This window comes from Columba livia, chromosome Z (genome assembly GCF_036013475.1).
Source record: "Columba livia isolate bColLiv1 breed racing homer chromosome Z, bColLiv1.pat.W.v2, whole genome shotgun sequence".
Classification (NCBI taxonomy): Eukaryota; Metazoa; Chordata; class Aves; order Columbiformes; family Columbidae; genus Columba; species Columba livia.
Window position 1 is genome coordinate 57739215 of NC_088642.1, and position 113694 is coordinate 57852908.

At 39.2% G+C, this 113694-nt stretch overlaps 3 protein-coding genes across 10 annotated transcripts; 1 reads left to right on the forward strand and 2 right to left on the reverse strand.

The window, feature by feature from the left end:
* Nucleotides 1–350: 350 nt before the first annotated feature.
* On the reverse strand, nt 351–57775 carry CEMIP2 (cell migration inducing hyaluronidase 2). 7 transcript variants are annotated; one of them, XM_065045979.1, is made up of 25 exons: nt 57627–57775; nt 38976–39312; nt 33963–34103; nt 32877–33438; nt 30133–30302; nt 28818–29006; nt 25853–26022; nt 21018–21227; nt 20430–20635; nt 19780–19849; nt 17728–17802; nt 16922–17050; nt 15617–15705; nt 13584–13715; nt 13047–13082; nt 12189–12344; nt 9576–9753; nt 8874–9089; nt 7967–8175; nt 7215–7400; nt 5833–6052; nt 5138–5236; nt 4197–4345; nt 3368–3474; nt 351–2611 (listed from the first exon to the last, which is right to left on the reverse strand). In XM_065045979.1, the coding sequence occupies exons 2-25, from the start codon at nt 39298–39300 to the stop codon at nt 2415–2417; spliced, it is 4221 nt and encodes a 1406-aa protein (XP_064902051.1). In that variant the 5' UTR covers nt 39301–39312; nt 57627–57775; the 3' UTR covers nt 351–2414. The 7 variants fall into 7 exon arrangements, with proteins under 7 accessions (XP_064902051.1, XP_064902052.1, XP_064902050.1 ...); XM_065045980.1 differs by lacking the exon at nt 57627–57775 and adding an exon at nt 52480–52622; XM_065045978.1 differs by lacking the exon at nt 57627–57775 and adding an exon at nt 51418–51599.
* A 17306-nt stretch (nt 57776–75081) lies between these two features.
* Nucleotides 75082–92719, reverse strand: ABHD17B (abhydrolase domain containing 17B, depalmitoylase). 2 transcript variants are annotated; one of them, XM_065045986.1, is made up of 5 exons: nt 92406–92719; nt 91685–91757; nt 85751–86225; nt 77275–77454; nt 75082–76407 (listed from the first exon to the last, which is right to left on the reverse strand). In XM_065045986.1, exons 3-5 carry the CDS (start codon nt 86215–86217, stop codon nt 76188–76190), a joined length of 867 nt encoding a protein of 288 aa, XP_064902058.1. In that variant the 5' UTR covers nt 86218–86225; nt 91685–91757; nt 92406–92719; the 3' UTR covers nt 75082–76187. The 2 variants fall into 2 exon arrangements, with proteins under 2 accessions (XP_064902058.1, XP_064902057.1); XM_065045985.1 differs by lacking the exon at nt 91685–91757 and having other exon boundaries at nt 92406–92715.
* An 89-nt stretch (nt 92720–92808) lies between these two features.
* On the forward strand, nt 92809–106461 carry CZH9orf85 (chromosome Z C9orf85 homolog). Its single transcript, XM_065045987.1, has 4 exons — nt 92809–93063; nt 101978–102084; nt 104821–104934; nt 105695–106461. Exons 1-4 carry the CDS (start codon nt 92962–92964, stop codon nt 105870–105872), a joined length of 501 nt encoding a protein of 166 aa, XP_064902059.1. The 5' UTR covers nt 92809–92961; the 3' UTR covers nt 105873–106461.
* Nucleotides 106462–113694: the final 7233 nt, after the last annotated feature.

Genomic DNA, 113694 nt, shown 5'->3' on the forward strand with positions numbered 1-113694 from the left:
CACAACCTCCCTGGGCAGCCTGTTCCAGTGCTCTGTCACCCTCACTGTGAAGAAGTTTCTTCTCATATTTAAGTGGAACCTCTTGTGTTCCCTTTTGTACCTATTGTCCCTTGTCTTCCCATTGGTTGTCACCGAGAAGAGCCTGGCTCCATCCTCATGACGCTCACCCTTTACACATTCATAGATATTAATAAGGTCACTCCTCAGTCTCCTCCAAGCTAAAGAGTCCAGCTCCCTCAGCCTTTACTCTTAAGGGAGATGCTCCACTCTATCATCTTTTCTTGGCTCTATCAAATTCACCCAACAAACATTAGAAAATTACTTGATGCAAGAACAGAAGAGACCAAAGATTTTATTGCCTTGTCAGGTGTAAAAATTTATTTATGCTATTTATCAAGTGTTTAAATTTACACAAAAGACAACACTTCAATTTCAGGTCCAATTGTCCATCAGTAAGCCCTACATTAGAATTCCCTTGACACTTCCAAGCACAATTTTTACAAGATGGCTTAGAACAGCAGAGTCTCATAAATAATGGCCAGCTTCACAAGCCTGAAGGTCACTACGTCATTGGTATTTCTCTGCTGAGCATGACCCACAGAACAGCGGAAGTCTTAAAACCATTTTAATCCCCAAACACTATAACTACTGCACTCAGAACACTTAAATCACATTGCCCTGCATTAGTAACACCAACCATCATATCTAGTCTTAAAGATTTACCACATCTTCCCCTAACAAAACACCTTTTTAAAAAAAAAAAAACATTGTAAGAGAACTGTGCATCAAAACAACTGCAAAATACACAATCATCCATTTGGCTTGGTTTTACAACAAAAATAACATCAGTTATCTTTTTGTTAACTTTATCTCCTTTTGCTCTTTTCCCCTCCCCTTTATTCTGGGAAACTATACTAGACCAGGCAGTTTAATTATAGCACTGAGGTAGCATATTTTAATTGTACAGAATAATAAGTCTGCTATTGTGCCTCCTCTCCTTTAAAGCACACACACAAAAAAAAATCCCCAGAGTTTTTCAACTTCTTTGGAGAAGACAGGCATATAGTTCATATCCAACAGCCACTCCATTTTGAATTCCAAGCACAAAGCATCTCTGAATGGTAGATATATCATACCAGCTAGAATGAAAGAGAACATATGCAAGATGATGGAACTAGGCAATTTTCATTAGAACTATGGTAACATTTTAGCTCTATGGCACCTATTGTTCCCTATTATGAAATGCATTCTTTACAGTCGCTGAAGTTTAATTTCAAAGAGTAGGATACTGAAAAAGGGCATCTGTGCCTCAGTTCTTCTAAAAGATTTTCACACTATCTGCAGAAAGGGTCAAAAAATGGCAACAAAAACCAAAAGAAATCAGATGGACCTAACAGAAAACCAGTAGGAATCAGCAATGTGAGTATATTAAAAGAACCAAAGGCAAAAGATGTAACATGCCTGAATGAACTGAGAGCACTTCCCATTCACTTAAAAGTCAGAGCTGGGATAGCCTTGGGAAAACAAACAAACAAACAAACAAAATCACTGCAAGTGTATAAGACTAGTTTCATAATAAATTGAGAATAACAGTATCTCAGCTTTGCCCTCCTGGCTAAAAGCTTTCAAAGAGAAAGCTGAATTCAAGCCATACCCAAGACTGCAGCCTTAGCACCCAGATTGATTACTGAAGTAACTGTTACACACACCTGTATATTTAAGGGTGAATAGTAAACAAAGAATGCTATCCATTTTCTGCTCTGTATGCCATGCTGGTACACATAGCCTTGTCAACTCTATTGCATGGTACACAATCCTCATCCAGCCCTGGGATGCATCTTTGAATCTCTCCCTCTCTATCTTTCAAACAGCAATGCAAAAATTTTACTGCAGTTAGAACCTCTTGGGTTAGCTGCATGGCTAAGGCAAACTGGTTTTCAACACCTTGGAACACAGATTGAGAATGTAACTGAGCTGTCTGCTAAGTAAACCCTCAGGAAAACAAACAAACAAACAAACAGCTGAGGGAAAATCCAAGAGTTATAATGACCAATTCAAACTGTTTATGGAGACTTCACTGTTAATCTTTCAAGTAATCCAAGATGCACTCTAACACCTGTTATGAAAAATTTAAGGCTTTTATGAACACCCTCATACATACAAAAGGAGTATTAAACAGTAAATACAAACATCTGAAAATCTCTGAAACCTGTTTATACAAATACTAATAAATCCTTTAATATTTTGTACAACTAGAAGGTGCACAGATTGGCATTCAAGCGGTCAATGCTGGCAAACATCTGTCAGACAATAACATGATTTACTTGGATAACAATATAGTTTAAAATGCCATAAATTAAAAAATAAGTTAGTTCACATTTTTTCTTCCCCAGCTTTTATGTACATCTCAGTCTTTAATGAGATCGCATAGCCTTCTGCAGAAGCTCGAGGTCTTTCCGCCTGTTTTTGATTCCTCTGGCACAGCCATACTCTTCCAGTTGTAAAGGGATATATTTTTCTATCTGAACGAGCCCATGCCCAGCAGGACCAGTAAACAGCTTAATCCAGGACGGCTTAAGGTTTCCTCTGAAGCCAAGAAAGGCCAGGCTTCCTGTAACAAAAACAGCCCAGTGTTACCAAACCAGTCAAACCCATCCAAACATAACATGGGACCGGCTGGGAAAGGAACAGCTTGCTCCTCTGAAATTCTGTCCCCCAGATTTTATACAGGTCATTAATCCACTTTTAGCTTCACATGCACCTTGCTAGGAAATATTGATCTGCAATTTCCTTTTCCAATAGGCAGTATTAAATACTCTGAAATCTTAATTTGAAAACACAGATATCAGGACAGCTATAAAACCTGCTTTCTCAGACAGGACTTGTACCAAGGCCCTGAGCAGACAAGAGCTACCCCATGAGGCCTATAAAATCATCCCTCAAAACAACAACAGTTTCTCATCTCTACCTCCAGATTTTGTTAAAACAGGAAATACTAGCCTGGCACAAGAGATTGTTTAAAAATAGATTTGCTGGGGAGGCACAATACAGGCTCTGTGAAAAAACCCTGGGGTTCTTTTTCTGTAAGCAACAGGCACCAAAAAAACCCGCTAGCCACTTCTCTGCTTGCAACAAGCTTCCCAAACACCCTTTTGGGGCAATGGGAAGGGTCTTCAGCTCCATCTGCTGAAGGGCTGCCCAACCCCTTCTCAAAACGGACTGAAAGGCAGTAGCCCACACCAGTGCAAACTGGCAGCCATTCCCCGGCAGCTGCGTCCTTCTTACACACCCCGTGAGAACGCCACCACGCCAACACAAACACAGAGGCCAAGCCGGCGTCAAAGAAATGTGCAAAATTTCCACCAACCATTGTTCTGAAGATAAGGCGGTTTGGCTGTCCCCAGGGACATTAAGGCTTCTGATAAATTATTAGGATTTGCTACATCACCTCTTGTGCTCAGTAGAACAATGGACCTGCAGAAGAAACAGTGCACAGACGGCAGTTGTTAGAAAGTTTTCTTAATATTCTGCTACAGGCATTTACAGCTAGCTGGCCTCATAGTCCACTTGCTTAAGAGTACTCACGCCATGTCATCTCATGACACAGTCAAACCCCTCTGAAAGCAGCACTTCGAAAACCGCCCACCTAGATTTTTTAAACTGGCTTTTAAATTTAACTTCAAAATAATTAGAAAGTGTTATTCAAATATAGTTTCATATTTTCTATCAAAAAATCAAGTTTAGATATTGATTCAAAATTAGAATATTAGAATGCTGATTTTTCTGACACTAACTTTTTATCTTTCCTTAATGATAAGCAATTTTCTTCCTAGATAGGGAGAGAACAGTATGATATCTTGTCACATAGTTTTTGTCACTGTCCTTAAGTGACCTTATTAATTAAACATAAAGTTATTATTGTTTTAAGCAGTGTTATATTTAGTTAAAAAATTATTTTGAGGTGAAAGACAGGCAGCACTGGAAATCTGTAAGTGTTCAAAATTAGAGTTACTCTGTCTTCTCGAATAAGCCTAATATCTGTGAAAATGCTCCTATGTTTCCCCTATCTCCTCAACTTAGATATAGCTTTTGCTCATTTTCAGTGCTCCTATACAGATATCATTATTTAAATCCTTGTTAGAGAGCAGAGATACAGCTTATGGGATATAGTGGAAATAAGTGGTCATTACACATACCTTTGTGGAATTCCAGATCTTAAATACTCATCTAAACGCTTAATATCTACTGCAGAAAAGAATTTTTTTCCTGACACTGTGCCAATGCAGGCATCAACTACAACAATAAGTATACCATCATCCTTGAAGGAAAACATAGTGTCATTGACCTAAAAAGGGAGGAGAAAAGTAGAAAATAATTTTTTTCTTTCTTTCTTAAAGTTAATATGAAATCAACAGTGATTCTACTGCATGCACCCAGTGTTAATCTTCTTCTAGTTTAGACACAGTGGTGTACTGATTTCTGGACAAATACTTGTTTCTTCCAGCATCTCTTGATTTTCACCCTTGAGGGGAGGCTTTCAGTGGGACTTCTGAAATTGCACGAGACTTCAGTAGATCACGAATTTCAGGTGGCCCAATACCTGCCTCAATAATTGCTCCTGCTTCAGCATCAGAACATATACAGAAACACATACATAAACATATACAGAAACCTCTATGGATTCTTTAGTAATTGCCATTTTGAAGGAGTTTAGCAAAGCTTAAAGGTTTGAATGGCGTCCTATTAACTCACCAATTTGTTAGAACAAAACTAATTTCAGTAACACAGATTTAACTAACAGGTTTTTGTTTAGTTTTTTTGTTGTTTATTTTTTTCAAAGGCAGCCATCAATAAGTTTACATCCATCCAGATTTCATTATGAGTCTGAAGATTTTAAATTCTCCTGTACTGATACAATTTTCTCTCCAACAGGAAAGCATTCAAATATAAAAATGGAGCTCTAGAGCCTCATTTTCTGAGGTTAAAACATCAGCTTTCTGATTGTTTTGTTTTTAAACCATGAACCAACACTTTTCATCCAAGTGAAGAAAAGTGAGGTCAGCATTATACTGAGCTGTACAGCTTTTGTAAAACAAACTGCTAAAGATCCTAGAAGAAAACCATAAATAATACTTACAGAAATAAATGCTTGCTGACCTCTGCTTAATTCTTTTTTACCAGATGAATTAATCTGCACAAGGAGGTAGTTTTTGTGAGGATCGCTGGTGAATACCATCTGGATATCAAACAAAACATGTTAAGTACACAAATCCATGTGTCTTCAACACTTTCTCATGCCAGGCAATTTACAGCAGACCACCCATGCTCCAAAGCAAATGCATCCATTTGTTAGCAGCATTATTTATGGCACTAGCAATGCTAATAAATATGTTGTATAGTGTATCCCATTTTATTCCTTGCTTTCAGTATTCTTCTCAGCTTCTATCGCTAAACTGGTTAATACAATTTCAAGATGATGCTAATAAGCAAAGATCCAAAGAAGAGAGAAAGCTGGCCAATAACATATAGATCTCTGCAGCAAAGCTAGCCTACACAGAGTACAGACAGTACTGTAGCACAAGACATCAGATCTACTTATGCCCCTTCTCTGTAGCACTCGAGTGACAGGTGAAAAGTATTTTTCAAAGAGCAAAAACGCTTTTCAAAGAGCAAGGGACTCCCTGCCTTCTGTTGTACAGGAGATTAGCGATGTGACCATCGCAAAGTGGCAGGTGCAGTACTCTGTGCTGAAAGACTCTAATCCTTCCTTAAATGAGTAGACAGCAACACCAACTACGCAGTTCATGAAACGTTTTGCTTATTTTATTTTACCTGAGTTGTGCCGCACTTTGTACATGGTACAGTAGTTTTTACTGGCATCTGCTTTATGACAGTTGGTCCTTGGTAGTACTTTGGGTAAGCTTTTGCCATGCAGTTACTGATCCCTTTTGCTGAATCTTTGGTCACAATCTTGATCCTTTCACATCCCTGAGATGAGCAATAACTGTGACCATCCCTATCATATTTGGCTTGAAGAAATAAAAACAGTAATCTACACAAAAGGGGGGAAAAATAATCTAGATCAATTGCTGGAAAGACAGGTATTTATGTTAAACCTTAACAGCTCTATTTCATGGTTTTCAGAAGCAAAGAAACTATAGTATTCACTTCTGCACCATTGTTCAGACTTCTTCAAAATATTTACAGTTTACTAGAGTTAGGAAGACTCTACTGACATATCTGAAAGTTCCAACAATTAAAGGAGACATCATCATGAATGCAAATGCTTGGAAAAAAACAGCCACTCCTCCAATCAGTGGCTTACAGGAAACAAAAAACAAACTACAGAGCATAAATGTTTTCTTTGATCATAGATATTTGCAGATATGTTTGGATATTCAGCTTCACCCACCAGCACTAGACAATGTAATTGTACTGTTCCAAATGCCTGGAAATGCAATTTATGGGGTAATGGTCATTAATGTTTGCAGTACACAAAGACTGGTAATTCTTCCATTATGTATTTGACTGTTATCAATGTAGCTCTTAGACAAAAGAGACTTAAATGTATTTTTGAAAGCTACTTTCATCTGCACATTTACTACAGACAGACAATGTAGCAGATAAGGGAACAAAATACATAGGAGAATAAATTACAAATTAAAGCAAAACACAGAAGTGATGTATGTAGGACTTAATTTACTCTAAGTTGACCATATTCTAAACCTCTGAGAAGAATCTCAGCAGCCTCTGTCAGGTATTGTTGAAAGAGAGAACAGGACTAAATACTTCAAAAAGGCTGAAAACAGATTAGGATTTTCAGAAATACATTACTGAAAGGTTCTTGGAATAGAAAACTTCTTGCAAATTTCTAGAATTTTCAGTTTAACAAGAATGTGCACGTTTTCTTTGAAGACTCAGAAGTTACTTCCTGAAATACACTGCTCTGCAGCACACCAGATACCACATTTTCCCCACACATGGGGTAGTAAATACCTCTGGCAACTGTGGTGCTCTTGTTAAAGTGTTTCAGTGACAACCACTGTATTTTGGAGATTCAAAGTCACGAAGTATTTCGTCAAATAGGCTTTGGGCTTCTCCACAACCACCTTCCTCTTATGCAGGTGTCTCAATCAGTTGCTTTTAAAACTATCAGACTGTATACTTTAGGGTTATACAACATCTTCCAATAGGGTAAAATTACAAGAAGTTACCCAGTACTGTTGTCAAAGTAAAACTTCTTGTCTGATTGATTCTTTTCGAGCTCCATCATTGAAGATACAGGCATGTAGCGCTCCACCTTGCTTGACAGAGCAGATGACCGCCTTTGAAATGTTTCCAATACTATAACAAAATCTGTATTTGGTTGATAACAAAGACCAACACGAATCCAGTCATTCCTGAAAACAAAAGAAAATGTATGATTCAACACAGGAACAGTTTATATGACAACAGACAAAGAGATCATGCAAAAAAAACCGAGTAACTGGAACACAAAAAGCTCTCAACCAGAACTTTCTTCCCTTCTCTACACAAAGTATATCATTAAACATTATAACAACTTCAATTCTCTCAGGATATATTTGTTTTCATGCTTTATACATTTAACAAGTTTAGCTGACAACCAAATCAAGTATACTAAACTATTCAACTCCAGTTCTGTTCAACATCACTATTTGCACATTTTCTTTAAAGGATTTTTTGTAAAGACATTGTACTGGACAGAAGTTTAACTTCAAGTGCAGGTCTTTCACTTTCTCTCTTGTTTTTCACACTTTGTTTTTTTTAATTATTAAAAATGAACACACAAACAAAAAAAACACCCCACAAACAAAACAAAACAAAACCCCCCAAAACAACAAGATCCAGTGTTACTGATGATTGCAAGCTCTCATGATTCCAAATCTGCAGGACATTACTTCAGTATTGCCTTATGGATCAATGACATGAAAGAAAGTAAACGTACTTGTTGAAGTTAATGAGATAAAGATAGGTGACATTTGGAGCTTTTCCATTCCAATGTATTGTGTAGCCCTTTTGGAGCATCACTACTGGCTGGTATTGTTGAAAGACAGCTTTTTGATTAATGCCTCTAAGAACCATGGGATTGGCTGGGTACTCATCTCGTACAATAGTCATAGAAAGATTCTGTCCATTCCAGGTTTGGACATAAACCTATATGATATAAAGGAGGATGAAATAAAAGAGTAAAGATTTGGAGACTGTAAAAAAGGAAATGAAATAGTAAAGAATAGTAAGTACATTATTAGCCACAACACTGCAATTTCTTCTTCTGAAGAAGAGCCCTATTTGAAAAACTATTGTAGATTTTGCCCATTTTACAGACAAAAAAAGGGGAGGAGAAAAAAATATGTATAGAACCAGCTGTGGTACTTGGCCAAACTCATACAGAACGGGAACTAGAATGGGAATCAAACCTATGTGAGATTTGTATGCAGAAGGTGGTATTTGACACCACTATTTAAAAAAAAAAAAAAAAAAAAAAAAGAGAAGGAAAAAAGCAGCCCTTTAAAACCCACTCTGTGGAAAAAAGACAGACAGAGCTCCAGTGGAAGAAAAGACCTCCAATAGGAAAAGGTTTTAGCAGATAGGGCTCCAACATGGAACTCCTTGTAGGCATACACATTTGGTTTTACCTTGCAGCATTTAATACTGTACTCCCAGTTTGGACACGAAGGGAACACGATATACATGACTGGCTAAAAAGTGTAATATGCACAGAAGTGTTTTTAAAAGTCAAAGAATTTTTCAATCCAAAGATAGGTAATTGTGTTGCTATTACACTCCCCATGCTCCCACAAGCTGTTCATATTGTAAATTTTCCCCAAACAGAAAGCTACATGAGTACTAGCCTGTGCATAAGTCCCACTGCAAACCACTCCACTCCATTCTGTAATATTAATGCATTTGGGGTGTTGAATCAAATAGTTATCCATTCTGCCCACATAGGTGTCCTTGTAGTCAGTCACTGAACCATCTAGATCATGAAATATTGAGTTCTTGTCACCATCCAGATCTCCTTCTTCAAACCAGGGACCAGGTTTTCCAAAGAATGCTTTCAAAGAAACCTAGCAATAACAATTAAAATAGTTGTTTGTTTGTTTGTTTTCCCCAAATAAGCACAGAGTAACATTTGCATACCTGCAGGAACACAGGAATCAGTCAAAGTTGATTAAAAACTTTAGGGAAAGGACAGTATAATCTTGCAAAATGGATATTTTGATTTTTAGTAATAGGCTCAGTCCAGCTTTTGCTTCTGAACAGTGTTAATATTTGCAAATGAAAATTCATTACTAAGGATACACCAAACCTTACGAAGATATCACTTCAGCTTTACCATTAGCCATGAAAGAGATCGTCACTGCAGCATAGCCTACATTTTCCTTGGTACTATTTTTGCTTAGGGGACAAAAGTGACTTCCAACAAAGAGAGAACCTCCGGAGGTGGAATGTATAGCAAAGATCAGCTAGGGCCCTTGGACATTCATTTCAAATACACCTAGAAGAAAATGAAGCTATTTGCAAGAATTAAGGAAAATTTGTAATAAACTTACGTTTGGACCAAACTTCACAAGAGAAATGTTGTTTTTTGGTGTCATCTGCCATGGATTTTTCATCAAGAATCCAACTGCACTGGTAAATCTGTCTGGAGTTGGCACAAAGTTTTTGAATGTGCACTTGGTAAGGTGAATAGGACCATCATAAATTTGAAAGCCTCTGATTGGAAATGTCCTGTTAATGCAAGCAAATATTTATAGCACCCTGTAACAAAACCCATGATAAACCTGAAACTGTATCACAAATGCATTTCTTCATGGATGAATTAAGAAAGCAATGTGAGGAGAAAAACTTGTGGGTTAGATTTTAGTAAAGTAGAACTTGCTTCTGCACTTTAATAATAGAATCATAGTATAGTTACAGTCGGAAGGGACCTTCAAAGGTCATCTAGTCCAGTCCCCCTTGCAATGAGCAGAGACACCTTCAACTAGATCAGGTTGCTCAGAGTCACACCTATCCCGGCCCTGAATGTCTCCAGGGATGGGGCATCTACCACCTCTCTGGGCAACCTGTTCCAGAGTTTCACCACCCTCATTGTAAAAAATATCTTCCTCATGTCTAGAATAAGACAAAAAATCTCCCACTCTTTTGAATTTTCCTGATGAAAGAGATTTCACTGTCCATTTGCAAATGCGTCACTTCCCAAATACAGGAATACAGCTGGAGAACACTACTTCTCTTCAACTGATAATGGTAACTGCGAGAAGTGCTCATAGACTGGAGGAAAACAAATGTCACTTTAACTTGAAGAAGAAACACCCAGGGAACTGCAGGCTGATAAGCCCCAGCTTGATCCCCAGGAAGGTGCTGAAGCAGATAATTCTGGAAACCATTTCATGGCACATGAAGGATGAGAAAGTCATCAGGAGTAATCAGCATGGATTCATCAAGGAGCACTTATGCTTGACCAACTTAATAAACTTCTGTGATTAAATGAATGGCCTGGTAGCTGAGCACAGGGGAGTGGACATGGTCTACCTAAACTTCAGTAAGACTTTTGACACTATGTCCCATACGATTCTCATGAAGTATGGTGGATTGAAAACTAACTGAATGGCTGGGCCCAGAGGGTGATGACATGAAGTCTCCTTGAAGGTCAGTAACTAGTGGTGTACCCCAGAGGTCAATACTGGTTCCAATATTGTTGAACACCTTTATTAGTGACTTGGATGATGGGGATGAGTGTAGTCTCAGCAAGTTTGCAGAGGATACACAGCTCTGAGGAGCAGCTGACACACCAGAGGGTCATGCTGCCATCCCAACAGACCTCAACAGGCTGGAGAAAAGGGCACATGGGAACCTCATCAAGTTCAGCATGAGGAAGTGTGAAGTCCTGCACATAGGGAGGAACAACCCTATGCACCAGCAAAAAAGACCTACGGGTCCTGGTGGAAATCAATTTGACCACAAGCCACAATGTGGCCTTGACACCAAGAGACAAACGGTATTCTGGGTTGCACTGGGAGAAGTGTTGCCAACAGTTCAAGGGAGATGATCCTTTCTATCTATTCAGTACTTGTGAAGCCACACCTAGACTTCTTGTTCCCAGTAGAAGACAGACCTGGACCTGTTGGAAAGAGTCCAATGAAGGGCCACAAAGATGATTAAGTGACTGGAGCATCTCTCATAGGAGGAAGCATTAGGAGACCTCAGACTGTTCAGCCTGGAGCAGAAAAGGCTCAGGCAGGAATCTCATCAATGTATAAGAATCTCTGAAGGGAGGGGGTAAAGAAGACTGAGTAAGGCTCTTTGCAGTGGTGCTCAGTGACAGGACCAGAGACAATGGGCACAAGCTGAAACACAGGAGGTTCCTCCTGAATATAAGGAGAAACTGTCTCACCGTGAGGGTGACTGAACACTAGCCCAGGTTACCCAGGGAGGTTGTGGAGTCTCCATCCTTGGAGATATTCTAAAGCAAACTGAACATGGTCCTGGACAACCAGCTCTAGGCGGCCCTGCATGAGCAGGGAGTTGTGCAAGATGACATCGAGAGGCCCCTTCCAACCTCAACTGTTCTGTAATTCTGCTCAACTAGACTGAATACCTCATATCACCGCCATATTAACCTCTTCCCTTCAACTAGCTAAGCAGCAGAAAACCAGGGTCAGATAGACCTGCCTCACCATTCCTTCCTACTCTGTGGCAAGGATAGGACTTGACACTATGTTAAACAAGCACCACAGCAAGCCAGGTAGAAAAGGATCATGGTCACAAATTGGGATTTGTCACATAGAGACAGAGTCTTTAGGCCTAAACTGACTCTTGAAATCCCTTTATCTGAAAGATTTCTTTATCCTTTTCCCTTTATCTTATCCTTTACCCTTTATCCTTTTCTCTCTTTCAGGCCTAAATGTCATTTAAGACTAAGGTTTCACTAAAGCAGGGTAACTTAAAATCGCTATGGAAAAGTGACCTATGGTAGCATCAGATGAAAATTGACTCAGTAAAGAGATGAGTGACACAGCTGTGCACAAAGCAGTAAAAAGAAAAATAGGAAATCACCTTAAATACAGTCCTAATCTCTCACAGCTTGAGCAAGAATAGTATTTATATCTAAGCCAGAGAATGTTTCATGTATAATCTACTTCCTTCACTCAGAATGTACTCACCGATTCCTAGGCAGAGTGCGCGCCTTGTTGTCTATTCCTCCAGTTCCTGCATATTTATTTTGGCCTCCTGGAAACCCATAATTCTTGCTCTCACCTATGAACAGCGACTCTGACACCTCCTGGCTGGCACCTTCATCGTTTGGGAAGCTCCCATCACTATCGAAGCAACATCAAAGATAAGCTTTTAGCCAAGACTCTTCCGAAGATGGACATACCAAGGCATATGCCTACTTTTATTTCTACAACAGTCCTCCTACAGCATCACAATTTAGACTTAATTTACAGTACATAGATTAATAAATGTAATCATTAACAGTATTACAGGCTGTTTGAAATGCCAGCACACAGCTGAGCATTAAATTTTCTCTCTCCCTTTGCAGTGCAGCACTTTTTTACAGTCCACTTCTGCAATCCTAGAACCAGTTTGTCATAACCCCAAGGGAAGCACTTCTGGCTTACTAAGTTACTTGATTCTTTTTCATTAGAAATAGATTCTGCCCTCTCTAAAATCTCATCTCCTTTCTTTTCCATTACTCACTTTCAACTGTTCAGGAGGAAAAATCAAAAATGCCTAAGGAATCATACGATACCAAAACCACCTGGATAAACACAACCCTTCTGGTCAAGAGACAGCAAATTGTGGTGTAAACCAAGCACAGGTTGAATTAAAGTACAAGCTTTGGCAGCTGTGTCAGTTTACAGCCTTTAACACATAATCTGCACCACTGCAAACAGAACCAGGCTCCAAAATGAAACTATAGCCTTGTGAAAGTATAGATATTAATTTTAACACATGGATATACATTTTCTAAGGTTTTATGCAAGAAAAATCAGAAGTTATTAATGTAAAGTACTCACCTAGCAAATGTCAGACCTATTCCATTGTCTGCGAACCTAAAAGAAAGTTCAAAGCTTCAGTCATGTTTTCTGGATTATCCTACAACAAGCTAGTGTAAGAGCAGCACATCCTGCTACACACTGAAGAAAGCCTGCATTTTTCTATTAATAGAATTTAGAACCATCGCATATTTAACTCTTACAAAAATGGTGCTGTTAAAAAAAAAAAAAAAAATCAAGTCTTTTTAAATGTATTTTAAGCAGGAACATGAGAGCTTCAGGAAAAGCACAGATACCTCAGTATAGATTTACTGTCTCCACCAGCTTTTAGACTTCTTATTACATAGTTTCTTTTCGCCATTTAAGGCCAGTTCTCATGTAATCACATATCAACGTGTTTTATTTAAAGTAGTGGGATGGTGTGAAAGCAGTTCAAGATACTGAGAAGTTCCTCAAGTTAAGCATTAATCTTCTCTTATAACCCCGTTACAATGCACATAAACAAAGCTTTGGGGAAATTTCTTTACAACATGCAGCTGTTTGCTTCTGGATACCTACCCTGAGTTTTGAATGAGGATATCCCCTCCCCTGACCCAGGCACCATGATCATTGTTTTTGAAAGAGATTAATCTGTCAATCAAGGCAGCAACTCGGGGCTTTTCAGGATCCGCATCTTGATGAGGTCGAAACCTGGAACAGATAAAAACCCCAAACACTCCATGTAAGAATACCATTTGTTTTACATGTGTCATATCTGTTGGGCTGAGAGAGCTTGAAAGATAAACACTCATGCACATCTGATAGGCAAAATCCACTCCACTTCACGTTTGGAATGACAGAAGCCAAAACCAGCTGCATCTCTAGCGCTCTATTTCTACAAAAGTGTCTTCGGGGTATAATGAAGAAGGAACATAAAACTTCTCTTTTCCAGTAACTTTCACAGGCTTTTGCTCAATCTCCCCAAGTTACTTTAGCTGCATCTCACCTCCTTTTATCTCCTTGCTTTTTCTTTTCACCCTCCCCAAAGTACTCCCTCCCCACTTGTACTGGAGCATAATTGTGAAAGTTTGATGGAGGGAATTAAAGCTCCTTGGAAGGATACACAGGACTGACATGCACTACACAAATAAAAAGGCTGGAGGTTTGTTTAAATGCTCCTTCAGATCTTTCAAAATGCTCCTTTAAGCACACCTGAAGTATTTTTTTATACCAACCCTGACACTCCGCATTGCTAGCAAGATGGTCTCAAACAGTAAGTTATGGCTGGAACCTATTTTAGACAACAGGAAGAAACTGCCTAAGACTGCTGGACGCTTGCAGAGAAAAAGTAATACATTAACAACAACAAAAAAATGAATATACATTTTGATGGGGTAAAGATAATATATGCCCCTTATCCCAATCATCTAGTACTCTAATTTGGCTCTGCCCTGTCCTCCTCTGCCAAAGAAGGAAGGGGAGAATGGGTGAATGTTTGGTTTTGATAGTCTCAGGCTCCTCAATGTTTAAACCCTTCCAGTTTGGTTCCACGTACAGTGATTAGTGGCCTCGTGTAGTTACAGAGTGCCTCACTACTCCTTTGGCTGCTGTGAAATATGAACCACATGTCATGCACTGGGTTTCCCCCATCCTCTGTCGATGCCCTGTCAAAACACTACAGGTCCTCACAGGGTATTTTGCCCCTCGTATCTTCCTCTTGACTGCCTATTATGACTGAGGTAATCCACAAGGGTTCTAAGGGTTTTCAGTCAAAACTTCATACCAGTGGGTTAATTTCTAGATCAAGAAGTATCAAGCACTGGCAAAACTGAGAACTTTCCTTTCTGCATCTGCAATTATCACTTAACTATCCTCACCCTAAACATAGGTTAATCAGAAATAAAGATAACATTATGAACTATATTTTCAGTCTTAATGCTTAGCTGTCACACTGAAACATTGACAGCTATCCAATACTGTCATTTGACCACTACTCCAGGCTATTTTATTTGAAGTTCAGGACAAGACTAACCAGGAACAGTATGACCTGGAATTTTCCTACACTCTTCACTGTTTTCTCTCACTTGGTAAACTACAAAAAATGTGGCTGACCATACTATCTTTGCAAATAACCTTCAGTAAAACTGCACCAAAACTATGATCTCCGTGTCTAGGAGGTACAGCAGGAAGCATTCAGCAGTAGGAAAGGCACGTGAATGTATCACTTGGCTTCAAGCCTTTTTCTAAGAATTATTTAAAACTGAGTCATAAATCAGAAGAGCAGATTTTAAAGTAAGACTTTGACTTTAACAGCAATTCCAAAAAACACTTTAAGCATGACAGTGGAGCATGTTTAATGTGATGCCTTCTAAGGGGCTGAAAACTACCCTGAGCAAGGACTCAGAAGGAACAACCAACTTCTTTAAGGCTCACTGTGCTCTGTTGTTCCCAAAACAGATGAACAAATAATTGAAAAGAATATATGAGTATCTGAAAGAATATATATGTTTGATTATTATTTATAAGTAATTATATTGTTTAAAATATGTTTTTCCTCATACCAATCTCAGAAATTTGCCATTTTAACTCACTTGGAAGAAAATATCCTTTACCTTGCATTGTTGTCCAAACAAAGATATTCTCTGGGATCATCAGCACTAGCATTAGTTGTTTTAACGCCCTTATCAATGAACAAACCAGCCTGAAACAAGCAAAGAAAGAAAATTCATACTATAAAAAGTGAAACTAGACAACACATTTCTAAAATTTAAACTTTATGTTCCGTTTGATACATATATTAGAAACTCATAGATCTTTCCATGTGGGTTTAACTGACATTGTGGAAGAGAAAAACAGCATCTGCCTACAGTAATTTGGATAGAGGACAATAATTGCCTGGGATTATAAAAGACAAAAAATAATGGAAAAATCTAAGTTCTTTTCAGATTTCTTTCAGAATATCTAACTATTTGAGGTTTACACTTACTTACAGATGCTGTTCTGGAAAATCTGGAAGTCAGTCCTGTGGTGAATTCAAAATATTCTCACAAATGGAAGAAAAAAACCAAAGCATTTTTCACAATGTTGTATTTCCTTTAAAACCAAACTACCTTCACGACTAATGCTGATTTTTGCTCAAGCAATTATCAGCTTCAAACTCAATAATCCAGTATGAAATAATTTACTTGAGAAACAGAAGCAGAAGGAAACATTTGTGTTATTTAACCTGAATTACATACACAAATACCTGCAGCTACTTTCACCTCTGATCCAAATTGTGATTAGAGTTGAGTGCTCCTACAGCAGCAGATCCTCTGACCTGCTAGTGGAGTTCACTCTTTTAGCATGGAATTTTAAAACACAAACTGCCAGCCTTGTTTAAAGATAAAAGCCGTACAGCTGAAACACGTATCTAGGCTGAGAACTCTCTAACAAAAAACTGTTGCCAATGGCAGGGCTCCTGAAGGCAACCTGAAAGCTTAATCTCCAGAGACTGTGCCATGATATGATAACACCTGAGTTACTGTACATTAGCACCTTAGTGCCTACTCCAGGAAGCTACTGGATGAATCACAACTGTAATAAACTTTGATGTTGCAAGGGTCAGCTTTCTTCAGAGTAGGAAACAATGCTATCAGTAAGACAATAGCATCTGAAATGCTACGTCTGAGATAATATAATTCATTAGATGTATTAACTGATTTTAGATGTTTGTGCCTTACACAGATAATACTCAAAACATGAAACTATATACGTGCTGATTACACAGTTGTACAATATCTAGTTAGAATCACACAGTTCAAACACAGCATGAATCCATCACCTAACCAACTCAAAATGTAAAAACAGACAAGTCCTAATACAGAATAGTTAAAACCAAAGAACTTTAAAAATTTTTAAATAAGATAATATGTTACCTTAAAATTAGAATGAACCCTGTTGTTATAGAAGATACCTAGGGGTGTAAGCTCTGATTTGGTTTCAATAGCTAAACTATGAGAATCTCCTGTAGCAACCCGATGGAACAAATACCATATTCCAGCATCCTGCAAGTAAGGAGAGAACAACATTACTTTTAAGTGAGGCTGATACTACTATCGGTGCTGATATTTCTAATCAGAAAATAAATGTACACTAAGCCAAACTCGGATATTTTAAGCAAGGAAGAGAACAAGGACATATCTAAAACCAACTGTGCAAAACAGAATATATTCTCCAAAATGAAGCCTCCAAATAATGGCCCAGTGAGAAAGCAGAAGTTTGCAAATAAGGCTATATTCTAGTGAATAATATGCACTAAAAAGTGTTTTGCTTCTCAGTGAAGCCATGCAACACCACACATTTAAGATTCTCTAATATTTCCAACCAGAAAACTGTCAGAGTCAACGTAATTTTTGCATTTCAGTTATATTTCATCCGATTTTCTTTTGTTCACTAGTAAATCTTGCCATTTACAGCAAAATACTCAAAACATCTTCTTCCCTCCTTACTGTTACAGTCTGACTAAGGTTTGTTCATCTCCACTCACACCAGAATTTAATGACACAGCCAAAAAAGCCACAAGAGCTTTCAGAAGAAGGGAAAAAAAAGCACATCAAGAAGTCTGGCCAGTTCAGAGCACTGTGCCAATAACATGCAGTAATAATTTCAGCATCTGTTCATTTTCTCCACCTCTTCAACATCCCTGTTCTTAAAGAAGCTGGACTTATCTGTTAAATGAGACCTTTAAGAGCTCCCCTTTCAACCATTTTTGGGTTCGTAAGATGTGGCATCGCAACAGCACCTGCACAGCAGATACCTATAAACATGAAAGATTTTGCCTGACCACATGCTCTGTGCCCTTATAAAATAAAAAAAAATATTGCATAAGGCACATAAAAGGATTAAACAGTAGCTAAAAGAACATTGCATACTGAGTGGTCCATCTCATGAAAAATAGTCATCATCCTCCAGTTCAAGAAACATGGGTAAAGCTAATTCATTTGGGCTTAAAAGATTTCATGCATTTCACTCTGAAAATGTACTCATTTTCTAAACCGTCCTGGAAATTCTGCTTCTCAGTAACATACTCCCATTCGTAATGATGAGATACTTTGACATTTCTGGTGATGAACAATTCCAAAGCAAATGTGGATGTTCCATTAATAAAAATACCAAAATCTTACTTCACATATAATTAAATACAGCTCTGTGCTTGGCAGACTCAAGTAACTTTTATCCAAAACATATCCTGATGCTTGGAAAAAAAGTTTAATAACCTTAAAAGCTCCTTAAGCACTTGCAAGCATTCGGAAAAATCAAAACGGTTTTTTCCTCCCCTCTCTCATATACAGCTCAAACAAAAGAAACATCTATTGCTGATACACCCTTACAACAGGCTTCATTGTGCAATGAAGAAGCTGGAGTGGCAATGGAATTATTTTATTTGCATGTGAATTGTTATACTTTATACCAGCAAAAGCTCTACAGTGCAGAGTTTGTCTCAACACAGCTGTAGTATTCTGTTTCTGAAACATAATAAGATGTAGTCCCTTTATACTGTTGTGCTTACACCCACGCAAGGGAGGTATATCAGAGTGGCAAAACTTCATACCACGCACAAATGTTTGCTCTGACCATGCACATTCTGGTAACAAAAGGAAGTGACATTTACTGGGATATACTACAGAAGCAGAAAAAAAAGTGGGGTTTTAAGCACTAGATGAAGGAAGCTGTTTCCTGTAACTTAGGCTGGAATGCTAATACACAGTAACGGAATAGGTCATAAAGGAGACAAAATGGAAAGATGTTGCACTGGGAAAAGAATAACTGGTTTGATTTGATAGGTGTGTCCAGATCTGTTCTAGTGGTAGACAGTCAACTAGGAAAGTTTGTCCAAAAAAAAAACCAAAAAAGAAGCCAGACCACAAAAAGTAGAATAAAACTGTCAGTGTTGTGTTTGTCATTTTGTTGTTGTTTTTTTTTTCTAATAGTCTAGATCTTTCAAGCCATTTAAATATTTTGAATCCTGTTCTGTTAAAAACAGTTTTATGTATTGTATGCCTAAGAATACACTGACACATACACATATTCTACTTCCAGCACTGGAGCCTTCACAACAACAACCACCACCATCTTCCTCATTTTCCATTCCCACTTATCTCTTCACAAAAATCCACTCAAAACTCTGCACATCTCAGCCTCTCATCCAATGCAGCTCTAGAACAGACTCCAGCCCCCTTCTCCACAACACGTACTTTGCACATAGCTGAGACAAGAGATTTGAATGAATATAAGGTTCATAACAAGAACAAAGCATATCAGCAGTCACTGATGGGAATCTAATAACTGATTGACAACAGAAGTGTTTCATTGTTTCTTACACAACGAACGTTTTTTGCAGCTATTTTTCATTCCAGTTACTACAGCTATGAAGACAAATCTTGCAGTCACACAGTAAACTCATTACAAACTACAGAAAATACAGATGCCTTAATATGAAACGCACTAGTTCTTCAGAAATAAAAGGACTTATTTCTACTTACACACATTGACACTATTGTCAGGTCTATTAACTACAAAGGAGGAAGGAATCGCTGTTCCAGCCAGAACAGACTTTTGGCATCTCTTCAATGCACACTTTGACAAACTGTGCTTGTAATGCCAACACCCTGCTGAACATATTCATACTTAAAAAAAAGAAAAATTTGTGTCGTTTTGGCAGTGTAGATGTTACAGGTTTTACAAATAGCAGTGGCACAAGTAGTTTGTGCTGAATTATATCCATACACCTCACCTGTGAACCTGCTGCTGCATTATTTATAAGATGATTGTTGGGATGAGAAATCCAGAATGTCGAAACTGCCCTGAAAAATTATTCAGAAAGAAGTCATTATGGAAGAGCTCTATCTCCTACAGAAATATCACCCCTTTGTAACAAGCACATCAGAAAAAGCTAAACTGATGTCTGAAGTTACTACTTCACATATGAAATAAAAATCACAACCCCCTCCACATTTAGAAGTCAAAAATGCTTCTTTCTTTAGTTCAATGTGCAGTATTTTATTTATTAATGTTGTTCGGATACTTCATGCAACAAAAACTGTTTGAATAAGATTCTACAAAATATTAGTAGCACAAAAAACAGCAGTGACAGCTTGAGAATGTGCATACCTTTACAAAGAAGTAAGGACACATCCTTAAAAGTCTATTGAACAAGTATTGCAAGAAACAAGAGTTTTCCCACAAAATAACTTTTTTTCTCTCTTTAATTAAACACTAATTCTTTTTACACATTTTTTTTTAAATACTACTACTACGTGAACTACATTTAAGCTGTCTGCATTCATTAAACTACACGTTTCCATCTGTATATTGTCAAGAGATCACCAGCAGTTTAACTGCTGTAGCCGGTTTGGTTTTACTTTTTCACTATGAAATACTCACATGCAGTCTGTGGCTGGCACTGGGACATAAGCTCCATACACTTTATCCCTAATACCAATACACATGCTGCTGTTTCTATCTGTGGGAAGAAGAGTGCCTGGTTTCGTGACTAGCCCAAGGTTGTGGAACAAAGTATTCCTCTGCTCAATGCCATCTTCTGTGAAGAAACAGTGACCTAGTGTGTCATAGCCAATGGTGTCCTTTATCTGCAGAAATACAAGTTCATTATGTCAGTAGTAATAGCATTCACTGAGATTTATTTGACAAGTACCATTTAGTTTTACTATCTTGGCACAGCTGCAGAGTGAAGCTTTAGTATCAGCAGTTCAGATGAATCAAGCACACAGTTTTATTTATCTCTTACAAACACACTACTATGTCTGGAGAGCTTAGTTGCCTGCAAGAATCTGAAAAAAGAAAATGGTAAGATATGCTAAAAGTTACTGCTTGCACTTGTTCCTTTATTCATTGAAATAAAAAAAACACTGCTGAGCATAAAACTTCAATAAAGGAGAGGAGTATTTTTTCTCTAAATGCTATTTATAACATTTAATTAAACACAGTGTGTTTTACTCTCCTTGCACCTACCAGCAAGCCATTAGTTCCATGAATAGTCACACATCTGGAAAAACAGTGATGAATGGAAAGACCTTCCAGGTAAGTCTTAAAACTATAACCTCCTTTTTCATCCACATCCCCACAAAGGTGAAAGTGAACAGGGTAACTTCCAATCTGCTGCTGGCCCATTTGTTTCAACTCCACATATGAGAGATGAACAGATGTAAAATTCTTCAAAATCTAAAAGTATAACGAGAAGTCCAGAATGAATAAGCAACTATTTGCTTTTTAACCAATGGAAATTTAAGTTAATACATCATCTATACCAGATGTACATAAGTTAGATGTACATAGTTACCAAAGACCAACACAATAAAAGTTAGAACAATCATTTCTGTCTTGCCCTATATCCTGCCTTACAAAACAGTACCCTTTGCAAATAACTGTAAAAATTAATTCTCCATGTGGCTATAACAGAGCAATTTTCACCAGACATGTTGTCACACTGTACAGTTTGGTCTTTATCACCTGGCACATTAAATGTTCTTTATCTATAACCACATACTGTCCAAATAAACATAAGACACCTACATTAGGGCCTGTCTACACTGAAGCTGCACCAACGTAGCTCACCTGGGACAGGCTTAGTTCACAGAATAACACAGATTCAAGAAACCTGTTGAGAAACCTGGTCGAATTGCCAGCTCAGCACAGGGTCATCTTAAAGACAGCTGCTCAGCACATTGCCCAAGGAATATCTCCAGCCACAGAGATGCTCATATGAAGTCAACTGGTTCTTCCCTTTCATTTTGCTGATATCTAAGCAGAATTTGCCTTGTTGAAGCCTGGTACCATTGCCTCTTGTCATACCACTGTGCACCTAGAAGAACTGCTCTGGCCTCTCTGAACCCTTCCCAATGCCTGAACACAGTCATCTCTGCTTTCTCCACACCAAGCAAGCCTTGTTCTCTCAGCTCCTCCTCACTCATCATCACATACTCTCACACATCACCTTCACTGGACAAACCCCAGCGCACCTACATCTTCTTTGCAATCGGAATACAAAACTGGGCACAGCACTCCAGAGGAACTTCCTTTATTAAAGAAGATATGAAACTGCCTTCAGAATCATACTTGGGTACTTGAAGGTAAAGGGGCTCAAGACAGTTGGTTAGCATTCAGGGACTGCTTCTTCCAAGCTCAAGATCAGAGCATCCTGACACATAAGAAGTCAAGGAAGGGAGCCAGGAGACCTGCGTTGTTAAACAGGGAACTGCTGGGCAAGCTCAAGTGGAAGAGGAGTTTACAGATCATGGAAGGAGGGGCTGGCCACTTGGGAAGAATATAAGGATGTTGGCAGAGGATGCACAGAGGCAACTAGGAAAGCTAAGGCCTCCTTAGAATTAAACCTTGCGAGAGGGGTTAAGGACAACAGAAAAAGCTTCTTCGAATGCATGGCAGGTTAACACCAGAGACAATGTAGGCCCACTGATGAATGAGATATGTGCCCTGGTGACAGAAGATACAGAGAAGGCAGAATTACTGAATGCCTTCTTTGTCTTTGACTACTCTGCCAGAAGCTGTCCTGAGGAGCCCCGTATTACTGAGGCCCCAGAGGAAGTCAGGACAATGGAGGAGTTTGCCTTGGTTGATGAGGACTGGGTTAGGGAGCAATTCAGCAATCCAGACATCCATAAATCCACGGGTCCAGATGGGATGCACCCGCAGGTGCTGAGGGAGCTGGCTGAGGTCATTGCTAGGCCACTTTCTATCATCTTTGCTAAGTCGTGGAAAACAGGAGAGGTGCCTGAGGACTGGAAGAAAGCAAATGTCCCTCCAGTCTTCAAAAAGGGCAAGAAGGAGGGCCTGGGTAACTACAGACCCGTCAGTCTCACCTCCATCTGTGGAAAGGTGAGGGAACGACTTCTCCTTGGCACCATCTCAAGGCATATCAAGGATAAGAGGGTCATTAGGGGCAGTCAACATGGTCTCACCAAGGGGAAGTTGTGCTAAACCAACCCCATAGCCTTTTATGAGGACATAGCGAGGTGGATAGATGATGGCAAAGAAGTGGACGTGGTCTACCTTGACTTCAGTAAAACATCTGACACAGTCTCCCACAGCATCCTTGCTGCTAAACCGAGGAAGTGTGGTCTGGCCAATCGGGTAGTGAGGTGGACAGTGAACTGGCTGAAGGAAAGAAACTAAAGAGTCGTAGTCAATGGGACAGAGCCTAGTTGGAGGCCTGTACCTAGTGGAGTGCCTCAAGGGTTGGTACTGGGACCAGTACTATTCAACATATTCATCAATGACTTGGATGAGGGAATAGAGTGCACTGTCAGCAAGTTTGCTAATGACACCAAACTGGGAAGTGCGGATGACATGCCAGAAGGCTGAGCTGCCATCCAGTGAGACCTGGACAGGCTGGAGAGTTGGGCAGGGAAAAATTTAATGAAATATAACGAGGGCAAGTGTAGAGTAATGCATTTGGGTAGGAACAACCCCAGGTTCCAGTAGAAATTGGGGAACGACCTGTTGGAGAGCAGCATAGGGAAAAGGCACCTGGGGGTCCTGATGGACAGCAGGATGACCATGAGCCAGCACTGTGCCCTTGTGGCCAGGAAGGCCAATGGCACCCTGGAGTGTGTTAGAAGGGGGTGGTTAGTAGGTCAACAGATGTTCTCCTTCCCCTCTACTCTGCCCTGGTGAGACCGCATCTGGAATATTGTGTCCAGTTCTGGGCCCCTCAGTTCAAGAAGGACAGGGAACTGCTGGAGAGGGTCCAGCGCAGGGCAACGAAGATGATCAAGGGAGTGGAGCATCTCTCTTATGAGGAAAGGCTGAGGGAGCCGGGGCTCTTTAGTTTGGAGAAGAGAAGACTGAGGAGTGACCTTATTAATGTTTACAAATATCTAAAGGGTGATTGTCACGAGGATGGAGCCAGGCTCTTCTCGGTGACAACCAATGATAAGACAAGGGGCAATGGGTACAAACCGGAACACAAGAGGATCCACTTAAATATGAGAAGAAAATTCTTCACAGTGAGGGTGACAGAACACTGGAACAGGCTGCGCAGGGGGGTTGTGGAGTCTCCTTCTCTGGAGACATTCAAAACCCGCCTGGACACCTTCCTGTGTAGCCTCATCTAGGTGTTCCTACTCCGGCAGGGGGACTGGACTAGATGATCTTTCGAGGTCCCTTCCGATCACTAACATTCTGTGATTCTGTGATCATACAACTTCACAGTAACACTACATCATACAAAGTAAATACATAAAGGGGCTTTACCACTAATACAGGAATGCAAAAGTATTTTCTTCCACCTAACCTGCTAAGAAAACAGAAACCAAGAGAAACAGCTTCACCGCAAGGAGCTAAGCTGAGAAAAAGAAAAACACTTTTATGTTATTTTATTAACTTATCTGTAACAGGTATTTACCAAAAGTAACCATTTTTGTAAGTATTTTATCCTCTAGGGATGTTAGTAACATGACTTTTTTTTCCCCTCCTCTGATTTAAGTTTGTATGCCTAAAATACAGCAGGATGGCCCAAAACAGGCATCCATGAGACCTCCAACTGTTAACATTTAAAAGCACTGATGCAGTTGTAAAACTACACCACCTCTCCTCACTGCCATTAAGCCTCCTTTATGCTGCTGTTCCAGCGACCAGTAGAATATCCACGATGATAAAACCCCTGAGGCCATTAACACTTGTGAGTGCCTGGGCTGCCTCTACTTGAGTATGCAAGATTAACGTAAGCCGAAAATGCTTTTATTGCTTAAGTCTGGCTTTGGCAGCAGACACTGTGCTACTCTGAACAGTCTCCTGGGAACAGTATAACAACTTTGATGACTCAAAATGTTTGTTTTCTTTTCTATCTTCCAGACATCTGAGGGGTCTGCTGTTTTGCACTGTAATGGCAATGAAGGCCACGCTTTGCAAGATTCACAGCTTGTCATTATCTTCTTTCATTACATTATCTTAAACACAAAAGAGTGCCTTGAGCTCCTCCACTCTCTTCCACAAAACAAGAGCTGCCACACAGTAGGGAATGGCATATTTTCTTTACCACCATTATGTCCACTATAAAATTAAAATCTGCATCTAAATATATTAGAAAGAGATAATTAAACTGTGACCAGCACATAATAAGCACAAACACATTTGCATTTAAAATGCAAGACCTCAAACACCTCCAGCATCAGTGAAGAGCTGAAACACTGCTGCTCAATCCTTTCATCTAAAAACCTAAGTCAATATGAGTTCAAACATTAGTTTCTATAATACTGCTTTCCCTCAGTTTTCTTTACATTTACAATAATACCAGAAATTAGAAGCTGTTTTCTCTACCTAACCTTAGTACTTCCAATTTTTACGAAAATTAAATAGAAGATCACCACTGTCCAACTCAAGTTTCTTTCCTCTCCATGTCTCTCTGGTGCCCAATTTCAGATCAGGCAGATCTCTACAATCCAACGCTCATCACTTGGGGAGGGAGAAAGGCAGTGAAAAGAGGGAAGACAGTGAAAAGGGAGACCAAACTTTATTCTGTAATACAACAGGATCCACATGCATGGATATAATTTGTAAGGTTTAATCCCTGCTATAAAACGTTGCAATATATGCTTGATACTCCTACCAGCATTTCATGCATTGATATCCCTTCCTCCGAATCTGCAGACTAAATCTTGGAGAGTTAAACCTAATTCTGGAAAAGCTGGGAACAAAGTAATTTCTACACAAAGAAGCTGTACAAATTGATGGGTTTTAAGTTTTCTAAATCCTTCAAATTTTAGAATTAATCTCTTTGTCCTTGACATGCCTTTACATGACAGAAAGCTACTTTAAAAGGTTTTTCAGACCTTGATATGTCCACCAAATGTATCATAATTGAAGAACTGGCACTCCTTTTCACGATAGCAGGTATCTTCTGTCTCTCCTTTGATTAAGATGTTCCTCGTAAGAACTCCGACTTCCGCCCTCATGTCCACTCCATCAATAACTTCTCCTACATGTGGAAACTGCGGATTTTCTGTCCAAAAACAGTTTGGAAATGAGGGGCAGGAAAGAGTTGTAACTGATTAAAAACAAAACCAATCCACTTTATACAAGCAAGCTATCTGTAGCACCAAACCCCATGCATTCTGAAACCTTAACATGCTGTTCTCTGTTAGCTTTTCTTACGCTAAGGCACATAAAACGCACATAATTTTTACATTATAAACATTGACCCAGCTAAGATCAAGCAAAGTGCCATCTATGTATTTTTAATGTTAGTAAGACAACTAATCCCTTTTTTTTTCACAAGTGCATCTTAGTTTCAGTCCAATAGTTTGTGAAAAGAATGGATAAAAACCAAAGAGGGGTTTAAATTAATCTGAAGTATCTAGAGAAGTTTTAGTGAAACAAACATAGATGCAGTTTGCTTTAAAAGAAAAAAAAAAAAAAAAGGACACTGGCAGCTTAATCTGTTCCGAATAAAAATTTAGAAATGAACATGAGGCCAAAATGCCTTTAGAAAATATGGTATTCACCACCCTCTGAAAGAAAAAAAAAGGATTTGCTTGGATTTGCTTTTCTAACTTAATTTGCTCTTTCATAGATAGCTATTCTGAAGACACAAACTAAAATTAGGGAAAACATGATATTCCTGTTTTACACTGTTCTTCCAAAGAAACAATCTGTTTCTTATTTGTCTATACAAACTGAGAAAATTATCTGGTCCTGTAAATCTTATTAAAAAGTTTTTACATGTTTTTTAAAAGTATTCACCTCCCCTCCACCCCTTTTTTTTTTTTCCATTTGTTGATTGCCTAGACCATCACTATAGCTTCAAAGCTTACAAAACAACACAAGCCTAAACTGGTCATTACTACAATATGAAGCAGAAAAGAGTGGTATTAATTCTGTACTTAAGGATTTAAGAAGACAATTGATGTCTAAGTGGGACTGCACTCCTCTCCTTGAAGGCTTATCCATTGTTTTTTCCCTGTATTTGACTAGCATACACATCAAGTGAAGAAAGAGCAACTAGGCCTCCTACCCATCAATACTTTCTAGTTTTCCTTCTACAAAGGGACAAAAATAGCTAAAAATTCTGTGAAAAGTACACAAAAAAAAAAAAATTTCAAAACATGGCGAGTCCTTCAGCATGTCAAGTTTGCCATTACACAGAAAATTCATTAGTTGAAGAACAAATATATAGGGTGGTTTGGGGATTTTTAAAAACTGTATCCCTTACTATGACAAATGAAGTTTGATAGTGGGGGTAAAAGAAACTCAAGATGGGCAACTTCATCTCCTTTATCATCTTTTCAAGATCTATATGCTCAGATATATATGCTCAGATAGCATTTAGTTTCAACAAAAAGCTAAGAATTTGTATGTCATGCCATATTGTACATCTTGAACATGTTTTTTTAAAAACCTTTAAAAAAGCAGTTGCTTTTTCACAGTAGATGATTTTCAAGATGAAGCAGAGTTTGCACATACACTGTTCAGTGGTAACAAAGTACTTCTTTAACTTTGTACTGCAGTCTTCAAGTTAAGCTTGCTCTTTAAAATACTGTGCTCGAAAATACACCCAACATGAGACACCTGAGAACAAAGCCCAGGAAGTGTCATGCTTGATGGTACTAAGCTCTGTGGCTTCACTCACCCTGATATGCTCTGACATACAATAAGGTGAACTTATATATTATTTGTTTGTGTCTGTGACTTCACAATGCAGTAAAGCATATCTGAGCCAAATGCTGTGGGATGCAAACTGCACTGCAAAATGGACATATGAACTGGCAGCCCCTTAATACATGGGGTAATGTGAAACTTCAATGATGCTCACCGAAATCTCACAAGAACAGAGAAGGAGAAGCGTGGTTTGAAGAAGAGTATGTTCAGAGGTGAATGACACAAACCCAGATCCTGAAGAGCACAGATGGGCTGCTGCCAACAAACCAACACCAGCTGGTCTGTGCTTTACTCTGAAGCTGCAGCGCACTGGCAGGCAGCAAGAGGGGAAGCTACAGACCCAAGGCTGGTGGAGCACCAGACAGGAGGGCCTGGCATGGTGAGGCACGGAGCAGCAGAAGGAAAACACAGGCGCCGGCAGAGCTGGGGAGCCAGTCCCACGGGAGGGCCTCATGAAGTCAGGCAGAATGAATCAGATAATAAAAAAGGAAATGGTCAACAGCATGCATGACCATTTTGCGTACATCACGCTCAAAGGAAAAACAGATTGCAACTGCTCAGGGATATCCTGTGTGAGCAGAGGCTTACAAGTGCCACTTATTTCGTAACTATTTTGTTGGGGGGTGTGGTAGGCAAACTGAGGGGAAAAAACAAAACAAAACAGACAGGTTCAAAGATTGCCACTTTCTTTTTCCTCCTTTTTCTTGTTCCTTCTCCTTTATTAATAACAGATTGAATTATAAGGATAACACTCCAAAAGAGAGGAAGGGCACCAAAAGAAAAGGAAATGGTAATACCCACAAGCATTCAAGCACCTACAGAGGACAAGTGAAAAGACAGAAAAAAACCCACAGAAATAAAAACAAGCATGACCCTCTCGGAAGAAAATAAAAGTGTTCCATGAGCCCAGGAAGAAAAGAAGAAAAAAAGTTAGTATGGTAAACTGTGAGGCAGACCTAACACTATTTAGGGTAATTTTATAGCAAGGAGAAGTACACATTCCCCTATATGGCAACACAGCAATACACAGACAGGTGAACAGGCTGTTCTTTACTGCTCCCACTGGAAGGCATTGTCTGAGATCTGACTACCAGGAACGTGTATTTCACACGAATCTACAAGTGGTGGCTGCTCTCGTACCTTTGACTTTGACCTGGTGCTTGGTACACTCTGGGCAGGGAAGGAGGGTGAATTCCTCTGTCTGATACATTGAGTAGTCTGTGCTTGCGACCACAATCCGGTCTCCAGGCTTCCAACTACTAACATCATCCAGAAGATTCAGTATCACTCCACCTACAGCTTCCACCTGGAAGCCTGAAATTGGGACACCTAGTTTAAAAAAAAAACGTTAACACAAGATAAGATTCCATTCACCTTTATATGAAACCATCTCCAAGAAGATACTGGTAAGAACTGCGTGAGATTTCATGAGCTCCAAAACCCTCTGAAGTACAACTCCACTCTGAAACATGCCAGTGTGACACAGCCCGCTTATCTGGTGGATCTCAAATAAAACAAATTGAAAAGATGGAACTAAAAGTGACAGGAAAAATTTATTATTTACTTTTTCTTTTTTTAACCATAGTATCATATGGCAACAATTTGTAGGTCCAGCTATCTCTACTTGTTTCAAGTGACATTTTCCTGCTATTTAAAGCTCTACAGATGTAATCAAGGACCTGGCAAAAAAAAGCAAGGAAACTTTCCTTTTTATTCACAATGCTAAAACAGTTTGGCAGGCTAAATTACACGCACATGCTATTTCACTGTCTTCTGATGGACTTACATAAGTTTAGCAACTCTTGCTTATTCTTTACCCTAACTCTTAAATATCTAACTACCATTAAAAAAAACTCTTCTGAGGCAAACACAATATTGCTTAGCAATTCTACAAACAGAGAAAGATGACTGGCCATTAAAAGGAGAACTCAGATCACAAATATCTTGAACAGAAACACAAATAAAGGATAAAAGCAAATGATTCAACTTGGTATGAGAAAAACTGCCTGGAGTTCAGCATCAAACGGTAATAGAAAATTGTAAGAAGAACAAAACGTTTCTCTTAGTTTCTAACAAGTTTTCATTTTAGGCTTATAATCATCTCAGAAGCTTAGATTTAAAATATACATGACTAAAAGAAAAAAGTCTGTTTCGTCCTTTTATAAGGCCCCTTATCTCTGTCTAAATACAGTAAAAATGGGGACACAATGTTAAGCTGTTCATACACTATATGCAAATAGATTGAGAAAACAGGTTGCACAGAAGAAGTGTGTCCTCATGCTTTATCTGTAGCAAGAAAAAAACAACACAAAAAGCCACAAAAGCCCCACAACAAACCCTTACAGCAGCACTCAGAAATTTAAATTGCAACCAAGAGTTCTAGGAAAAAAAAAAAGCACATACAATATTTTTTACTTCTTCCCCAGTGGCAGAATTTCACAAAATGCTCTCCTACCTTCGTTCCATTCACTGTAAGCTCTCACAACAAACTTCTGACCATCCACTGTGAAAAACTCTTTCTGAGCAAGAGCTTTTCCACCCGTGCTGTGGTTTTCATAGTTTCTCACTGATTCATTACAGGAAGAATTTCCACCACCTAGTACACCAACAAAAGCCCACGCTTGCCTGTGAAAGACAAAAGTAAATGTTTAAATATAACAGTCCTTAACAAATTATTCACCATCAGGTAAAGGACAAGACAAGGAACATGTAAATAATGAATAATCCTTTTGTCTGCTCTTCCAAATTAGTTTTAAAATGCAATTTCAAAATGCAGAAGAAAGATGGGCAGGCTTCACTGAAAAGAAACATAGTTTAAAGAAAATGGATGTCCTATATACAAACTGGCAAATATGAGAGCTCTGAATGGAGAAAAGTACAGTATCCACCAAGACATACCGTTTCCAAAAGCAAACTACACAAGATGATGATGAGCAACAGAAGCGACACAGGATCCTACTCCCAAACAGCTTTACCAGGACAGAGGCAGCACAGGAACCGGTGCTGGTGCTCCCGCTGCAGGGGTCACTCTGCGGGGCCAGCGCCATGCCAGCGTGGTGGCCACACGCACCAGGCCAGGAAGGATGCACATAGCCACCAGTGGCCGCTGGCCATCACTGTACTGCACAGACAATACCTTTTCAAATCTTTCAAGACGCTCAGACCCAGAAAAAGAATCGCATACTGTCACACAACCTTTGCAAGAGGGATCAGCGATGTTGTTGAAGGCTGAGACAAAGGATTTTTGATTTTCCCCCTCGTCGGCCCTTCCCTCAGCTGGACACCTACTTGGCCGAACACCAGCATGGTGCAGAGAACTGTCCTGGATGAACTTCCCCTTCCTACGGCTCTGCTGAATGCATCCAAGTTTTTGGAAATGAAAAACAAATGGCACACCACAGAAAGCTGCCATCAAGTTCATAAAACAAGACTTTTCTGCTGTCCTTTACTGCTCTGTAATGCCATAGTTACGTGTGGAGAGGAAGCAGCTGAGGCCATCTATTAAAAATCCAAACAGTTTTGCATTAAATTTGAATCATTAATCCCAAATTAAAACAGTGTCAGCTAGCTGGACTGTAGTCTGTTGCTAATGATTGACTCAAAGGCAGAATTAACTTCAATGCAGTTGCCTTTCAGTCATCTCATAATGTTCTTATTGATTGGGATGAAAAGGCTAAATGAAACTGTTTCATGTTAGCCTGTTCATAGAAATAGCACATACTGGGCCAGCCTTTCGGTAGCAGCAGCAAACAAGCTGAACGGTTCATGTACCAACATAAAAAAGAAGTATCAAGATATTTTAATGCTTGCTATTTTGCCAGAAAAGGCAGAAGGGGGAGGGATGCAACGGAGTGTTCACCTCCATGCTGAAACCTCCTAGCTTTACAGGTTTAGCTTTTCCTCAGTGAGCACTTGCAGAGACCTTCTCACCGGTCCTCCAAGGGAGAACAGGACAACTTTATGTGCTTAGAGAGCCTCTACTGACCAAAGAGAACACACAAGAATCAGTTCAGCAGAGAAGGAAGAAAGGCTGCTGTTCCTTATTTCAAACTCGCCTGGAGGTCACAGGCAAAGACAAACACTAGAAACCCACCACCTCAACAACCTGAACAACCACCACACAGGCTCCACTGCTTTCAGGAGGTTGCTCTTACAGGACACCCAGGTCTCTTCACCTCTGACTAAACTGCGTCAGAGGCAGCACTGCAAGGAGTTTCCAGCCCATGAGAACAGGCTGACACAGCCGCTGACACAGCCTTGCTCCTGACAGGAACCGAGGTCAGAACATGCCACCCCGAGTGACGCTCCAGCCTACCTCCGCCAAAGCAGAGGAAGGAAACTAACTGGAATTCAGATGTTGAGGGATAGTGAGGGGCAAGCATAGAAAGGAAAAACTAAACATCTGATTTCCTGGAAAACAGAAACAGGTTATACAACACCAATTAAAAGGGAGCTGAAGGACGGGCAGACAGTTAGTTAGGAGGCTTGGTGTCCCTTTCGCTTGTATTGTGAACCCTCTGCAGCACAAAGCCAAGTTCAGAACACGCACTGCGAAGATTCACTTGCAACAACTAAATGAACAGCACAGAAGTGTAACAGTCCTGCTTTAATAATTCCTATTACACCTCTTCTACGGTCCCACCATCCAAACCCTGACCAACTGAAAAGAACAGTAAAGAGATACAGAAACACTCTACAAGTGTACTTCAGAAAGAAAATATTTCTACAGATCCGTTCCCTTGCAGAATCAGTAGAGGGATAACATACTTTTATTTAAACAGTGTACAGGTGTGAATAATACTGGACTAACATCCCTTTCCTGTATTCTAGCTTGGCATTCCTTGCTCCTCAAACATAACATCATATGCACTAAAAGCTTCACCTAGCAAGTGTTTTCCATCTGTGTGTTTGAATGAGGAAAAAAAATCCTTGCTGCACCCAATTTTAATTTCTGTAAAGAACAGTGAAAGAAAATTATGAATAAGTAATAAAATGTATCACAGATACCTGTGTAACTATCAGTCTCAGCATTATCAAAATAGTGCACACCGAATTCTACTACTACAATACTACATACAACACTGAGAATCCTCTGAAGCCTTTAAGCATAGACAGTGTCAAAGTTTAACAAATCCCCCAAAGGCAGCAGAATCTGTATCTGATCTTTACTGGGCACAAAAGGGAAAATAAATTACTTACCTGTAACTTAATCCTCTAACAAACTTACTTCCCAGGAGATTTTGGATAGTCACTCTGGTTTCCTCCAGTAGATTTTTAGCAGCTGAATCTCCCACAGCAATAGCAACAATGCGACCAGGACTTCCGTTTTTCAGTAAGTTCTGGAGCCTCAAGCTGTCTTCTGAAAATTCATGAGTATCAAACTTTAGCACTTCCAAAATCTCCGCTGTGTCCTGATCGATCACTCTCACATTTAGTCCTCGGGAAAAATTCTTTTTAAAGGTATAATGACCATAGGCCAGCCCTGAGAAATACAGAGTCTTTGACAGAAGAGTCCATGATAACTTCTGGTGCCCATGCAACTCCAGCGTTCCTCCAGGGCCCACACCAATAAATTTTTGGCCAAATTCTGGCACATCAGCACCCTCGTTTGACTTCCCATACAAAATAATAGTTGCTTTGGATTTATAGCGGCATTTCTCTGCTCCAACATGAAGCATTCCACCATCCTTTATCAGGATAAATCGAGTTCTCAAGGTAATATTTTTAGAACCTTCTTTATCATCACCAAAAACAAGTAACCCTAAAGGAAAAAAAAAATTATGTAGGTCAAAGCAAAATTCAGATGGACTCAAAGAACCAAGCTCTGCAATAAGGACAACAGAAAAATTCCAGGTTTATTTTCCACACCCATGAATTCAGTTGTTACGCTCATATATATTTAAGAATATTTGGGAGATTAACTCCTACTAATGACGATTTATCTTTCTAAGGATTTGCTTTATTTCTTTCTGCTATCTTGGTAGAATTACTAACATACCACAGTAACCATCAGGAGACAATCAAATCTTGTACTAGGAAGGCTACTACACAAGACTTGTTTAACTATATCCTATAGAAAACCAAGTCAGTTCTCCACCAAAAAGACTTTACAGTGGTCATTCATCTTTTTAATGATACTCCTGGTCTGGTAGCAGGTTGAAAAGGAAAAGCAAGGGATTTGGTCAATAAGCTGCAACATAAAATTTCAACACATTTTTCATGTAATCACAGAAGTAAAAACCATGCAGTAAACTGAAGCATGATGTTCATCTTGCCATTTCATACCTCCATCCTGTATAACTATAGAGTGTACTGTAGCATCTGAGTTTAGACGAAACATATCCCCTTTTTTGATAAAAACTCTCTTTTCAGTGTCTTTCCCAGGGCTCCAGTTTTTAAGACGAGGATTCTGATCGGGGCAATTTTCTGCAATATAATGTGAAATTCAGCTTTTAAAAAACAAGCACCACCACATCAATCAAGGCAGCATTAGGATGAACAAGAGCAAGACAGAGTCAGTCATCCACAAAGGATTCCCACCTCCTACTGCAGTTACACTGCTGCAGCCACAGATGCAACAGTTTGTATTTGATAAGGCAAAAAGACACCTGAAAAGTCACTAAACTCTCAAGGGTAGGAAGGCATTCTTATATACTGAATTAAGCAACTGATGACCACAGACTGAACTATCAACTTATACTGTTGACGATAGACACTTTTGAACCCCATCCTATTTTGTGAGATGTTCCACATCACCTGCAGTCAATGAGGGAGGCAAGTGGGAAGCACTCAGATCCACAGCAACCACACTGTGCACTGGATGTCCTGGGCCAGCTACCGAGGCCAATTATTATGGTTGCAAAGCATTTCAGTGTCTCACCTCCCTCAAGGTCTTTCCCTGTGTGCCAAAGGCTGATCCCTTCTCACTTTTAAGTATGTAAATTGTTTCTTTCAGTGTAGGTTTGCAGGTAAGGGATAAAGAGGGACAAGACATCATTAGTACATTTAGAATATAGGTTATCAATAGATAATATCTTACTGGTTAGAGCAGTTTTGTAGGAGACAAGGCATTCGGGTCTGAACTCTTGGTTTGCACTCCTTAGGAAGGCAGGCTAGAAAGCACATCAACAGCTGAGACACATTAAGTCCTTGCTGAAACCCTGCTAAAGGTCTGGCACTACACAGGCAATAACAGCACGCTACAAGGCCAGGAAAGCAGAAGCAGCAGCAGGAAGTGACACGGTTGTGCGAATTCAGATGAAGTTACGGCAGTGTAGTATTTATGAGACGCACACCTTTAGCACATTGAGTAACTGAGTAATGCAGCAGCATAGACATATTACAAAAACAGAAACGGGAAGTATATTCCTTGGATTTTCTTACCAAAAGAAAAGTCAGACTGAAAACATTTTTCTTAAGCAAAAGATAACCAAAAACACGCCAAAGTAAACAGCTTAGCAGACCAACTGAGAGTAACAGTCAAACTAGCTTTTTCACATCTTCTGGAAAAAAACACTCACACATCTGTAATGCAACTTTGGGGCAAAAAGCTATTAGGAATACCCCATTCTTGCAAAACCTAAAGAAAGCAAAACCTATCCACAAGTTTAACACAAGCCAGACTTAGTTTTGCTGACAGACATGTTTTTCCTTTGGTGTTATTTTCCACATTTCAAATCCTTTCCAACTCAGGAAATCCACACAAACCAAGATTTGACAACCAGTGGCGGGGGGGGAAATAAAAAAAATCAGCAGAATCGTGAAAGGGCAAAAGGCATCCAATAGTAACATAAAAAGAAAAACAAAAGAAAATCTTCTGGAGGGATCCTAAGAAGACAACATTTAGAAAATGAAATTCAACGTGAGGGAAAGCCTAAAAGCAAGAAGCACTGCGATCAGCAAGACTGCTGAACACTCACCGGATAAACGCAAGTCTATTGCCTGACTCATGCAGAGTCACTAAACCCCTTCCCCCAGACACCACACACACAAGCACTGTGAAGAAATACATATTTCCTGGCTGGTAGCAAAGGGCAATGTGAGGAAACCATGAGTCAGCAACCTGATGATTTCTGCTTAGTGTGATTCACAGAAGATCTAGTAACTGTGGATTTTTCTGTTGAGTCAGAAAGAACAGGCACAGCACAATAACTCAAAAAAAAAAAAAAATCTCTTTTACATTACAATCCAGCAAGGAAGACATCAACATCAGAAATACAGGCTCCTGTAACGCAACTATGACTCTGAAGCACAGTGGATCAACTTTTTGGCAAGGAGATCAGATGTGCTCAGAAAAGTATTTTGAAATTCTCCCTTAGCAACTGCAGTGGGATGCACAGAAACATCAAATATTTAGTACTTCACCATATGTTACCTCCAAAATTACTGATTAGATTTTACAGACCACAGTCACTGCCTCTACAGTTAACATTAAATGAAAACAGAAACATAAACCAGAAAGGTAGTTATGGCCTTGCCAAATCCAACCACTCATCTTGAAAATGTTCTAAGTTAAGCCTCTGCTTTAGAGGATTTTTGTAAAAATGGGTCAGCTCTCCTCAAGGTTTAATTGCTTCTAATAGAGTTGGGGGGGAGGAAGTAAATTTTTGCAAATGGTGGATGAAGGGAAAAAGAAAAAACAACACAAAACCAAAACCTAAAAAAAACAGCACACAAAGGAATACCCTGCCAAACAAAAAAACAAATTCTAGAATCTTCCATGTACTGGAACAAGGACATGAAATTTGGCAGAAAAGACAGGAAACAGTTCTCAAGATGTAGTTAAATAGTTGCTTTCTACCTGCTTAGCCACCAAGTCTGGAGTTTCTAAGGCCTCTGGGAAAAAGTTATCAGTGTTATATTATGCTCAGCAGAGGTTTATCACAGCTTGGCAGCCAAACTTTCTGAGGATCCTGTTTACCATGGGCGAGCTCCAGCCGAGAGCTTTTCCTGAAAACCTCCCCAGCTTGTCATCCTGACCCTGCAGCACAAGCCACTGGAAATGGGGAAGGAAATTGCATTTCCAGTGCTCTCCCTGATCTCCAGTGTTCAGGACTCCTTAAAAAAAAAAAAAAGAAAAAAAAAAAAAAAAAAGATGATGACAGGAAGATAAAAGCAAGGGCAAGGGGGAAGAAACCAGCTGACAGGCAGGAAGAGAAAAGCAGACAAGTATCATTTTCCCTTTGGGAAGGTATGCCGGAGGTTTAGGATTTACACGCAATTACTACCAAGTCTCACATTCCCTTCACTGCCTTTTAAACAGCCATTAAAAGTCCCAACAATATGGATTTCCAATTAGCCCTTAAGAAGAACACACCTAGCTGGCACTGGTGGTGTTGGCTGCAGCACAGCATCTGCTAGCTTGGAGCTGAGCTTATTAACATTTCAACCTCTTGGGAAACTTTTGTGGAGTTCTTGCAAGATGAAAGTTTCAGCCATACTTTCCTTGGTGCCTGGAGGAGTTTCTCTTGTGCCAGGGTTTGCAAGGGATTCTATGGGTGCATCTTGTTTCTTTTTTTTAAAAGATAATGCCAGGAAACTTCAGAAAGACACAATGCAATAATTAGTGCTGAAAACTGGCCTGGAATTCCATCAAGAAGCAGTGGGACATGGAAGGAAAGCAGTCATGACCTTGGGTTACTCCTTAGCTCTTATGTAAGCCATTATCGTAGACAAAAAAAACCCAACAACAACAACAACAACCAACAACAAAAAAACAAAACCAAAAACAACCACCACGAGCATCTACTAAAACCAAGCAACTCTTCCTACAACATCCTCAATATCTCTGGTGATCCATCAACCACATGCTGACCATGCATTCAGTGCAAAAAAACCAGCACAACTCAATGCCTCTGAAATGAGCTACTGTGGCTGAACCAAAACCATTCCAAAACCACTAACATTTTTGAAATAGGTAAGCCATCTCCACATTATCAGCTTTTAGAGCATAAAAGGATTATTATTTTAAGTATCCCATAGCACACAATAACACCCCACCTCTACTAAAATGATGAGAAAAATCTACAACTTCTAGTTAATTGAAAGTTCAAGTCTTGATATCAAAGCAGAAAGGCTTTTGCCTCCGAAATGTCCTTCTCAGAGTCAACTGCTAAATCACCCTTCAGCCTTCTCTTGAATTTGGCTATAACCCTCTTACTGTTGACCTGGTTCACAATGTAGCAGTAACTTTCCATTTACTACTTCCTCAGGTGTTTTTTTTTTTTGTTTGTTTTCCTTCATAATTATTAGGAACACTCAGTAACTTCACCCAAGAAGAGATCTTTGCAAGCCACCACCAAGAGCGTTCTGGTTAGATGTGTGCGTTCCTTTTGTACTGTCACCTGAAATCTCCCATTGATTATTTAATTTGTTCAGCCTGTGTTGTATTGACTTTGGAAAACTGAACCTTTTGAGTTATTATGCCAAAAGCCACTGAGGAGTGTAAGTCTGTTTGCGTTACAACAGCCAACAGTTTCAATTAAAAACCTTGTTTAGCTCTTAGAAACCCAACTTCTGCCTTTAAAAAAAAAAAAAGACAAAACTAAGCAAACCAAACAAAAACAAACAAAAATACACAGAAAACAAAAGAACCCATGCTCCAAATACCACCAACCTTTAGCAACTGCATCTCATAGTAACTTCCAGCAGTATTTGGCCAGAGAGACACATACTTAATGATCAGCAGCTAATCATATCACCTGTTAATGCTTTATAAGCACTGACACATTTGCAAGGTTTTCCAAACTCCATAAAAGTTGCCCACTTTTCTAAAATGAGCTAAAAAATAATGAGGACTAAAAGATCAAAAAGGTCCCTGCCTAGTCTGTGTATAAACAAAGCAAACACATACTGTGCATATAAATTCCCACAGATTTTAAAATGTTTTCACTTTAGCATTCTTTTACTATGTTCTTTAATTACTGCTTAAACAGACAGGATACCATTTTGTCTAAAATTTGTGAACATTATCAGATAGCTTATTCTGCAAACAAAAATAATAACACTTGCACAATATTCATGCTTCTTTCCCGCTCACCAAGTCTCTATTTACTGCCACATTTTTGCTTCATGTAAGTAAATAAAAACATTCACTGTAGAAACATATAAAAATAACACTGATACCAGAAAAAGGATCTGATCTCAGCCCCTAAACACTGCTTCCCTCCATGTTAAAATTGCAGTAAGCACCCTATTTTTGCACTTAACTTTTAACACTAATCCTGATGCTGAATCATTGAATTATGTTCATAGGGACTATTAACTGATAGGATGATCTTGTTGGCAAAAAGCACTTACCATCTGGAGCATATTTTGAAGCTATTCCCAAAGAAATCCCCAGTGCAACAAAAAGTGAAAGGCTAGAAATGGCAAAGCAAATGAGAGTATTTTTATGCCTGTTGGCTTCTGCTTGGCGGCGGGGCTGATCCACTGGTAAGGACGGGAGTCTTGTCCGGGCTTCTTGTCTCGCAGAGGTAAATTCGGCTGTAGCATGGCTCTGCAAAGGCGGTGGGGGACGGAGAGGGGCGATCCTCCCTGGGATGTACCCCGAAGACCTGTGACTGTTCCCGTTTTGAGGACGGAGGAAAGCAGGGGAGCTCCCCCTGGCATCAGTGTCTTGCATGTTATAAAGTCACTGGAACACACACGGGGAAAAATAAAGGACAGGTTTTCAGAATACAGAGTACAATATATAAAGGAAAACAAAAAAAAAAGCAGCAACCAAACAAAACAACAAAAAAAGACAATTTAAAGCCACGTGCTTTAAGAACAGCCATGGAAACTGTGGCTTTTTATGAAGAATCAGTCACTCAGTTGCTACTGGTCATTTGCCATGGTGTAACAGCTTGAAACAATAGTACATATAACTTGAACAAAATTTAAAAGCATCTGGAAGACAGTACAGCACAGGCCATTTCTTTGTATTTCCATCAGGTATTTTTCACACAGCATTTTCACAGTTTACTTATGTGATTAAGGAGCAAGCCGAACAACGAGAAAGCTAGCAACCCCCGCTTCCCCACAGTTATGCTAAGAATGCCTAAATGTATTTCTGCTGCACACAAAAGTTGAACAAACTCCTAATTGTTTTCCCTTACAGAAAAGAAGCTGAAAGAAACAAGCCTTCTTTCCACAATGGAAGCAGTAGAAAGTATTTAATACACAAAATACACAATTTTATTTATATTCACACCAATGCAACTTAGTCAAGGCTTTTAATTAGCTGAAGCATATAGAGCCCACAGGTTCTCATTCTACTCACTGCAGGATTCAGTGCTAGTAAAGGTACATCAGGAATGATCCTGTAAGAAAGTCATCTGCATCTCATTCAGCAAACCCAGTGGTTTTTTCTCATTGCTGAGAGGTTTGAGTTTGGACTCAAAACCTGGAAGCAACATGACTCCTCCAGATCGCTGTACCTATAACCACGCTAGAAGTGAGTGCTACTTTTATTTCAGTCACTAGTATTGTTTCCATCTTTTTCTGAAGCAACCAGGGAGGAAAGCCTACCAAAACCAGCACTGCCTAGCTCATCCTCACCAGCCATTCTAACCTACCATATTTTTCTGGTTTGCTTTAAGAGATGCAAAACTCAATTTAACCATTTTCTCAGGCTTTCTGGTCAACTGTGTTGCATTGCATGGAGTACTCACAAAGCTGGCACGATTTTTTTTTAATTAACATTTCCTAGGGATGGGATTTTTTTGAGAAGGCTGCTCAAGTTCCAGTTAACTGAAACCTAACTTTCTAAACTAAATCCTGAAGGAGATTTAAGCATAAGTCATGTGTATTAAATAGCAAAATGAATTATGAAAATAAAAACTACCAATAAAGGAAGAGCATAAAGATCCTCTTTCTTTTCCATTAACAAAGGGAAGTCTGAACTATATTCTGAAGTACCAGGCACACTGGTAAGGAGAAACATGACAATTGTAATCTTATTCTGAGAAGTACCAAAGAAGCCTTTTGTTTTACATGCTGCAAAATCTGATACTTCACTGTTTCTAGGCAAAAGAGTTGTTATTATTGAACAAGCTGGACTACCCCTTAATGGGAAACAATGCATCTTCAGATACACGCACCGTGACAACAAAGGCACTGAAACATTAACTGGAGTAGCCATCCTAGAGTGCAAAAATTATGCCAAGTCCTCCAGCAGTGTTTCTTGCACCTGTTTGTTGTAGTAAATTGATTTTCACCATTCTCCTTTCTGTTCTTTGAGACACTATTTCCCAAACCTAATCCTCAGCTCTCAAAATTAACTACCCAATGTGTTATGAGCATTGTGGAACAGCTTGCTCTCACCACATGTGCTTTTACACTCAACTCACCATCTTTCAGCAGTGGAAACTCAATCATTCTTACATTTCAGAAGTGGTGTTAAAAGCTGAGTAGAGAAGGAGCTTCTCACCTAGTTCAAAAGCAGTATTTATGTCAAGCTGAAACAAATCCTGAAATATATTTTTTACTAAAAATTTAAATAAATCTATCCAGCACTGAGGTTTGGGGGGTTTTGTTGTGTGCATGAGTGTGTTTGGGTTTTTCTTTATGGTTTGGACTCCCAACTCAAAGTTGGTTAAAAAGTCTTCAGATGTGGCATTTATCTATCACGCTGACAAAAGGACTACAGAGTGTTCATTGTAACATGGTACAAAGAGTTAAGGAGTTAGTTAACTGCTCAGCTGTATCAGCTGAATGCAGAAGGGTTACGAAAAACCTAACTTTAGCAGTAATTTTACCACAGTTTTGCCTAATAAGGCCTCTTAAGGTACTGCTAGCCCTTTAAAGAAAAATATAATTCATTACAACAGACACTGAAAACACTTGTGTGATACTGCAAGCAGATTGTTTTGTACAAAGCATTCCACCTTGTTTGCAAAGACTCATTTTGCAAACTGTAAAAGTTTTCCAACTATACCCCTCAAGTGCAAATACAGGTCACTCCAAGGACAGGTGGAAAAGCAGCTGCGGAATCCCTGTCTTAGCCATTACAAAATAAAAATTATTAAACAAAACCCTAAGGAGACACTTTGCACAATCAAAAGATTTACTATATAGTTTTCCATTGTAACAGGGTAATAATTTCAACACTTCCTTCCCTCTTCCTGTGTTATTTGAAATTCTGTAGCTGAAAGAAGGATCTTTTCTATCCTGTAAAGCAGCTACTGACTTTTCTCTAAAACTAAGACACATCAATATTTCGATTCAAATGATTGACTTCTTTATTTGCACTCTGTGGAACAAAAAATGTTGAGATCAAAGTCCTCAAGAGACCTTTTGCAATTAAAAACATCAAAAAGGACTGGCTCCTATCACCAGGATCTCCTAAACCAAACAGAAGTAGGAGGTCTCCTAAAGAAGCTCATGATCGGGGCATCTCCTCCTGATGGTGCAGTCCTAGACAAGAACACCCCAGCTTTTACAATGGTACTGTAGTATAGCAAGTGATGCAGTATTTTACTTTGCAGCTTGCTTCAGAGTGGTGTCAGTAAGTCATGTTCTTGCACAATATACAAGCGATTATCATATCTGAGGTATACAATTCAGTCCATACAAATCTGTTATTTGCCATGTAATTTAGGCAGGCTGCTATCTCAGTATTCCCAAACTTCTTGTCCTTCAGCCTTCTACAGCGTATTACGCAATATTTTCAAATCCATTATGCACCACGGCTTTTGGGCAGGGCCACACATAAGCACATGCTTCTAGCTCACCAGTACCAGGGAAGCTTCCAACGCACAGGTTCAGCCCACTATGTACCTGTTGCCACCCATCTGCTGGAAGGCTACTTTATTCACCTGTCACTCTCTTGCAAGAGTAGAACCACAGAATAGTTTGGGTTGGAAGGGTCATATAGTCCAACCCCCCTACAATGAGCAGGGACATCTTCAACTCGATCAGGTTGCTCAGAGCCGCGCCCAGCCTGGCCTTGAATGTCTTCAGGGATGGGACATTTGCTACCTCTCTGGGCAACCTGTGCCAGTGTTTCACCATCCTCATTCTGAAACATTTCCTCCTCATGTCTAGCCTGACCCTCACCCCCTCCTTTAGTTTAAAACCATTACCCCTTGTCCTATTGTAACAGGCCCTGCTAAGGAGTCTGTCCCCCTCTTTCTTACAGGTCCCTTTCAAGTACCAAGAGGCCACAACAAGGTCTCCCCAGAGCCTTCTCTTCTCCAGGCTGAACAACCCCAAGTCGCTCAGCCTGTCCTCACAGCAGAGCTCTTCCAGCCCCCTGATCATTTTTGTGGCCTTCCTTGGACCCTCTTCAACAGCTCCATGTCTTTCCTGTACTGAGGACCCCATACAATCAAGATTTCTGCACATGCACCCCTTTGCACAATCTAAGCAAGCAAGCATGTACTTCTCATACTCACCACAAAAATAACAACAACAAAAAAAGTTTATTTTGCACAACATCTAAGTAAAAATAGTGATTACCTGCAAGTCTAGCTCTATCAACAGAGCTTCTGAGCTGTATGGACAGCAAGCCCCAGCAAGCCGACAGCAACAAGCCACTGAACAGGCTGCAACATCTCCAGTCTCCTCACGCACTCCTTCACTTTCAACTTGTGCCGCTACTACACATTCATACAAGCCCACATTGTTCCAGACTGGCAGAAACTAGAAACATATGCACTGTACAACCAAGGGATAACATCTGAACCTCCTGAGAGGTGAGCATGAGCTCAGAGGTAAGCGGCATGCTTATCTGCCACTTGGTTTGTGGTTGGTTTCCTGGAAAGGAATCGGATTCTTTCACGAGGTAATCCAAAACATCATCTGACACCACCCAAAATGTGAGAAATATACCAAGATATTTCACTTCCCTGCTGTCAAATACTTAGTGTAATAAAACATGTCAAATGCACTAACATTCCTCACCCTTGCACCTTCTCAAAACTTTGTAAACAAGTATGCTTTCTTCCATACAGTGTAAAGAAAGTAATGATTCCCTTAATGCATATTTTAAGGATGCATAGTTCACAGGTCTCAAAACAAAAGAGAAACAAGAAGAAACCCCACTTCTGTTGCTCTGGGCTATCAAACATCACCAGCTGTAGTGCTGACCTATTAGCACACTGTTTAATCTCAAAGTATATAATCGCCACTAAGGAGAAGACTGGGGAAAAGTAAGGGAAAACCACACACATCAAGAAAAATATTTCCCCATGCAATATGGCACCACATCAGTTACTGCTGCTTTCCTGGCACAGGCACCTGTCTGGTGCAAGATCAAAGGTGAGTGAGAAACCCAAGAGAAAGGGAAAGGACAAGAAGTCAGTATTAAAAATCACCTAAGTAGTTGCAATTACTGAACAGTAAGTGTTGTAAAGCAAACTTCTGAAGTCTGACATACACACCTTCACAAGCATCCAAGCTTATCAACTATAACGGAGATGTTTCAAGTGCCTCAGAAGTCCCCAGTTCAACACATTTTAACCTCATCCTTAAGAAAACGAATGGTTCCCAGTAGACACATGGGGTGTCCATATGCTTTCCTATCTGGTTCCACATTTTCTTCCACTGCCTTCTTTTGAAATTACATCTATTCACTATGATAGCAGACAGCATGTTTGTAAAACTCTACTTTCCCATTTGCATGCGCAAAAGTTGAAAAGATCATGCACACAGTTAAGTAATTGTTGGAAATCACGACAATGTTTGTAACAGCCTGAAAAATCCCAGCTGACTGCAAGTGTAAAGACTATAGACAACTTCTGTCACATATGCTGCTTACTACATGCTACCACTGAGTTTTCTCCGTTGCCCAGCAGTTACGGAAGAAAATTAGAGGACAAAAGGCAACAGTCAGTGAGAAACACAGATACAAACATGGTAAGAATGATAAAACTCTTGTCCAAAATAAGTTATATTGCACCAGGTTTTCTGAGTTTCCTGTGTAGCAACTATTAATTTTTACCGATTTTTTTGGCACAGAGAAAATGCACAAAATTGCAAGATACTCAGCCACTGGCAACTACTCAAGCTGAGGACCACATTTCCTGAAACAAGTCTTTCCAAAGTACCACAGACAAGAGACAGAAGTTGAAGCATGCATATTTATGTAATATTTACAGTATAAGATAAAGTCTGTAGATAGCAGTAATCTTCATCAGCTGGTCTAACAGAATCTTTTGAGTACTAAAGCCTCTCTGGGTGAGCAGTAAATTTCAGACATATATACAAGTAGTGAAATTTTAATTACATGTGTTTAGGTGATAGGCAAAACAATTTAGCTACTATATATGGATTAAAGGATGCTGAGGCAGTGGGGGAGAGAGGATGGTGAAAAGATTGCTGCCCAAGGGAAGGAGGCAGGTAATTTGTAGCCTGTGGAATATGAATTTGCCTGTGGGAACAAGTATGAAATTACAGCACATCAAGCAAAACCACTTTTGGGTTCATAGCTTACAGCATATAGGAGAGCCATTAATTTAGTTACTAGACTCTTCTGAAGGCATTTGGTAGAGAGGTCTTTGTTCAAGAAAAATGAATGGTTCCCCTCTCCAATGACAAATGTGTTTTTTGCTCTTCACCCACATTTTGTGCCGAATAGCTCTGCAGCAATCACGTGGTTTCACTTGTGTAACTGTCAGGAAAGCATTTGATGCAGAAGATGTAATACCTGTCTTTTCAGAAAGTTCATGTACAAAATTTAGGGATTTTCATAGTTCTGCAGAGATGTGTCTTACTGCAAAAACTGCAGGGACATGTTGGTCTTTTCCAATTCCTAAACACCAAACACTCTCCAGCAAGCATTCAAGTGTTCTTAACTGACCTCAATACACTGCTATTAATATTTTCAGTCTTTTCTAATACATTTGTAACTTCTTCAGATCTTGCCCACCAAAACAAAAAAACATAAGCTAGAATCCACAGCATCGAATTGTGGTCTGTCTATCTAAAATCATGCCTGTCACTTCACTTCCAGGGGCTTCAATTTTTCCCCCTGTGTTTCTTCTTGACACAGTTATTCCTTATAACTCACAAATTTTGAAAGTCTATTCTCTGTTTCATTCATTGTTAAAACAATAGCATGTTCTGCTGAAGGAAATTATTCAAAACCATACAAGAGAATCAACCAATAACTTAAACACAGAGGATTCAAAAGAGCACACTAGGAAATATGGCATGTGTGCTGAAACAGGCAATGTGAATGAAATACTTTTACTGTTCCTCTCCTCTTCAGAAATGAAAGATTTAATAACTTGAATAAGAGATCAAAAGTGGAAACTTGCATTCACGCTTGCTGCATGAGTAACAGTTTATTTGGGCCACCAGTCTGTAACGTGAGGAGAAAGAAGTGGTTACCAGTCTCAGAGGGACATTGTGAGGGTTAGTTTACAGAACACTTTGGTCTCCCTCAGCTCAGCAATGCATCTGAGTACAAGCCCACTTTTAAGCAAATAAATAGCTCTGTTTCAGTCAACAGCTTCCATGTGAAACTAACCTTATTGCAGTATTCACCTTGGAACCTGAAAAAGATGGTAGAGAAAAAAAAACAAACAACAAAACTGAAAACAGGAAAAAAAAATTAAACTACTTCTCATGCTGACAACGAGAAGAAGCAGTATATACAGATAACTGCAGTCTCTAGAATCCCATCCATAACAGCTACAGCTTAGGACTTCAGTGCAGAAAAATTTTCTATGTAATGGTAACACACTTCAGAGAAGTGAAGTCCAGTTCTGGCACTACCTTGAGTCACTGATGAAACAGAATTCTGACCTGCAAACTATTCAAGATCAGGAAGGTGATATTAGCTATCTATTTCTTCTTACTAAATTAGAAAAGCTTTCATAAATAGATTATAAGCATATACAACAGTACAGAACATAACAGGCAGAGGGGAGAAGAATCAGATCTCATATTTAGCTTTGGTCAACAGACATAAGCATAAATACTCCAGGAAACTCCTGAGTGTATTGATACAATCACTTAATAACCAGTGGATTCTCATGTTTAAATTATATTTAAAACATTAATCAGTAGCATAACATGCTCTCTTCTGTAGCAGTATATGAATTTCTTTATTCTTCATCCTGGTATTTTATACTTATCTCAGTTTCCTTCTCAGGTGAAGCTCTCAAGGTCTTATAATTTATTTTCAGTTCAACTCAAATTTCAGTAAATGATATTCCATCCCTTATTCTGCTGTACTTGAAGGACTGTCTCTGCAGTTTTCAATTGGGCATCAGCCACAAAGAAAGCAATGATGCCTGAGAAGCTGATTACTGTAACTGCACACCCACATTCCTTTAGAGTTGCCTTGCATTTGTGCGAGCCAAGTTAAATGAGTTTGCTTTAAAAAGATAATTAAGCTAAGAGCTCCAAAGCGCATTCACTGAGGAAACAGCTGTGACATCAGCACCTCTTAGCTGTTCCAGCCCCCATAGGATTCTTCATCCTGGAGATGGATGACTAAGAGAGAGGATATATGACACAGATCCATACAGTCAGAGTAGCACTGAGAATGGAAATGACTATTCGTGTCTCTTCCAAGGGAAAAAAAAAAAAAAAGTAAAAAAAGACTTAAGGAGGTTTCTGAACCTGAGTTAGTATTGGATGGAAGGGACTTCCAGAATTTGTGTAGATTCAAAGAACAACAAGGTTGCAAAAGAGAAGTCAGTCGAGGATTGCTCCATAAATAACAAATAATATTGCCTGGAGCTTAAGAAGTCCTTGAATCACAATCAGTTGGAGGCTGGAAGCAGCAGTATCATTATGTAATATCTTTACCAGACATCTATTACTCCTCCTTGTCAGCCATCAGGTAACTGTCTGGATAGACACTTTGTCTGATATGATGTGGCCATTGTTCTACTATGCTTTAAGATCTCATTTAACTGTTTTCTGCCCCCACTCTTCCAAAAATCACCTCTTCCTATAAGGGCCACCTCCCTCAACTCTGCCACTGCCATTGTCTGTTGACATTAGCAGCACAAATTACACCTTTACCTCATGGTGTAAATTAACATGTCAGACTGACATATAGTAGCTGAAACATGGGAAGAGTTGTCACTTTTTTGTAGGAATGGTGGCCTCCAGCAGAAGGGCATGGCACATACCAGCTAAATCCACGAGAGCACAAAGCCTTAAAAGTAATGGCCTTGTGAAAAAGAATTTCTACAGCTAAGTAGGATAACTTCACTGTGTGTCTGAATGCAACATTCTCTATGGCTCCCAGGTATCACAGGAGTCACAGAACTCGAGTTGAGAGTATGGTGAATAGCATACAGTGATTTAACTTACACAACATAAAACTCTTGTACAATTTTACAAATAGCAAAACAAAACAAACCTACAAATAGCATATTTGGGATATCTCAAAACAGATGCAAGTCTTCAAAAAGAAAAAAAAAAGCCTTCCTATTTACTTTTAAGCACACATTCTGCTGAGCTGGTAGCTGCATTCATATTTTGGATTACTGTGGTAAATTCCTTTCTAGGAAACTCCAAGAACTTTGCACCCAACAGCCAAGCCCTGCAATATCCTGCCAGGTGTAGTCAGGAATTTTGCGTGTCTGCACTACTCTTTTTTTCTTAATCCCACGTGCCAAAACAGATAGAAGAGCTACCACTACATTTGCTTTTGTTAATCTGCTTCACAATAAAGGAATAAAAGCAGTTGCAAGTCAATGTCTTCAGTATTTCCTTTCCATACTGGCAAATACATCACTCTTCTCCGTCATATCTTTCTTCAAGGTATATAATTTTCTACTCCCTCTCTGTTTCCTTTCTCAGAATTAGTATTTCAAGAAAATACTTCTCTGGATTTCTACATCCACATCTACAAATAATTAATTCTCATTTGTCTTGCTAAAAACACCTCCACTAAACCAGTAGTGAAATCCCTTTCACTAAAAGCAAGCTGAGAACTGATGAAGTCTAACTGTGATTTGATTCCAAACAAGAAACTGTAATTTACAATACAGATCTTAATCACATATTGATGTATACTTCAGGTGATCTTATAGAACTGCCTTGCTAACGCAGCGAATGAAGTTTACTGATATACTTCAGACTACGCTCCTATCATATAACCTTTTAATATACAGAAAAGGAGATTTACTAGATGACAATTTTCCCACCAATTTGTGTCAGCAGTTTTAAAATCACTAGTGCAAGCATGCACAAGGTGAAAAGTAGAGTCACCACAAGCACTGTGGGACAAGCTTCCTTGCAGAGATGCCTGGTGTGGCCCATCAGCTGAGGAGCTCCTTCAGCCATGGGGCAGGGGTGTACCTCTACAGCTGTGGAGGCAGCTGCATCAGCCCCCAGCAAACACCTGGGAACAGGTTCCCCCTCCTCCACAGCCTCTCCCAATCCCCTGTGCAAGTCAGAACAAAGAGGAGATGGATCTCTGATCACGGAGTAGAGGGTGGTCAGTGCCTTCCCAGGGGTAAGGAATCAAAGGGCTACCCCACACTCAACAGGTAAGATAAACATAACTGTATCACTAAATAACACCCTTGACATTTCTAATACCCATCTTTCCTCATGTGGAGGAAAAATAACAACCGGCAGAATAGTGGTCATTTTCTGCAGACAAGATTTTCACACCAAGGAGCTGAACTGACTTACTTCAGAATGCACAAAAAATAATAAGCTAAAACTATGTATTACAGATTTTTCTGCAATGTGTTGAACACATGATAAAGGAAGTTAATGGCTATCCTTGGTATTGAAAGTAAATTAATAAGTTATCTGTAATTAAAGAACATTCGTAGTCCAGATTGTCCAAGGTACACAGGTACCTATTTGCATCTTTGAGTGATAATAATATTGTTTTTAAGCATTTAAATCAGACTGAAAAGAACCTGTCCCACTATACCCTATAATTACTCAAGGAAATAAAACCTCCTAACCTCCATTCAAGTGCAAGCTATTCAAATATGTATCAACCAAGTTTAAAAAAAAAAAAAAAAAAAATTAAAAAGCCAAGCTGTAAAATAACTGAGGAAGACCCACTGTTTGTTCTTCAAGCTTCTAGGGTTAGTAGATCTTCTTGTGCTGTACCTATTTTCATATTCACGCCTTAGAGGAAAACTAAACTTTTTGCTCCCCTGCGCTATCCCCCGGTTTGTCAACCTGGAAGAAACGTGACCTGTGCCACCAAACGGAAAGTCTTCCAGTCATGGGACCAGCTGCAGCTGGGAAATGTTTAGTGGATTTTACAGGACCTGTTGAAAACAACAGTTTTTCCACACAGGGGTCACCATCCTCTACTGCTTAGTGTCCCCACCAATTAGCAACAAGTCTGATGAACCAGAAAAAAAAATTCCAGCCAACCCTTAGCACCGCCTTTCCCACTAAATATCATGAGACTAAAACATTAATGTTTATAATTAAAAAAACTCTAAAGTCCACCATGGAAAAAAGTAGCTATCCACATCTCACAACAGCAAACGCCACAGCTACTGTTCATATCAGATGCCAAATTTCAGAAGACACTTCTGCAATTTCACTTCAGCAAGGGCCTCACAGCAGTCCTCTCACTTGTCTTCCCCTCTCCTCCTTTTTTCTTCTTCTTTTTCTTCATGAATCTCTTTGTAGCTGGGGACATTACTTATGGTTTACATAAAACTGTCATTCTTTTGGACACTTTGCCTAGCTTGAGCACCCAGCATACTCTCTGCTGGGTGCTGTATGAGCAGGGAGAAAGAGGAGCAGGCCCAAAAACCTGATCCGGCAGATTTTACATGAGCGTGGGCAATGTGCAGGATCCATGTAGACAAAGCATCTCTGAAAGCTACAGACTCCTAAGAACAAAGATGAACCTCCCCTCCTCCCTACTGTTACCCATGGGCCATTTCACATCAATACCGTAGATAAACTGTTACAAACCTTTTCCTGTGATCCATCAAAACTTGACTGACGCCACCCAAAGATTCCTTATTGCATTGTCTTTGTCAAGCCCCAGGCACTACTTCATTTTTATAGCTATTCAGGAATATAAAACCTCTCCCCTTTTAAAGAGCCCATGCCACTAATTCACACTAAAATATAAAGGTTAGTATGTTCAGCACACACCTCTCATCTAAGCTGTGATGTAGCACCACCGCACACCCTCTTTTGTTAGAAGTGTTGAGATATACACCTCCCACTCCGCTTTCTCCGTGTCCCTGTGCAAGTAAAGTAGGCTGCCGGCTATCAGGCCCAGGAAAGGCAGTCCATAACAACCCAGGCACTCGGGGATGCCTATCAGGGCAGGTCCCAGCAGAGCTATTGCTGTGGAAACGGTCTGCACGCAGCCTTGCTTCCCAGCGTGATTCCGGCAGCATCTCATCAGAAGCGCTCACAAAAGCAACCAAACCCCGCCAATGCCCCCCCGCCGCGGCACCTGCCATCAGACCCCGCGGAGGGGCGCCGAGCCCGCACCTGCCGGCAGGGCGGGGGGCTCACGCCGGAGTACGCGCCGGCTCCGCGCCCAGCGCCCGGGACGCGCTCGCACGGTCCCGAGCGGAGCAGGCGACTCCTCCAGGCAGCCGCGGCTGCGCCCGCCGCCGGCCCTCCCCGCCCGGCCGCCGCCGCTCCCGCCCCTCCCCTCTCTCCCTTCTTTCCCCGTCTCTTCCCTCCCGCAGGCGCCGGGAACAAAAGAGGCCGGTGCCGCAGCGGGGAGCCGGGCAGGCCGGCCCACGGCCCGGCGGCTCGCCCGCGCCGGCCGCCCCCTCCCGCGCCCCCGCCGCTCTCCGGCCCCGCCGCCGCTCCCGGCCCCGGCCGGGCGCGCACTCACCTGGGCCCGGCGCGGCGGCGCGCTCAGGGCGGCGGCATGGCGCTCCCCGCCCCGAACACGGCGGGAGGCCGCCCGGCTGCTCGGCACCTCCCGCCGCTCCCCGCCCCGGCTGCCGCCCTTACGCAATTGGCAACGGCCACAGCCCCCCCGGGGCGACGATCCCCAGCCCCGAAAGGAGGCGGCTGCGCCCCGCCGCCGCAGCCCCGCCTCTCCCCGCCCCCGCGCCGGGGGAGGAGCGGGGCCGCCCCTCGCCTCGCCTCGCCGCACCGCCCGCCCACCGCACCGCGCCGGGTCTGCCCGCCCCGCGCGCCGGCCGGCGCCGCGCTGCACGCCCCGGCACAGCCCGGTCCGCCCCGGCCGTGCCCGTGGGAGCGGCGCTGCCCCCGGCCCGGCCTGGCCGCGGAAATGCCCGGCCACCCGCGGCCCGGCCGGGCTGCAGCAGCGCCGGGTCTCTCATCCGCCGGGAAGGGGTCGGCTGCCGCCTCCTGCAGCACCCGGGGCTGAGGGCGGCGGGGGAGCAGACACGGCGGCACTTTGCACCCCTGCCCGGACCCACGGCTCTCCGCCAGGCAGCGTGGAAAAAAGCTAAATTACAGCTCAAACAGCAAACACAACGTTAGATGCCCATGACCGATTAAAAAAAAAAAAAAATCCACAATATAAGCACACATGTGGTATAAAAGAGATATATATATATACGAGAGCAGGTAGCGAGGGCTGAGGAACATGCGAACTCAATCGGAGTCAAGGCTAGCAAAGAGCAGAAAGGTAGGAGGCGGTTATCATTACATGTAGGCTTACTGGGCCGAAAGGGAATAAGCTTACTTACAAGAGTCGTATCCCAGGCAGTCTTGGACCCGAGCAAAGAGCTGGCTAGAAAATCTGATTTTGCTTTCAGGGATTTTTTGTTTTTCTTTTTTAAGTCTAGTTTGAAGTTAAACCAAATCAAACCCCAAAATGTTCAGAATTTCAAATAATCAGTGCCTGCAGCTGTTCCACAGCAGAGAACATCTGTCTGGTTTAGAAACCGAGATGGACTGTGAAGCTCCAGGACTTACTTACCTCTGCTGGGGACCCCGAACTCCAAGGCACCTCAGCCTCCTAGGCTGTTAACTTTGATGTAGATCTGACAACGGGCTTCTCTTAAGTTTGGGACCTCCCACCGTTTCCAGTGCACCGAGGCTGGGCCAAACTCATCATCAAAAAAAAAAAAAAAAAAAAACAAACAAACCCAAACCCAAAAAACTGCTCCCTGCTCAGATTCGACATGCTTTCAATGAAATGCTTCAGGAAATACGGCCAGCGTTTTCCAACGTAATTATTTCCTTGGGAAAAATCCAGACAGCCGGAAACCAAGTGATAAAGCATTTATATTGCCATAAACACTGTCCCATTTAACTTTAGTTCTAGCTATTTCTTCTTTGTTTACCAGTAAGTATAGCCCGTGTTTGCTTACAGCATATGGAGACATCTAGTGACTAAAAAATACACTGCAAATCAACTTGAGTTAGTTTGAAATCGCCAAGAGATGACACTAGGATCCTTCGTTTGCAATATTTCACTTGGACTGCAGCATTCAGGATGGCACGACTGCAAACCACCACACCACAAAATATCACTTTCCCTATGCAGGAACTGTGACGGAATGAGCAGCTGCACCGATTCAAGCAGTGACCATGACTGCGGCTCCACTGCACAGCCTGAGCTTCAGGCCACAGCTTGCAGGACTGAGATTTAGAGAAATACTTCACTCAAGACAGATTGGTCTGTGTAAACAGCAAATGGGTCGGGGCAGTCCCTAACTTGCCTTTCTCACTAAACCACAGTGCAGGAAGCCCTTAGGTGTATGAACAAGGCAGTTTCATCTTCACTTTGATCATGCCTCCATGTTTCTGTTCCTTCTTCTCTAGCAATTTTTTCTTTTTTTTTTTTTTAATGCCCAGGAGCACATGAGACACGAGGCTGTAAATCTTTTCACATGCAAACTCAGTATGTATATTTACCGATGACTTTGGCTGAAATAAAATTTATGGTAGACTATCTTTGTTTCTGTCAAATTCAAACATCTCAGCTGAAAAAAAAGCCCAGTTACAAAACAAAAACAAACACAAACAAACAAACAAAAACAAAAAAACAACAGCATGGGACATCCATTTTACACATGTAATATTATGTTTGTCCATGAAATGCATGCCTCCAGTTGTTAATCCAGTTGTCTACTTGGATTGACAAATTATGTTCAAGTACAGTGAAACTAGCAAATGAGTAGTAGGTGTGCTGTTTTTACTGCATGCATTGTTTTGGATATATGTCTGACCTTCTGAAAATTGTTTTTTCAATACTAAAACACTATTTCAATTATCCTTCGTCGTATAATCTTGTATAAAAAATAATGCTGAATTATTCCTCAGGAATGCCAGTTGTGACAAAACATTAATGCAATTTAATTTGTAGAAATCCCTGTATTTCATAAATTATTTAGGGCTAAGTCTTTCCTCTTCTTTGGAAAATTACTTCCTCTTAATGTGGTAATTCCACAAAAAAAAATCTGTGACTGTGATTTTGCCAGGTGGATATGTTTTCCGTTGCCATTAAATAGCAGAACTAAACTCTTCAAAAAGTTATATTCTTCAAATGCTTTTTTTTTTCTTTATCATTTTTTAATTAACACAAAGCACTGCTTATCCATTGGAAAGATAGGAGTCCAAGAATAGAAAATATTTACTTTTTATACCCTTGTGTACATAATGAAGAAACACAGACTGCAGATCAACATTCCCAGGCTTAAGCCTGCACAGCGCTCACTTCAGTGATACCTGGGTAGATGTTTGGTAATACTGCTGTATGGTCACATAAAGAAGAAATACATAATTTCAGAAGTCTGAAGGTAAATATATTGCATTCTATATGTATGCATGTATGTGTGTATATTTTAGACAGCACACACAACACATATTTGTCAGTCTTAAGCAAACCACAACTACCTGTCAGCTGTAAAAAAAAAAATAAACAAACAACAACCCAAACCTCTTATAGAATGGAATTATCACCCAGCAGCTATAATTTTTTAAAGTGATGCATAAATTTGAACTACAGTCCTTAAACCCTGTGCATATGCAAAAAATTGGACTTTAAGATTGCCTGAGTATTTGAAATCTCTGTATCAAACCCAAATGGCACACTAAAGCTTTACATTTTCATCTGGTATGACTTCTTTCACCGCATTGCTTTGTGTTTAAGCAGACAAAACCTTGGCCAAAGGTATAACCCAAAGCTTAAAAATAGCAAAAGACAGACTTGAAAGAGGTCATTGATGCAGTCACTATAGTCTGATGATTGCAAAACAAGCAAGAGGAAGCCAACTTTTGTCCTTCTATACAAAAAGAGGTACTAGGAATTGGGGGGGGAGGGAGAACAGTGGCAAATATATCAAGTGACTAGTTAAAATTATGTCCTATTATCTGAATTCCCATCCAGATCCTTGTGATTTAGAACATCTTACTGTTGGTCTATTGAGATAAGAGAGCAAAAATACATATTTCTTTCCTTATTTAAGCATTTCTGGCATATGTCCCAGGTACACTGTGGTAATACCTTTTCCTTATAGTAGCTGTGTTTTAAATTATCATGCTAAGCACATGGATTTTTAATTACCTCTCTGAGAATCTAACACATCAAGTGCCAAAAAAAAAATAGAGTTAAATTTCTTAAATAATGCAAAGGCTGTCTCGGTAAGGGGAAGTTTGCTCTTGGTAAAAGTCTGTTCTTACTTTGACATACTGGCCTTCAAACAGTTAACAGCAGTTAACAAAATATAACACCAGCTTAAGGGAGAAGACAAGAGTTTAAAATGCCTACCAGGGGAATGCAGAGGTAATTTCTAAACAAGGCTTAGTATTTAGTAAACAGTTTCAGTGTACCACGTTCTCTTGCCCATTGAGGGACCATACTTTTTCTTCATGCATGTCAGAACAAACCCACATACAACACATTTGCTTTTTATATGTCTATGAAAAAGTGTAAAGAAAACTATTAGAGATTTCATTTATTATTAATGAAATTAATAGCATTAAAAGCAAACAAAAACCTGTGTTGTGTGGCAAACACATTCACTCAGAAGTATGGAAGTTTGGGTTCAGTACTTACCTATCCTACACAAAAAGTCTTTTAAAATGTTGATAATGACTCTTCCCCATAGCAGTGATGCTGTCAGAAGATGTGGCCTCAAGACTGCAGTATCTGCACTGGGTGCCTCAAGAATTTCACCAACTTCCCTAAAGCTTCCCCTAATGAACCATTACTGAGTTCTGCCTAAATATTACCTGTCACTCTCCTCGCTCATTCTGGCTGTTATCAAAACTTTTACAGTGGAGAAACATGTCAGAATTTCAAGATTCTGGGTCATACAAAGAAGAGAAACCATTGAAACCCAATGAAAACTGACAAATGTTTAGTGTCTTCTAGATTTCTCCTCTGTATTCAAATGCTCACAGTGATTTAGCAAAATATTTTCAAGATTCCTGTTAATGAAGGGAGCATAGGCTGCACTGAAGGTTGAAAGGAGGATTCATAAATTGATTGTTTTTTTTTTAAATGGTTGAAAACAAATGTAAAGAGAAAATGGGGTAACTGTGAGGAATCAGATATAAATAGATGGAAAACATGAAGGGGAGAAAATAATTGAGACAAAGGGAAAAAGAAAACCAAACCAAATGACCACAATGCAGATATGGGTACAAGGAAGCTGTATTTTGCCTTTTGTGCTACTCCTGAAGGGCAGTTTGATGAAAGACAAAATGCAACAAATTCATATTGCATTAATTTTTGATATAATTTGAATAAAAGTCACAATTCCCCACCAGACCAATCCATTCACTCACATTAAGAAGCACAGATAATATTGTCTCACTGTGTTCACATTTTAGTTCAACTTTATTAAGAACATGTAACTGTGATTGCCTTCTGTATTTAACACTTTTTCCATGGAAGGCTTCCTTTGAAAGATGTCAACCTTCCAAGTCACTTCAATATTCATTTTTATGTGAATTGGGTTGACATTTAAGCCAAATTTAAAAGCAAACTGTAATACTAAATTTGGCTTGCTTTTAGTGGAAATATTGATGGAAACTGATGGCTAAATGAGTTACTAGAATCGTAACTGTAAGGACTATTGGCCCTATTTGCTTGTTTGGTCAAGAAAGAGAAACAATATGTAACAACATCAACAGTTAGGCTAGTCAGTCCCATGAGAGTTAAGAGTGCTGTGCTAATAACCCAAAAGGCACAAGCAACAGATCTTTACACGTCTCAGAAATTTTTGATAGACAACAGATTATGAGACGTTCCACAATCCCTATGGCACACTAAATAATTGTTAGATACATAATGGCTTGCCAGCCTTTAGCTGTGACTATTTGGAATATCTATGACCATTTATATGCTCAGTGTAATAGCTTTAAAATCATGCACATAATATTTATATTAAATAAACTTATGCCCTGATTTTTTCTTTGCTTTTTATGTTTTTCTTTGGTTAAGACTCTGTAAAATTTTCAAGAGCAGAGTTTAAACCACTGATTTCTGATGCCCATTCACATTAGTACATAAATACAAGTAAGCCAGATACATGACAAAATTGTGTTGTTTTAATATTGGAGAATAAAAGAGAGTCTGACTTCCACAGTACAGAAGTGCATTTTATGTGCTTTGCTTTTATGGTTATTTATCACACATCTGACTGAGGAGATAATATAAATATTTTCACAGGTAGAAAAGCTCAGGACTATTACGTAATTAAAAAGCATTAATAAATATCTCTGGAAAAAGAACGAAGCTATAATGCTTTGAGATTTTTGCCAAAAACAGATGTGAAAAGTGCTGAAAACCTGTATTTGCTGGTAACTCACTTCCTTCGAGAAGGAATATATGCAGGTAGAAACACTTCTTGTGTCTTTGAAACAGGTAAATTGCAGCCTTAGGAATCCAAGGTCATGTTCATTTCCATGGCACTAAATTCAAGTTTGAAAGAGAACTTTCCATCAAACACTGCAAAACACATTTCCTTCACAAGCTTTGCACTCTCAACTGTGATCACATTCAGATGACAGTCCTCAAAATTATACTCTTAAAAAACTTCTCTATAATTCAGTGGAAACACATTTGAGACACTTTCAAGTAATATTGTAGAATAAGGCAGTTATGTTCCTTACCTTGTTTTGTACTAAAGCAATCATATGCACATGTAAAACTGAAGGGGTTTCTTTCCAGTAAATTTTCAGTTTTCTGTCAGCACACCGTGTCACCAAATGGCTGACTGAACCTTTTTCCTTTTGGGAAAGAACAAATACAAAGGCCAATCACTCTTACAGGAAAAGTTATCTGCCGGGTCCGTGCATAGGATATCATCCTGACCTTTTGTTTTTTACAAAAACAGGAATTGAAGAGTCTCATATGAATGACAGCCAAATGTAAAAACAAGAAGTATTTGTTTGTCCATCAGAAATTAATCCTTTGATTCTCAGAGGTGCATTTTCAGTGCTGCAGAACATGTATTACCTTAAACAACTGGACATTCAGGTTGAGATATTCAGTAATCTGAAATCACACTTTTTCAGGGTCAGCTCCTAAAATAAGGGCTTGAGGTGAAAGCACAATGACAATTACTAGTTTTGCAGATCCATTTCTTTAAAAAACAACACAAAGTGATCATAAGATAGGACTCCCTATACTAGAGCAGAGTTTCATCTAGAAATGTAGCCTGTTTCCAACAGTAGCTGATGATAAGAGATGACAAGAGTATAAAAAAAAAATAAAAATAAAGTAAACATACATCAACAGTTGGTTGACTGCTACCTCATCTTCCAGTGATTTCCAGCTCTGTGTCACCATTGATATACTTCTTTTTACCAGCTTCTGTTAAAAAAAACTTGTTGCTTTCTGAACTCACATAACTTCATAGAATCCATGACATGCTGTGACAAGGAGTTCTGCAGCATAGCTGCTTCTCATAAGAAGAAATACCTCTTTCTGTTGGGTTTGGAGCTGCCACTTGTTTCATAACATACCCCATAGTTCCTATGTGGAAAGAAACACCTTCTTCATGACACACCATCACATTCTCTCATTCTCTTTTTTTTTTTCTTTCCCCAAGTCTAAACATATTAACAAAATATATTTATTTGTTCTTTACATGGAAGCCGTTTCATATCTTGCCATCCTTATTGCTCTTTTGCCATTTTTGCTGCACCTTTTTAAAAGCATGACAGAACCAGAACTGTAGTAGGCTCTAGAATATGGGTGCTTTGGATTAAAAAATCTGTTTTCTTTTTATTCTCTTCTCTCCCCAAATCATCTCTAAAGTATTCTTGCTTTGTTGGCCACCACTAAATATTGAGCTGATGTTTACATAGTATTCATTGTAATGTGAAGACCTTGTATCTGCACAATAACTGTTGAGAGCCCGTAACTGTGTACATAAACTTTACTTAGGATTTCCCAACAGCTTGTAAGTACCATATGCTACCACAATCAGACCAGCAAGTTTTTAAGAAGAAATGGCCGTTCAGATTAATTGCATGTCCCTACTCTGTGTCAGTTACAAAACAGTAACAATGCAAAAATGATAACCTTTGCAACACACCAGCTCTTTTAAGAAAATAGAACACCCTTCTTGTCTCCTCAAACACTGTCATTTAATTTTAGATGAACAATGAGCGGAAAATAAAACAGGAAAAATACCAAATAAAGTATATAACATGCTCAAGGCAAGAGTGTTCTCAGTGCAAGCTCACCACTCTTTATTCACTTCAGGCTAGATACCACTAGATCAGCAAAGTTATTTTCTGATGACCCCTTAATTTTCCTTCAAGTTTTCCTGCTACCAGACTATTGTTTCTCTCTTGCTTTTTGGTTCCACTCCCTTCCCCTGTTGCCTATTTTATTGCAGTAGAAGCACATTTACTAAGCAAGCCAGATGTAGATGTTGGACCGACACCAACATTTTATAGTTAAGTTCTACCTCCACAAAATTCCATGGAGCAAGCTGTATGGAACAAAAGGATTAAAAAAAACCCCAAACAAATAAACAAACAAAAAAACCCCAAACACACACCAAAAACTACAGCTGGGAACATACTACATGTTTGTAATGAGTCCAAAACTCGGACAGCAGTTTTCTTAGACAATAATTTCTCAGCTGAAACTTCAAACTGATCATACAGATGGCAAAATATCTGTCAAAGTAATTTTTTCCATGTCTGACTTACAGTTAAAACTTTATGGAGATCATAGAATCACAAAATGGTGTGTGTTGGAAGGTCATCTAGTCCAACTCCCCTGCAATGAGCAGGGACATCTTCAACTAGATCCAACCTGACTTTGAATGTTTCAATAGATGGGGCATCTACTGCCTCTTTGGGCAACCTGTTCCAGCGTCTCACCACCCACATTGTAAAAAAAATACTTCCTTATTTTGTTTCAATCTCCCCTCCTTTAGTTTAAAACTATTACCCATTGTCCTGCCACAACAGGTCCTGTTAAAAAGTCTGTCCCCATCCTTCTTACAGACCCATTTTAAGTACCTAAAGGCTGCAATACGGTCTCCCTTTAGCCTTCTCCAGGCTGAACAAACCCAACTCTCTCAGTCTGTCCTCACCGCAGAGCTGTTCCAGCCCTCTGATTATTTTCTTGGTCCTCCTTTGGACCCTCTCCAACAGGTCCATGTCTTTCCTGTACTGAGGGCTCCAGAGGTGGACGCAGGACTGCAGGTGGGGTCTCATCAGAGCAGAACAGAGGGGCAGAATCACCTCCCTTGACCTGCTGGCCATGCTCTTTTCGATGCAGCCCAGGACACAACTGGCTTTCAGGGCTGCAAGTGCACATTGCCAGGGCATGTCCAGGTTTTTACCCACCAGTACCCCCAGGTCCTTCTCTGCAGGGCTGCTCTCAATCCCTTCACGCCCCCCCCAGCCTGTATTGATACTGGGCATTGCCCCGCCCCAAGTGCAGGACCTTGCACTTGGTCTTGTTGAACCTCATGAGGTTCACATGAGCCCACTTCTCGAGCTTGTCCGGTTATCTCTGGATGGAATCCTGTCCCTCAGGTATCAACCTCACCACTGTCATCTGCAGACTTGGTGGGGGTGCACTTGATCCCACTATGTCATTGATGAAGATATTAAACAGTACTGATTAAAAACTCAGCTGTAATTTAAAGCAATCCCTGGGAAAAACAATGCTAAGGGTGTGGGTCTACAAAAAAACCCCACACAACCAAGCCTTTAGAGAATCAGAGGCAATGACTGCACAGGAACAGAAAAGCTCCTGCTGGCTTTATGTATTGCACAACCTGCCTACGAGAGTTGTTTGGCCAACATTTGCCACTAACTGTGGTGTTCTCTACCATACCTTTACATTTACAAGCACAAAGAATCACCAATGGTGCTGAGCTATTACAATGATGAGACCCTTCCATGGCTTCAGACTAAAACTCAGGAGGGGGCTAAGCAGTGCAGAAGCTTCTCATTGGCCTCTGCTGCAGAGATGAGCTTCATGCAGTCTTTGGACTAAACCTCCACCTATACATGATCCAGAATCATGCTCTGATCCTAAGAAATTAAGAACAAAGGTATCAAGAGTTGAACTTGGTAAAAATTATATAAACCATATGTTGAGAGCTACTTACACTTGCAGAAAAGGAGGAGTTCTTGAGCAGCACTGGTCAGAACAAGAAGTTGAGACTGGAAAAATTTGTGTGCTCTCCTTGAAAGTCTCAGCAGTTGGAACACCAGCCCTTAGACATTCACAGTCCTGCTAACCAAAAAGGCAAAGAGTCGGATACTCTTTTTTGCCAAAGCTATGAGTACTTTCAGATCAAATCGCTTGCTATACACAAAGCATTGTTTACTACTCAGTTATAGAGATTCTCAGGATGTTTGTTATTTTACTTAATTTCAGTTGTTTAATATCTAAAACTTTTGACATTACTGTTTCAACTCATACACTTTTCAAGAGACAAAAAACCATATTTTACATGTAAATTACTGGTTTGGGTTTGCTGGGTAAGGTTGGGTAGTGGGGAATGCAGGGGCGGCTTCTGTGAGAAGACACCAGAAGATCCCCCCATGTCCAATAGAGCCAATTCTGTCTGACTCCAAGACAGACCCACCGCTGAGTCTATCAGTGATGGTGGTAGCACCTCTGCTATATTTAAGAAGGGAAAACAAACAAACAAACAATTGAGTAACAGCAGCTGTGAGAGAGGACTGAGAACATGTGAGAGAAGCAACTCTACAGACACCAAGCTCAGTGGAGAAGGAGGGCAGGAGGTGCTCCAGGTTTTGGAGCAGAGGTTCCCCTGCAGCCCGTGGTGCAGACCATGGTGACGCCAGCTCTTCCCTGCAGCGCATAGAGGACCATGGTGGAGCAGAGACCCACCTGCAGCCCAGGGAGGACCCCACTCCAGAGCAGGTGGATGCCTGAAGGAGGCTGTGACCTGATGGGAAAGCCTGTGCTGGAGCAGGCTCCTGGCAGCACCTGCGGTTCCATGGAGAGAGCAGCCCAGGCTGGAGCAGGTTTGCTGGCAGGACTTGTGACCCCATGGGGGACCCAGGCTGGAGCAGTCTGTTCCTGAAGGACTGCACCCCGTGGAAGCCACCCATGCTGGAGCAGTTTGTGAAGAACTGCAGCTCATGGGAAGGAACCAGCTTGGAGAAGTTGAAGGAGAACTGTCTCCTGTGGGAGGGACCCCAGGCTGCAGCAGGAGAAGAGAAGGGGAGTAAGGAGTAGCAGAGACAACGTGTGATGAACTGACCACAAACCCCATTCCCTGTCCTGCTATACTGGTGGGAGGGACGATGTGGTGAAGCCAGACATGGAATTGAGCCCAGGAAGAATGGAGGGGTGAAGGGAAGGCTGTTCAAGATTTGCGTTCACTTTTCTGATTTGTTTGGTAATAAATTGGATCAATTTCCCCAAGCTGAGTCTCTTTTGCCTGTGACAGTGATTGCCGAGTGATCCCTTCTGTCCTCATGTCAACCTAGGAGCCCTTAATTGTATTTTCTCTCCCTGTTCAGTTGAGGAGGGTAGTGAGAGAGCCGCTGGTGGAACACTGGGCAGCCAGCCAAGGTCAACCCACCACGATTACATAGTAGTTTCATTATTGGTGGCACGTCACTTTCACTGAGAGGATTTTAAAAAGGCTTTTCTCTGTTCATTTCGTGGTTCTGATAACAGCTTACTTCTAGTCAGCTTCACAATTTGTTTTGTCTGCCACAAGTAACCAGGGAAAGAAAACACTTTTTCAGAATCAGAGGAACATGACAATAAATCATAAATCGTCTGAAAGACAGAAAATACAGAAATCACTTCCACTTTTAAAATTTCCTTCTCAATGTAAATGGTGCACTTGCTGTAGAGATAATGAATTAAAATGAGATAATGGACACAAATGTCTTTGCATACAGTTATTTCAGATCTCTTCTCATAAAATATCATCAAATTTGAAGCAGTATTACCTAATCCATCTATCCTGTATATTAAATACTCAGTGACTTGTTGCTAGATACAAGTCTAAAGGATTATTCATTAATAATGACCTCTTTTTTGGAAAGATATGTCTGTATATGGTCTCCAAAGTTTTAAGTTTTGGGTTACCACTCCTCTCTCATCCCCCCCCCCACCCCGAAATGAATCCTATTTTATTTGATGTATTTACAATTTAGTGTCTTTAAGGTTTTTGTGAGATACTACAGAAATCTATTCAGGCAGTCTTAACATCTGCTTTGGAAAGCCTGCAGCCCTACAATTAAGTTTCAAATACAGACTGCTTATCAACTTAATGACAGAGATTGCTGACTGGTACAACAAAAGGCATGAGAAGTGAATGGCTACCATACGTCCCATGGGTGCTAATCCTGAAGTTCAACAATGACATTTTAAAGGGAAATATTAGTAATTACTATACTCCTGAAAGGGGAAAAAAAGAAGTTGGTATGATTGATAACTCCCCATCACTGTTCGTTAGTGCCATATTCCAATCCAAACCTGGAGTGGAGCAGATACTTGCTCTTTGGAATTGCTTGCCTGGAGAAAAAGATTTCTTCCTCCCTTTAAATGCATTTAACTTTCGTCCTGGTATACGGGATGTTCCTTTTACTAGCCAAATTTTCAAATGTTTACTCAATAAGGAAGGCAGACAGCTACAAGCTTTCTCTTTCTTACTTTGTCAATAAAATGCTGACTTTTTCACATAGAGTTGACAACACCTGAAACTTCACAGGAGGCCCATTTCTTTGTACTACCCTTGAACTAGAACTTAAGAAGTATTTAAGATCTGAACAAAACTGTCAGGTGAAGGTCATTTTTGTTTCCCTTGGACTTGACCATGGCCAAGGCATAAGAGACCCCTGGAAAAGATGATGATTCCTAGGCTTTGCACGGGAACTGGAAGCCACAGAAGCTTAGGAGGAAGTTATGGCTTAAGGCTCTTTTAAACATCAGATAATGCTATCAAAGGAAAAGCTGCATCTTACTATGGACCAGGCAATCTAGAGCATGAGTCTGCTACATTTGATGGCTGGCTGACACTTAGCAACATGTTTGGTCTTCCAGTTGCAGCACTGAAATCCCCTGTGGATTACAAACGGCATAAACTCAGAGAAGTTGTGGAACTGCAGAAGCTGAAGTTGTGTTCTCTCCTGTCACATACCCCACGGTATTAATCAGTGACGACCTCAGGCCTCTTTCATTAGCTTGAAGTTTAATTAAATGTTTGCCTTCCAGCCTCAAGATTCTCTGTTCTTTCCAGAAAGCCATGACTACATCAGAATCAAAGCTTTCTTTTAAAAATGAAGTATTTTTAGCTTCTATTTTGAAGCTGGAGCTTGGAAATATAATTTCTGTGTCCTTTGCAGGTTCAAAATGCAGGAGGTAAATCAAAAGGACAAGGCTTGTGCTAGTGTGTCTTGAAGGAGAAGGATAAGCTCAGGAGTTTTTGCGGTCCAACATATGTTTCTAATATACCAGATTGGGCTGGGCTTGAGTTCACTAGTTCTTCCTTGTTGAAAAGACTCATAAACATCCTCAGGGAAACAGATCTCTTATAAACCTTTACAGAATGCATTCTATTTGGAACTAAATTCCAGACACACTATCTACACACAGGTCCACAGGGAACTTCTTTTTTTTTTTTTTTAAACTATCTTCTTGATAATATCATTTCTACTTCACAATGCAGTATTGTCTTCATATAATTCTGCCAGTATTGTCTCACAAACAGTACAATAATTAACTACTACTTAAAGGGTAGCGGACAGCTAACAGGAAACAGAGCCATTCATCTTTCAGTCAACTTCAACCAGTACTCCAATAGTTCAACAGAACAATGGATTTGTGTTTATAAAGTGCATTAACAACAAAGTGCAGAGAAATTGCCTGCTGCCACTGTGGGGAAGCAGACTGAAGGCAAGCAACCTTCTCAGTCCAATTCTATGCAAGCCTATGTCTGTTCTGTAACAATTAGTCTTACTTGATATTCTCAGTAGAAAGGTCAAACCCAGGAAGATTAAACACACCTTCTTGGGATCTACCTGTTCTGGTCCTTACATCATTACCATTGTAACTGATTGTCATAAAGACAGTCAATACCATTGACAGACTCTTTCAAGAAAACGTGTAAAATAACAATGAAGTCAGAAAAAAACCCACTAAACTGGAAGTACCTATTTGAAACATGAGTATAAATTCATCTAAATAGGGTAATATTATTTGCCAATTTTTGTACTGGCATAAATTCCTACCTTCCTAGAGCAGTCAAACCCAGACCCTTTCCATTGAACTGAAGATTGTGTCAAGTCATCTGCCTTTTAACAAAGACTTTTCAGCCTAGCATGTTAAATGTATTAATGTCTGGTAATGCAGATGTATGTCAGCAGAGGGCACAAAGACAGTCAGAAAGCTTTCAGTTGTATTCTAATCTAAAAATACCTTTCAATAATCACTGTTTTAGCATACTTCTGTTTCACTATCAACATCGACCTTTTGTTACTGCTTGAAATTGCTGCTTCTAGGGATAAGAAAATGAATTTAATGAACACTAAATGTAAGTGTTAAAAATAAAGAAATATTATTTAATAAGAACTCTTTGCTTATCTTCCTACAGCTGTTACCTTCCCATAACCTTTGTTATATGGATTTCCACAGGAAAGCACATTGGAAGATGACAAAACGAAGGCAGGTGTTTGCAGACTTACCCTTTTCAAGAAAGCCCAGTGTGATTTATTACTGAAGTTTTGAATTTCACATTGTATTACATTAAATACATTTGAAAATTAAGAATCAACACATGTAAATAAAGTTATTCCTGAAGCTGTTAATCTAACCTTATCTGTGCAACTGAAAGAATGATTGTAGGTATAATTCAAAGGACTTACACAACTGATTTTAACTGACTGATCCTACTTTGAGAAGAATATCATAAAAATAAAAAAGACCTTAATTGTAATAAAATTTTCAGTGTCTCTAGCAAACACTTTTAGGTCTGATTTCATTGTGGCAGGACTAGACACTTCTGAAGTCATGGCTACTGCTTTCAGTAAGATGGGCATATTTTTTGAAGACTGTAATTCCTGCCCTCGTAGCTGGTAAAAATGCCAAGAACCTAGAAAATTCAAGTGTGGTCAGACTAAAGGACCATATATTGATTTTGAGTGTTGTAACTAGCTATATGAGGATCTGTTCCCGTGCAGTACTGGAAACAGCTAGATTACATTGACACAAAGAGCAAAGACAGCTCTGCACCCTGGAATACACTAAGCTTTGGAAAGAGCTCATCACAAAGCTTTAGACATTGGATTAGGGTCTGGCTCAGTGATCTCCCAAGTGTATGTGTGCGGTGGGGGTGAGTACACCCCAGGGTGTGTGCAAGACCATCTGCTGGGGTTCAGAAATATGTTTTGTACCATTAATAAATGAAATAAAATATTTTTAAAACAGTGTTTGTTTTTCCCGTATACCTTACTTTTAAAATTTCTATATTTGTATGTGCTTTATAGTGTATGTAGTATATTAGTACAATAGAACATGGTTATTCTTCATAAATAACTAAATATACACCTATTGGGGTGCATTCTCAAAAATGTTTTACTGACAGAGGTGCATCGTCAAAACTGTTTGGAGACCACTGGCTTAGTTCTAGTACAGGAATGGTGTCAGTGAATAAAAGTAGACGATGTGCCACCATTACACTTAAATTCTTTTATCAGAACAAATGGATTCCCCAGGGACATAAAACACAGGATATGGAAAAAACAAGCGTATTTGTAGGGTGTTTCCCCCCATTCTCTCCTTTCCACTTCCTTTTGTTTTTCTGTTTTCCTTCTTCCCCTCTGTTTTTCATTACATTTGGCATGTCTCCATCTATGAACTTCTCCACTCCCATTTGGATAAGTTAATTTTTCTTTCAAAAATATTTTATTTTTTAAAGCCAAAAGCTTTTAGGTGCTTTTGTCTTTTTAAGTTTTGTTTGTTTGTTTTTCTCATTTTGCCTAGTTCTGTCACAATCTCCCCATACTCCCAGCATCTCCCCACATTTTTTTCCCTTCCCCACCTAACCAGAAGCCCCCGTTATCTGATTTGCGGACCCATCTTTGGCTCTTCCCATTGCGTGTTTCCTTTCCCTCCCCTTCCCCACCAACCGTAACCTTTTCTTTTCCCCAGTGGGACTCCATATTTTCCACATCCTCTCTTTCCTGTTATTTTCTTTTCCCATAAAAAGATGGAAGAGAAATACTTGGGAGTAGAGACATGCCTTTGTGGTGTTCTGTTTCCTGCAGCCTTCCGGATGCCCTTTTCCTTGGCAGCAAACCTGCCCTTGTGAGAGCAGGAGCAGCTCACCACTCGCTGCAGCAAGCCCCCTCCTGTCTGAGGTCCTCTGCGTTACCAAAATGCAGCCACTGGAGCCTCATCCACATCTGGCAGCAGGTTGGAAGATTTCTGGGAGGATGTGCTGGCTTGTGAAGCACCAAGAGCAGGGGCAGCGAGACAGAGCGCAGGGTGAAAAGAGGGAGCAGGGGGTAAGAATTCGCAGCAAGAAATGGGCCCGTGTGCATTGGAGTGCTGAAGCCAAAGAGCAAGACATTCTGAACTCAAGGAAAGTCTTCCTCCATTCGCAGCTGGCAATTACATTCCAGAAGACATTAATTCAAGTACTGTTACAGCAGCTATCGTTGCAATAGGAAGTGTGGCAACATGCGACTTAGTGGTCGAAAGTCTTTGCAGTCTGAGATTATTTGTTTAGTTGTTTGCCTGCTGCTGCAATTTTCCGAAAGTCATTAACTTAAGTGTTTCAGCATATAAAATGGCATAAGAAATCATCAGTGAAGTGTAAGCTAAAAATAATGTAGGCACTGGATATTTTTTTTCTTAGAAAAAATCTGGGAGCTAAAAGAAAGGGCCACTACAGGAATTATCAATGTATACACACACCTTTGACCAAAAATATCGCAAAGTATTATGGTACATACCAGATAACTTTACTAACAAGTTATAGATGACTATTTAAATTAGTCCTCAATATATGTGCTGATACATGGTTTTACAGCTTTAACTGTATTAAAAAAATAATCTATATACATTTTGGGTCTTCTCTCTGTAACAGATAATTTGGAAGCATGTGCACATATTTTCAGTAATGCAGTCTCTGTGCACTCTAGTTACTGCTCATCAAATGGGACATAGCAGAGGACAACTAAAATGATTAAGATGAGGGTGAACTTGCTTTACAAAGGAAAACAGAGTGAAATCTGCTAGGTGGAAGATGATGGCAGAACTGTTCCCCAAATCCTGCAAACACAAAATGGAAGACACTCATTTTGGAGTGAAATTTTTAGAAGAAAGATTTAAAACACAGAAAAGAAAGTACTTCTGCTAGAGAGAATAACTAAATTCTTGGATTTGTAGTCATGTAACAACATTTCAAGAAGGGGATAAACAAATTCGCATAAAAAGATAAATAGATTTTAAAGGGCATAGGTTTGGATGTACCCTTTAACATTTCTAGTTCTGTAATTTAGGATGTCAGTGGAGTATGAGATGTGACAACTGAGCATATCCAGGTCTTCAAGCTCTTCCTAAACAGCATCTCTGACTATCACTGTTGCAAACAGATCACTGGGACAGACGGACAACTTACCTGACACTCTAGGGCACTTTTAAAAATAATTTACTGCAAGGAAAGCATTTACTGTGCATTAGTTGCTAATTCTGTTTGCATGTTCTGACCCATGTGTAAGCGTGATACAAGTAAAGAAGCACAAGTAATCCTGCATTTATTGTGGGTAAGGTCACAGGGTTATTGCAGGAAAACTGATATATAAGAAAGTGATACGTTTGCTTTATTGCTCACCCATGTCCTGTTGCTGTGCATGCAACCTACATAGCCCAGAAAACTGCAATAATAATATAAAATTTAGATATGGAAATGGATGTATGTTTCATGGATGCTTAATAGAGTGGATTAGCTCCCGTCATTATAACCAAATTGCTTCTTTAATTATGTCTACGTAACAGGAAAAAAACCCACCATGAACCATAATAGAGAAGCACAGAAGAGCACTGCAGCCAGTCAAATCACTGACTATGAATAAGATTCAAACCCTTGGCTATCATAAATGATCACACTATTTGCTCCGATGAAACCATACAATTATACAACAGCTAGGTATCTAACAGTCTTCTGTGTGCTGAGTGTGCTATATGGAGATGTGTATATTAAAATAATATTAATCAAATACTTGAATAAACGCACACCTGTACCTTAATGATTCCTTATAAAATCCAATTGTCACCAAAGTCATACAGTACTAATTACAATTCAGAACAATTGATAAAGTTTAAATGAAAGAACAACAAAATTACTATTAAAAACATACATTTTCAGGGGTGGCCAAGTCCTCACACACTGTACACAGAAAGAGGCAACTCGTCACAGATGAGCTGTTGAACACTGACAAAGCAATAAATAGAAACGAGTCATAATGCTTAGTTCACACATGAACATTCTTGTTCACATAATTGTTTTTTAGAGTAGCTATTCGCCAAATATCCACGTAAACAAACCTGCTTATGCAAATTTCTGTAGAGAACAAGGATAAATGTCACAGACCAGAGAGTCATGGGCAAATACAATGTGATTTTGTTATTCACGAACAATGCCTTACATAAAAAGCATCCCCTTACCATTACCAAATTAAAATTTAGCATGGCAATAATACATTGTAACAGCATGGTCTGAAATGGTCATGGCTTAGATTTAACATTTTCCTTGTCTGCATTATTCTGGATGTGCCTCCAGGACTGCATTTTCAGATTAGCCAGTCTTCATGGTTTTAAGATGTCTTATGATACCTCGTTTCTGTGAAGAGCTTTAGCTACTCACAAGCAAATCTCAGCTTTTCCTTAAAACCCTCTAGACTTTAGTGACTGCATAGAAACACATAAAACACAGACAATATATCATCCTAACTTTTACAATTACTCCAATTCTTTTTGTTTAGGAATCATAAACGACAGAATAACAGGTTAGCTGTTACATATCTTCTACAACTACAGCAGAACAGGAGCTCACACACTTTTTCAAGACGGTACTCTTCATCTATCCTCCTGTTCGGGTTCCAAGCATACAGCATATGGCCTGTGTTATACACTTGAATGGCCACAAAACCTTTGGCAGGTAGTAGCTTTTATTCAAGCTTGTTGCTAACTATAAATCATGCTACAACACAAACAGAATTTCGGTAAGTAAACCATGCAACACCTTGCCCTTCTCTGTACAGCATGCTATGAAAGAGTTGGCCAAATATCAAATAATGAAGTAAACTACATATTTAGCACCACCACATGCCACCTTGGGTAGCAGAAATATCTGAAAACCACGGTGTCTCTTGTTAGCATTTCGGTTTTATGACCCAAATATTCTGTGAACATGCTTCTAATGAATTAAAACATTGCCATTAACATAACAAAATAGCACCATCCTGGGAGACTGTTTCAAACCAGTGACCAGCACAGTTCTGTTCCTGTAGAGTGCAGCATCTACCAAATGGACCTACAAAACCTTATTTTAGCCAAGATTTGGTGCAAAAATCACAACACATCATATGTGCCTCTGAATCAGTAACACACTTAACAAAGCTGCTAGTGATTTCAAGTCCATACCCTCCTTGGTCTCCTTAGGATGGCTTACAACCCTTTTATGTATGGAGTGTACTTAAGACTGTACAATATTCATAAGCAGATGACTTGCCCAAACCAAGGACCTTTGCAATGCTTAAGATGCTTGAGAACACCTTGCACTGCTGTTATAGTTCTTCAAGGTACTAGATGGGTTACTGATCAAACTTAAAATGCTGTTCTAGCTTAAGGCTCATTTGAAGCTTCGGTATAATTTTGTTTTAGAACAATATAGTAAATCTACTACTCATTTAAGAAAACTTCAGGAAAAAAGGTTTGTGGTGTTGTAGTTTTGGAAAAAAAGAAGTCCCAGTATGAAAGCATGATTCCATTCATGTGGGTATACCCTATGCTGCAGGAGACAGAGCACAGCTACCTGAGATGTGCATATTGTCTACCATGATAGGAAGTTAAATTGATTATCTCATCTTCAGTCACTTCTCTTCCATGTCTGCTCCTCAGTGCTGAAGGTTACAAAACTATTTGACCTCTGTAAGCAAAACAAAATTTGAAAATGAAACATTAAAATTACAATTATTTGTACAATGCCTCATTCACTAAACACAAAACCCCTTCTAGGCAAAAACCCTTTTAAGGTTTTCTGATTATTTTCAAATAATTAGACTACTATACTTTACTAATACCTCTAGGGAAATGTTGATACTGAGATACTTCTTTTTTTTAAGGATGCCCCTTTCCTCAGTGGCAGAGTAATTTCTTTTTTTTCCTCTTCACACTGAGCTCTTTCTTAAAGCATCTTCCTTGCAATTTTACCAGAAATATGCTAGAACTTTACTTCCTTTCACGGAAAGAGCAAGAGATCTTACCTGAGAAATAAAAACCCATTTTCTTTTTAAAGGAAGAAGGTATAGTGTGCAATTTATTATCACCACACAATGGAATTTCTTCACAGGGAAACCATTTTCTTCTATGGCTGTTTTACAATTAATATTCTCTCAACGCAAATTGTTTAAGAAGTTTCACATGTTAAGAGGTCTAAGGCTATTTCATGCTGACATTGATTGTGAGCAGCACCAGATTGAAATGAGATTTTACACTAACTTGTAACAATTGAAGAGTCAGATGTTACTGAACTGTAAATAAAAGGGGAGCAATCCTGATGCAGTTAGCAGCTCATGAAAAATGTGTTAGTTTTTTTTTTCCCCCCCCACTGAAAAGATAAATAACTTTCAGTTTTTGGTTTATAAACACTTTTCAAGTGAAATAGAACTAGCTTTATTAACTAATCTTATTAAAAGAACTCAAAACAACCCTATCTTCAGTCTGCTGCTTGTCAAGCACATAGGATTATAGTTGTGACTGCAACATTCCCATCTTTGAGAAAGCTTAAGGCATCTTTCAAGCATTTTTTTCTCTTTTCAGAATAGCATGCCTATACATCTAGCTTTTCAATCATCGTTCTTTTGTAGTAGGGTAGCAATGTGATATCTGATGACATTGTCAGTGACATAAATTTTGCTACTGGAGCCAGTCTTATGTACAGCACATCAGTGATGGTCTCAGGATTAAGAGATAAAACATTTTTTTCCACAGCAGTCTTTTTGTTGCTTTCTGTTGCTGAAAAATAAGCCATCAAATGTACACAGCATTAAATGAAGATAATTCCCGTAACTTAGTCTCCACTTCTGAGCTGGTGTATGGTGATGGAGTGCAAGTACATGTAGTGCCAGCCGTCTAAGGGATTTGCATGGCATGTTTCACAACAACACAGAAAGGCTGAGGTTGAAAGGGACCCCTTGAGATCATCCAGTCCAACTCTTGTGCTCGGAGCAGTCATCTACAGGAGGTTCCCCAAGGCTGTGGTTCAGCTGGGTTCTGAATATCCATAAAAATGGCACCTTCACAGTCAGTTCCAGTATTTGACCACCCTCACAAAAAAAGTTTTCTGGTATTCAGATTGGATTTCCTTTTTTTCAGTGTGTTCTCTTTGCCTCTTATCCTCTCAGTGGGCAGTACTGAGGAAAGTCTAGTTCTCTCCACTCCCTCCCTCCATCAGATATTTACACATGGTTAAGATCCTCCCAAACCCTTTCTTCTCCAGACTGAACAGTCCCAGCTTTCTTAGCCTCCCTTCCTCTGACACATACTCCAGTCATAGCTGTGGCCCCACACTGGACTTGGTTGAGTCCATCCATACCTTCCTTAACACTGAAAAGCCCCAAAATGGACCCAGCACTCCAGACGTGTCTCCGCTTGCAGTGCTGAGTGGAAGGGGAGAATCGTGTCCCTGGACCTGCTGGCAAGTCTCTGCCTAATGCAGCTCAAGATGCTCTTGGTGATCTTTGCTGTAAGGGTACATTACCGGCTTGTGGTCAGCCTGTTGTTTGCCAGGGTCACCAACTCTTTTTCTGCAAAGCTGCTTTCAAGCTACAAGCCCCCTACTTACACGGGATGCTTTTTCCTCTAGTTCTCAAACATTCTTTCCTTATTTTTGTCTTCAAGATATTAACAATTCCCACAGTATAGTGAGAAAAAATCCTATCTGTACGACCTGGAATATTCCATAGCAAGAGGCACGAAGTACTATCCCTGTTGCACAATGTCATCCAATTAAAGGGACCCAAAAGTAAACATGCTTTTATTTTTTTCCCCACTAAATATCTTGAAAAAGAAAGCAAGTTTGAAATCAGTCAGTAAGACTAGCTAACTGAACATACATTACAATTCTTTGCTGCCACAACCAGACAGTAAAAACATAGGAAGTTTTGGTGTGTGTTATTTTTTTTTTCTTAATGGGTAGCTGGGAATGTGAGACAGCAAAACAGGTCCAAAAAGACCCCACCTTTAGAAGGTAATCTCATGTAACAAAGTGTTTTTAAAGTTGATTTACCAAGAATTCCAGAACTGAAAGACAGTTAACTGTTGAATATTTGCATCTCAAAGAAAAAACAAACAAAAAACCCAAGGAAAACAGAATGAGACCACGTGGTTCACAAAATGATCTTTTCTTTTTCCCTAAAATAGAGACATTGTCTTGTTAATTAATGCTGAATCAACTCTTATTTATAATGAGACAATTGAATTTATAACATAAAACAGCCTATTGTCAATTTCACCAAAAGGATGGCCTAGGTACAAGACAACCACCATGTCAAATGTTTTCCTCCTAGCTGCAACACCTCAGTTGCTTTATGTCAGTTACAAATTTACTGCCATAATATGACTCTGAATACACCTCAGGTTGTGCCTAAAACCAATTTTAATTCCTTCAGTAAACAACTTGTCTGAAAAAAAATCTAAGTGTAAAATAGAAATCAGAACAAACTGGCAATAATTAACCACGTATAAGTGGTGCCAGGGAGACCAGACCCTTGAACCACCAATGAAATCCAGCACAGCTGCAACTACTGAAGACAAAACACTGTTAGTCAGGCCTTTTGTTTTGCTTCAACAAAACACAGAAACAAAAGCAGCACACCCACTATGCCACCTTTTCTGTCTTTTCAACTACAGAGTACCGTAATATTCCCAAGCACAATCAGATTTTGTGATGACACTTGATCATTGTCTGCAATTTGCAGTACCATCAGCCAGTCTGTATCAGTGATTGCAGTTCTACATTCTTGATTTGTGAATTTCTGAAGAGAACTCTCACAATGGACTTCATTCATAACAAAGAAAGCACTTTAACACTTGGTGATAATGACTTCCATATAAATCAGAGATAGTGGCTGGAAGGCAGTAAGAAAATTATATCAAACCATGTATACAGTATGATGTAATAAACCTGAGTGACATATCTATTTAAATACACTTCCAACTGCAAAATCTTGGATTACTATGAAAATCTAAGTCTAATACTGTTGTGCCTGAATACTAAACTGAAGTTCAGAGCATAATGAAGCACACTTGATCAAAAAGACAAGAATCCAATTCCTTGAGAAGCAATTCAAATTTCTTTCTATTAAATTAACAAACCAAAGCGCACAAGACATCACTGATGGTTTCAAAGCAAGCTACATTTGAATTCTTTACAGAAGAATATTTATAAGTAGCTCTGCAACACAAAACCTGCATGCTGAGCAGCAGAAAGAAATAAGGCATGCTGGTGGGAGGGTGCTCAGAACAGTAGCTGCTGATAAAGAAACGTGCTAACAATTTGTAGAAATGTGTTACTGCTTTACTTCTCTGATTTCCTAAAGTAAGCGGGAAATTACTATTTTGATATCAAACACAACAGTTGCTATTTAATTTTTAAAAAAGGAAAGAAAGAACAGCAAGTGTGTTGAATATTGTTTACTGTGAATCAACACATCTTAACCAAAGTTTTATCAGTACCTGGAGCTACATTTAAGTATACAATTTTCTCAATCACAAAAAACAAGCAGAACAATTAAATTACATAAGGCCTGAAAATTAGAAGCACAGTGTGTATTGTTGGAATATTACTTTGTTTACAAATAGGCTACATATAAGTTTATTTTTCATAGTTTTATTCAAGCAAAATGCATCCAAGGGAAAGGCAACTTACAAAGTTTATTTTACTACCAGTTAATAGAAAAATGTCGTTCTCTTCTTACCCTCCCCCTACCTCATCCAGGAGCAATTAGTAAAATTTCCATACAATACTCAAAATACAGTAAGCTTTTACACTAAACATCCAAAAGTAAGCCAAATCAGACAACTGTAAACTTGCAAATTGTTTACTACACAGTTGGATAAACTTCCAGGTTCTTTCTAATGAAATGTTGCATCTCTACGCAATCGGTGTTCAAAACTACGTTGTCCACAAAGCCTTCTAGGTTCTAAAAATCTTCCTGGTTTCAGAGGAGTACTTACTGGCCTCAGCAGCAATCATGTGAATGACATTTACATTACGACGATAACTTGTGGCGTTATTTTGGCAAGATTGGGCTGCTGAGAAGATGAGTGGCTAAATTTGTGTTGCCCCTTACCTCTCAGGTTAAAAAAGAACAGAACAACTGAAGTAAAACTAAGCACTTAAGATATGATAAAATATGGAAAAAAAAAAATCTATTTTGAACCCCTCCCCCTATAACAGGGCAAGGGTCACTTCCAGTGACTGTCTATTCTTATTACATACATTAGTATCTGCTCAAATTTCATGGCTATTACATTTGTACAGAACAACTGCTTAGAAGTCTGGATTTTAATTCACACCTGTGCAACAGAGTAAGTCACAGTACATTTTGAGATGTTTAAAAAATATTTATAAACTTGTTTTTTGATATGCTAAAGCATTTGGCAACACTTTTACAGCATTCGATTTTATATAATCGAATTTCATACAGTACTCCTTGTAATTTTTTTAACATCTAAGAAGAAAAAAAACAAACACAAAGTACTATAAACTGTCAAGCCTGACTGCATGATCATGTAATTCCAGTTTATAATACTGGCATTAAAACCTTCATTAATTATGTTGACAAATCATTACCTGTACATTTAATGAAGGCAACCAAGAAGATTTGAAAACACAACTTTCAGGTTTTATGTTATGTATTTATCAAGGCGTGCAGTTCTGAAGTGAAACGAAAAAGCATATAAATATACAAAGAAAATTACAAGTTCTTCAGTTCATGTGACACAAACTGTTTTAATCTTTCAAGGTACTGTCCATAGAGTTCCACATCATTATGTCCCGCTCCTTCTACCCACAGTGGTTCTACAGGTCTCTGGCAACGCTCAAATAATGCTAGGCCATGTGAAAAGTCAATTACTTCATCTTCAGTTCCATGGATTATTAACACAGGAGAAGTTATTTTAGAAATTTTGTCAATGCTGTAAGAAAAAGATTATATCTGTGAACACAATGAGCTGTATTAAATTTTTTTGAAGGACTGGACTGTTAATTCCACTTTTTAATTACACATTATAGTTTTAAATATTTAATTCTGAAGTTTAAATCATTAGAAAATTGGATCTTATCAACACCCTTGAAGCCATTACCATAGTACATGTAAAGCCACATGGAAAGGAAACTGGAAACTATTAGGGTTGAATAACAGAACAATCCATCTTAAAGTGGTATTCATTACCATGTTCACTTAGAAAAAAAACTGATGAAAATATTACTTCAGAGTTTTTCAGTAAAAAAGTGCTTGTCAGATGTGGAAGTATTTTAGCACTTAAAATTTTATCATCTACAGGGAAAACACGTCTTTGAAGTTAGACTTCCAAAATGTAAGCAATTCTTTGAGAGAAGTGTACCAGCTTGTAATGGTCAACTAGCAACCTAATTCTGAAACATGTGACAGGAATTTTTTTCAGTTAAGGTCTACTTGGTTTTCCAGTCTTTGCTATTTATAGCAGCAAATGCAAAAGGCTTTGTCCGGTGTTGGTCAGTTACCAATTCATCGAACCAGAACTGCTTGTTAGAATTAGTGATATTAGGGGTAACATATAGGAAAAAGAATCACTTCTTTAACAGATACCCACTGAAATGATTAGAGATGTGAAAAACCTAGAAGATTCACGGAACTCTGTAAACTCCCTCCAATCAAATGTTCCTCGTTGTTATTCACTCTGATTTTCCTCTGTTTTTTTTTTTTAACCCTTGAAAAAAATCTGCCATATTACTTGTTTATCTAGTCTAAAACTTCTGTGCCAGAGAAAAACACATGCAGAATAAAAAATACTACAACTTACTTCGGGAATGCATCAAAGCAATAGGTCTTCTTCGTATCAGGAAAAGCTACCCGCATTCCTGAGGTCAGTGGAGAATGAAGAATTACAGCAGCACTTTCATACCTAGCAGCAAGATCCACAGATGGTACTGTTCCTATACTCTGGCCATATATAATCACATTTTCAGGGCGGATTCCGTACCTAGAAAATTGAAAATGTTAACAAAAGTGGCATATCAATGAAACGAGCAAAACCACAACTACACAGCAAGGCAAAAAAAGCATTTCTGAAGATGAAAATTTCCTGAAGAGGATAAACTATGAAATAGGAGCTGGTAGAAGAACAAGCAAGTATATTCTATAACATTCCTGACTAATGGGACAATTATTTACTCTATATTCACAGTAATCTTTTTTTGCCTTATGTCTGAATGAGAATGAAATATGGGTTTTTTTTTTTTAATATGGATTTGTGAATGCAGTTGTGACTTGCATAGTAGTTGAAAGCCTTTGCTAGTAACTTTAGTGGACTTAAAACTTACTTGCTCTATGGTTATCGTCAAGTGGAGCACAGTCAAATCTGCAAAGATTTGGAACGCTTTACTCTACTGATACCTGACAAAAAGTGCAAGGTGGTCACATTGCTCAGCAATTTAGTGGGACCTAAAGCATGCTCATACAGTGGCCAAAATATTATGCATGCTATGTAATTGCTGACATTCTTCTTTCTTATAGGTGATTTGACATGGAAGCTAGCAAGAGAAATATCCAAACCTAACCCACAACTAAAACAGTCCAATAAGCACTACAAAATTAAAGTCAAAAATTCCATCCTCATAAAAAGAAAAGACTATTTTTTCTGTAATTAACTGAGGTAAACAAAAGAGCAATGAAACATCTAGTTAACACTTATACAAGTCAGATCTAATGTATTTTTCTGCATGAGTATGGATACAAAGAGCAGGTGGTTCCCAAGTAACACTGGAAGAGTGACTATAATCCTAAAAAGGACTGACCGTCAACTATTTTCAGTTGAAGCGCAAACATTACCTCTTCTACAATAAATGCATTCACCTTTTCTGTCAAAGCTAGATAACAACACCCATACCCACAAAGGAGTTCTCAAATTAGTACATTTTGCATACCTCCAGTAAATCCACGGAAACAGAGGTGAAGTGTCCAGTATCTTATAAATATGGCTAAACAACTGTATGGTAACTGTATAGGTCACCAAATACTAAAATTAGTAAAGTCTAAAAACCTTTTTTCCTAATGTTCCTGATTTTAAGATATTTCACACACAACAAGACATTCCAATTACTGACCAACAAAACCCCCAAATCCACAAGTACTTTTCAATAAGCCAGAAAACATCCTATGTGCTACATCAGTATGTGACAGACAACTAAAAGAAAATAAAAATCAAGGATGACTTCAAGAGAAACAAAATCACATTTAAATATTACCCAAATGTAAGTATCACTGGCAGAACTCATTAGGCACCACAACAAGCTTTCTAAATTGGGGCTAAAATGCACCATTCATATTTAACTGTCCATCTATTTAAATTGTATTCTGCTACAGTAAAACATAAAAGCTGTAAAAGTATTATCACAGATACTTTCACAGAATCTGTCTGTATCATGGCTACTCAATTACTATCAGTGTTTCCTAGAAAGTTTCTAGGATCATAATCAAATTAAGCGTTCTAAACCACTAAGACTCCGTCATCAGCCTGGAACTATAGGCAAGCCCTCCACCTCGTAACAGCTCTCAAAGAATAAAAAACAATTCAAGCACTCTGATTAAGAAAGAATTTCTCAACATTCCAACACACAAAAATACAATCAATTAAAGCTTTGAAACAGAATAATATTTTTGTATCTCTTCTGAAACACCCAAGTACAGCCAAACACCTGGAAACTTACAATTAATCTCCCAATTCAAAATAATTCAAATCACATTTGTTCACTCTGAAAGTATGGCCTTCTACCCCTTTCACACAGCACATTATGACATAATTTAGTTCTCAAATATAAAACCTTCCAAATTATCACACATTTCCTCCGATATTTTTACAAGATGCAGGCCAGGGCACAGAAACTTAAAGCAAAACTTTACAGTATATTTTGGAGCATATATTCTTCTCTTTCTCATTATTTTTCCCCTCTATTTTTGGATCCAAATCCTTCAGTCTAAACATAGCTAAATCTTAGCTACAAAAAGTAATCCAAGAAAACCATGTACTATATTTGGATTAAAGTAATGCTTTCTCCATCACAGCACTCACCAAAAACTATTTGTTTCACTGTCTGGAAAATAAAATAGGTCAATCACTAGAAGTGGTGGTTCAAAGCAGTCAGACTTCTTAATATTCTGGTTTGGAAAAATAAAACAAATACAAAACACCCACAACAACAGCAAAAAAATCCCAAGAAGTCTGGAAACCAGAGAGCATCATCTGCTTTGTCTGTCTCCAGACTTGTCTCTTCTCTTGAGTAGGCTTCTGAAAAGTCCAGAGAAAAATGAAGAGCCCAACTGTTCCCCTCTTCCAAAAGTAGCACTTTCTCATCTAAAACAGAAGAATTCCTGAAAAAACAACTGTTGGTAAGTTTCCTAGTCATAAAATTCACCTAAGCCTCCTTTCGTCAGTCCTGTAAACTCCAGGTAAACTTCAAGAAGTTCGGTATTAGTTGACTAAACACCTGGTCTCCCAAATGAGGGAGTGTCAGATGAAGAGGAAAAAGTGGCAGTAATATTGTTCTCTTAATCAGTGCATTAGAATGACAGGCTATCCTGAGGAAGTGGAACATGACAATTACAGAGCCATAAGCTCTAAGCAGCTCTTCCGGTGACAGGAGCTCAAAGACATGCTGTAAAAACTGTTGATATCTTTGAGTGTTCATGATGTTGATCATAGGAATAATGTAAACACTATTGTCTACTCAAGTAATCTTAAATAACTTGTGTGAGAATAGACAGGCCTTCCATTTGTTGGTGGTAGTAATGGTGGGGTTTTTTATGTTTGGGTTCTTTATAAGCCATAATCACCAGAAAGGACCCTGGAACAAAATCTTACAAGTAGCTGTGCACAGATGTACCTTCTCAGAGAAAGCACTCTTCCTCAGGGACAAGTTACTCTGGACTGAACCAGGTATAAAAATTGGATAGATATTTTCTGCAGTTTAAAGGTTGCCCACAACATTATTCCCTCCCACAGCAACTGAGATTTCAATTCCTTTTAACACCTGATTCATCCTTTATGTTAATGCACCTACGGGCTATCTGCCTGGAAAGCACATGGAACTTGAAGAGTAGTTTTTATGTAGAACTAGACGTACAGCTGTTGCCATAAGCTTGCTAGCATCCACACGCCTGTCTGAGCACTCACAGCCTTCTGCCCTATCATCATACTAGTCAATAAATTGTTGTAACTATGCCAACAGACCACTCCCTAGAATCAGGGCCCAAGCTAACACTGGGTGACTAATGAAGCCAGTATCCTCTCCTGTGAACTTATGTATGCTGATGAGATATACATTGTCTTTTGTGAAAGAGGCAACCCTGAACACTCCTGCCTGATCTCTTCAGGTTCTGGCAGGAAAATAACTGCTAAACAACAATGAAATAGTGGTTTTTTTCCCCCCTTTGTGACAAACTTCACAATGTGATGTAGCAGAAACTCTCTCATGGTTTTCTTTTTATTTCTCTGTAACAAGACCTTTTCTGCACTTCACTAAACACTTATCTATAGTGGCAGTCCACCTGTTACCTGCCCGTGTCCCACTTCATTTTTTGTTTTCATAGAATCATAAAACAGTTAGGGTTGGATGACAATCTAGTCCAGTCCCCTACCACAGGCAGGGACATCTTTAACTAAACTGGGTTGCTCAAAGCCTCATCCACCTTACCTCGAACCCTTTAATTTGATATATATCATACATCACTTACATTGGATATTAATCACATTATATTATATACTTTTCATAGGATATACATCACATTACCATGATGTGCACTATGCAAACTACATGTCTGGCTTTAAGGACTGGCTTTATTTTTTCTCTTTTGAACTTCAGTTACTTTTAACAACAAAATACCAGCTGAAATTACCATGCTATACTTGTAGGCTCTTAGATTACCTGCCATTTGCCCTTGATACACCTAAGGGAGACAGAATGCAATTTATCATTTTACTTCTGTACTACTGCTGTTAATCTAGAAGACTTTCTCACTTTACAACAACAAAACAAAGCGTCTGGAAAAATCAACCTTAGAAGAAAGGCTACATTTCCAATAGTACTTCTCATGCTCACACTAATGAAGAGGTGCAATAGATGCTTTAGAGAGGCTACTGCTTGTGAAGCTATTGCAACACACATTTAACTAACAGCAGTGCTTGGGGCACAAGGAACAAGGGAGAACATCCTGAGTAATTTCCAATGCACATTTCATTTCAAAACCTTTTGTCATCATGCACATAATACACAAAATTAGAGCTGCAAATTGCAGAACATGAAGGGCATGAACATCCTCCACACCTTTAACTATCAACATTCCATGTCGTGAATAAAATTCATGAGCATACAGCTCTTCCTCAACCCACATGCATGTTCCCCTTCTTGTGTATACATGTAACATTACTAGAAGAAATAGGGAACTATGTTTTATGAGAGGTAAGCCCATTGACCACACATGTAGTAATCAACAAACTGTACCTCCTCTGCTTTTCTCATGATGGTTTGTTCTTTTCTAAACCTTACAATGCTACTACACTTATTTTATTGGCAAAAGTTCTCTTAATGATAAATTGAGATACTTTCCTCTATCAACTTAAATAAAGCTCAGCTTCTCTCCAAAAAGGTAAAAAGTTAAGGCACTTTGTCTTCTACGAAAAAAAAAAAGCAGCCAAACAAAACCCACAACAAAACAAAAACACACCAGCAAACAAACTCTACTTTTGAATGAAAACAAACAACTTGAGAACACTCAAAACAACACTTTTGGGACAACATCCAAATAGATTACATATTATTCCTATATTCAGCTGTTCAAATGATGAACATTCTGTTCACTTTGACACACCAGTCTGATGGTGATATTCGCCTTTCAATTTTTCAATTATTATACAGTCCATGATAAACAGCAATGAAAAAGCTGTTTTTTTTTTTTAAAAAAAGGTAAATCTGGTCATGAGGCAATTCTGGCAAGTCTTCAGGTTTCTGAATGAGCATCACTTGCCCTGCATTTGCCTGGGGCTGGTTAAACCTTTCCACCCTTGCTAGGGTGTCATCAAAGGCCTTCATAGACCAGGAAGGCAGAAAATAGGTGTATCCCAAAATTACTTCTGCCATTTCAACACTTTGTAGCTCTGACAGTCAGAAAAAGAATGTCCTTACTTGCATCTTTTACATAGTCCTATGTGCATGAATGTGATAATGTTCAGCTTTCCTAAACATGATGGCAGTGAATCACCTTGCCTTCTTCCACAGTCAGCATCCACACGCATAGCTACTGCTTCCAGTTAACTCAAAGCAGGTAAAGAACAGGGACACAATTCAGCATCTGTATCTACTGTTTACCTCTTCTGATATGCTGCCAAATTAGCTTCCTGTATTCATTTACAGGAATTATAATATTCACATACCCTTACAGCAACCACATTTAAAAAAGCGTTCCAGACTATTTCACCCCAGGTGTCCAGTCTCCCCTCGACAGTTGTGCCCATTTACAGATGACCAGCTGGACTGTCCTTCCAAGATATAAAACTTAAGACAAACACTACTCTACCACAAGCAACTGGGTTGACTGTAGAATGAAGCCCACATCAGCACTTCAGTTACCCCAGAAACACCTTTTAGCACTCAATTCTCTGATCCTATTTCTCATAACAAGGAATCCATGGAGCTGTGAGTGGTTGTAATCAACCTCCAAAGGTAATTTCTCCATTCTTCATCCTGTAAAAATCTATGAGACACTGTTTAAAAGTCTAGGTCCCTTTCTTCTCTCATCCCATCTCAATATGAATTACAAAGAGTTACAGCTACACTTAAATCTATCCTGCAAACAATCCACTGAATAATTCGTTTTTGCAGAGCATTTTTATTATAAAATGTTAAAGGTAGTGTCAACATGACACTGATAGAACAGTCTATGCTAGAAAAGTGAGCCAATGTCACAGCAAGTGTGCAGAGGCTACATTCTGGTCCAGATATTCATCAAGTATTTAAACACAATTGAGCACTGTTCCAGGGCTCAAAACAACACCATGGACTGTGTGAGCCAGTATGTCTAAAGTCACATGTTGAACTTCTCCCTGCTACATTCAGACACAAAGGCAAGACCAGGACTGTCAACTGGAAAGTTGCTTAAAGTACCACAGTGGAAACTAGTAATACCAATCACCACCAACATAAAAACAATTCAGTTCATATTTGTGAAATCCACAAGTTAGGCACACCAATCCCAGCTCTACACACTATACAGAATTCTGTACTTCTAAAGGAAGTTTTGGCACAAAAAATAAGTGCAGGCAGCAAACTGGACAGAGGTGAGGTCATTCCTGAATGGAAGAGGGAAAATCAGATAGATCCATATGTACTTAGAGCTCTGCCCAACAATGACTGTTCAGCAAAGGGCATGCTCACTTGGGATATTATAATGAACCACCTTACTTGATTAGGAAAGGTACACTATGAATTGGTCAAGAATGGAGGCAAGAATTCCAGCAGCAATCACATTTCCTTCTAGGTTTTCAATTAGAAATCATCAGGGGGAGGAAGAAACAATAATTACAAATCGGTTCATAAACCAGAGCCTGTAAACTGACAATTAACAAATGATTAAGTTTCATCATCTAGTTCTCTTCAATTTTCTGGTAGATTTAAACAATTCAGACCATCTCTCACACTGTTCACAAACCATATTATAATTTTGGTCCATTTTACTGGCTATCTTCTAGATCATCTATCAGCTACAAATCACAGTCACCAGAGCACCTGCCACAGCTTTTGGCTTACAGAATGGATGTCTAGTTATATCTCAGCTTTCCACTGTAATAAAAAGAAATGCCAAAAGATACTCTAACAACAGAGTACGCATGTTTTTGAATATGAGGCTGAATACCTGTCCCCTGTGGTTGTATGAGATTTATGATAATAAGCATTCCCCCTACTTAAATATATGAATAAAATATTCTACTTTAAAAACAAGTACTATAGCTTTGTTAGAATATAAAAGAGATGCAAGACAATATGTGTATTTAAAACACTGAAAAGGGATAATTCTCTTAAAAGTAATTGGAAAATAGTTAATATCACATTAATCAAGTTCTACATGCACTGTGATAACTAACCGGCTCCAGGACTTTGAGTCCTTACGTATGTCCTTCCACCAAGTCACATAATTGACATTATGTTATTAAACAGTATGCTCAAGTTGCACTGATTGAACTGTAACACGGTGCTCTATATTAAATTGAGGTTTTCACAGCTTCTTTGGTTCAAAATGCACAATATGATGTGTGTTCTTTTGGTGAACATCTATTCTTATGATAATATAGAATTTTAAAAATAATCTCTCTGTAGTTTGGGTACCTGTAACACAAGAGGCATATTGCTGTAAATGGAACAAACCATGGTGAAAAATGTTCTTGAATTTAAGAACTGGGTATTCAGTGCTGCACTTATTTGACGCCTGGGATTCTTACCTGTGTCAAAGAATGCCTCCATAATCTTTCATCTTACTATTTTAATTCCCTAAAACCAGAGGTTTAGAATACAGAAACTGATGAAGCAACATCCTTCCTATTTGCATTTTTTCCTTGTACAGTTTCAATGTATTTGACCTAACATAACTAATTCCTGGTTTTTGTTCCCACCATAATGTATTTACACAGATCAGTTACAATCTCTCCTACACACTATCTTTTCCTGACAGAAAATAATCTTTTTGTTTTACATAGAAAGCTATCTTAGGAAATTCTGTAGCCCCTAGTCTGAATTCTGAAACAAAAGGTGGTCTGAACACCATACAGAAATCCAATCAGAGTCTTACCAGGTTCTATTATAACAGCTTTTCTGCTGCTCCTCCTACAAAACACAGTAGGTCATGGAATTATCTAGAAAACCAACCTGCATTTTCTCTGACCCACATCACACCAGCAGCTCAGTTCCCGGAAAACTGATTATTATAGGTTTTTCCTGTCTTTTGACATTTCCAACTGAGAAGATCTCAAACTGTAACAATAAGGATTATCTTCTCATCATTCAAGACTGAAACATACCTTCTTTAATTTCATCCCATTTTAATTTTTCTAGTATATCAGTACTGATCCTGCGCAATACTGACAATGTCTGCAGCATAAGGCACCACCAGTCAGCTTGGATATAAATTCATTAATCCTAAAATAAAGCATTTCTGTTTAAACGACCAATGCAGACTAAGCACAACCATTTGAAATGCATGCTGTAAAAGAAAAATGGCAACTAACATCTTACCTTGTCCTAAGAGCCACCCAAGCAGCATCAATATCAGCATACAGATTCTTCTCTGTTGGCTTCCCAGAACTTGCACCATATCCAGAATAATCATAGGAGAATATGTTGCAATTAATCCGTGAACCCAGTCCTATGTAAAAGCTGCTCATCTGACCCAAGTCAACAGCATTTCCGTGTGAGAAGAGCAAAGTGTATTTGGCGTTAGGCGAACAACGCACAAACATACAGGCAATCCTGTTACCTTTACTTGTTCTAGTCATGAAGCACTCAATGGCCTCTTTTTCTCTAGAAGAATATTGCCAGTCTGCTCGCTCTGAGAGATGTAAAGTCCAGCGACTACCACTCTCATCACACATCAGTGTGTATGTGGGATCAGGAGGTAAGAATGCCAGTTTGGAGGCAATTTTCCCTGGGCATGGCGGACAACAGAACAGGCAACACAGTTCACTAAAGGAAAGATTATTCATCTTCCAGTCTGAAACAGGAAAAGAGAATGGTATCAGTTTCTAGTTACAATCCTATATATTAAAAAAAAAAAAAAGTGGAAAATGTAAAATTAACCTCTCTAGAAGATAATACATCATTTTAGTGGAAACATTTAACAAAACAGATATATAATAGCTTATTTGATATTATTAGAATGAGCATATTAAAGATATTATTAGAGTGAGCATATTATTAAAGAGTGGTAACTTGAAAGCCCTGCCAGGTATTAAAGCTAAAATATTATTACTCAGGGAAAGAAAACATGAGTTTTGGAGAGTTTCTTTTGAGGAAATGAAGTACACCATCTTGAGCCTTTAAGAGAAGTGTTCATGTCATTGACAAATACATATGATGAAGAACAATTAAAATATGTTTCAGTGTTTGCACAATACTAATGTTATGCAGCTCAAAAATCACTATAGCATTTCCTAAATAGAATATGTATTGCAGTCATCAATTATGGGCTCCTGCAAGCAGTATCAGCCATATGAAAGGTGCATGAAGGTCAAAACCTAGAAGGAAAAACAAGATGCTTCTGCTAGCTTAGCAAACACTGTACACTACAGTCCAGTCATAAACTTTTCCTTGCTCCACATACTGGCTGACATGTTTCCAAACCCTTCAAATAAATTATTAGTTAAGGTTTCCTGCATTGCACATAGGAATTGGGATTACAGTAATGATATGGCTATTTTTCTTCTGCGCTTTAACAAAAATATCCCAAAACAAATGTTCTATCACAGATACTTGCAAAATCAATATAATCTATACTATCAATTCAAACCATTGGTTAACAGAGTGGTACAAGAGGAAAAAAAAAAAAAAAAAAGGTAAACACACATACACCCAAAGCAAGCTAGATAATGATACAGTTGCCCTGAAAGGCAGGCATTGTGTCTTTTTAATTTACAGTTTGGAGAAGGTGGTGGGGAATGGGGGATCCTTCGTTGCGACAATACTTTTTCCTAAAAGGTAGGAAGAGCAATGAAATCTGCCAAGAGCCATGCTGGAAACCAGCACACCTAAGATAAGCATTTACACTACTTTCCTTGTGTTAAGTATCTCAAGTTTCATCTCAACTTAAACAACTTTTCCACCCCAAATCTCTCTACAGGTCTCAAACTCAGTTCCTGCCAGGTCACTGCAAACAGAAACGCTCTTGCAGTTTCATGTATCAACTTTGACTGCTAGATCCAAGTTTACAAATGGGAATAAAACAAACTGATTTCTGATGTCTACAGTTCCATGTTGTTTCAGAACTACTTGGGTAATCAAGCAATAAAATCTTACCGCTAGCTATAATATTTGGCAATATTTAGATCATATTTCAAAGTTTGTTCTTTAACTCATATACAAGCATAGTTTACATGCATGTACAAAATCCTGTTTAGAAAAGCTTTAAGGACACTGCTGTAAGTTCTGAATGTGTGAATGTCTCTTTCCTGTAGTAGATCATGAATTCACACTGCACACAACGTTACACAGACTACACTTGTAGAATAGTAAACATAGGCACAGCCATACAGTTCAATAAACAGCATGATCATTCTTGGAATACTACTCCTCTTTGTCGGCCACAAAACCTTTTTTTTTTCCCCCACAGGCTGCTACAGCCAAGTGCTTTCACTCTTAGTCTCCAGTGTTCTTAAAAAACAGAGGGAAATCACACATGGGTGACTGACACTGCCAACTTAGAGGAGATGGTAGGAAAAGTATACTGATCACCTCCCACAAAAAGGTAGATGGTCTCTTAAAAGAAGATCCTGAATAAACAACCATTATTTCTGCCAGCTAAAGAAAAAACAACCTCATGCATTTATGTAATCAGCACAAGTAGTCACTCAAATCCAGAAAATCTCATCTGTTCCCCATCAGGTGATATGACCTGGACATTATGCTTAATTTTAACCTGCAAATCAGGACAATAAGTGGAGGAGGTCTATGGACTGGCAAAAGGCTTGGGCCATCTCATGCACACGAAAAACTCAATAAATTTTTCCTTTTTCTCTTACAGCTGTGAGCACCAAAGGAGCTTTCACCTCTACATAGAAAGCTCATGTTCACAGCCCAGAGAAACTGCCGTGATGCCTCAACAGGTTTTTGTTGTGTGTTTTGTTTTGTTTTCTGCAAGAAGGGCTTATGACCCAGTATTCAACTACACTTCTATTTCTATCAGAAACTATTAAACTAATCTGTTCCAAATAAGTTTTCCCATCTTTTCAGAAAAGATGAAGGACAAAGCTAGATACTATGATTTATTCTATCTAGAGGAAAAAAAAAAAAATTTACATGAGAAATTTAGAAGCATACTCCAAAAGTGAGGTATAAATAGTCTGTTCTGCCCAGGAACAGAAAATTGCACTCTATTCCAGCATACAACGAAAGCTACAGAATCTTTTACTAGCTTCTCTATCCACTTGTCAGAAAGAATTAAAACAGGAATTTACATTATTAATAACCATAAACAGCCCAGCAACACTACAAATACAATCTCATTACGAAAATATTTGCTATTTGTCAAAGTCATTTCAGAAAACTGGAAAAAATGGGCTATTGCCACATATGGCAAATGACTTATGCTGAAGACCATGGCTAAAGTCTTATTTCTCCCCTATATTAATGTAGACTTTGTATAGTGTCCACGCAATGCAATGGAAACTCTATCTAGTGACCATAAAGATTATTACTCCAGAGGAGTTCTCCATCCAAAGTGCACCAACTCTTATTTAAAACAAATACTTGCTACTTTCTTCATTGGGAAGACACAAGAAAAACAGCAGATTCCTAGCATCACTAACTGAACAAATCTCACACAAACACCTACTGAACTTCCTCAAAGGATACCTTCAACTAAATTCGAACAATGTTTCTATTATAATAGAACTGGTTTGTCATCCATTGTATTCACGAGCGTGTTCTCAGCCTCCGGATCTAGAACAGAACCAGGATGTGCAAGAGTCCACAGGGTGTATAGAGTACGACTGATATCACCGTTTAAAAGTTCAACTGAATCAGCATTTCAGTGTAGTAGTTATCCACCAGATGTCATAATTTAACTTCAAACAAACAGGCATCATCTTTCTTCAAAACTTATACTGTTCAGATAATTCAATGAGGGATTATATTTAATGTTACCCCCAATAGTGTTTCTTTAACGTTCTTAATGTTATAAAACATGTAACATGACTGCCTAATGATTCATACAGCCAGAAATTATTATGGTAATAATTCAAAGTCACAAAACCCCCTTCATTTAGCATCACCCAAGCTTGGTAAAAGCTTCGGAGACCACCAGTCTTAAGAGAGACCAGTTACTTTATTAAATCTAAAACATGATTTAAGGGAAGCAAACAAGGTATCATGAGTGAAGTTGCATTAAAAAAAAAACCAAAACAAAACAAAACAACAACAACAAAAACAGGCTTGACACGTGCTTTATCTGAACTCTTAGTGAAACCAGGCCAAAACCACCATTGACCACAAATTACCTTTAAACATACAGTTCCACACATACAGATGAATCTCTTTAAGGGGACCCATTTGCCTAAGATGTGTTGTGAATAGCTAAGTTATAGTCTAACACCTGAGCATGTATGATGTAAATCTTCATGCTCATTACAGTAGCATCACCAGACACAGAGATCAACACATTCCAACAACATATCTATTTCACCTTCTATTTGTCACTTTAGTACTAATAAAGAATACAGTGCTGTTCTGCAAATGCAGTTCCCAATGCTGGTAAAATTATTGACAACAAAAAGAACATAATAAGGGAAAGATATATCCTTTAAAATTACACTGCATTTTTCATATAAATTAAGTAGGAGAATTCTGTGGAAGAAATAATGGAAAACTAATAAACTCATATTATTGCACCAAGGAAGGCTAAGAAACAAAACAGACCCAAGCAGCATCACCCCGGCCTTCTGGGATAGCTTTTAAATGGAAGGCAAGATAATTTTGTCAAATTTATCTCTTCAGCACTCTTATGAATAAAAAAGTAACATAGAAAATGACAAATGTAGAACTGCCTACAGGCAGTAATTTCAAACCATTCTTCAGCAATTAACCTTTTCCTTAAGGCTGAAAGAAGAGGAGGGGGAAAGTCTAATCTGAAAGAGCATCTCATATTTATTTTGTGATTCCTAGGATAACACAAATGTAGTTCTTTAACATAAGCAACTATTATGTGCAGATGGAAGAAGACAGGAATAACAAGAAAGTGGCTCCTATTATTCACATCTTTGAGTACTTTGCTACATATTAGCCTCAAAAGCCGAACTGTTGCAAACACTTATCTAGAAATCTTATATTTACATTAAATATAAATTACTCTAATTCTATATTTAAATTAAATTAACTATTTCACAGGAACTATTCACAAGAACAAAGTCAAACTCATAAATACAGCTGCTGGTTTGTAAATTTTAGTGGTGCTCTAACTGTAAGAGGCAAATTATTCAAATTGCTGGGTTCTTCTGTTTCTTTTTTTTTTTTTTTTAAATTATCACTTTTCATTATGTACTGCTAAAATAACAAACTCTGAAGTAGCTTCCCTTTCATTAAACACAATGCAATGAAAACTTGAGTTCAAGCCACTACTAAAACAATATTTATTTCACCATCTGCATTACATTAAAAATGGAACAGAAGCTTATCAACATTCAGCTACTTCACGAGCTAAAGTAACAAAATATTTAGTTGAAAAAAAAAAAAAATCTGTGTCTGATTAAGTATTATATAAAAGGATTAAACTAATAAAATTGTTAAAAAAGAATACACGGTACATCTGGAAAAGAACACAGAGGAAGTCTATTCAATAATGAAAAAGCCATACCAAAAAATACCATGAAGTAACTTTTTAAGGTAGTTTTCAAAGACCAAAACAAGCAACGTAACACCAGAGAAGCCTGATAGGACCAAACCTTCATTGTGGTCAGTTTGATTTTAAACAAATAAACAGCTTTACTATTCTCACAAATTCTAGCAAATTATAAAGCTTAACTTGGTATATAGAGACATTCTTCTGCTGCTGGTTTCTTTACATACCTCAAAACTTAATGGCACAGTTGGAAAATGAAAAGGAATACAGGAAACACTGTATGAAAAAACTAGTAATTTCTTCTCACCTAAAGAGCAAACCAACCCTCTGAATATCCCAGATAGGCACTGCGGGATTAAACGGGATTACATCATGTTTTGCATGCCCCAAGCAAGACTCAGAACTGCTCTGCTAAAATCACCTGCACACTGACAGGAACTGAAGCCCCCCACGCTATTTGAGCCACATCAGTCTGGTGCTTCACTGCACCAGTCCGTCAGCCACTAATAAGCCACGCTTTTAACACTGCTCCACGTTCCGTGGGTATTATTTTGGTTTCCGCAGTCATGTATTTTTCTAGCTACCTTCTGGCCAAACACTTTAAACTTTTAAATTAGTAATACCTTAGAGCAATTTTAAGGCCAGCGTCGCTCCTACTATCAACAGCAAAAGCTGAAGAAATACACTGAATCAGTCCTGTGAGAAATAAATGAACTCCTCAGACGTCTCTATCTAAAAACGGTTTCGCAGAAGCGTACAACGCTGACAGGGAGGCACTATTTACACCCACTGAAAGCCAGAATTTAACAAGCGTTTAAGAAGTTAGCTTGCCCGTTTCCCGAGCGAAGGTGTCCCCGGCAAGACCACGAAGCCGGGAGCCCCGGAACAGCCCGCCCGCAGCACCCCGGGCCCTCTGAGGCAGGCGACACCCCCGCTCCCCGGTGCTGGGGACACCGAGAGCAGCAGGGAAGAGGCCACCGAGCCCACAGCCGCGACGCGGGCAGGGGGGTCGCCGGGGCCGCCACCTCCCTGCCCTTTCGGGTCGGAGAACTGAGCCGCCGCCTCCCTCACCGAGAAGCAGCCACTGCCGCGGCTGCCCTTCCTCCTGCCCCACGCGGCAGCCGCGGGGGAGGCAGCCACACGCTCGTCCCCACACAGAGAAGGACCGCGGAGGACAGGAGAGAAACGGCCGGACTTGCCGAGGGGTCAACTCGCCGGCACACCTCGGAAGCGGATTCACGAACCGCCGCCAGCGCCGAGCCGGGGCCGCACCGGCTGCTCCGCAGCACCCCCTCAGCGCCACCCGCCCGGCCCCGCCGCTGCCGGGGGGAGGGGATCCCGTACCTGCGCCTGACGCTCCGCTCGGCGGCGGCCCCACACTTTCCCAACCGCCGCCGCTCGACCGCCCGGCCGGAGCGGGGAGGGCCGCCGGTTGTGCTGAGTAACGGCGCGGCGGTGGGAGGTCGTCGGCGCCCCGGCCGGCGCCCGCAGCGCCGCAGCCGCGCTCGGCGGCAGAGAACGCGAGGCCCCTGGAGAGCTGCTCCCCGCCCCGCGCGGCCTAGAGAAGCGGCGCCACCCTCGCCTCGCCGAGCGGCTGCACCGGATCCCGCGACTTCATCGGCTCAAGCAGCTGCCTGAGTGGCCAAGAGGGCGGCGGGGCGGGACCAGCCGCCGGCTGCAAGAGACCAATGGGGCCGCAGTCCGCAGCGCCGCTCCGGCCACTGAGGCTCCCCGCCTGAGGGAGGGTGGGCGGGAAGAAGCAAAGAGGTAGCGAACCGTCGCTGGCAGAGGGTTATACAGACACCGCCCGCGGGCCAATGGTGAAGCGGCGAGGCCGGAGTGGAGGGGGCGAGGAGCGGTTCCGGAGCAAGTGTGGCCGGCAGTGGCCTTTGCCCGGGGGATGAGCTCAGAGAAAGGGAACGTGTCGCGCACGCGGCCCCAGCGGTACCAGAACGCGCACGCCTTCAGGAACGACAAGTACGACACCAGCGCCCGGCGCAAGGTAGGCGGCGGGGCGGCCCCGGGACCCCGCTGCACCGGCACCGGACCGGGCTGCCCCCTCCTCTCCCGGCGCTGCGCTGGGCCGGGCCGGACCGCCTCGCGGGCGGGCGAGGAGACGCGGCGGCAGGGGCCACCTCTCTGGAGGCGGCGGGACGGTCGGGGGTTGAAGCGGCGGGAGAGATGTGGTGGTGTTTGGCCACGAAAGCGCGAAGAGAAGTTGCTGTGGCCTGCTGGGCGTACAGGCGCCTTCGGAGCAGCGGCCTGTCCCTCTGCGGCCTCCTGCTGGAAGGGCTTCGGGATCAGAAACGAAGTCGGACAGCGGTGGGAGCCCGGAGACCTCTGCGTTTTAGTGGCGGAGAAACTTTTGACTCATGAGTGGCCATAAGGTTCCCTGCGATTGTTAATCTGTTACAAGCCGTCTCGGTCAGCTGTCACCTGGCCTCATGTCTTAGGCTGTTGCATAAGCAAATACATGGTGTGGTACATGAAGCATACTTATGATATGAAAGGCCCTCGTTAAGTCAAAAAATTGCTAAGGGGAAGACTGAAATAAAACATTTGTGCAAGGAGTAAATGTTCCTTGCAATGTTGTCCGTGTGATTTCTTGAAAGGTGTTTGGTTTTCTTTGTGACGAGGTCTTACTTCAGGTGTCTTAACCTTTTGAGAATTTGTTTTTAACAACCCTGCCATCATCCATATAAATATCGTGTTTTCACTATGTGTACTTTTGAGACAGCTTACAAAATGCTTATGTTTGGTTTAAGGCATTAAAAAAATCTCAAGTGTCTTTTCTGAGAAGTTATGTAGAAAGGTGTCTTCAGAGGCTTTATCAGTTCTTTTGTTACACACATTGTCATGGTTTGATATTTCACACTACTGTTACAAAAGGCCATTGTTGTCTTTTTGTTGTTGTTTCTAAGCAAGGAAAAGGAAATGGTTTACACTTTATTTTTGGAACAAGCCCTATGCTTGTAGTTGTGGTAGCATAAATAGCAGTGCAGGAGAGGATGAAGACCAAGCAGTGTCTCTGAGCAGTAAAATGGAAGTGGGATGTTTTGTCTTGCAAGGTGAATTGAAAGAGATGAATAAAACAAAACGCAAAATGAGCATTCTAGAGAGGCTCATCTGGTGCTATTGCTCTTATGTCAGCATCCCTTCAACTAAACCTGACTGGATTGTCAAAAAGAACTGAGAGGATGGGAAGAAAGTACTAAATTAAAGCAATAACACCAAAGAGGGAGCATGTGTGTTTGTGTGTGTGTTGTTTTTTTGTTTGTTTTTTAAAGATGTTGTAGGACTGGTTCTGCAAGTTGAACAGCCTGCTTTCCTGGGGCTCAAAGCAGCACCAGTTTTGTTTATTGTGTGAGTCATTACATGATACCTGATAGGAGAGTAGTTTCCTGTCTGACCTTTACACACATACACATGCAAAAATATCCTCAAGAATTAGTCTATCAGAAGAATCTTCAGAGAAAAACTGAATTCTGACATCAGTTTTGTAACAGAAAGAATCACTGTAATACACAGATGGCTGTTTTTCTTTCCTTTTTAAATATTTTCCATCATATAGGACTGGCTACGCAGTAACATGCACTCATAAGTAAAATTTTTTAAAGCTTTTGAATGTAGCAAAGATTCACTGTGGGCAAAACTGTGATATGGGACTGTCTTTTTCCTATTTCAAGTGAATGCTTTCTTTGTGTGCTTGCCTGTTCATGGAGATGGCTGAACACAGGGAGGAAGCTTCTTGAAGAAGGTGCTTCCTATTACAGTGTTAGATAGTGTGTCTTAAAGGGAAAGGGTGCATTTTTCTTTCAATGTACTGTCATATACAAACTCTAACGCTAAGGGGTATGCAGGAGCCTTTATAATGGTGACTAGGCCTGATTCTGCTATTCAAGAAATTTGAAAAAGAGTTAGACTAAGAAAGGTTAAATGATGATTAATGTCATAATTTAGATACAGACTATGCTGAGTGATTACAGTTTTCCATCTTTGTCTTGTGTAGTCCTGAATGATCAGATACGCCACAGGCATTCAAGGTGTGATGAGGGAAAGGAATAAATAGCAGCAATTTGATCACAAGGGTTGGTAAAGGAGTGGGACATTCTTCCTTTCCAGCTCTCACTAGCTTAGCAGAAGAATGCTCAGAGCTGCTGAAAGAGGGTCATTCTCTTATCTTTGACCACTGTTATACACTGTGCAATGCAATACTATCTTGAAAGGCTGCAGAATGCTTTCTAGTTTAAAATTTTTATCCTACTGCATTAGCGATGTTGAATATTAACTGCAGTAGCTTCAGGTTGTACTGTGGGTGGAGCTGAGGTAGTTATTTGCAGTGTTATTGCTGCTTCTTTCAGTGAATCAGTATCTGCAGAAAAAAAAAATGATCTAATGGTATTTTGACTTTTCCCTGCTGGAAGTCATTATTCAGTTGTTTTGTGGGTTTTTTAGAAAGTTTTTGTGCTCTCTTTGTGACATTGACTTTGGTATCGGTTTTCTAATTCTAAAGGCCACAGATGTGATTGCTTACAGAACTTGCTGTCTTTCCCCTAATGATCAGTCTTAGTAAAGAAGCATTACCTTGCGATAGGCTAGTTGAGGTGGAACACCCTTGCAGTAAAGTACACTGCCTCTCTACTGTACTTGGGTAGCTGTCTACAGCAGTTCTGGGAAAGCTTGCATCCTAGGATGAACTGAAGAAGGAAGAGTGAAGACAGGGTAAGATGCATGGTGTTGTTAGTTATTGAATCTTGTAATTTGTTTATGGGTGCTTGCTTTACACAGTGTGTTCCAGAAACAGCTGTTTGCAGCACTGAGATGAAGAATATACCTTGTCATATGGATATACATTTTATGTAAAATATATTACATAAGTCAACATGGATGCTGGAGTAGTTCTAGAGATGAAAGCAGGTAGCATTCAATGAGAACATTTAGAACTCCATTGTAATAAGATGGTAAACCACAAAGTGATTCATATTTACACCCAAACAACTGATCTCTTTCTCCATTTCTTTCCTCTCATTAAATGCATCCCAGATTATAATCTGCATTTCCCTAATTTTCAGAGGTTATTAACTGAACCTCAATTTCACTGTGGTGTTGATGTCAGCTACTTCTTCAGTTGTCTGTATGCATAAATAACTTGTTTCAGTGGAGTTGCTGGTCAAGATTGTGGGAAGGCAGTAGGAACAGAACAGTGAATACAGAGGTTAAGTGCTGAGTCACTGTTTGTGACTTGAAGCTCAGAGAGGAGATATAGATAAATCGTTAGCAAACTGGAATTGTCAGATAACAGTTATTGGAGTTTGGTTAGTTTCTGTTCTTGCTGCAACATAGGGTTACTTGGTAGGCTGAAGTCTACTTTCTGGCCACCCCTATTAATCTGGGTTCAGAAGTGCATGCAGGTCTAGGTTATAGCCTTTCACGTATGGAGACATGGAGCAAGCATAACGTCTATTCTGGACTTCAGCCTAACTCAGAGTGGGGTGCGTGGCTAAGGAGAGAGAGTGTGTGTGGGGGTGTGTTCAGTTATTTGTGGGGAAGAGGATGGGAGTTGACTGTTGGTCCTTCCAAGTGTGTACATTCTCTTGTTGATTACTGGCATGTTTTCAGATCCATGGTCACTGATCTGAAAAAAACCTAACCATCTCGATCTCTAAGATGGCCGTTTGGAATTGGGCTTAGAGAAAGCTTTTGATTTCGTGTGTTTTAAAGTCCATAGCAATAAAACATGAATGGGCTTTAAATGCTAGCTGTATAGCCATCCATATGTAACTAGAATGGATGCAAGGAAGACTTTAAGGTTTTGGCTAAAATGTTAAATATACTTATTTTCAGAAAGAGATGAGAAGATATCTGTGTAGAAAATGGGATTTAAAGTAATTAAAGTAATACTGATACAATACAAGATCAGGTGAAGTACTTCGGTGGACTTGATTTCTGGCTTTGAAGGGTGTGTTAGAACCCTGAAAAGCTGGTGTTTCATATCACAGTTTTGTATTTGTTAGTCTGCACTGATGTACTCTGCTTTGTAGTCATCCGCTGGAGATCCTGTGGAGTTTTGTTTTTCTGAGAAGTGTAGTTATTTAGAAATGTTACATTCAGCCTTGTTGATTGAAGCACTATGCTTCTGACAAGGAATTTTATGGATGGCATTGACATGGCGTTCATTTACAGCAGAATAGACCACTGATGTGTGCTCAGTACTAGGAGTCTGCTTACAATAGAGGAAATCAAAATACCCATGAGTTCACACATAATTAGAAACTTCAAAATAGGTAGTGAAGCTTCTTTGAAACCCCATTATTACATCTTGCTTGTGAGTGCTTTAATGCTGGGTTAAGCTAGGGATTATTTTGTGTGCCAAGTTAGTAGGTGTAGGTGCATGTGTTTACTTTAATACATTCTGAACTGCTTTTGGCGAGTTGTTAAATCATTTAATACTGGGTTACATGAGCATACAGAGGATGCTGTTTCCTTAATGCAGTTGACCTGACAGTCTGTATATAATGTGCACATGGAATATTTTGTGACTGTATAATTTAAGACTGTTTATGTATGTATGTTTTGCATAATTGTAACTTCTTTGGAGAATTTGTAGACATACTCTAAGCACTATATGAGTTGCACTTGAACAGAAGTGTGGCAGAGGAAAAGTGGAAAGATCTGTTGGCTGAAACAGGGAAGTGAGTGTAAAAAAAAAAAAAATAAAAATGGAGAAAGTTCTGTGGCAGAAACAATATAACCTTTCAGAGAAATCCATTTTAGACCATAAGCATTACCACCTCTTTGTGTGTGAAAGCTAGTTACTTGCATAAAAGCTGTGTCAAAAAGTTGGAAGAGAATAATGAAATTTACAAACCCTGTTCAGGTCTCTATGTAGATTGTGGTTTTGTACCCTTAAAGGAAAGCAAGCTATTAAATGCACAAAAGAAAGAAAATATGAATATATTAAAGTTTAAACAACGTACAGAATAGTAAAAAGTAAATATTAATAGGAAAAATAAGCAACGGAAGGATTTATTTGATTTAACTAATAGCTTCCCCATTCTGACTGGAAACTGGGATACCAGGAAAGCTTCTATTCCAGTTTATTAGGAGAACTTACATATTCTGTGGTGATTGCAAAGATCTGAAAAGTCAGCTTATCCAAATCTAATTATTTAATTAGGGCCAACTTTCTTTGCTTCTTCAGGTCTGTGCAGGTTTTGAAAGTGATATAATACTTTTTTTGGTCAAAGGAAGTGTTGAGTTTGGTGTAAAAAAACCAGAGTAAATTATCAACTTGTTTTAGTAATAGTAATATTTAAATATCAGGTGTTTGTTTTTTTTTTTTTTTTTCTCAGCAAAATAAACCTAGAAGACAAACACAAGTCAAGATCAAACTCTGTAAATCTCCTTGTTTGCTTGTTTTACATCAATCCATCATTCTCTTTTGACTTCCTAAATCAAAAGCCCGGTAAAAGTATTGTAGAATCATAGTCTCTCTCATAGCCATATGTGCTGGGACAACGACTTAACTACACCACCCCATACCTGAAGTGCTAACATTGAGTAAAAAATACAGGAAAATGCTGAAGAGGGGGAAGAGACTGTGCTGTATATGTGCCTGTTAGGAGGAAATTAGAACTTGAAAGTCATCTGTCTTCCAGTTGTTACCTTTTGAGCAGATACCATGTGATTTCTTTTACTTGCTGTGTAATATTTGTGATTCTACAGGTGGCTAGGTTGAAAAGTCCAGTCATCTGTATGCCTGGATCAGGATCTTAAGTTACACATAAATGTCATCTTCATAGCTACAATCTAATTTGGTGTAAAAACTCTTAGGCAGCATTTTGGTCAATGTTTTTAATCTTTATCTTTGCACTGGATATTTAAAGTGTCACCAAGAAAATGGAACAGTTCAGATGTGACTGTGTAGAAGTAATCTAAATACACATACCAGTTTGATAGAGATTCATTGGCTTTATGTGGATGTGATTGTTGCTGTGCAATAAAATGACATTATTTTATTTTAGAGCTTGTTGTATATTACTTGTCTTCCAAAGACCTTTTTAAGCAGCGAAACAATGCATTAATGTAGAGGGAGGACTAATCATAGAATAGTTTGGGCTGGAAGGGACCTTTAAAGATCATCTAGTCCAGCCCCCCTGCAATGAGCAAGGACATCTGCAACTAGATCACGTTGCTCAGAGCCCCATCCAGCCTGGCCTGGGATGTCTCCAGGGATGGGTTATCTACCACCTCTCTGGGCAACCTGTGCCAGTGTTTCACCACCCTCATTGTAAAACATTTCTTCCTCATGTCTGGCCTGAATCTCCCCTCTTTTACTTTAAAGGCATTACAAATTGTCCCTTCACAGTGGGATGAGGGCATCAGATAAGATGCAGGGCTTTATTGTTTGAAGCAAAAGTGAAGAAGTCCCAGTAATATAGTCTTTATGTCACATTGCTAGTCTCTTGGCCTTGAAATGAGGTGGTACTTTCATGCAAAGAGTATGAGTAATATGAAAAGGCATCTTTGGAATTTGGGATGGTCTGTGGTTTAGTTTGTCTGATAAAAAACAAAAATAGAAAATAAATTAATCACCATATGATTGTTGTATATTCTGAAGCCAGATGATAAGTGTATCGGGAGAGGGAAGAACTTTATAAAGCTCCATTAATAATAACTATGCATATTTCCTTGTTCCTTAGCAAATGTTTAGCAGAATTTATAATAGGCTGCCTGTTTGACAAACTTTGCATTTCCTTTACATGAGAGGTGAAAGTAGCTCCTATTTTCTTCTTTGACACTGTTTATGCCACATGCAGTCCTGAGTGTGGCCTCTTGCATTCTAAGTGTATTATGCGTTGCTGAGCCTGTCCCTGCATCACTTAAGAACAACACTCCCATCCTCAGCTGTGATGTCAGGAGGTATTATTTGAAACAAGGTAGTTTTCAGTAAGGAAGCTAGCTCCCTTTGGAAAGACAGCCAGCTGTCTTCAACTTGAACTGTTGGTATTTATTTGGTTCTGCCTTAGCAATAGTAAAAATAGTTGATCACGGTAAAGAATACCTGGGAATAGAAATTACAGTGTTTATGTCTTTCTCCCCTCCTACATTACTAATGAATGCAAATCAGGAGAGTGAGAGGAAGAATTGGGAAGTTTGGGACAGTTTGCAGGTTATTAGAAGCTTATTCAGGCTATATTACTTGGAGCCTTACTTTTTGCTAGTTAAGCACTGAAAAGAAGGCTAATCATCAAATTGCATGAATTTTGAAAGAATGAACAGAGTCAGTGTTGGCGGCAGTTTGAATTGCCAGCCATTTAACAAATATCTGCTGAGAACTTACCAATGATTTTATTTTCTCAGAAAGTTTCCACATTAGTGAAACGTTTGTGTTTCTTGGAAAATTTAGTTCATGAGGCATGACTGACATCAGAACCAGAGCTTTTCATATTCAGTATTCAAGCATTCTGCAAAACCTTGTTTCTTTCAAGTCTGTATTTGATCATTTGAAAAAAGTTTGCTGTCTTTTAACTGAACCAGCCAAAAGCATCACACCTTTACTTAACTGCACTGTGGGAAAATTCATACTGAATGCTTGAAGTTTAATAAAAATGAAAACAATGGGAAATAAGTCCCATGGTACAGTCTTACTTTTAAGTAGCATTTCCTCTGCCACATTCATTTTTCGGAGTAGAATAAGATACTGTGTTTTTAAAGCTAGGCTTGTTCTTTTGTCTAGTGTATTGAGGTAGAACTTTTTGGAGTAGTAAGAAGCTCTTGTGGGTCCTAAAACCAGGAAGTTACTTCAGAAGCTTCAGAATGCATAGAATGACTTTATGTTATTCTTTTACAAATAAAATGAAAACTCTAATCCCAATTAATGCAGAATGTGTTCCAATGAACTTGTAGGCATACTAAGAAATAGATGTGTTTTAGACCATGTTAATAATGTAATTTTGGTACAGTAGCCATTTTTAAGCCATCTAAAAAAAGGCACAACATACATTTTTTGCTATATGCATTTTTTAAATTATGAGGTTTCTACATCTGAAGTTCTGAATTAATATACAAAACAGTATGATAGATAAAGTTGCTGCTGGCATTTTTAGATAGAGAACAAATATAAGCAGGTTGAATATACAAGTATATGTTGCTTGTTGTATAAGATAACATGTAGTTTGGTGCTACTTTCCATCTCAGAATAACTTCTCTTGTGCAAAGAGTAGTAGCCGGTTGACATAATTGTATTCTTTAGGAAACAACCCACAATCTTGTAGATGATCTTAAGGTAAACCTTGCATTGTCTTGAAAATATACTGTAGTTTAAATGATCATTTTGAGGATATTATCTTAGATACTTGAGCACAAAAATATGTTACATTTTCATAAATGAAATTTTGATGAAAGAGACATTGAATGATTTGACTGCAATTAATGAGTGGGTTCTACTTTATTGTGATCTGAGAAAAAATTCTGAGACTACTTTCTTGAAGTATGTAGTACAATGGTAGATTGAGCAACAGCAAGTTAAATGTTAAAGCTTGGAAGCTGTCTTCCTTTGATGAAAACTGCATATTGAAGGGTTTATTTCTACTTAAATCTGTTTTGTAAAATCTCTAGAGATGAAAAAAATATAATAATCTACTTTTAACAATATAATACCCTAAATAACTACTACTGTTAACAAGATTATTATAATAATGAAGACTACCTTGAGGTAAAGGACTACCTTAACACTCCTGCCACTGAAGAAAATTACTAGCAGTAAATGTATATGAAATGCTTATGTTAATATCAAACCACTTTCTACATACTGTATTAATCACATGATGGATGCAAATGCTTTCTGAGCAAGATTATACTTGTAAAAGTAGGAAATCTTCAATGTTTTCTTATTTTAATTTTTATTTATTCAGAAAATAAATGCTAAGCTGCATGATGGCGTGTGTCAGCATTGCAAAGGTATCTTGGAGTGGCGTGTAAAATTCAGCAAGTACAAACTACTATCAAAACCAAAAAAATGGTGAGTTAATGTACTTTCTATTAATCGCTGATAGTGTAGTTTGTGAACTTTTTAGAAAATATTCTAGTTTTGGAAACGCACAAGTAGTAACTGCTACCAATATGATGCTCTTCAAATTTGGAGTCTGCAATTACAATATGTATGCAATGTTAATTTTCTAATTCAGTAGTCATTAAAACTTTTGAAAAGAAAACACAGTGGAAAAGCAACTGCTTCCCTTTTTGCTGTTAAGATGCTTGAATTGTGGACCTCTAGATTTCTAAAACCATCAGTGAGTCCTCCTGAACAAATAGTGAAATGTGAACCAGTTGTAACATGGTTTTCTAAGGCCTCATTGCAAGTCAGTACTAGAGGAATCTGCACATATGTTAACATTTGTAATTTACAAAGACTGTTAGAGAAATGCAGAAAGTTTTAATTTTATGTCATATCAAAACTCATCAGCAACACTGTTCTCAGCATTACAGAGGCCTCAGTTCCTACAAAATGTTTGCCATACATGCATTTCATTACCTCTTAGCATGTTTTCTCCTTTTGTATATGAAACTAAATATAAGTCTAAATATTAAATGCTTAGCATTGTTTGCATACAGTTCTGTATTAAGTGTTTTTGGATAAGTGCATAACAAAGGTGATAAATATCTTAAAATAATTTGTGGGTTTGTGATAGATTAATTTTCTGAAGTGGGCACTCTGCTCCGTTCTTACTTGCTCACCTACAGAGGACCTTCTGTGGCTGCAGTGTTTCAACAGTGCAACAGTGAACTCAAAGCAACTATAGCTGGGCTATAGTGTATGATGCAGCCAGCTTTGTCAGAGTAGTTCGCTCTGTGTTAGTGTTTTGTGCTTAGTCACATACTTCTGAAATAGCTAGGAACTGCTTGAAGAGGTTCTGTAAATGTATGTGTGCAGTTCCCTGAATGACAGTGTATTTTCTTTCTATTTTCAGTAGGTTAGAAGGGAAGGAATGTTTGTTCATGCTATATCCTCCACTTGTGAACAGTTTTACTTTTTAATATGAAACCGTATGCAACAAATATTTTGGTTTTAGTAAACAATTTCATCCTTTCATGTAAAAAGAAAATATTAGGTAGAAGTCTTACTGGTTCTCAAAGTAAATATTCTGGGTTCATTCACTGCTGATGGAGTTGGGATTTGTCTTTTTTAAACTCTTTCTCAAATGACTGTATGCATCCTGTTTTAAAGTACTGAGCTGTAACAAATCATGTTGTGATGGATCTGGTTCTTTTACCTCTTCTCTGCCTATCCTCAAAGGAAAAAAAAGCAGGCAAAAAGCATGCATATCAGAGAAAAATTGGAAATAGAAAAAGTCGCAAAGCTGCTTATGACAAAATATGTGATGTTTTCTGTCATTTTTGAGCAAGTAAATTGGGCTGCAGACTGTTGTAGCTCTACAGGTGGCAGTTTCTAGCCACACTACAGCAGTACAATGGCTGAGTGGGCTGCTATAGTGAGAGGACAAGAGTATGAAGATTTTTCAATGGATAAAGCTTCTAGGTTAAGTAAACACATTACGGACATTCAAAATGTGACTATATGAAAAAAATTAATTCTTCACGTCACAGACAATGGGAATGGAGGACTTCTCTACACCTCAACTTATTTTTAGCTTTTTAACTCTTCAAAATTATAATTGTTAGAAAAACCACAAGTTATCCCTACTCTACTTTTATTTCAAGTATTTAATTATTACAAATAAAAGTACTTAAAAAGAAAGTTTATCCACCTTGCATTGATAAGTGCCCGTTTGGTGTCACATGTCTGGGAAGAACTGTAAACATTTTTTTAATACTAGCACAACTGAATGTAGAAGAAATAAAACCCTAAGTAGGCATTTCCAGTGGCATGTAACTGCAGGTATTTCCTAGGGGACAGTTAGTGCATCTCGCCTTATAAGGTATGCAGAACCACTTGATATTTTCCTTCAGCCTGTTTTAGCCAAGTCTGCAAATCCACTGTTCAGAACTGTATGCTGAGTCTTTCCTGACAGATTTTGAGTGCCTGAGGATCCAAGAAAAAGTGACTTTTATGACAGCACCTTTACATGGGATGTATAGTTTTGGGTTTTGTTCTCCAAAAATACAAGACTTTAGAAATGTCAGCTGAATATTAAGCCATAGCATTTTAGAAGTTACTTAATCTACAGAGTTTTATTGTATCTTGAAAAATAATAGGCAAAACCCTATACATAATTAGGTTGGGTATGTTGGGTATATTCAGAATACAGTTTCATGGAGGCTTGTGTTCACAGAAAGCAAACTTCAGCACTGGCCTTGCGTATTTAGAAGTTCAAGAGAAGGACATTGTCGTGTTTGAACTGAGAGCTTTTTGCTTGTAAATTGTATGCATCTTTTTATACCATATTTTTGTTTTCTTTTATCATTAAACCAGAAATTGTTATGTAGCTTTTGAAGTAAAACTACCTACTGAAATTAATGTAAAGGTTTCCTTTGTTACTTTAAGCATAAAAATTCTTGATTTTATGTTTCCTCTTCAGTTCTTGTTTTAATAATTCTTCTTGAAAAAGGTACAGGAGAGAGAAGACAGGCAATGATTTTAATAGTGCTGCTGTTAAAACACCAATTGTTTCTTATCAAACCAGCTTATAACATGTTGTTCCTCTTTTGAAGAGTATGTCTATTTTGTCTTTGAACACAGACTGTTTAATAAGTGTCCACAAATATTTTTTTAATTGTATTTTCTTTCTCTTCACAGTGTGAAGTGCCTCCAGAAGACTGTAAAAGATCCTTACCATATTATTTGTCGACCATGTGCTGGTAAACTAGAAGTTTGTGCGAAATGTGGAAAAGAAGAAGAAATAGTAATTCCGTAAGTAGCTCATAGGTTACATAGTTTCAGTACTGCACTGTTTATCCTGCTTTTATTAAAGCTTGTTTGGAAACTGCCAAGAAGCTGTTGTACTTTGTGCCATATTCTGAATAATCTTGACAGGAGTCAGTAGGAGTCATTACCCTCACTTTCTTCTGCTGAAACTGTGGATGAAATGCCTGTTGATGATAGTGGGGCTGGCCTAAAAGAAGTCTTAATGGATAAGACACTTTGTGTTAATACCAAAGGGTAAATTGAAAATCTTTCTTTGGAACAAAGCATTTCAAATGGATTTTGGTCTGGAGCACCATAAAATATGCATAAGCCAATTTACTGTTTGCATTTTGTCTGTCATTTGATGATTTAGTTACTAGTGAGCAGAAAAACAAAACAAGGGCTGATATTGAGCAGTTTCTGCAATATATTTAGCAGGCTTTTGTTTTTTCTTGTTCTTTTACTAGAGTTCTCTCCATATTGAACATCCTGTATTAATTTATGAGTTTATGACAACTGGCCAGCCTTTGCATAGTTGGTCAAACTGTTTATATATCTATTCTTTTTTAGTCACAAACTTTTTCCTTTATTGTCTTTTATATCTTTCCTATTTAATGTGAAAGCAACTTTAGGTTATTGTCCCTCTCCTCTTCCTCCCCACCCCTTTTCATCCCTGGTAGAATATTCTACCCTCCATCCCATTCTTGTTTAAAAGAAAGGTAAATTTGAAAAGTACGTGGTGATAACATCCTCTTGCTTTCTGCAGGATTAACAAGGGACAAGACAGAACTGAGAGTGTGACTACTAAAAATGACCAAGACAGCAGTGGATTGGAGGACAAGCTGAATTTTGATGCAAACTTCAGTAGTACAGACAGTGATGAAGATTCTGATGTACTTGAAGAACGATTTAAAAGTATGAATTTTCAAAGGACAGAGATCTAAAAGGTTGAGTTTATATGAGAGGCAATAAAAAATGGTGAACCAGTGTTTACCTTAAACTGCTCTGAAAACCTGTTTTGCCTTCTAAAGTCCTTGCATATAGACCTTGGTACTGTATTTTGACATATGTTGGGAGTTTTGTATAAATAATTTTTTTTTGTATTAAGAGCAGAATTTCTTGTTAAAACCTTCGGAAATTGAATCTTTAAGCATATTTATTTCTTACCTGTAAACACTTACTGTTTCTCTGGAATAAAGCCTGTTTGTGTAATTGTTATAAATTCAATATTACGTGACTGTTGTATTGCTACTTGGAAAGCTCTGTGAAAGTCTAGAATAAATACAGTGTCTTGTCATACAAAGGAAGAGCTAAACCAACTGTAATAGTTTGCTGAAGGAAGAACTTGTGATTTCTGTCAATGAGTTTCCAAACAGGGTCAAAATGCCAAGTGATCATTACCCTTCACCCTCTTGTTTCTTTTCTGTGCTAAAATGGCCCTGAGTGCCATCACCAGTACAATATATAAGTATGCATTACAAATTTGTGACCTTGTTACTACTAATGTTTTGAGAATAAACAATCTGAAGACTACTTAGAATTTCTCTTAACAGGTCTCACCTTTTCCTTTGCAGATCTAAGGTAGTTTGATCTGATATGAAAACTCTTCTTTAGCATATGGATGCTTATATAGTTACTCTCCTGCTGTTTTTCAGTTTTTCCTGGGGGTTATTTCAATGTAGATTAAGCTTTAGGAAGAACTTAACTGAATTTCCTGCTCTGGTGGGGGGATTGGACTAGATGATATTTCGAGGTCTCTTCCAGTCCCTAACATTCTGTGATTCTGTGAATGTGCAGTAGCTGTCTTCATGTGATTCCAGATGGTTTGATCTCTTCTCTATTGCCTGCTACCTCTGTGAATAAAGCTGAGTAAGTGCTTCCTAGTAATTAAACAGTTTAGCCTGTGACAATATACTATGCTATTTTAACTAACTGCATAACAGCTACACCTGCTATGGTGTTCTACCTGATTAGTAGTAGGGGGCAGAAAAGACCAGAGGCCTCTGCAAAATGGCAAAAGGCTGGGCTAAATGTCCCACACCAAAAACTCCCTCAGCTGTGCCCCAGAGCAAGCAAGACGAGCAGAACCAACTGTAAGGCCCTGACTCTTTATATATGAAAAATGATGCTAATGGGATGGAACGCTCTCATTGATAGTATGGATGTCAGTGAAGCTCTGTCCCATCCATGTGCCTCTGCCCCAATGCCTCACTCCTGTGGGCAGAGCGCTTAGAATATCCTTGGCTCTCAGACCAGAGCAATTAAAATCATTAACTCTGTGCTGGGGTGTTATCTCTTGTTCTCAAACTTAAGCCCAAATAATGAGCATGCTAGCTATGGAAAAAAAAGTGTCCAACTGCGTGAAGAAAATTAACCCATTTTCAGTCAAACCAGCACAGGCATGGAAAAATTTTATTCCTAAGCTACCTTCTTCAAATTAATTGTAAGGGACTTCAGCTCTGACATCATTCCCCCTGCAATGGGGGAAATATTGAAACTTTGTCCTTTGCGGAGAGATAGCCACCCTGTGCCTCCTGTAGTTGCCTTTAAAAAAAATGTAGTTACCGAGATGTGGAGTACTAAGATATTCAACAGTAAACACCATAGAAACTGTTCTAATTTAAAGGACAAATTTATTATTTAGTGTTGACAATAATAGGCAACACAAAAATTCTTGTACTCAGTCAAGAAACAGCTCTTAGTCTTTTTTTTTTTTTAACCATATGTGCTTGTCACTGCACATAAGACCTTCTCTTAAGATGTTTTAAAATAAGTTTTTATTTATTTGTATTTGTCTTTCACTTTTTAATGTACATTGTAACACCCTTTTGCATTTTCTAAACTATTGGTAAGTTTGTATCTTAAATTTATATTTTGTGATGATCTCTAAGGACTAGTAACCTGGGGTCTCTGTTTGTTTGTTTGGGTTTTTTTATGCTGCCCATCTGCTGTTGAAGAATTTGATTCCCTAAGATTATTTGAATTTTTTGTCCCATGTAGATATTTTGCATAGGTAGATTTTTGCTAAGGTTTTGTGATAACCACTAGCAGTAAACTATCAAAAAACATTTTACTGATTTTCTCTGTTCCTGTGATGCATCGTGACTTTTGTGGCTTTTCAGTGAGACAAATCGGTGCTTAATGGCAGAAAAGGAGGTTGTCTGGTATGTTTAGAAGTGACTGGAAATTGGTCTGAAGGTCATGTTGTGTTGACAGATAAGTCCTCCCAACAGGAGTGCACAGGACAGCAGTGACGTCTGCCTTAATGTGACATGGCCCATTGTCCTGCCAGTTGACATTGATAAAGATGGAATAAACAAAGAAAATCCCTTCCACAGGCTGAGGTGACTGGGCGGGAGTGTAGAGGCGAGTTAGTAAGTCATCTGAAGTTGGCTTCAGAACGGGTCTCTGGAGGGGAAACTGTGACTGTCACCAAAAGTGAACTTGGCTTTTGAAAGTGACACACATATAGGAAATGTTCTTCCACTTGGAAAACATAGATAATGGCCTAGCCCTTTGCCCAAACGTGAGAGGAAATCCTGAAATGATAGGAAAATGTGTCATGGAACTGGAGGGAGATGTACAGTGAGAAAATAAGGGTAAGGGCTGTCAAAAGTGGTGACACAAGCTGTTGGTACTGGAGAAGAACAGTGCCCCACAGATGAGCAATGTGTACCAACAAAACGCAAACATTAGGGAAAGTCCTCTGAATTTAGCATCTTCATGTTGCACAACTAATGCTTTGTTTGGATTTTACAAGGGCAGTTGGTGCTCCAGCTGGTGGAACTTGTCCGTGGGTGAGCACAGCTGCAGTGGTGGCTGGCTGCCGTTGGTCCAGCCTCCCTGTAGACAGCTTTTCATTCTGGCGTGCATTCTGTCTTTGGTCCTAACTGCAGCTAAAGGATAGGCTGCTGGAAATGATGGCTGCTACTAAACACATGTATGACAGTTGTTGTGAGTCAGCTCACAAAGTTGATAACTTAGGGTTTGGGCACATTTGCTGTTATAGGAAAAAGGAGTTTGTATTTTGCTGAAGACAACTTCTAGTAGGAATAGAAGGAATAATTATAGTTTCCTTGTTTAATTTCGATTAAAGTTAGAACAAATTTGGAGTTACAATAAGACTATTTGCCTTATACTTTTAAGTAGTATTTCTGAATTTCAAAGGGTTTTTTGTGAAGAATGTGTTGAACAGAGACTTATACAGAGGCAGGACCCCTTTCAACTCTGATCTTCAGTAAAATGTTACATAGATGACAAATTTTTAAAAAAAGGGAGTAGATCAAAAGTCATCAAAGAGATTCCTTTAGGAATCTTTGGGGTAGTTGCATAAAAGGAACAATCTTTAGAGTTTTTAAAGGAGATTTTGAAAGGTTTCTAACTCTTCTTTCACCAAGAATAATGAATCTGTGTTAGTAAACTTTGAAAGAGGTAAAATAGTAATACCAACATGCCTGCAAGATACTGAGATGCATTTAAAACTGTCTACCTAGGATGACTGATGGGAGATTTTAGGAATTCAACTGGACCTTGTGGGTCCTTACTGAGTACATTACTGAAGAAAAGAATGATAGATATTAATAATTTGTCATCCAAAGAATAAAGGGAGATGCAGTGATGCTGCTGTCACACTTGGATTCCTGTTGACTGATTGTCCTTAGGAGTGTTACTAATTCTCATTTACTGTGACTCAACACTGACAGTAATTAATTAGATAATGGACTGTCAGCATGCCTAAGGCAGGCATGCAAGTTGCTTCTCACTTCACAAGGGGAAATGTTTATCATAGCTTGAACTGTTAGAATTTGTCATTGATGACTTGTACAAGTTTCGAGAAAGCCAAATTCCCATATATAAGGATTTCTTAGGACAATCTGGATTCATTGCAGTATAAGGAGACTCTAGCATAGACAGAGTGGTGCCTCCTAGACTAATTCCTTAACTGCCCTCTCTGTCAAAGCACACAGGCATCTCTGAGACATCCAGTCATCAAATGTTTTGAAGTATCAGGTGGTATAAAAAACATTGCCCGATGATGTACTTTTAGTTTTGCATGGGCTTGGCTCTTCTTATCTTGGCTACTGATTAATATATGTTCCTTTAAAGTACTAAAATAATACCAGCCTCTGAAGGTTTACAGGACTACTGGTTAATTAGGAAAAGCATGGCTTGTTTTCTCCCTACAGTGGACATGTACTTGGGTGCTGAGATGCAAATCATAGAATTAGCAAGGAAAGTAGAGGAATATATAGCAGGTAATCAAATGTGAGCCACTTTGTAACCCTCTAGGCCTACAATTATGTTTTGTTCAGGGGTTCTCACAAGTAAATGGATGCTGGTAGAAAATGCAGCATCAGGCTGACTTACAGAGTTAATGAGGAAAGGTTTGTAAGTAGCATGGAGAGACAATTGGATGTTTAGGGAGCTATTTATACACACTGTCAGCATCTGTTTCACTTCATTCCTCTGCCTGCCTTTTACCTGAAAGCTATTAAAAGATGAAAATATATCCGAAAAAGAAAGAATGTGCTCTGCATACATGCTCATCACATACAATGAATGTTTAAAGTAGGGTCCTTAAACCTCAAAACAGTTGAAAAATACAGTACTATTTGAAGTGAGGTATATTTGCCTAGGCATTGATAACATGTTCTCAGACAAATCACCTGTAACAGACTAGAAATTAAATACTTGGCATATTTCAGGTAGCAGATTGTCTGGTTGGAGCCTCTAAAATAGTTAAAATGAAATCACATGGGAGTTATATTTTTTCCTACTGAAATCAGTGAGAAAACAACTTTTGGTAACATAGAGGTAGGACTCAAAATCCAGTCACCAAGAAAAAACTTGAATTTGAGGATTTGAAATCAGGGGCTGAAGACCACTTCAAACACATTAAAATCTGACCTGAACTTCAGATATGTGTAGCATCTGTGCTTTCATTTGACTTTGATATATCTTTAGAAACCCAAGTTAAAAGGGTCTGGTGAAGCCATAAGACTGTGTTTTTGTACAGATATATATATATATGCGGGTTATGCATGTTCCTGAATAATAGCACTCACTTGAAATCTCTCTTTTCATAACAGCTTGCATTTCTGAGTCTCAGGTTTGTCACAGCTATGCTCCTTGCACTTGCCTTGCTGTTTCCTAAATCCTGTGTGAGGAAGCGCAACATAATGTCTAAAAAGAATCTGTAAAAAGTATCCATATTTTACATATTGATGTATGTCGCAGTAGTGAAATTTGTACCATTTATTGAATCAGTAATTGCAAGCTATATGTGTAACTGTTTGATTTTTTTTTCTTGTAGACCTTACTCTGTCTCCTGACTCTTTTGTTCCTTTTAGCATTATGTTGGTCTTTTTCCCACAGTGTGGTTCTGTGTTGTAGAACTGTAGAAGTTGCTAGCTTGAATGAGAGCTGATACAGCCCCTGACTGACAGCAGCAACAGATTACTCTGGGTTATTCCCAGTAACAGCAGCAGAGTTGACGCCAGAACCATAAAACAAACTGCTTGCTTCAAAGTAGTGATGTTTGTGAGATGTATGTGAAGTGAAATGAAGCTGCAGGTCTTCAGAAAAAGGTCACTGCAAGATTTAATTATTTATTTATTTTTAATTGTAGGGAAATGTAGAATAAGCCCAAACCTCCCATTTTCAAGGAAAATATACCCCATAATATCAGACTACACCTGTTCTCTTAGTGACACCACGTTTACTCTTGCTTACACGACAAAGATTTTAAAAGTCTTTTTCTAGGAACTGCTGATATTTTGTACTGAAAAGATAATGACTCCTCAGTAGCGGCTCAGCCTTTCTTATAATAATTTAGTGATGGGATGTTCCAGAATGGAACAAGCTTGTATATGCATTATTTGGAGAAAAGACACTGTATTATTTTTGTTATAAAACTGTGATCCTATCCTTTAAAAAGACCATAAGGAATTTTGCACCGATGTCTAGAAAGGCTGATGCTGTTATACCGAATCTACCTATTTTAGGAAAGTGTTACATGAAACATTAAGCCATCTCAAAACTATGTAGTGACTGGAACTTCAGAACTATTGTTTCTACTGTGTTTCAGCAGAAAGTTTTCGGTGCTTTTAATTTTTTTTGTTGGATTGCGTTTTTGTGTAAGTAGTACTGACATGGTGTCTTCACACCACGACAGAATTACATTTTGGATCACTGCATTCAGCCAGTCGCTCCTTTCACATCCTCATGACTGAACTCTCTAAGGTCTGTGGAGACCAAACAAACATGATGGCTGTCTATGTTACTTCAAAAATTCACATTAGCAGCCGACTGGCTGTGACAAAAAGGGGACTGTAGTGCTTACCCAGTGCACTTCAGAAATGCGTCCCTTTGGGCATTCTTCTCCCCTGCCACTCCGAGCAAGTGGCAGTCCAGACGTCTCTCTACTATAGAGGCTTGAATTAAGAGTGTGCATTGTTCCCCCACTGAGCAGTGACGTTTTGCTTATCATTGATGAGAAAGTGTATGAGTCAAAACGAAGGCTAATGTATATGCCTCTTGTCTTTACATGGAGAGAGGGGTCTCTGCCAAATATCCGAGGGTATCGGGCGGGGTGCCCAAGCCATGTCTGTCCAAAATGCCATTTAGAAGGGGGAAAAAAGAAAAAAGCTTCTCACCAAAATAGAGCACTGAGCTTGTGAGTATGGAAATACAGAGGTTCACACAGCCTGTAACTGCCTCTCTCTTCATCTTCACAGTCTCCAGCTGTCACTGTAACGTGCATGGAAATTAATCCACATAATAGACCTACAGCTCTACCATAATTAGCCTGACAAGTTAGTGTTTATTGCCCCCTAGCATGTTAAATGAGATTTGCAAGCAGGCTCCAAGGACTGAAATACCTTGTTGCTCTTCGACTTTGTTAATTTTATGTGAAAATGAAAGCAACTTAAATGAAACTTTGTAATGGACCATAACTATTCTGTAATGTACTTGCTCTCCCGGGGCCTAAATCAAAGTTACCTAAAAAGAGTAGTTCAGATTAAGAATCCCGTTCCTGGAACTGAGGCTAGAACTTCTCAGTGACAAAATACAGAGTTCTCACCATTTTACCTCTGCTGTAATTTGATGGGCTTTTTATGACACCCCCCCCCCCCTTTTTTTTTTTTTGGTCATGTTAAAGCTGTTTACCATTAGTTACACTATTGAGTGTAGCTCTGTTCTGCACAAAGCTACTGCTTTAAGAAGGCTACTGAATCATGTGATTCTGCAATTGGGACTGCTTTGTTCCTTCCTAAAGGTAAGTAGTGTTACAAGGAAGTTTGATCTGCTGATCTTGAGTAAACAATACTGGTCATTAAATAAATGTTCCATAATTAACATCAAAATAGCCCACTGGGCTTCATGCTTGACTTTACTGAGGTGTAGGTTTTATTTTTGTGTGTGGATTTATTTACAGCAGTGCTTTCCTGCTTCATTATAGAGTGGGGCCCCAAATCTGTGTGGCAACTGCTGTTACAGATTCTACTGCATAAAGCAGTTAGGGTAGATGCATGAGGTTACAAGCTCTACAAAGTCAGTGAGAGACTAGGAAGAGAACACAAAACTCTTACATCCTCTTACTTGGGTGCCTTACCCATTTGATTTTGCTGCCCACCATGTGACTTCTACACATAATGTACAAGTGAGAGGTATGACCTTGTGTAGACTAAGAATCTTAAATAATAATAATAAAAAAATATAATTTTAAAAAGTTAGGGTTTTTCTTGGCCCTTAGGTGTGAAACAG

Bases quoted from the DNA above. Each gene is read 5' to 3' on its own strand.
- CEMIP2 (XM_065045979.1), bottom strand. From the start codon at position 39,300: ATGCAAGACACTGATGCCAGGGGGAGCTCCCCTGCTTTCCTCCGTCCT. The intron at 13,716-15,616 runs GTAAAGGATATT...TATCTGTTCCAG, and splicing joins TGTTTGGACAACAATGCAAG to GTTTCGACCTCATCAAGATG. The intron at 9,754-12,188 runs GTGAGTACATTC...TTGCATTAACAG, and splicing joins CGCACTCTGCCTAGGAATCG to GACATTTCCAATCAGAGGCT.
- ABHD17B (XM_065045986.1), bottom strand. From the start codon at position 86,217: ATGAATAATCTTTCCTTTAGTGAACTGTGTTGCCTGTTCTGTTGTCCG. The intron at 77,455-85,750 runs GTAAGATGTTAG...TCAATTTTCTAG, and splicing joins TGGGTGGCTCTTAGGACAAG to GTACGGAATCCGCCCTGAAA. The intron at 76,408-77,274 runs GTAAGTTGTAGT...TTTTTCTTACAG, and splicing joins TGCTTTGATGCATTCCCGAA to CATTGACAAAATTTCTAAAA.
- CZH9orf85 (XM_065045987.1), top strand. From the start codon at position 92,962: ATGAGCTCAGAGAAAGGGAACGTGTCGCGCACGCGGCCCCAGCGGTAC. The intron at 93,064-101,977 runs GTAGGCGGCGGG...TTATTTATTCAG, and splicing joins ACACCAGCGCCCGGCGCAAG to AAAATAAATGCTAAGCTGCA. The intron at 102,085-104,820 runs GTGAGTTAATGT...TTCTCTTCACAG, and splicing joins CTATCAAAACCAAAAAAATG to TGTGAAGTGCCTCCAGAAGA.